At 50.4% G+C, this 109,081-nt stretch overlaps 2 protein-coding genes across 2 annotated transcripts; one reads left to right on the forward strand and one right to left on the reverse strand.

Annotated features, from left to right (window-relative positions):
- Positions 1-22,993: 22,993 nt before the first annotated feature.
- LOC132479699 (arginine/serine-rich protein PNISR-like) lies at positions 22,994-25,707 on the reverse strand. The gene is made up of 2 exons (XM_060083189.1): positions 25,613-25,707; positions 22,994-23,276 (listed from the first exon to the last, which is right to left on the reverse strand). Exons 1-2 carry the CDS (start codon positions 25,705-25,707, stop codon positions 22,994-22,996), a joined length of 378 nt encoding a protein of 125 aa, XP_059939172.1.
- An 11,118-nt stretch (positions 25,708-36,825) lies between these two features.
- CRISPLD2 (cysteine rich secretory protein LCCL domain containing 2) lies at positions 36,826-103,720 on the forward strand. Its single transcript, XM_060083470.1, has 15 exons — positions 36,826-36,961; positions 53,604-53,909; positions 57,178-57,296; positions 60,081-60,213; positions 60,666-60,781; positions 64,579-64,679; positions 69,963-70,103; positions 72,315-72,375; positions 76,043-76,109; positions 76,597-76,727; positions 78,848-78,891; positions 81,009-81,081; positions 83,746-83,821; positions 91,525-91,658; positions 101,339-103,720. The coding sequence occupies exons 2-15, from the start codon at positions 53,670-53,672 to the stop codon at positions 101,391-101,393; spliced, it is 1,491 nt and encodes a 496-aa protein (XP_059939453.1). The 5' UTR covers positions 36,826-36,961; positions 53,604-53,669; the 3' UTR covers positions 101,394-103,720.
- The last annotated feature ends 5,361 nt before the right edge of the window (positions 103,721-109,081 follow it).

Below are 109,081 nucleotides of genomic sequence, written 5' to 3' on the forward strand. Positions count from 1 at the left end.
AAAGCTGACCCACGCTCTCAGATGATTCTTGTTCGCTGTTTCCAAAGTAATTAACTCTAGTGATTTGGATAAATGAATTTTTTTAAATCTTCAAATAGCAGAAAAGAGGAGGTAAGCTCTCTCTCCATTGTTTTGTCCCCTGCATTGATCAGTTCAAGGGGGGGACGGGTGTGGGTCATGGCTGAGCATCCTTGTCATTGCCTGCTACTGAGCATCCTACCTGCGCCTCAGATGCCACCTCCAGATGTGGAAAGGAAGCCTTTCGAGATGGAAGACATGGAGAGAAGAGCCGTCGTACATGTCAGGCCGCTCCCGGCAGCTCTTGTGTCCATGGCATCCTGGTTCCAGAAGGCCCTGTGCAGGCTGCTCGCAGTAGTGTGCTGGGGTCCCCAGAGTAGCGGGTTTATGTGGTCCAAGCCTCTCCCCCAAGCTCTTCCTCTTACTGTCCGCTGTTCCTAATTGTAGCCATGTGCCACTGCAGGTTTGGAGCTTACTTTTAAAATTACAGTACTGTATAACATAGGGAACTATACTCAATATTGTGTAATAACCTAAAGGGAAAATTATCCGAAAAAGAATATATACACATATATAACTGAATCACTGTGCTGTACACCTGAAACACAACATTGTAAATCAACTATACTTCAATAAATATATATTTGTATAAAAATTTTAAAAAACATGCAGTTCTAACGTTGCCCCCTTGGCCCGCCTGCCCTGCTGTAACCCTACTCTGATGTGCTTAGCTACTTACAAGTCGTAATTAGTCTCTCATTAAAATCATGTACAATTCTTATGGAATATGTGGACTTCGAAAGCTAAATTAACTTTGGGGGATGCAACCCACAACCAGCAGTAACCCAGCCACACGTGGAATAAGGAGCCTGTTCTGAAGCCCGGCGTTGAGTTCTGCGTCGTGATCCGTGAGCCAGGTCAGGTCCAATCTGTACAAGTGGCTTATCTGTCCTGAGTATGTAGCCTCCGTAGCGATGTTGGCTGAAGTGTCCCCGTGAGTCAGTGAACGCCCTGTCCAGAACAAGGCCTCTCAGGGATCTGTAACAAGAGCCCGGATGTACAGTGTCGTCGTTGGTACACCAGCCTGCTTCCAAGTGTTAGGACACATCTTGTGGATTTAGATGAGGAAATTTCCCCTCAAATGTCATTCGAGGGTCTCTACATACTCATTAAATTGCTAAGTTACATATTCTGTCAAGCCCAAAATATGTTGGAAACTGAGATACTAAGGCCTTCCTTTGGAAGGTCTTGTCTCTCTCAAAAGTGGTTAGAGATGAATTAAGTGCAGTGGGGCATCCAGTGTCTCGGGTGACCCTGTAACGTGTGGAGGTACTGCATTCACGTTTTAAAATTTATTTTATTTTTGGCTGTGTTGGGTTTTCATTGCTGTATGTGGGCTTTCTCTAGTTGTGGTGAGCCGGGGTTACTCTTCGTTTCAGTGCACGGGCTTCTCATTGCGGTGATTTCTCTTGTTGCAGAGCACAGGCTCTAGGCGCGCGGGCTTCAGTAGTTGTGGCACAGGACTCAGTCATTGTGGTTCGCGGGCTCTCGAGCACCGGCTCAGTAGTTGTGGCGCACGGGCTTAGTTGCTCCGAGGCGTGTGGGATCTTCCCAGGCCAGGGATCGAACCCGTGTCCCCTGCATTGGCAGGTGGATTCTTAACCACTATGCTACCAGGCAAGTCCTGCATTCACTCTTCAGGCTGCTGTCCCCTCTGGCACATCAGACTTTTAGATTCAGCTGTCTGGTAGCCCTCAGATGGCTTCTCTGTTACCCTGTACATGAGTGTGTTGTCTGAAAGAGCATGCATAATCCCACAACCCCCTAACAGCTCGAATTGTATTTATGACAGATAACAGCTTCCCAATTTTCCTGTGCTTAAGTGGGATCAGCATGCCCAGCTGCAGACGAAGAGCAAAGCTCATAAAGGGGCCCAATATGTAGCAAGGAGATGCTAGCCTGGAGTTCACGATTATCTGCATTTGGTCCCTGCAGTGACAGATTGGCCCTTGTATAGAAAACCCGATCATTCTAGCAAATCCAGTGCTTTCTAGGGTCCCAGGTGAATTGTGGGCCTATCCATGTTGTTCTTGACATTTTGAGCTAAATGTTTAGTGTTTCCTGCTGCAATTTTTAGTATTTTTATAATTCCAAGACTATTTCGTTGGCTTTAGGGTCATTTAGACTAAGAACTTGGCCCCTTAACCTTGGTGCTGGGGATACAAATTTAGTGATTTTCCTTCATTAGCATTTGACATGTCTTTCTCAGTGGCTTTTAAACCACTGTGAATGCTAGGGTACCGTCAGAAGTACATCACAGGGAGATTTTTCTTTACTGTGTGAAATATTGCTAACAAGACTTGGAAGTTCTCTTACACGAAGAATGTAATCAGGTTTATCTGGTTGGTGTATTGTTTGCCCCAAGCCAAGAAAGTGCACGTGCCTCTTTCAGAACGAAAGAATGAAAATTGGGTTCCATTCAGAATGAAAAATGGCGGTCCTTCCATTGTCCTGTTTGTACAGCCATCCATGTTCAGCTGCCCGGTGGCTCAGAGAAACTGTTTCTTTAATTTTTCAGGTGGTCAGTCATGTAGTCATGGTCTAATGTGTGGGTCCTACGAGTAGTAACTTTGTAACCAGCAAATGCATCATTTTATGTCTTTTCCTTAGTGGAAATGTCTGGTGATTGCTCTCATAGGGTGCTTGTACTTGACCGGGCCAACTAGTTAGAAAGCTAAGATTGCAGTCAAAATCAGTTGCTTTGGATTAACCAAGTAAACCTATGAGTTCAGTGCTGCACAGCTCTCAGCTAACTTTGCAGGAGTCAGCGTCCTGCCAGTGTGGCCACTTGACTCATGGTTCGTGAAGCTTCTCTTTGGAAGTGCTTAGTCCATCAAGAGAGACCAAAGACTTTTCTATTACTTCTCTGGCTCAAGAAGGAAAGATACCTTGTCGACTGGCCCCGGTGAGGACAGTACCCATTACACCAATTTCCTGAGGGTCAGTGGGCTTCGAAAACATTAGGAAAAAAATCCTAGAGATTAAAAAAAGTCTAACAAGTCCGTGTGTTAACAGCCTGCTCTACGCATAATGCTATTTTTTCTTTTTAAAATGAATCACAGCAGATTGCCAGGCAGGTGTGCTTTTTCCTCATCAGACGTTAGCTCTTGCTTCCTATGATTTTTTTTTTTTAATTTGTTACTATTCATGTTTTGGACTGACTGTTCCCATCTTACTTATACCTTTTGGAGACGAATGTATTTGTTTGAAAAATGAGATTCACTTTGTAGCTTGGCTTCACCCTGTGGTGATGTTCGTTCTCTTCAGAAGTAAACGAACGAACCAGTGAACGAACGCTTGGTCCCTTTTCTGATCTTTCACTCTCTTTTCTTACCTCCCCCTACCCCCCACCCCTACAAGAAAGGGTATATCATCCTAGTTAGTGAGTGTGGGCTTCTTTTAGCAGATTTACACTGTAAATTTGTTTGCCAGTTGTGCTTCCGTTTTGTTTCTCAGACTTAGTCCGGTCATAATTAGGGATGACTTGCTAAGCTCTGATTTGCTGAGCACAGTAGCATTTTGTCAGGTGTCTTCTGTTGGAAACAGCTGTCAAGTAAGCTTTTAAATTTAGTGGGGTTTTCTAAATGTCCATCGACAGAGGAGTGGATAAAGAAGATGTTATATGTGTACACACACACACACACACACACACACACACACACACACACACACACACACACACACACACACACACACACACACACACACACACACACACACACACACACACACACACACACACACACGTATTACTCAGCCATAAAAAGCATAAAATAATGGCATTTGCAGCAACATGGACGGACCCAGAGATGATTGTACTAAGTGAAGTAAGCCAGACAGAGAAAGACAAAAACATATGATATCACTTATATGTGGACTCTAAAAAGATGATACAAATTAAGTTACAAAAGAGAAACAGACTCACGGACTTTGAAAACTTATGGTTAACAAAGGAGAAGGCAGGGGTGGGGGGATAAATTAGGACTTCGGGATTAACATACACTACTATATATAAAACAGATAATGGAGAAGGACCTACCGTAAAGCACAGGGAGCTCTACTCAATATTCTGTAATAACCTATATGGGAACAGAATCTGAAAAAGAATGGATATATATATATGTGTATATGTATACCTGAACCACTTTGCTGTACACCTGAAACAAACGCCATTGTAAATCAACTATATCCCAATATAAAATAAAAAGTAAATTTAAAAAAATTAGTGGTTTTTTTTTTCAATTAAGGGGAATGTACCTGATCCTAGCTGCCGTGCGATTTAGGAAGTGTTTTGACTCTAGGACTTCACATTGATTGAGTGATACCGTCCAAGATGTTTTCATCTTCATAAACTCCATTTCCTCCCAGATCCCATTTAAGTGCGCGCTCTTTGTCTTATCTGTCATGTGTTGGAAGCATTTATTGTTGGTTTTCTAACAAGTAAATATTAGGGTAGCTTTGTTCATTCTATGGTATCCATCCAGTCAGATGCATGTGTGCGTTTGAAGGGTTCCCGATCCCTTCCTGAGAAATCCCATGTCCCTGTCAGCACGTTCAGGAATCGGGTGAACCTCAACCCCGTGGGGTTTTTTTGTCCTTTTTTGAAATTGCAGTTGTTTTTTGTTTTTCAAGCATCTTCACCCATGCGGAGTGTTTTTGGTTTCAGCTGTTGGGCCCTCTGAGAGGCTTGCGCCGTGTTCGGGGTGGCCCTGGGATGCTGGGGTTGGGTCTGGTGAACCTGACCTTGAGCTCATCTGTCCTCCAAAGAAAACAGATCTCCTCACGCATTTTATGAGCATTGGGGGATTCTCTACGTGATTTAAGAAAAAAAATAATCCCTCTGCTTTAAAAAAAAAAAAAAAAGATGGAAGGACTATTACGTAAGCGTGGATTTCCTGCCGGATGTGAAAATGGACTCATCCTCGGTTATTCCCTGTTGTCAGCAGTGGGCTCAGCTCTGGACTCTGATACCTGTGGGGTCGGATTTGCTTTGTGCTCAGTGAGCCCTGGTCACCTCTGTCCCTTCTGGCGTCATCACAGGGCTTGGGGCCGGGCCTCATCTCTGATCATTCACCTTTTGAATTTTCCATCTTCTTCCTGCCTCGACCTTTGGCCCTGCTTGCCTGTCCCCTCATTTGAGTTCTGCTGTCCTGTCCGTTCTGGATGCTTCTGTTGAAGCCAGGCAGCTGGGCACTGTCTCCTGCCTGGTCAGGGCCCCTCCAGGATAGGGAGATGTTTGCTTCTGGCCGAGTTTCCACCAGAAATTAGTGTGAGTGTCTGGGTAGTGGGCGGCCTGTCACCAACTGCCCCCGGTGCCCCCTAAATCGCTCAGTAGAAAAGTTCATTCCTCCCTCCCTGTCTTCCTTTTATGCAGATGCCCACCCAGGGCGAGCTGCACACACACACCCTGGAGTTTTCTGTTACCGTTCTGTACACCTATCATGGGACTTTTTAAAGAAAGAAGTAAAATTCATCAGCACACAGAAAAAATGAACGAGACTGGTCCAACCTAAGATTTGCATCCAACCTAACGTTTGTTTTCAAAGAAATAAAGTTTAAAAGTTCAACTCATGGGCTTCCCTGGTGGCGCAGTGGTTAAGAGTCCGCCTGCCGATGCAGGGGACACGGGTTCGTGCCCCGGTCCGGGAGGATCCCACATGCCACGGAGCGGCTGGGCCCGTGAGCCATGGCCGCTGAGCCTGCGCATCCGGAGCCTGTGCTCCGCAGCGGGAGAGGCCGCAACAGTGAGAGGCCCGTGTATTGCAAAAAAAAAAAAAATTCAACTCACCCACGTTTACAACTAAGAAGAAAACGTACACTTCATTCAGTAAACACAGCAAACTTGAAATCTGGTTTTATTCTGTCTGGTGACCAGTTCAGGGCAGAGAAGGGATGATACTGCGGGAGAGGCAAAGGAGATGGAGGTTAAAAGGGGGAGGAAGCATGCCGGGAGGGGGGCGCGGACCCAGGGGAGCATGTGGGTCCAGCCTGGGCCTCCTGTGGAGACGGTGCTGACAGTGAACTCAGCACTAGCCCCCGGTCTCTACAGGGAAGGGCCGGTCATCATTTCTCTTCTGGAAACAGTTTACTCCGAGCTCTGAAGGTCTCAGTGTCTTCGTTTAGACCTCCCTTTTGGGTGTAGGGAGCTGTCCACCTCCTCGGCCTGTTCACTGCTCATGGCGGGTGTGTCTCCTTCTCAGGCACCCTGTTAGATCCCTGTGCCTGAGGCTGTCCTCTGAAGCCCACGTTTATTCTGACCTCTGAGTGCTTCCCTCTTGAAACCAAGTCCGTTTCAGGGGTTTTGTCCTGTTAGTCCTAATGGTGACAGTACGTAATACGATTCAAAGGGAAAATAAAAGGCACTGCAAAAAGAATAGAATAAATGGGCAGCGGCAGCCACAGAAAGACGTACTCACAGGGTCCGGCCAGTGCACCCTTCAGCCCGTCCTTGCCCTGGGCTGGATGGGTGACATCACAGCTCATGGTGTGAGCACAGCCAGTGGCTGAGCTCTCAGATCTGACCTCCTGGCCCACTGAGCAAGTGACCCCCGGGTCTTTACACGCCCCCAGCGCTGACACCCCAAGCAGGTTTGCAGCCAGTGGAGCAGGAAGGGGTGGGCCAGGCCCTCCCTGCCCCCTTTTCACAGAACTGCTGGCTGCGTCTGGGTGGTTTGGAAAATATTATGAAAAAGAACCGAGTGGCTACCACAAGTCTGCACGTTCACATGGTTTATGTTTGACTTGAAGCGCCCACAACCAAACCCTTTAATTTCACCTGAATAAAAAGTGGTGCATTGACGAAAACGCCTTGTCCTACTTAAGTGGGGGCTGTGGCGAGGGCGGTAATGTCACACTGGAGGGGACCCAGGCTGGGCCGGGCCTCGAGTTGTGACTTCCACGCGGCCAGGCACTCATGTTGAAATGGACAGCTCAGGAGCCTTTTGCATGTTTGTGCACCCGTGTAAATGTGTAGAGCATTTCCAGGGCCCCAGGGCCCCCGAGCTCCCTAAGGGTCACCAGTACCTGGCGTCCGTCATACATCAGTTCTCACCCTCGGCACCGTGGACACCTGCGTGTGGCCAGCTGTCCTGTGCATTGTGGGATGTGAGCATCCTGGCCTCACCTACTGGATACCAGTTGCACTCCCCCTCCAGTTGTGACAACCAAAAACATCACCAGACATGGCCGAGTGTCCTCTGGGGACCCAAATCACCCCTAGGTGAGAACCACTGCCATAGTGAATTTGACTGCTTAGGATTTCATAGAAACAGCATCATACAACACGTACTCCGTACCTTCCTTCACCCAAGATAATCTGCAGTTATAATTGTCCCCGTAGCAGCGTTAACACAATCCTTTTGTGTTGAAATCCCCAGGGGTCTGGGGCTGGGGCCGGGGCTGGGGCCGGGGCCGGGGCCGGGGCCGGGGTGGGAGGCAGATTTAAGCTCGCAGAAATAAATGCAGAGTGTGCCAGTTACTAAAGTATCAGTGTATCCACTGGTAAATGATTCTCAAAATGATAAACTCTCATAGTCCAGATAGAAAACCTTTTTATTCCTGGTTACTGGTGATTGAATGGTCACCTGATAAGCAAATGCCAGGGTAACCAGGTGACCTTGAGTTTTGCACAGCATCTTCCTAATCCTCACCAAAATCTTAGGAAGGGGGCCAGCTAGTCCCTTTGTTAAACGAGGAAGCAAGGTTAGCTGGTGGTGGTTTGCAGTCACTGCGTTCCATCCACCCTGGAGCGCCTCCTGTCACTCCGCCTTGGAGAGATGGTCAGAAAACTGTCCCTGTTCTCTGGAGGATGCATGAGTGACAGTTCCGGGATCCTGCTTTCTGGTCCCCGGGCCAGCTCACCCTGCTGCCCACAGGAGGGTGACCAGTGCATCTTGGTGGCTCCACGCTTTAGTGGAGGGGCCAACGGCTGGTTAATCACACAGCCCTGCTCCTTCATCTCACCCATGCATTTGCCACCTTGAAAGCCAGTTCCCAAAGCCCAGTGCAAAACAAAAACAGAACAACCCCCTTCCCCAGAAAACCTGAAAGCAAATACCCTCATCCAAACATCACCAGTGCTTGTCTCTGTAGGTACCTTCCCCCAGTCTATTTGTGTATTCCAGTTTTTCTACATTGGGCATTTACTTTCTAAGTTTAGAAATATTTTCTCCTCTGTGTCTCCAAGCCTCTGTTGCCAGACCAGGTAGCTGCTGTAGCCCCCCCTCCATCCCCCACTTCTCGAAGACCAAGGGTCCGGGGTTCTCTAAGGTCTGTAGTTTGGCCATGTTGCAATGCCAGAGGCTTATCTTGATTCCAGTAATTAGAGAAACACATCTGTCAAACCAGTACCCTCTTGGGATTCAAGCACTGGCTTGAGAATTAATACGACATTCAGTTGAGTGCACTCGAATGCAAGCATCTAAGTCCACGTTTGAATAAATACAGAGAGCACAAGTTGTCTGGGCACCGCGGGCCGTTCTGTTGGGATGAGTTCAGCACAAACACATCCTCAGTCTGAGGGTTAAATTCTTATGTAAATGCTTATGGGTTTACAACTTCCGGGGGAAATAATGCCTGGGAAAATGTCTTTGGGGTTTCATCGAACACTTGGAAAATAATCTGAAAACATTCTTCCAAACCCTAGGTAGTTCCAGCCCGGTCCTAATTGATAATAACTGTCTACGCGGCCTTTTCTCTATCCATTCTTAGTACCGTAAATGCCAAGGAGACCTCCGCGCTGAGAATTTATGCTGGTGCCAGTGGGGTCTGGGGATCAGGCTGCTCTGGCCAGTCTGTCTCCACCATCACAAAACAGTCTCCCCCTCCCCCAGAAATGCTCATAACTATTACGAGAATCAGATCTTGGGTTAATTTTAAGTGAATTTAATTCATTCATCAGACCATTATTTGGTACCGACTCAGTGCTAGGTTTTTCTTCTTGTTGCAGGCAGCTCATAAATGCAGTGAGGCGAGAAGTTTGACAGTTCCCATCTTGAAGGGTTCACAGTCAGTGGGAGAAAGCAGGACCTAGGCAGTGGGGTGGATAAAGCAGTGAGTGCTGGTCACAGAACAGGAGTTGGGGGCTGGGTGAGCTCAGAGGAGGGGCTGTCTGGGCAATGTGAGTTCAACCCTAGTCTTTATCCTAGGTCCTTTGCTTTTCCACATGGATTTTTTTTTTTTTTAAGATGTTGGGGGTAGGAGTTTATTAATTTATTTTCGCTGTGTTGGGTCTTTATTTCTGTGCGAGGGCTTTCTCCAGTTGTGGCAAGCAGGGGCCACTCTTCATCGCGGTGCACAGGCCTCTCACTATTGCGGCCTCTCTTGTTGCAGAGCACAGACTCCAGACGCGCAGGCTCAGTAGTTGTGCACAGGCTTAGTTGCTCTGCGGCATGTGAAATCCTCCCAGACCAGGGCTCAAACCCGTGTCCCCTGCATTAGCAGGCAGATTCTCAACCACTGCGCCACCAGGGAAGCCCTCCACATTGATTTTAGTATCAGTTTGCCTCTGTCTACAAAGACTCATGGTGGAATTTTGATTGGAAATGTCTTAAGCCCTAGAGATTGATTTGGGGAGAATTTACAACCCAATTGTGTCAAGTCTTCCAACCCCTAAACATGGTATATCTCTCCATTTATTTAGGTCTTCTTTGACTTCCTTTTTTAGGATTTCTTTGATTTTTTTTCATCAGCACTTCTGATAAAACATACAAATCGTGTACAAGTTTTGTTAGATTTATACCTAATTATTTCATTCTGGGGAGCAATTGTAAATGGTATTATTTAAAAATTTTCAGTTATCATTTGTTTACTGCTGGTGAATAGAAATAGGGTTGATTTTTGTACATTGACTTTGTATCCTGAGACCTTGATAAACTCATATTAGCTTTTATACATGCCTTAAGATTTTCTACATAGACAAAGATGTATGTAAACAGGGACAGTTCTGTTTCTTCCTTTCCAGTCTGTATGCCTGTGATTTCTTTTTCTTGCCATATTTCATTGGCTAAACCTTCCAGTAAGATTAGGCATAAGAATGTTAAGAATATATATTCTTGCCTTGGGACTTCCCTGGTGGTCCAGTGGTTAAGATTCCATGCTTCCACTGCAGGGAGCAAGGTTTCAATCCCTGGTAGGGGAAGTTTCACATGCCACACGATGCGGCCAAAAAAAATAAAAAGAGTATATATACTTGCCTTGTGTCTGGTCCTAAGGGAAGGCAGTTCTTTCACCATTAAATATGCTAGCTGTGGGATTTTTGTATATGTCTTTTACCAGATTAAGGAAGTTCCTTTCTACTCTGAGTTTTTTGAGCATTTTTAATCATGAATGGGTGTTGAATTTTGTCAAATGTTTTTTTCTGCACCAATTCATATGATTCTGTGTTTTTTCTTCTTTAGTCTATTAATATGATGGAGTGTGTTGATTGGTTTTTTAATACTCCACCAGCCTGCATTCCTGGGATAAACACCATTTGGTCATGGTGTAGTGTATTTTTTGTACATTGCTGGACTCTATTTGCTAATATTTGTTGAAGATTTTTGTGTCTGTGTTTGTGATGCACACTGGTCCATACACATTTCTTGTATTGCCTTTGTATGGTTTGGGTGTCAGAATAGTACTGGCCTCTTAAAATGAATTGGTAAGTATTCCCTCCTTGTGTAGGACTGGTGTTATTTCTACTTGAAATGTTTGGTAGTTTTCACTAGTAAAACCATCTGGGCCTAAAGATTTCTTTTTCGGAAAGTTTTAAACTACAAGTTCAATTACTTTAATAGATATAGGACTCCTGGATAATCTCTTTCATCTTGGGTGAGTTTTGGTCATCTGTGGCTTTTCAGGAATAGTTCTAATTCATCTAAGTTGTTGAGTTTAAGTGCAAAGAGATGCTCAAGGTGTTCTCTCATTATCCTGTTAGTGTCTCTGTGGTCTATCTATGGTGTTAACTCCTTTTTATTCCGCATATTGGCCATTTGTGTGTGTGTGTCTGTCTCTCTCTTTTGTCAGCCTTGTTAGAGATTTGTCAAATTTTACCGGCCTTTTAAAAGTTTTAGCCTTTGATTTCATTGATTTTCTCATTGGTTTTCTGTCACTGATTTCAGTGTCATTAATTTTTGCTTTTCGTCTTTATTATTTTGTTTCTTCTGCTTGCTTTGGGTTTATTTTGCTCTTGTTTCCCCAGTTTCTTAGGGTGGGAGCTTAAATTGTGGATTTGAGATCTTTATTATTTTTTTCCTAGTATTTTCTAATGCTATAAATTTCCCTGTAAAGATGGCTTTAGTTGCATCCCATCAATTTTGATACTTTGTATTTTCATTTTCAGTTCAAAACATTTTCTAATATGTCTTGAGAGTTCCATGCATGTGCAGCACAGAGATGAGCCTAGGAGTTCCACTGCCACCTCATGGGGTCACTTTCTTGAGTTCCCTCCTCCTCCCACCTCCCCTGACTCCGGTTCTCCTTCCCCCTCCCATGGCCACAGAACCTGGGCCTTAGTTCCTGGCTCTGCCATGCTCTTCCTGCCCCTGTCTGCCTCCAGGACCAAGTGGCAAGAGGTCAGAGTGAGGGAAAAGCTACAGGGGTGCCCCCGCATTCTCGGGACCACAGTTTTTCTGAGTAGAGAGAAGCTTTTCAGAGTTTGAAGTTCCACGTGCCTGCCCAACCACCTCCCTGCCGCAGACTCCCTGGGGGCCGGGACAGGAGACAACGGGAAAAACAGAACAAAGGGAGAACAACTCAGGGCACTCCCCACTCTCTCTAACTCTTCCCTTAGGTGTTGCCCAGTGCAGAAACAGAAGGGTTCTCTCGGAGCTCTCTCTGCCCCGCCTGGTGCACAGTTCCCTCCCAGCGCCTATGAGCTCAGGCCAGGAGATACCAGGAGAAGCGTGGAAACTCACCGCTGCCCCAGGATGCCTTGAGTTCTGGCTCCTCCCCCAGTCTGTCTGCCTCTGTTTACTTCTGAGTTGATTTCAGTGGGAGAGGCAGGAAGGACAGTGCTGGTCCTCTTGATAGCCCCAAACCTCCATGCTTGTATTTTTAATAATGGTAATCACTGTGGGGGCCCGTGGCAGCTGAGGGTGTCAAGGAACTCAGCACGTCCTGGCGTCGCAGGGACCCAGAAGTCAATCAGGTTTAAGCTTAGAAGGCTTTTTCCTCTACAGTAGTGTAAGGTTCACCCTGAATTCAACTCTCCTGGGCGCGTGCGCATCCATCTCCATCCTGATTGTATGTGTTGAGCTGATTTTCGTTCTGCTTTTCATTGGAAAAGTGGAGACGGTCAGAGTGGACCGGGTTCTTGAGGAGCTGGCCGAGGCCTGTCATGTTACAGATGGAGAAACTAAGCCACAGAGAGGACAGGTGTGGCCGAGTGAGGGTCCTACCTGGTCTCTGCGCCCCAGGGCCAGGCTGTGACAGCACTGGAGGGTGCTTGGGGTCTCGGCTAACAGAGCACCATGCACCCGGGCAGTGGAACACTTGGGTCAAATGCACGTGGCGCAGAGTCTGTATTTTAAGTACTAATCATAAGAGCTACCACTTAGTAAGCACTTAATGCGTCCTGACCATTATGCACTTCATAATCCTCTCATTTATCTCCACAGCGGCTCTTGGAGGTAGATCATGCTTACTATCCTCGTTTACAGAGGGGAGTGAGGGCCAGAGAAGGCAGGTGACTTTCTCAAGGGCACACAGCAAGGAAGCACCATGGCAGGGATTCAAACCCAGGCCCATTTTTACGGTGCCTCTTAGCCAGGATAAACTAAAAAATCAAATTCTGAAGACACGTCTTCCCGGTAAACACAGCGGGCTGGCTGGCTTATGTTTCAAGGGCGTACTTTCATAATTTCAGCGGTCACAGCCTTTCTGATGCATAACCGGCGGATCAGCCTCTGTGTCACAGAGACCTGATAAAGCAGCTAAGTCGTTAACCTCTCAGATGAGTTTTGTTTACTGGCAGGAAATGTGGTAAGAGAAGAGTTATCCTTGAAGAGTTTGTACGTTGATGACGTTTTTGTTTTGATTAAGAATTCTGGGAGGCCAGAGATGCCTTTCTGTGTAGAGAGCTGCCGTTTCCCCGCCAGAGTTGGCTCCTTCCGCGGCTGCAGCAAGATCCCGTCACTCACGGGAACTTTAAAACCTTCTCTTCCGCTGACCCATCCCTGACCCATCCCTGTCCTGCTCAGCAAGACTGACTCAGCGGCCCAAACCCCGACCCGTCCCCTAGGGCTTGTCAAGAGGTGGAAGTAGGAATTTCCCTGACTCCTCATCATTTTTTTTTTTTTTTAGATTTAAACCTTTTTTTTAAATTAATTAATTATTTTTTTAATTTTTGGCTGTGTTGGGTCCTCGTTTCTGTGCGAGGGCGTTCTCTAGTTGTGGCATGTGGTATCCTCCCAGACCAGGACTCGAACCCATGTCCCCCTGCATTGGCAAGCAGACTCCCAACCACTGCGCCACCAGGGAAGCCCACTCCTCATCATTTTGATCAATCTCAGAAACAGACCACAAGTAGGGCTACCCTGGGACGCCATCCACGCACCAGAAGCACTCGATCCCCATCATTTGTGCACGCGCCTGCACAGAGGCGGGAAGTGGATTTGGTTGCTGTTCTCACTTAATAGGAAAGTAGCACCATGCCTCCAGCTGCCTTCAGTCCATACGGAGGACAGACCAGGCGGCTCCAGGTGTGAACTGTTTGACAGGCATATGTCTCCTCCACGTTGACCGGATGCCCAGGTCTTGCAGGTACCTGGCAGGTCGTCGTACACTTGATGGTGCCTTAGAGGGCGGGGAAGCCCCCCTCCAGCTGCTGTCCAAGCTCCCTGGCAAAAGGTGTTGCTTTGCACCCTCCGTTCCTCGCTCTCTCCCTTCTCTCCTTGTTTTTTCTTTCTCTTCCCTCCCTCCTCATATTTCTTTCATTTTCCTGTTTTGCACATTTCCCCCTAAGGTAATACATGCTCACTGGAAACGTGTTTGTTGGTCATTGAACAGTAAGGAAAAAAAACCCAAACCTCTGTAATCTCAACATTCATATGTGTGAATATTTCTTTTTGGCCTTTTTATATTCTCTCTCTCTCACACACACACACACACATGTATGTATATATATGTTTTTAGGCTTGTACCCTTATATAATGCTCTTTTTCTCTGTTTTTTTTTTTTTTTTTTTTTTTTTTTTTTGTGGTACGCGGGCCTCTCACTGTTGTGGCCTCTCCCTTTGCGGAGCACAGGCTCCGGACGCGCAGGCTCAACGGCCATGGCTCACGGGCCCAGCCACTCCGCGGCATGTGGAATCCTCCAGGACCAGGGCACGAACCCATGTTCCCCGCATCGGCAGGCGAACTCTCAACCTCTGCGCCACCAGGGAAGCCCTTTTTTTTCTCTGTTTTTGTTTAGTATGTTTTAGAAGCATTTCCTCTTGTCATGGAAAACACCATTATTTTTAATGGCTGTTCTAGGGATTTCAGTGTGCATCTTTAACTGATCACAGCCTACGTAGTGTTCATATTGAATTACTCCAGGAGAATACAGGACCCTTGCGACAGTATATTTTCATGTACCCCTCCCCCATACTAAATGCTACCGTAGCCACATATATCATCTCTCTACACATTGTAAACCAACAACTCAGTGTCATCCCATTTATCAACTTGTTCTTTTATGGATTGTGCTTTTGATATTGTATCTAAGAAATCACCTCCTAGCCCAAGGTCTCAGAGAGTTTCTCCTATGTTTTCTTCTAGAAGTTTTATGATTTTAGGTTTTACATGTAGGTCCCTGATTTGATTGAGTTCATTTCTATATATGGTACAAGGTATAGATCAAAGTTAATTTTCTGCATTTAGATATTTAATTCTTCCAGCACCTTTTGTTGAAGGTACTCTCCTTTCCTCATCAAATTTGCTTTTGCACTTTTGCAGACAGAAAATTGACCATACATGTGTGGGTCTTGCTTTCTGTTTTATGTTAACAATCTTGAATAGGAATGTAAACCTTCTAACTTTTATTCTTTTTTCAAACTTGTTTTGACTATTTTATATTCTTTGTGTTTCCATGTGTATTTTAGGATCTGCTTGTTAATGTCTACCCAAAATAACTTGCTGGGATTATTATTTTTTGTTGTTATTTTATAAGTATTAGGTATACAGCATTATAGTTCAACATCTATATATACTACAGAGTCATCACCACCATGAGTCTAGTTACCACCCATCACCATACAGTGGACCCCCTTCACCCTTTCCACCCACCCTCCAGCCCCTTTCCTCTCTGGTAACCACTAAACTGTTCTCTGTATCTATGAGGTTTTTTTTTAATTGAAGTATAGTTGATTTATAATGTGTTAGTTTTAAGTGTATAGTCTTTGAGTTTTTGTTTGTTGGTTTTGTTTTGTTTTTTAGATTCCACATATGAGTGAAATCATATGGTATTCGTTTTTCTCTGACTTATTTCACTTAGCATAATACCCTCTAAATCCATCCATGTTGTTGCAAATGTCAGGATTTCATTCTTTTTTATGGCTAATATTCCATTGTATATATACACAGCATCTTCTTTATCCATTCATACATCAGTGGACACTTAGGTTGTTTCCATACCTTAAGCTATTGTAAATAATGCTGCAATGAACATAAGGGTGCAGGTGTCTTTTTTTTAATCTTTTCCTTAAAAAAAATTTTTTTTTAATTTATTTTTGGCTTTGTTGGGTCTTTGTTGCTGCATGTGGGCTTTCTCTAGTTGCGGTGAGCAGGGGCTACTCTTTGTTGTGGTGCGTGTCTCATTGCAGTGGCTTCTCTTGTGTGGAGCACGGGCTCTAGGTGCACAGGCTTCAGTAGATGCGGCGCATGGTCTCAGTAGTTGTGGCTCGTGGGCTCTAGAGTGCAGACTCAGTAGTTGTGGTGCACGGGCTTAGTTGCCCTGTGGCATATGGGATCTTCCTGGACCAGGGATCGAACCTGTGTTCCCTGCATTGGCAGGCGAATTCTTAACCACTGCGCCACCAGGAAAGTCCCCAGCACCTTGCTTTTTTATACAGTCTGACAACCTCTGCCTTTTAATTGGAGTGTTGAGATCATTTATGTTTAAAATAAATAGCATCGTTGGATTAAAACCTGCCATCTTGCACTTGGCTTTCCATTTGTCTTATCTCTTCTTTGTTACCGTTTTTTCTTCTCTTCTTTTAGATTAATTGCATAGCTTGTCTGATTCTAATTTATCTCTTTTATTTACTTGTAGATATTTAGAAAGTTGAAGTTTCATTAGGGATGTACAGAAAGTAGCCATTTTCCCTAAAATAATGAGACCAATCATGAGACAATTAATTGGTTAAGGAAAAGGTCAATAATAATAAAAATGCATATTTGGGTTTGCCTCTGGTTACCAGTAGGAAACAGAGTAAACCTACCCCAGAAGCCAAGTGCCTTTTATTCCCCAAGCTCACAGGTGTGGTGTCTATGGTTTGAATTGTCAGAGGAGCAAAATGGAGAGTTCTGGAAATTTGGGAGGAATGAGGTGATGGCTAAAAGCCCAGCCCTCAGCAATGACGAGCTCACCTCGGCTCCCCTTTTCCCTGTGGTTCTCCTCCCTTCCCTTGTGCTAAGCCTCTCTCTCCTAAGCGTCTCTCTCCGGAGCTGCGTGTTCCACGCTCCAAAACGTCCCCAGCCAAAGCATACTTCTGAGTAGTGTTTTCCAGTAATTGCGAAGTCCAGCTCTTGGGTTAGCTGGCGTGTCTCTCCAGTGCATCGGTTTGAGGGCATGTTTTGGTGATGGGCGTGAGTGCCAGCGCACCGGACAGCACACTCAGAGCTTTGTCTGCATCAGTCCATCTGCTCCTTCCAGCAGCACTGGGAGGTCCCCGCTGTAATTAGCCCCACTTTGTGGTTGATGAAACTGAGGCCCCAGCCCTTCCAGCAGCGGCTGGAATTCATGTCTGGGCTGTCCACCCATCAGAACCCATGCTCCGAACCCCGGAGCTGTCCCCGAGAGGGCCCGTCGTGCTTGGATCTCCTATTTTTGTCTGTTCTTCCCCACGGCTGAGATGAACAATAAAGTATTTAACAGGGCCTTCTGAAACATCTTCCTCTTCAGGAATCAGCCCCGTGCTGGTGCTGAGCAGACAGAGGGAACGAGACACGGTCTTTGTCGTAGAGATGCTGTTGCTGGCGTTACCTGGCTTCCACGTCTGCAGGTAGCTGGGGATGGGGGTGGGGATCACCTGATCTGTGCCAGGTTCCGCTGGGCTTGCCTCCAGGCTGAAGGTTGGATCCCATTCCAGCTCCCACATCTTTGTTCTGTACCCAGTCCCCCAAGTGTGGCCTGTTCTCCTTGTGGCCATCATAGAAGCCCTTTGAACAAAGAAAGTGATCAAACATGGCCAAGTTCAAAGTCAAGAGATGGGGAGTACTCTCTGCCCACCAGCCACGCAAGCCCCCAGGCCGTGGGGCCGCAGAACAGTCTTCCCGCCTAGTGACGAATCAGTAATTCAGTTGATTCCATTTACTTCATCCGTTTTGACAGGTGAGTAAAGTAAATTGCATAATAAATGCAAGAAAAGAGGAAGCACAAGGTGCCGCTGAGGAAGACAGTGACCTAAGCACCTGTGACCTGCCAACCATCTGTCTTCACAGAGGAGGTGGCATTTGTGCTGGGTCATACGAGGCGGGAGCTCCCCAGGCGGAGGGGATAGAGCATGTGCCAAGGCCCGGGGGCACGGAGGCCCCTGTGGGCTCAGCGGCCGGAGGCGGAAGCGTGGGCAGCTGCGTGTGTGAGGGGAGGCGCAGGGAAGTGGGTGCAGTAGTGGGGGAGGACCCCGGAAGGCAGCCAGGGACGAAGCTGGAGTGTCTGGGTCAGGCTTGAACTTTCAGATGACAGTTCTGGCCACAAAGTGGGGAAGAGAGGAGGCACAGCTATAATGACTGTCGCTTACAGGTTTTTAAAGAAGTGCTGGGCACTTTGCGTTTAAACCTCACAACAACCTTGTGACATCCGTGTTATTATTATTGGGGGGGGGTTAGTTTTTAATTTTTTATTTTTTGGCCATTCTGCTCGGCGCGTGGGATCTTACTTCCCCGACCAGGGATGGAACCCATGACCCCTGCGTTGGAAGTGCAGTCTTAACCACTGGACTGCCAGGGAAGTCCCCGGTATTATTTTTTTTTAGCATACAAATCAGTGAGTTTTAACTTATTGTAAAGTCTTTCCTCACTGGCCAGGCTTGACCAGCTGGAGGCTTGAATGTGCTCACCTGTAGGGGAAGGGAAGGGTCATCTCTTAATGCACTGTATGATCCCATTTACAGGACCTTCTGGAACAGGCAAAGCTGGGGAAGGTGGGAGGTGGGTGGGAGGTGAGGGAGGGCCCAGAGCTGACTGGGGAGGGGCATGGGGTGGTGGAAACATTCTACCTGTGATTGTGGTTGTGCGGTATAGACATTTGTTGGAACTGGTTGAGCTCTATTTGAAGTTGACCTCCTGTAGGTTTGATTTTAAAATGCCTCTGAGGCCCCCTGCTGGTGAGTTTGGGTCAGTGTGGGCGCCGCTAGTCAGTGGAAGGGGATCATGTGAGAACACGCAGATGCCCCTCCCTCTTTTGTGTTTCGGGGTACCTGGCCTTTCCCCTTCTCAGCTGAGGCTTCTGTCTGCCTCTGGGGGACCAGGGATGCTTCAGGAGCTCAGCATGAGAGAAGAGTCGGAGTCTAGCTTTTAGAGTTCTTACTGAGATCAGAGGCCTGAAAGTGGACACCGGTAAAGACAAAGGTTTTCTAAATCCCTTTAGCTCCCACTTATGTGTCAAGAGCCAGGCCTGTTATCACCAAAAGTTCTACAAATAACAAATGCTGGTGAGGGTGTGGAGAAAAAGGAACGCTCCTACACTGTTGGTGGGAATTTAAGTTGGTACAGCCACTGTGGAGAACAGTATGGAGGTTCCTTAAAAAACTGAAAATAGAGCGACCATATGACCCAGCAATGCCACTCCTGGGCATATATCCAGAAAAGGTGAAAACTCTAACTCAAAAAGATACATGTGGGCTTCCCTGGTGGCTCAGTGGTTAAGAATCCGCCTGCCAATGCAGGGGACGTGGGTTCGAGCCGTGGTCCGGGAAGATCCCACATGCCGCAGAGCAACCAAGCCAGTGCGCCACAACTGAGCCTGCATGCCACAACTACTGAAGCCCGTGTGCCTAGAGCCCATGCTGTGCAACAAGAGAAGCCACCACAATGAGAAGCCTGCGCACTGCAACGAAGAGTAGCCCCTGCTCACCACAACTAGAGAAGGCTCGCATGCAGCAGCAAAGACCCAATGCAGCCAAAAATAAATTAAAAAAAAAAAAAAGATACATGCACCCCAGTGTTCATAGCAGCACTATTTACAATAGCCAAGACATGGAAGGAACCTCAGTGTCCATCGACAGATGAATGGATAAAGGAGGTGTGGTATGTATATACAATGGAATACTACTCAGCCATAAAAAAGAATGAAATAATGCCGTTTGCTGCAACATGGATGGATCTAGAGATTATCATACAAAGTGAAGTAAGCCAGACAAAGACAAATAGCATATGATATCATTTATATGTGGCATCTAAAAAAAGTGATACAAATGAACTTATTTACAAAACAGAAACAGACTCACAGGCATAGAAAACAAACTTATGGTTACCAAAGGGGAAAGGGTAGGGGGGAGGGATAAATTAGGAGCTTAGGGTTGGCAAAGACACACTACTATATATAAAATAAACAAGAAGGACCTACTGTATAGCACAGGGAACTATACTCAATATTTTTTAATAACCTATAATGGAAAAGAATATAAAAAACAATATATATATAACTGAATCACTTTGCTGTACACCTGAAACTAACACAACATTGTAAATCAACTGTACTGCAATTAAAAAAAAAAAAAAAAAACGCACTGAACTTGGCCTCCAAGCTGATTATCAGCCATAGGGGAGTAAAGTTCAGGGCTTCGTGAAAGGGGCATCCTTGCAACACAAGAAGGTGGGAAGTCCATCCTTCCCAGCTCCAGCCGGGTGAGGGGGAATGAGAAAGAAATGGGGGTGGCGAAGTGCCCTGGGATGTCCCCCTGCATGCCCCCCCCACCAGCCAGAGCTGAGGGAGGGAGGGAGATTACGGGGGAGGCTGAAAGCAGAAGGACTCAGAGCCACCCCCAGTACGACATGGAAGGGAGACCACCGTGCACCGGGTGAGCTCCAACATGGGGCAGCGCCGTGGGCCCAGGCTGCTGCAGTGGCCTGGCTAGGAGGGAGTGGCCAGAGGTGAGCCCAAGCTTGCTGGAGTAGGTTGAAGAGGGGCTGCTAAAAAGCTGTGTCCACGCGCCAACCCCCAGCATGGCGAATGTGACCTCGTTTGGAGAAAGAGTCTGCAGATGTGATCAAGTGGTCATGTAGCAGATCTCAAGATGAGATCATCCTGGATCACCCAGGTGGGCCCTCATTGCAATGACCAGTGTCCCTCTGAGAAGGGGAGAGGCTGTGTGAGGACGGAGGCAGAGATTGGGCTGATGCAGCCACAGGGACAAACGCCTGAGCCCCCAGAAGCTGAAAAGGGCAGGAAGGATTTTCCCCAGACCCTTTGCCCACACTTTGATTTCAGACTTCTGGTCTCCAGAACTGCAAGAAGATGAACTCCTGTTGTCTTAAGCCCCCCTGTCTGTGGTCATTTGTTCTGGCAACCCCAGGACACTAATCTTGGCTCCTGTGTCTCGTAAAAGGATCTGGGGGTTGGGTGGGTTCTCCTTCCCTCCCCTCCCCCGGGAAAACCACAAAGACCCTAAACTTTCCTCCCACCCCAGGAGGCATCACAGGAAGGAGAGAGTCAAGGAAGAAGCAGCCGTGAGAGGCTCTGGGTGGCACATCTCAGATTAGCGACCTGAGACTTTTCAAATAAGCAGAGATGCTGTCAGGTGAGAGAAACTGGGATACTGCTTTTTGTCAAGTCCAAGTACCACTTCCCACATCACCTCCAACCGCCCCGTTATAGAAAATAGAGACACACCTCTGAGCACATGTGTGAGCATAGCTGTCTGTCCCATGGGGATGAGAAGTGCGAGGGGAGACGCCAAGGATGCCCGGAGTCTCTGCCCTCGGTCTCGGCCACGGTCACGTCCAGTCTGGTCCGAGCTTCTGCAGGCGTCCTGGGGCTCCCCCAATGGTGGAGGGTGGCTGCTGCCCATGATGATGAAGGCTGAACCGGGCCCCTGTCCGATTTTTGCGTCTGGAAAGTGTTACTTGATTGCTAGAAAAATAACCAGGTGAACCCGGGTCGTTTCCGGTGAAGAGGCTCTAAAGAGGCACCTCTGGAGCCGGATGACTCAGGGCTGAGCCGAGTGCTGTGTGGTGTGCGAGCCGCACTGCCTGGAAGCCGTTCCCTCCGTTGCAGCTGATTCACAGTTGTTTCCCCTTTGAGGGGCAGCACGGGAGCCTGTGGCCCAGCTTCATGACTGCCCCGATGCCCTTTTGCAGTCACAGCGAATCATGGATCAGTGTTAGTGTCCTATGGCTGCTGTAATAAGTGAACCAAACCTTAGAGACTTAAAGCAGCATAAATCAACATAAATCTATGGTCTTGCAGGCCTGGAGGTCAGAAGACCAAAATGGGTCTCACTGGGCTACAGTCAGGGTGTCGCAGGGCTGGTTCCCTCTGGAGGTTCCAGGAGAGAAGCTGTTTCCTGGCCTCTTCCTGCTTCTAGAGGCGCCTGCATCCCTTGGCTCGTGGCCCCCTCCTCCAGCCTCAGATGCATCCCTCCAGCCTCTGCTTCTGCATCACACCTCCTTCTTCTCCGACTCTGACCCCCACCACCCTTTTCTTTTTTTTTCCTGTTGAATTTTTCTATTTCTGTTCAGTAACAATACCATAAAAATAATACCTTGAGATTTTTATATAATTTCTTTCTTCCATGAACGCATTTATCCTCACAACGTCCCTGTGAGGTGGGAGAAATCAGGTACTCTTTTTGCCAATTTCAGGAAGGGAAACTGAGGCACACAGAGGTTAAATCACTTGCCTGGGACACAAAGAACACCAGCAGAGTAAGGTCGGGGGAGTGGGAATGCCAGGGTGAATCACTGCTGAGCTTAGGAACCAAAACATTTTGAAATGTGGGAAAATTTGGCACAGATTCCAGAAAACTAGAAATGAACTACTTCCCAGTATTAAAGATTAGAATATTTGTTATTCTTTTAAAAGTGATATCAAAGGATTACTTCCTGAGTTTTCCATTCTTACACTGAGAAACAATAGTAAGTACTAATAAGGAAAAGGAGCTATGACTTCACTATTAGCATAATCAAAATAAGATTCACCTATAAATAATTTGAAGTGACTGTTAAAAATAATAACACAAGTCATAGAAAACTGAACTAGCATCAAGGAACCTAATCATACTGTGAAGTAAAAAAAGCAAATCATTGAGGGCCTCCCTGGTGGCGCAGTGGTTGAGAGTCCGCCTGCCGATGGAGGGGACATGGGTTCGTGTCTCGATCCGGGAAGATCCCACATGCCGCGGAGCGGCTGGGCCCATGAGCCATGGCCGCTGAGCCTGTGCGTCCGGAGCCTGTGCTCCGCAACGGGAGAGGCCACAACAGTGAGAGGCCCGCGTACTGCAAAAAAAAAAAAAAAAAAAAAAGCAAACAAGCAAAAAAAAAAAAACAGATAAAAATTTACGGAAGATCTTCACTATCTGAAAGAAAAGGGAGGAGAAAGGTGGGTGGATGGTAGGAGCAGAGTGTCTCTGACAGACTAATGTGTCACATAGTGACACAATTTCTCTTTAACTGGAGACCAGACATGTTTTGCTCTGCCAGTGCTGCTGCTACAAAGGCCATAGGTTGCAACAGAGAGACCTCGAATGCTGTCTTCCCGAGATGCCAGGTGGGGTTTCCAGCGTTCCCAGCCCCTGTCAGCCTGGTTGCCACATTCTGTTAAAGTTTGAATCCCCTTGGAAATTCCCATGATGGTTTGGACCAGACTCCATGGTAGACATACCTCGTCCACTTGGCATCCTTCCTGGTGGTGGTTGTACCATGCTTTGCAGTCCTGGAGCTTCTCTTCGGGCGCTCCAAGCTTGAGCCAATGCAGCCCCGTCGATCTGGCTGGGATCCTGCTGGTGCTGGACTGACCGCAGCCATTGTTGTTGATGCAAAAGGGCCACTTGAAAGGGCTGCCCTCCTTGAATCCACGTCCTGACTTTTAAAGTATATCTGACTTTCTCAGAGGTTCACCTTCTGCGTAACATTTAGGTTGATTCAGAACTACAGCTTGGAAGCACAGCAGCAAGATGACTTGTGCCCCACTCTGGTCCCGGAACGCCGTGTCGCCACCGTTTCCTGTCATACCCCGCCTCCCTCTTCTAAGGACGCCTGTGATCACACGGGACCCACAGGATCGTTCAGGATGATGTCCTCATTTCCAGATCCTTAATCCCATTAACAGAGTCCCTTTTACAATGTGTAGTGGGTTGACTAGTGTTCCCCCAAATTCCATCTCCGCCCAGAAAGTGATCTTATTTGGAAATGGGGTCTTTGCACATGGAATCAAGTTGGGGTCCTACTGGAGTAGGGCGGGTCCTCACCCAGTCACTGGTGTCTTCGTACAAAGAGGGAAATTTGGACACAGGCGCACAGGGAAGATGGCCGTGGGACAATGGAGTCAGAGATCGGAGGGATGTAGAGCCTAGGAACCCCCACTTGCGACCAGTGGAAGCTGCCAGAGGCGTGGAACCCATCCTCTCCCAGAGCCTCAGAGGGACCAAGGCCCTGCTGACATCTGGATTTTGGACTTCTGGCCTCCAGAACCCTGAGAGCATAAGTTTCTGTTGTTTTAAGCCTTCCCACTTTCTGGTCCTTTGTAGTAGCCCTAGGAGGTTAACGCATCTTATAAATCAGCATTGATGGGCTTCAGGAATCAGCATGTGCACATCTTGGGGGGCCGTTACTCAGCCTGTCACAGAGCCTTGGAGGTGTGGAGAAACCTCCATGCTGGGGAGGAGATGGGTTGCTGGAAACTACAGTTAACCCAGGTATGAAGTCTAGGTTTGCTACCATGGGCTTTAGCGCAAGTGACGCCATTTCGAGCCCGTGGTTTTCTTTCTTTCTTTTTTTTTTTTTTTGCGGTACCCGGGCCTCTCCCGTTGTGGAGCACAGGCTCCGGACATGCAGGCTCAGTGGCCGTGGCTCACGGGCCCAGCCGCTCCGCGGCATGTGGGATCTTCCCGGACCGGGGCACGAACCCGTGTCCCCTGCATCGGCAGGCGGACTCTCAACCACTGCGCCACCAGGGAAGCCCTGTGGTTTTCTTTTTAACAGACTCAACATGCAGATTTGGGGGGCGGGGTACCCAGTTCAGCCTATAAGAGAAATACAAAATATTCCCTGGGATTCTTCCCTGGGAAAGTTGGCTGTTTGGAGGGGAAATGTATGGCTTTCAGAACACTCTATCCTTGACCAACAAAGCATCCCGAATCATAGGGGCTTCAAACAATGCAGTGTATTATTCTCAGGTTCTGTGGGGTGGTCCTTCTGTGGTGTCACTGCAGGGGACTGACAGCTTGGCTAGGGCTGAGGGTCCAAGGCCGCTCGCTCATGTGCCTGGCAGTTGGACCTGGCTGTCAGCTCAGGTACTGGGGTCCCCCGCCCCCCGTACTCCCCATCCTCTCATCCTCCAGTGGGCTAGACTGGGCTTCTTGATAGCACAGTTGTCTCTGGGTCTGAGGGAGTGACAGCAGAAGCTGCAGACCCTGTGGGTCCCAAGCTTGGAGCAGGTTCCCCATCACTTCCACCGTAATCTATTGTTCAAAGTAAACCACACAGCCAAGCCAGGTATAAGGGCGGAAGAATAGACTCCACCTGGTAAGGAGCTGAGGGGCAGAGTCACAGCGGGGCGAGGACACGGGGAGGTGGGGGGTCCCTGGGAGCCGTCATGCTAACGATTGACCACATGGTCCTGACTCTCCTGAGGAGACGATTCCAGCTTTGGCTTGGGTTGAAAGCAAGACCCAGTGAGCAACAGACCCAGGTCATTCAACTGACGATTGGGAACACATGCGCGCAGGGAGAGGCCATTCTCACAATTGTCCCCGGGTCAGAGACCCGCTAGGACTTGCACATCTGCACGAATCCACTGACTCACCCTGCCACAGCCTGCCAGGGACTCCAGAAGTCTGTCTTCCATTAGGGCCAGGATTTAATAGGAACACAGAGGGCACCCCATCATTTGGAAATAAGAATCTCAATTTATCTTGGTTTAGGCAGGAAGGAAGACAGATCCCTGTCACGTTCTATTCAATAGATCACAGGGTATTAATGACTTCGGTCGCTGCCATTGTCAAGTGCTTTCTTGGGAGTCAGAGATGATTCTGTTACAGTCAGCAAACATTTGGTGACCACCTTCTGTGTGCCCGGCCCCGTGCTGTAAAAGCAAGGAGCGGATTGACCCTTCCTGTTCCTGTTACCTATTGCTGCTGTACAAGAAACCACCACCAAACCTAGCACCTCAGAACAACACCAATCATTGATTTTGCTCGTGCATCAGCTGGTTCTGGACGACCCGCACTTGCAACTGCACATTGGTGCTGGCTGCCAGCTCTCCTCCCCGGGGCAGCTTGGGCTTCCTCATGGCATGGCGGTGGGCTTCCAAGTACAAGCGTCCCATGAGGAAGAAGTGGAAGCTACCAGGTTCTTAAGGCCTGGTGCAGCGTTACTTCTGCCATATTCTTGGTCACACAGTTCAGAGTCAAGGTAATAGTGTCCTTGCAAAACTCATGTCCACTGGAACCACAGAGTGGGGCCTCGTTCGGAAAAAGGGTCTTTGCAGATGGAATAGCATGAGGTCATACTGAACTAGTGTGGCCCTAATGCACTGTGACTAGTGTCCTTATATGGAGAGGAGGGGACACGGCAGATCAGAAGCTGGAAGAGGAGAGCAAGGATCCTCCCCTCCAGGTTCCAGAGGGAGCCTGGCCCTGCTGACCCCTCGATTTCAGACTCTGGCCTCAGATAGTGTGAGAGAACAAACTTCTGTTGTTTTGAGGCACCCGTTTGTTCTGGTACACCTGTGACGCGGATACGCTCATTTACCCTGCTTTTCAAACTCTGACCACAGGCTCCATTTATTTGATAGTTTTCTGGGGTGGGGGAGATTAGGGAGGGTGTGCCATAAGCGATAGTGCTTGGGAGGGACAGTATTTATAGAAACAGGAGTGGCAGGACTTCGTGGTTAAGAATCCAGTGCAGCGGACACGGGTTCAAGCCCTGGCCCGGGAAGATCCCACGTGCCGCAGAGCAACCAAGCTCATGTGCCACAACTACTGAACCTGTGCCTCTAGAGCCCGTGCTCCACAGCAAGAGAAGCCACCGCAATGAGAAGCCTGCGCACCGCAACGAAGAGTAGCCCCCGCTCGCCACAAGCAGAGGAAGCCTGCGCACAGCAACGAAGACCCAGTGCAGCCATAAATAAATAAATATATTTAAAAAAAGAAACAGGAGTGTTGACGACTCAGAGGACATGGATGAGAGGGATGATACTGAGAACTCTCGACAATTAACTCGTTACTACAGCAGCTCTGTAAAGTGGGTCTGTTACTATTCCCATCTCACAGATGGAGAGATCGAGGGATGGGGAAATCAAAGCACTTGCCCAGCGTCTCAAGCCAAGAGGGACAGAGCTTGGATTCAAGGTCCAGCAGGAGATCTAGAGGCTCACGGCCCCTCCCTAGCAGGAGGGAGCAATGCTGTGATTCCCTTGCTGGGGGCTGGAGGGGAGACCAGTTTTCATTCTGTTCATCCCTCTCTCCCCTGGCTGGTGTGCAGGGGTCCAGCTCACGTAAGGACCCAGCACACACACTGGGGGATGCCGTTCGTGAGAGAACAGGCAGCATCGGGATGCTTGGCTCCCCCCGAGGCTGACAGAAAGGTTTAGAATCTTCCAGAAATGCCACACCCTGGGTGTGAAACCCAGGGCCCACCGGGGAGAAAGCAATCACCGTTGTAGCGTTTGCCAAAAGAGCTGCATTTCCTGAGGCGTTCCCAGCCACAGTCATCGGTGTTCTCTGGCTCTTCTCCTTGGATATTGGAGAGAAGAGAGGGGGGCAGAAACCCTGGTAATGGCGGGAACCCAGGCGTGTTTCAGGTTAATGATTTCAAAGCAGTGTGAGCAAAGAGTCTCATGAAATTGTGAAATGTAGTCTTCCTGTTTTCGTAAAGATATAATCATACTTCCATTTTGTTGTTTGCCTCCAAGAATGAAGAGGTTCCAGACGGATGATTCAAAAGAGAGAAAACAAGGACTTCCCTGGACATCCAGTGGTTAAGATTCTGCACTTCCACCGCAGGGGGCACAGGTTCGATCCCTGGTCTGGGAACTAAGATCCCGTATGCGGCCCCAAAAAAAAACAAACAAAAAAACTCAACCAACCAACCAAACAAAAAAACAAAAGAGAAAACAAAGAAACAATAACAGCAAAAAATAGACTCCCTTGTTCTAACGTTAGATTTATTATCACTTTTAAACTAAAGTCGTTATCAGGATTGGCTACTAGGGAGGAACAAAAACCCCACCCCTCCTCCCCACCTAAATAAGGATAGAAGTTTATTTCTCTTTTATATAAAAGAAGTCTGATGTAGGTAGTAGAACTGATATAGAGACCTATATCAGTCATGGACCCAAGTGCCACCATTTATGGCTTCTGTTCCCAAGGTACCTCATGGTCCAAAGTGGCTGCTGCACTCCAGCCATCATACCCATATTCTAGGCAGGAAGGAAGAAGGAGAACCATGAAGGGCAAACCTCCCCCTCCCTTTAGGGAGACTTCCTTGAAGCCACACAAAACTATTCCACTCGCTCCTCTTTGACTTAGATGAAGTTCTACAGAAAGGAGAAGGTGCAAGGCTGGCTGAGAAGTATCATTTTTTAGCTGAATGACAGTGCACTCGATTAGGAATCAAGAATCTTCCTATTCTTCAGGAAGAAAAGAGATGAGCTATCTGGAGGCAACTTGAGCATTCTTTGTCGCTGCTGGTGAATTTTGTGTGAAAGGGATCTAGCACTGAGATGGAGCATTGGGAAGCTGGCATTATTGTCCCAGGATGGCCACAAACTGTGTCACCCTGGATGTTGATGATTTGGCAACCTTATCACTTTTCGTAAGCTTTTCCTTGGTTGAGGAGGAAGGATTCATGAGTGTTCCAGGATAATTGTTTATACTTCAAAACCATTAAAGTGTTTCCATCCCAAATCCTGTAAAGAAAAGCTCCCTGAATGTTCCAGTACTTTCTAACCAAAGAATTTAGTAGGTTACTCCCTTATGACCACCTCCTTGCTTCAACAGGTATCCCTTGCTAGCTGGAAGCTCACAATTGGAACTCGGGACCTGAATAGATTGAGGAAGAGAGGGAGGGTGGTAGGGAGTGCGGGAAGAAAGACAGAGAGGGAGCCCCCCATTGGACCTATGAGTGATCAATTACCACATCACAGATTTGTTAAAAGCCCAGGTTTTGGAGTCCACTGGGTTCACAGCCTCTGTATCTCTTTCTGTGAGATACTGGGCCACCTATTTATGCGTGTGAACCTCAGTTTTCTTTTCAGTTTAATGGGGATGCTACATATCCCACCTCACAGTACCGGCATGAGGATGGGAGACAGGATTCATGTAAAGCACTCAGTAGATGATGAGCTTGGGTTCCTAGTTCTCTCTTGTGGGCTCAGGGTTCACCCAGCACCCAGGTGCCCAGAGAGAAAGGGAGCTGTTTGGGGGGCTATGGCTGACCTCTTTGGTGCCAGGAGCTCCCCCTGAGGCATCCGTTCCAGCTCCCCTGGCCCCAGGCCGTCCTCCCCATGGCTGCCTCATGATCTGCCCCAAATGGAAGTCTGCCTTTTGGGGGCTCCTAATTCTCTCCCCCCAGGTTCACATCTACATTGCTTAGCAGCCTCGCTCAGGCTCCCACGCCCAGCCTCGCCTCTCCAATATGTCCCTGTGTCTCCTGTTCATCCTTCTAGACCCATCTCTCTGCCCAGCCCCCCTGCCTTGGATCCTCCCCCACTTGGATCAACAGCTCTGGCTGTCCCGGCCACTGGGTGCACACATGAGCCAGGTCCTTTCCCCCGGCCACAGGCTTGTGCCGATGGCTGAGTGTATTAGTTTGGGTTCCCCCAAAACAGACTCTGAGACAGGATATGAGTGCAAGTAGTTTATTGGGGAGATGATCCCAGGGAATACCAAGAGGAGGGGGAAAAGGGAAAGAGCAAACAAAGAGTGGGCATCACGTCAGCTATCACTGGGGCACCTGGAGTGTAGTCCCCTGGGTTCTCTGGGAGCAAGTGTCATCCCCTGAGCCGTGAGGGAGCTGGGGTACCTATACTCCAGGTCTTATTCAATTATTGGTTGAGGGCTTCCCTGGTGGCGCAGTGGTTGAGAGTCTCCCTGCTAATGCAGGGGACACGGGTTCGAGCCCTGGTCTGGGAGGATCCCACATGCCACAGAGCAACTAGGCCCGTGAGCCACAACTACTGAGCCTGCGCGTCTGGAGCCTGTGCTCCGCAACAAGAGAGGCCGCGATAGTGAGAGGCCTGCGCACCGCGATGAAGAGTGGCCCCCGCTTGCCACAACTAGAGAAAGCCCTCGCACAGAAACGAAGACCCAACACAGCAAAAATAAATAAATTAATTAATAAACTCCTACCCCAAACATAAAAAAAAAATTTTATTGGTTGATGCTGCTCCAACGGGTGTGATTCCATGCCAATTTTGACCTGCCATGGGCATCGTGCCCAGAGGCAAAGGAATGTCTGTGCCGGCAGCTGGAAGTCAGGCAGGCAGGCACTGCAGCCGTCAGGGTTCTAGGACCAGGATGGGGCATGACAGCATCTGCCAAAGTGGACATGTGGCCTGAGCTGGGCCAATCGTGTCTTTCCCTGGGATTTTACTTCTCAATTTGTAGCCAGGTGGAAGATGTGGCCTGTTGAATCATAGCTGTCAGTGGCCACCTTCTCTGCCTCGTGGGGTGACCAGAGGAGCCAGGCAGAGCCCAGAGAGAAGGGGGGAGGTCGGGGTTGGGGAGGGGGATGTGACCATCTTCTTTGAGGCCCTGGTCCCAGGTGTACCTGAAACTGTCTCTCCCCTGGGCCTCCCACTCATAGTAGCCGATACATCACCTCTTTTTCTTCCTCAGTCCATCCTAGTTACGTTTCCATAACCTGCATCTGGCCCTGCATCGCGTCTATCCGTGACGCCTCTGTTCACCCCTCGGTCCAGACACCCGCCCCCCCGGGCTCCTTGGAAGCCTGTAGATCCCTGTCACTGCCCTCAGCACAGAGGATGCATTGACTGTCCAACCGGGGTCCCCCCATCAAAAGGCTTGTCTCATGTCTGCCTTATTCATCTCTTTATTCCCAGAATGCCTGGTCCAAAGGAAGTCCTCAGTAAATATCATCAAATAGAATAAAAAGTGAACTCCAGCATTCATTTATTTAAAAAATATATTTATATTTTCTGCCTGCATTACTTCTTGTGGGGTAACTTGAGGTGGATAAATTTGCTTTTCACTGTTGGCTGAAGAATTCCTTTAATTTGCTCTAAACTACCTCTCTCGAACTTTAAGGGGGTGCTCATCATATTCTGGGATTTGGTGTTCACTTTTCCTATGTGAGTCATAGTTTTTATATAGTTAAATAATACCACAGCTCAGCCTTTGGCTTCCCAATTTCTTGTAAAAAGCCCTCCTCTTTATATGGCTAGACTTTTTCAGTTCTTTCCTATTTCTCTCCTATATTTGCCCACACTTTGTCTGACATATAGTAGGTGCTCAACTAATCAGTGCATAGAAGAATGAAGGCACAGATATCCTCAGAGAATAGAGAGACTCCTGGATTCCCTTCCCCAGACTTCAGGGTCCTTGTCTTAGTTTGGGTTCCCAGAAGCAGACCCTGAACTGAGGATTTGAGGGCAGGCAGCTTATTTGAGAGATGCAAGGAATACAGGAAAGAGATCCAGGGAAGGGAAGGAACGTGGTAAAGCGTACAGCATTAAGCCGACAACTATGTGATCAGCTAGAGAATCCTTCTGGGAAACATCCACCTCTGAATCATCTCAGCCGAGAGCACAGGATCTGGGGTATTTACACCCCCAGCCCTGTTAGCCTTTGTCAGCCGATGCCTCAGGGTCATTAAGTCCCAGGCATTTTGGGGCTTTGGTCTCATTTGATTGGCCTTGGATTGACATTTGCTCCCAACAGGGCCAGTTAGATTCTCTCTCTACGAAGTTAGAACTGGGAGAGGATTGGGCACAACCTGAGCTGGTCCCTGGAACAAGGGAGATGTAAACTCCCATGCTGGTGGGATGGTCATGTCCACAGGGAATGGGCGAGGCCTGGCTGCAGAGGGAGAAGGGAGGGACCGCTTTCAGAGTGTGAGAAATAGTACTGCCAGCGTGCTTGACACCCTTCCAGGACTCATGCTAGTTCTTTGAGGGTCTTGGCAGTCCTTGAATTCCACAGTAACCCACTATCCTACCAATAACCCCCCTTCTGTGCTTAAGCTTACTTGAGTGGGTTTCTGTTACTTGCAACTTCAATTGATCAGGATCTTACCCTAGATTTATACCCCCTCCCCCAAAGAGTTGCCTGCAACTCACACTGGTACCCTTCCTCTCCAACAAGTCAAGCAAATCCACCCCACTGAGATCCCGGAGGACCACATGATCGGCACCTGTCAACACAGAGGTGTCATCGTCTTTCCCGGCCTTTTCGTTCCTCTTTCTAAGCCATGCCCATCACAAAATGGTGCGCCTGTGTCTCCTTGATTCAAATTGTTAGTGGTCTTTATTGAGGCTCAGCGGCTTTCTGCGGCTGCTGAATGGGTGCGGCAGGAACAAACGAGAAGCTAGAACTCCACAGCCTTGCCTGTTGGTGTCCAAATCAGAGATGCCAATCAAAACAACCGGTGAGAAGATGTTGGTGTGAGTTCAAGACCCATTAGTTTTCTGGCAACCACCTCACGAGATAGGAAAGAAAGACCTTGATGCCGTCTGGTGCAACCCCACCGTTTTGCAGACGTGTGTGGTCCTCCCATCAGCCCACCTTGGTTCCAAGAGAGCGCGTGGAGAGACGGATGGAACCTCTCCAGGCCGGAGATTTTTTTTTTTTTTTTCAGATTGGGCTTCATTATGACCAGAAGGGCCTTTTCCTTGGTCTCAAACTCTCCATGACTTAACTCCTGCCTGGGTACAAACGGGATCCTTTGCTGGGATTTCCAAGGATACAAGTGGCCAGTCCCTTCTCAGGAGGACTCCTGGGTGCCTCTCGGTTCTTTCCCATCCAGGACCTCCCAGGAGCCCATGTTGCCCATGACACACCATTTTATTCAGATTCAAATGTTATTTTTTGGAAATTAGAGTCTACGATTGCACAATGATGGAAAAGTTGATGGGAAGCAAACCTCTCTCTTTGTACCTTGTTGGCCCCTTGTAACCATAATGTTAACTAATACTTGCCAAGTGCCAGGCCCTGTTCTGTTTTCCACATATTAACCATTTCATGGCAGCCCTGAAGAAGGAAGATGCTGTTCTCATCACCCCACTTCACAGATGGGCACCTGAACACAGGCCAAGCTTGGAAGTACAGGAGCCAGGATTTGAACTCAGCTCTACTGGTTCCAGAAGATGGTGCGACCCACAGGCAACAGACTCAGGCTCAACCTGCCCCTTGGGTGATCCAGCCTGGGAGGCACGTGCAGCTCAGAGAGGTCAGGTGACTTGAGCAAAGTCACAAAGCTGGAGGAGTCAGGGTTCACACATCCATCGAGACCCTCCTTCCCCTGGACTAACTAGTTAGCTCCCTGAGAAGGATTGATTGTCTTTCACTGAGTGTCTGCTTGGTGCTTGGCACTGTCTGTGTGTTTTCACATATTGTGTCTGTTTGAATTAATTAATTAATTAATTAATTAATTAATTAGGCTGCGTGGCACAGCTTGCAGGATGTTAGTTCTCTGACCAGGAACAGAACCCAGGCCCATGGCAGTTAAAAGTGCAGAGTCCTAACCACTGGACTGCCAGGGAATTCCCTATCGTGTCCGTTTTAAAACTTGGAGAGGATTTAAAACAAGCCTGCAGATTCTTTGATCTCTGCCTGTTAAAAAATGTGGTCCGTGCCCTCTCTCCTTGACCCCAAGCAGGCTCTGGGTCTTGACCAAGGGTATGGCAGCCGTGATGTTCTGTGACTTCCATTGCCAGGCCACTAAAGGTCCCGCATCTTCTGCCTGGTTCTCTTGGGAGGCTTGCTCTGGGGGAAGTAAAAAGTCTGACTACCCTGAGACTACCTTCCTGGAAAGGCCACGTGGCTCACCTACCACGTGGGTGACTCAGCTCGGATGACCAGCCCAGTGGAACCTTCAGACGTCTGCAGCCCAGCCAACATCTGACTGCAACCACACAATGAAGCAAGGGAGAACCGTCCAACGGGGCCCATCCCAGATTCCTGAGCTACAAAACTACGAGCAAAATAAGATGGTTGTTTTAAGCCACTACATTTTGGGATGTTTTGTTACACAGCACCAGTGGCCATAACATCCCATTTGAGAAATGTTAACCCCACTGAGATGTTAAAGAGAAATGAAGTCGCTCGGAATGCCCAACGGGTTCACACTGCAGGCAGTCCTGCTCCCTGTTCTCAGACCACCTGGTTCAGGGCCAAGGTCACAGGCGTGAGTGCTTGCTGGATGGAAGTGCTGGGCACAGTCAGATCCCATCTCTCAACACGGCAGACGAGAAGCAGGTGGACAGATGAAGAGGAGACCACAGAGGGAAAGGAAAGGAAAAAAGGGGAGGTGGGGGCCTGGAAGTTCCTTGGTGCAGGGTGCTGGGGCAGCGGCTGCCAGTCTGGACAGGAGTTGACAGCTCGGCTGGGGGACGACATTGTAGAGAGGTGCCCTCAAGTTGCAGCTCTGCCAACAGCCCCCCTGGAACATCTGAGCTGGGAAAGGTGTCCCCAGAGCCATCCGGGACCAGCGAGGAGCCTGCAAAGTTGCCACAAAAAGGAGGCGGAGGCCCAAGCAAGCTGAGCTGTGGATGTTTCGGTACTGACCACACCTCCCCACCCCCACCCAAATGCTGGGCCCATGCGAAATCTGATTCTGTGTGGCTTCCCTTCCCCTCTGCTGGGGCAGGGACCACTTTCTCCCACTCCCTCGGACCCCAGGTTTCATGGTACACAAGGTGGTGGCAGCTGAGTGGGGGTGAGCATGAGTTGAAATCCCAGTTCCTTGTGATGGGAGGCAGTGCGCGTGAGAGCAGGGAGCCAGCCTGGGAGGTGAGAGGTGAGTGAGGCCTTAAGAAAGCTGCTCAGTGTTCCTAAGATTCAGATACACGATCACTATTCTACCAAAGTTTAATTGAAATTGTAAATGTGAAATAAAATTTCTCCCCTGGTACAAAAACAAACAAAAAAACAAATCCCAGTTCCTCCACTAGGGAGCTGTGTAACCTTGGGAAAGCTACTTACCTCTCTGTGCCCAGTTTCCTGATGATGACTGCACCAGCCTCAGAGGGCCACTGGGAACGGGGAGTTTGCCAGGATGATGGGTATGAGGCTGGGTACCTGAGAGGCATCTGTCAAGAATACAAATCTGGGACTTCCCTGGTGGCGCAGTCGTTGGGAATCCACCCACAAATGCAGGGGACGTGGGTTCAAGCCCTGGTCTGGGAAGATCCCACATGCCGCGGAGCAACTAAGCCTGTGCGCCACAACTACTGAGCCTGCGTTCTAGAGCCAGCAAGCCACAACTACTGAAGCCCGTGCGCCTAGAGCCCGTGCTCTGCAACAAGAGAAGCCACCCCAATGAGAAGCCCACGCACCACAACAAAGAGTAGCCCCCACTCACCGCAACTAGATAAAGCCTGCGCGTAGCAACGAAGACCCAACAATGAAGACCCAATGCAGCCAAAGTAAATAAATAAGTAAATTAAAAAAAAAAAGAATACAAATCTCTTCTCCCCTTGGATTTGCTCTTTGTCAAACCGAGGACACTTGTTCTGCAGCAGTCTTTTGCTCACCACTAAATGCCCCAGTACTTGGGACAGAGCCTGGCATATAGTAGGTGCTTAATAAATATTGGATGAATGAATGTTGAGCTGAGAATGATGCTTCAGAAACTGAGAAAAGGAAGAAAAGTAAAAGAAATGAAAATAATATGAGTTTTATTTTATTTTATTTTATTTTATTTTTTTTGCTGTACGCGGGCCTCTCACTGCTGTGGCCTCTCCCGTTGCGGAGCACAGGCTCCGGACACACAGGCTCCGCGGCCATGGCTCGCGGGCCCAGCCGCTCCGCGGCATGTGGGATCTTCCGGGATCGGGGCATGAACCTGTGTCCCCTGCATCGGCAGGCGGACTCTCAACCACTGCGCCACCAGGGAAGCCCTAATATGAGTTTTAAAAAGATAACTATTTTTTATCTGCATTTGAGCTGCACCAAAATCTTCAAGAGCTTCCAGTTTTCTGAATTCGTGTCACACATGCCTGGCCAGTCACTGAGATTCTTCCCTTATCTTTGCCCCATCCCTGTCCACACGCCCTCCCCGCCCCGTGTGCTCTGACCTGTCCGGGTGCCCCAGACTCAGATCCCCGCATAGCACAGGGGCGGGTGCAGAGTGAGTGGATGGGAACTGTGTGGGGGGAGTCGATACTGAGTGGGCTGATTCGGTGTCTTCATGCAGGAATAAGCTACGTGGTGAGGACAGGCTCCATCTCGCCCTTGGGTACCACCAGCACACAGTAGGTCCACACTATGTGACTGAGTGGGGAGCTCGGGGGAGTCCTTTAGCTCCTGCAGCCTTGGTTTCTTCCCCTGCCAACAAGGGCATTGGCTTTACATCTCTCAAAGGCAGTTGCTTCTGGCTCTCAATTGATTAGAGTGTTAAACTGCCCTGTCCTCCGGGGACTTGGGGGCACTCGCTTTTCCAAGCCTCAGTTGCCCAATCTGTGAAATGGGATCATTTACATCTCACTGGATTCCTGTGAACCTGTAGTGGAATAATGACGGTAAAGTGCTTACTTAGCCTGGACCTCGGCTTTACTGCCTTCATCCAGTAAGCTCTTCTTGTCTTCATTCGCACCCTGGAAATTGTGTGTCTCTGTGTGTGTGTGTGTGTGTGTGTGTGTGTGTGTGTGTGTCAGGGTGGCAAGAGTGAAGTTTTCTATCCACGCGTAGAGGATGGAAATAAATTTAGCAAGTGTGTATTCTGCACCATAGTTGATGGAGCCCCCGCCCTTCCTGATTTCATTTGCTGCAATCCACGGGAGATAGCTTCCCTTTTTCCATTTTCCAGTTGAGCCGCAGAGAAGTGGAATTTGGTAAATTTGCACATCCCTTGTGGAAAGTGCCTGGCATCGCGCTGGTTGCATCGTTAAGCTGTCAATGGAAACGATACTTTTATGGTCATGACGAGAAACTGAGCGCGTCCTCCTCTTGTCAAGCCGAGTTCTTTGGACGCGGGTGGTCCCGCCCTCCCTGCGACGCCCCCGACCCGACCCCAGGCGCGCGGCCTCCGGGTGTCCTCAGGGCTCCTGGGGTGGGGCGAGGCCGGGAGGGGCGGGGCCGGTGGGGTCGGGGAGGACCTGGCGGGGCGAGGCCGGGAGGACAGGGGCGGGGCCGCGACGGCGCGGCCCCATCAGCGCCGCCGACCGCTGCGGGGCGTGGCCCCGGGGCTCCGGGCAGCCTACAAGAGGCGGTGCGCAGGGCCCTCGGACCCACTTCATCTCTCGGCGGCAGCGGTGTCCTGTGTCCCGCGACCTGCCCGCCGCGCCCGCTGTACCTGTGCTGCCGCTGCCGCCGCTCCACTCAGAAGACGCCGGCGAGGAGGTGACTGGAGCCCTGCGGAGGGAGGTAAGTGTGACTTAAATTGTGCTCCTCTCTGCGCTGTACGATCCGCTCCCGCAGTCTCCGAGGAGCTGAAATAGCCAGAGCAGACGCCGTCTCTTAGGGCTTACTGTGTGCAGGCACTTAGCTGAGCGCGCCACCTGCATCTCAGAACCATGCTCGGCAGCATGCCCGTCCACAGATGGAGAAACTGAGGCTCAGAGAGGGCAAGGTGCCTGAGACCTCACGTGCTGGAAGCTGGGGAGCCAGGACTCAAAGGCTGTCTGACCGCAGAATCGTGCTCCCTGAGGCTGTGTACTCCTCCCTCACCTGTGCAGTTCGCTAGCATCTGTTGCGTTCCCGTGTACACAGTGGGCGTCAATAAATAGAAAGCTGATGGTGTGTATGTGGCAGGACTTCGAATGTGTCCTGCCCACGTGTGGAGGGCCGGGGTGATCCTAACGGCGTGTGCGTTCTGCCCGGCAGGTTGACAGGGCCACGCCCCTTTATGATTTTGTTTGGAGCAGACCTTCCAGGTAGTCTTCCTGAGGGTCAGAGAGGTGAAGTGTCCAGGCAGAGCGGAGGCTGGGGCCCAGTTCTGTCTACCTCCAAAGCTCCATATGGCTGTGGGTGCGTCCAGGCGTGGGGCATATCAGAGTTCCTACAGGTTTGGGAAGAGTTCCTGGGTCTCTTCAACCAGAGTGGATATCTGCATAAACTTCTTGTGGGGGGACGGCTGGGAGCTGAGGGCTCAGCTCTGGGGTCTAGGAGATCTGCAGCCCCAGGTGGAAGAGCCAGGGCGAGCCCCTCGTGCAGTGCAGACCCAGCACCTCCCTTGAAAGGGCTGGGCTGGTGGACAAGCCACGAAGGGCTTAGCTGACGCCTGCTCATCGAAGTCCGATTTGAATGGGGTGTATTTTAGCCAGAGGTGAGTTACTCCTCTGGTCAAAGAGAAACAGCTGGGAGTCTGGCAGGTTCCCAGCTCAACTTCCAACCAAGAGTGGGCTTGTGAGTTTCTACCTTGAACCTTTGGTCTCCTTGCCCGGGCAGAATAGGGTGAGCCTGCCTTCCCCAGTGGGGTCAGGACACCAAGGGTCTAGAGCCTGACAGATGAGAGACCGTGTGAAGGACAAGGTGAAGGCCGTGCCCCCTTCTCCAGATAGACCCAGAGGGGAACTCTCAGGGCTCTTTGTCTTGTGCATCTGATTTTCTGTTTCTGCCCCTGATCTGGCTGTTTGCATGGGGGGCAAGGAGCAGAAGGTATGGGAGCTGTGTTGCTGGTGTGCTGGCTCTGAGGGCCCTTGCCGTCCTCTTTACCTGCAACACACCTTTACCTGCAGCACAAGGCCTCTGGGTTTTCATTACAGATGAGGCAACCGAGGCTCAAAGAGGTGAAGTGCTTGCCCGAGGTCCCCTAGCTTGTGTGTGATGTTGTCCCCCCAGGTCTCTCTGTCTACTTACCCTACACACTTAGCGGCTGGGTCCTGCCTCCTTTAAGGCACTTCTCTGCCCAACTGCTGACTCTACGTCTGAACCTGACCTTCAACAAGGAACCGTTTCATTTGAGAAATTTTCACACGTGAAACAGCAGCAGAGTTGAGCCCCAGCCTCGTCCCTGATGACGCAGCCGGGGAGGAGAAGGAAGAGAGTGATTTTGATTTTTACAGTCTCTTAAAAAACGGGAGTAGGAACAGTAATGATAGCATCTGTAATCCTACCAGCAGCTGACATTTATCTGGCACTTACTGTGGCCCAGATGTGCCTGGGGTTTTACATGGATGACCTATCCTGCTGACTCCTTTATGAGCTGGACTGTCCTCCTTTTTACAAGGAGGCAGTCGAGGCTCAGAGTGACTAAGGTATGTACCCCACGTGACACGGCCAGAGCAGGGAAGAGCTGCCATCCTGGCTGGACCCCACCCGAGATCCTGGAAGAAGATGCCAGTCCAGTGGGTGGCCACAGGACTGTCAACGCAGAGCATGCTGCTGCGCAAGGCTTCTGCCATGTGGGCTCTGAATCCCTGGCCCCGGTTAAGGGTGGGCGTGGAGAGGGGCTTGGGATCCACTCTGCTGACAGGTACCTGTATCAACGTGCAGAGGGCCCCGCTGGGGAGCCCAGAGCAATGCCAGCTGCTCCCACAGTCCTGCGTCTGGAAAGGAGAGCTGGCTTGATGGGGAGGGGCTGGAGCTCAGCAGAAGAGCATGAGCTTCTGAAAGCCCCCAAACTGCATCCCTCCCTCAGAGACCTCACGTTGGCTCTCTGGGGTTTGTGGTAGGTTGCATTTGAAAACTGGCTTTTAAAGGCAGGACCCCCAAATGCCGACCTCTTTGGCCTTGTGGGAGCTGGAACATTTCTTTTCTCTGTCACCAGAGTAATTTACTGCGTATGGGAGGTGCCTCTGTGTCTGCTTGCTCCCGACCTAGGAAGCTTTTCCCCCCCCCTTTTTTTGCAGACTCACTGGTTTTTGATCAGTCCCAGATGTGCAAACCCAGCATCACTCAAAGGGGCTCATGGCTTGTCAAGAAAGGAAAATATAACACAGACGTCATTTCATTTCATGTTCAGTTCACTGAGCTGAATAGCTTCTCAGACCTTCATGGGATAGGGCATCTGGAGCCCCTCATAAAATCCCAAAGGGAGCACACTCTGTTCTGGAACAGGGAGGGTCAGGCAGATCTGGGTGGTGGTTGGTAGGGCCAGCCATGCTCTTTTTTCTTTCTTTCTTTTTTTCCTTGAAAAAAAAAGGTTTTATTGTGGTAAAATACTCATCAACGTAAGATTTACATTTTAAAGTGCACAGTTTGGTGGCATCTAGTACATGAACGATGTTCTGCAACCATCACCGCTGTCTAATTCCAGAATGTTTTCGTCATCCCAAAAGGAGCCCCCATAACCATTATTAGCAATCACTCCCCACTCTGTGCTCCCCGGCCCCTGGCAACCGCTCATCTGCTTTCTGTCTCTCCGGGTTTGCTTATTCTGGGCATTTCATGTAAATGGAATCCCACAGTCCGTGGCTTTCTGTGTCTGGCTTCTCTCACTGAGCATAACGTTGCCAAGTTCATTCATGATGTAGCCTCTGTCCGTGCTGCATCCCTTTTTATGGCTGAGTACTAGTCCAGTGTATGGATAGACCATCTTTCATTTATCCCTTCTTCCACTGGTGGAAGTTTGGGCCATGTCCACCTTTTGGCTACTGTGCATAATGCTGCTACTCACATCTGTGTACACAGTTTTGTTTGTACACCTGTTTTCCGTTGTTTTGGGTCTACCCCTAGGAGTAGAATAGTTGGGTCACATGGTATTAAGGAACACATGTCCCATTTTCTTGACTTCCCTCTGGAAGAAACATCAACTGAGATCATCTCATTCAGAAATGAGAATCTGGCACCTGGGTGTTTGGGGGGCGGTGTTCACAGCTCCCCTGCCTCCGCACCAGGAGAGCAACTGACAGAGATTCCTGTCGGAGATGTTGCCCCGGGGGAGCTCAGCTTTCTACCCCAGGCTGTGCAGTTGTGGGTACTCACCGACAGACACCCCCTCTTCAAGGCTGTAGGGATAGACAGTTTCTCATGATCCAGCCCGAGGGAGATATATCTTCTCTGATTGTCTCAAATGCTGTGTCAGCTTAGACAGAAACCACAGATTTAGGGGAAAAAGAAAAGTCCTAATGAGGATTATGCAACTTTTGGGCCATCATTTTTAAAAAATATAAATTATGAAATCCCACATTTTCAGTACAAGTTTCTGGATCGCATCCCACAGTGAGTACAGAATGGTGAAATCCCAGAAGGGAAAAGAATCCAACTTCCATTTTGTTGGCAGTCAGGTGGTCCCAGAATGGACCCCGCCCTGAGGTTCTGTTGTATTGAAAACATCCTGGATCTCTCTAGAACTGGGAACTGGCATTCAGCTGGCAACTGCTGAGGCTGACTTGGTAAGATCCTAGAAGTCCTTTTAGAGCAAAGAGGCAGCGTTCTCTGGCAGGGAAAGGTGACTTGGGGCGGGGTGTTGGGGGGTACACCAAGGGGAAGGACCAGGTATGTGCAAAGGCCTGGAGGAGGGGAGGGGCCTGGCACCCTGAGAATGACCAGAAGCTCAGGGTGTCTGGGGTCTAAGGGTCACTCAGGGCGGAGGAGCCTGCCCTGTGGTGGGGTCAGCTGTACTGAGCTTGGATTTTCTGCTCTGGGCTGCGGGGCACAGGAGAGTCACGGGGTGGCCTTTGTACCTGAGAACAGATCACTGTGGGATGAGCAGTATCCCCCAAAGTGTGGGGAGCCCATCCTGCTGGTCCCCGAGGTGACTGAGCGTGTCTAGTGACCCAGCAGCAAAGACCTCCCACCGGGCGCTGTTCTCTCCTCTGTGTCACAGCAAGGCGACCATCTCAGGGGGTGCCTTCTGCCCTGAATGCCTCCCCACCCTGACCTCGCTACAACAGAGAGCGCCCTCTACAGTGAAGCCCCTGGCCCCAACTCTCTTCCGTTTTCCTCGTGTTCCGTTTTACTCCAGCCTCAGGTTCTCTGCACCTGCTGATGAGAGAAGTTTCCCTTTTTAAAGTAAGTTTCTTTGAACCCCCAAAGCAAGCCAACTTCAATAAAATACGAAGTATGAACTAGAACAGGGAGATGGTAGGAAGGTGGGCAAAGCTTGGGGAAGGGGGTGTGCCAAGGGCTGGAGTTCGGGAAACACTGGTCTAAGGTGCAGCGTGAGAAGATTTGAGAGGCTGTTACCACCTAGAGCAGCGGTTCTCAAAGTGGGGTCCCCGGACCAGCAGCGGCTCCCGGGAGCTCGTCCGAATGCCGATTCCCAGGCCCTGCCCCAGGCCTCCTAAAGCGATGGGGGTGGGGCCGGCTATCTGCGCTTTCACGTGGCTGCCAGCACTTTCTGGTGCGGGCTCCAGGGTGGGACCCATTGCCCTGGAAAGCCCAGAAGACTTGCCCTGGGCCCGGGCCCCAGAATGAGGTGGGCGGGGCTGGCTGATGGGGGCGGAAGGTTCTGTTTACAGGGCCTGGTGTGACCAGAAACAGGTCACATGGCAAGAATGGAGCCAGTGGCTTGGGAGCTAGAATGACCTCTTCTGTCCAGAGCCGAGGCCCCTGAGAACAGGCTCTTGATGTGTGCCTAGGACTTTCTTCTGGAAGAGCGCTCGGCTTGTTGGCACCCGTTGCTCTGGGGCCCTAGCAAGCGTCCTAAGGATTGCCGCCTTTTCCTTCAGCCTGTATTTAGAGCCCCGTGTGCCCAGGAGCTTGTGAAGTCTGTCTGTTGTAACCCCCGGGCGGCCCCTGTGAAAGAATGGGTTGTTTCCTTCCCAGCATTTAAAATACATCTGTGTGTATGCACGTGTCCACTGCACTTCTCCATCCCACCCCCAAACCGGCTTCCAACACAGCCAGTCTGTTCTCATGGGGGAAGCACAGGCTGCTGTAAAAACACTGTGTATTCCCGGGAACCTTCAAGGCCGGGCTTCCCGGGGACTGAGATATTTTCAGCGTTGGCATCGCTGGACAAAGTGCCCTTCAGACTGGGGATGAACTGGGTGGGCCCTGTCTGGGAGAGTCGGTGTCTGGCCCAAGTGGGAGGCTCTGGCAGCATGGAGCTTTATCTGGGCTCCAGCACCTTCAAGTTCACTTTGAAGGGCTGTAGGAGACCAGGCCCCGGACTTGTCTCACTGCTGAGCCTCCTGGGGAGAGCCCTGGAGGATTTTCCCTTGCATAATCTGTTCTCCAGCTCCTCTGGAGAAGCCGTTCTTCCAACAGAAGCCAGAACTTCTTTAAATGTCTCTTAAACTTTTTATTAAAGTTCAACATGCTAGAGAAGAATGCACATGCATTCGTGCGTTGGGGGATGAATTTTCTCCAAGTGCACAAGCCCGTGCTATGGCCCCAGAGCTACAGAGCCTGACCGTCCCCCAGGAACCCTCCCATAGCCCCACCTCCGAGAGTAACCATTTCCGGACTTCTGATGGCATAGGTTTGTTTTGCCTGGTTTTGAACTTTACATAAATGAACCATGCATGTTTCATCACTGGAGTCTGGCTTCTTTGGTTCAGTGTTATGTCTGTGAGCTTTGTCTGCAATGCTACATCTGCCAGGTTCTCAAAGCATAAATCAGACCCTGTCACCATCGGCTTCATCTGCCCTACACCCGACACCCGACACGCGCGCGCGCGCGCACACACACACACACACACCCCTCTTTGCAATTATGCTGTAAAATTTTTATTGTTTTTATTTTATGGCCATGCCGCATGGCATGCAGGATCATAGTTCCCCAGCCAGGGATCATACCTGCACCCCCTGCAGTGGAAGCACAGAGTCTTAACCACTGGACCGCCAGGGAAGTTCCCCCTCTTTGCATTTAGAATAAAATCCTTGTCATGGCCCTCAAGGCCCCCGGCTCCTTGGCTCTGCTTGCCTCTGTGACCCCATTTCTCCCCGGCCACACTGGCTTTGCACCCCTCCTTGGTCAGGCCAAGATGGTGACCATTCTCAGAGCCTTCCTCCTTGCGGTTCCTGCTGCCTGGAGTTCACCCCAGCCAGGGTGGTCCCTGCCTCTCCCTCTGCCCAGCCTCACCATCCCATGTCCCAGGGCTGTCTTCCTCCAGCCTTTGTATGTCTATTTGCTGCGATGTTCCCTCCCTCCCGCCCCCCCCCCCCTCATTCCTGGGGACAGAGTCTCGTTCACTGGCCTATCCCAAGGCCTCCATGGCCACCTGAGGGTTTGCCCTGGGGATATTCATCTGTGAAGCAGTGTGAAGATTCCAGAGCCTGCTGCTACAGAATTCTTGAGCTTGGTTCAAGGCTGTGACTCATCCTTGCAGGTACCACCCAATACCAATGAATCATGCATTTCAGGTGGGAGGCTGGTCCAGATGCTGTCAGCCTCATAGCCTGGAGCAGAGATGATCTGGGATGCCCGAATTCACCCAGGAGGAGGAGGGAAAGAAAACAGTCATTAAACACCGGTAAATCCTGGGGCTCTGCTGCTGAGCTCTTTAGAACCACTATCTCCATACTCTGCAAATCCTCCCCCAGTCCTGGGAGAAATTCAGGGCTTCATTTTGCCCATGAGGAGTTGGAGACTCCACGAGGTTGAGGGACCCTCTGGGCAGCACCCGGCTCAATGCTGTGGAGTCAGGATTCGAACCCGAACCGGGGTTGACCCAATGTCCACGCTTATCGCCGCTGCCTCCTGGGAGTCCTTGATTTCTTGTCCTTTGGAGGTGGAGGTTTCCTGCCATTTATGTGAAGCTTTGCTGGGAGCATTGTTTCCAAGGAAGCATCCACACATCTGCAAGAAGGGAGAAAGGGGCCCCAGGAGTTATGTACTGGGTATTTTAAGAACATAATAATTTATTATCCAGTCACTTTAAAGTGGCTTCTCTTATAATCTTGGCTTGCACTGAACAAACCTGGTTTTTAGTTCTTTTTTTTTTTTTTTTGCACAGAGTAGATTAAGTAAATGTTTGTTAAGCGAGTGTTCTCTTTTTGTTCAGAATTGTGTATATTCTCAGCATAGTATTTAAAAAACGGAATGGGTTTTGTATATTGTATTTGTTCAGTTAAGCATCCCGAGATACTGCCCTGTGTATCCCATAAGGACGTATCTCTGGCTGAGGGGACAGGAGGAAAGAAAGTGCCTGCAGCGGGGGGGGTGGGGGGGGCGACATTTTTGTTAAGCCTAGTGTCAATCTTTGTGGGGTTGAGGGCAGTGCAGTTGGCAAGGGAAGGGAAGGCCTGTTTCCTCCATTGTCCTGCCCTAATTCTGTTGAGAAGGGTTTAAGGAAAACTGGCTCCAATGGAGGAGGGAGATCCCCACCCCTGGGGTGTCTGATACTTACCCAGTCCTGGGATCTGCCTGAGACAGGCTGGGGTGTCCCGCCCCCCTCCTCCCAGCCACCACTTCATTCCTGGAATTTCTGGGTGGTTTGTGGGTCTGACTCTGCTCTGCCCTTGGCCTCGCTCACGTTTTGAGTTCTCCTTTGTGCTTCTGAAGAAGAGCGGAGGCTGGGGCACCCCGGGCTTGGGGGTTAGCCTCGGGGTCTCTCTCTGAGTCCGGCTGACGTTGGGGCACAGGTCAGAACTGTCCTGACGTTTTGGAGAGCAGGATGGGTAGGCGGTCAGAGTGTGGCAGGCTCCTCGGCATCGTCCGCAGGCACTCTGTGTGACCGTGAGCAAGCTGCTTGTCTGTGTTGAGCCTCAGTTTCCTCATCTGTAAAATAGGGATCATAATGCAGTGACCCCATCAGTCTGTGCAGAGGGTGAAATACGAGATGCTGGGAGTAGAGAACCCAGAACAATGTCTGCCGCTTCGCCCTCACTCATCACGTGTTGGCTGGGTTACTGGGGATAAGTGTTTGCTGGGCAGTTAATACGCGCTGAGGATTCAAGTTGAATAAGACCCAGTCGGCCAGTGCTGTGCTGGAACTGGCCAACTGGGTCATGCTGGCTTGTACCGGCTTGTCCCGGCTTGTGAGAGCCCATGGTTAAGTATTCAGAAAAGTTGTGGTTAAGTTTCCGAAAAGTTCAACCCAACCATCATTTTTTTTTTAATTGTATCGTTGATGTACAATGTACAATCATTGTATCGTTGATGTACAATGTGGTGTAAGTTTCAGGTGTACAGCACAGTGATTCAGTTATATACACATATATATGTATATACACCCGTATTTTTAGATACCTTTTTTTTCCCTTATAGGTTATTACAAAACATTGAGTATAACTCCCCGTGAACACCACCAACATTAAATGTTATATAAACTTACAGTGAAAAAGTCTTATTTAAAACAAAGATAATAAATACTCAAAACTTAGCGCATCCTTTTTTTTTTTTTGCGGTACGCGGGCCTCTCACTGTTGTGGCCTCTCCCGTTGCGGAGCACAGGCTCCGGACGCGCAGGCTCAGCGGCCGTGGCTCACGGGCCCAGCCGCTCCGCGGCATGTGGGGTCTTCCCGGACCGGGGCACGAACCCGTGTCCCCTGCATCGGCAGGCGGACTCCCAACCACTTCGCCACCAGGGAAGCCCAGAGGTGGAGCTTTGAAATAATGTGATGAAGAAAGAATAGCCTTTTCACTGTGTTCCCTGTTATTTTGTTTTGTTTTGTTTTGTTTTGCGGTACGCGGGCCTCTCACTGTTGTGGCCTCTCCCGTGGCGGAGCACACGCTCCGGACGTGCAGGCTCAACAGCCATGGCTCACGGGCCCAGCCGCTCAGCGGCATGTGGGATCTTCCCGGACCGGGGCACGAACCCGCGTCCCCCGCATCGGCAGGCGGACTCCCAACCACTGCGCCCCCAGGGAGGCCCTGTGTTCCCTGTTATTAATTCCAGCCTTCCCCCAATCCCTCCAGACAACGCGTCTGTGGAGCATTTAGCATCACCATCACTACTGTCATAACCAGTGTACTATTAGCCACAGACCACGTAGCGAACCCTGTAATATTGTAACACTCGTGTTCCTCATCTCCAGCATTCCTCGTACCACGGCTCGTCCCTTGACCCCAGCCTGCCCCCTCCCCTGCAGGCTGATCCATCCCTGCTCAGCAGTGAAGACTCAGCCGCAGGGTCGTTGCTTTCTGGAAGCCTCCTGGAGGTGAATCACACCTGCAGACCTGTCAGCCTTGTTCACCCACAGAGGCGCCAGCGGTGGTCAATAAATATTTACGTCGTGAATGTACAGACCTCCTCGTCCCAACGAGGTCAGAGACTGGCGGTTCAACGGTGAGCAAGGCGGACAGATCTGGGGCCATGATTACGCAACGACCCTGCAGTTGAGTCTTAACCCACGAGCCGGATTTCATTCATCAGCGGGCCCCGGGCGGGGGAGGGGCAGGCTGGGGTCATGGGATGAGCCGCGAGAACAGCATGTGCAAAAGCAGAGAGCTTGGCACGGTCTTGGGGCTGACGGCTGGCAGGCTCCGTCCTAAGAGTCATCTTTCTGGCAGGCTTTCTTCAACATAGGCGAAGGCAGCCCAGGCGGGATGACATGGAACTCCAACCACGTTCTCCTTCTTTCTCTCATTCCTGAGAGTTGAATCTGGTGGCAGCATGCCCCAGGAGTTAGCCCTCGAGGAGACACCTGGCTAGACGGGGGACATGCGGGGCTGTGGATGCCCTAAATGTCCCCAGAGCCTTGGCCACGGTAGAAGGGTGATGGCAGAGCTGACGTCGCAGCAGCCACTGCTCAGAGTTCCCCACGCTTCCAGAAAGCTGGATTTCAAGCCTTGGTTCCACCTCAAACCAGACCCACACCCTCACAGCTACCACGTAACGTCTCCTGGGCTCAATCTTGTTTTCCAGAAAATGGGGTAGAAAACAGCCAGAGTCCAACTGCATCTGAAAGCTGAGGCCGTGCTGCAGGAATCTGACCCCAGGTTGGGTCTGGCCGTTGACCGTGGGGCTTGAAAGCTTTCTTGGTCCCCTCCCCGCCCCCTGGTATGTGCTTATGGGACCCTGGCGCCGTTATCTTGTTTGTGGTCTCCCAGGCTGGGTTTTGCAACTGGGGCCAAGGAGACGATGTCTCCCAGACAGCGTTTCTGTGAATTGTACGGCCGTCCACGTGGGTGTTTCGGGCTTTTGGCAGGAGGCCAGGGACAGAGCGTGGAGAAGAGCTTCTCGAGAAATGAAGCTTGCGTTTGGCCACCCTAGGAGAAAGCGGGGACAAAAGTGCAGAGCTGGAGAGTGTGGGCCTCCGTCTCCAGGAACCGAATGGAGCTTGGGTCGACCCCCTGAAGTGTGAGCACCTCGGGAACGTGAGGAGGGCTGGAGGGTGCCCGGCAGAGAGGGTCCGTCAGTGCGGGCGTCATATTTTAGTCAAGGGTGCGTCAGCAGATAGAGACTGGGTGGGTGCCAAGCCCCATGACGGGGAGTATCTTGGTGAAATGTCACTGTGATGTAAAGGTTTCATTCCCCTGGGGGCAACAGATGGATGCCTTCTCTACAGCATCACTGTCTGACCTGGGGTGGGGCACGGTGCCTGTCTCCACTGAGCCCCACTATCCACGCAGGAAGCAGAGAAAGGCAGGGAGGGTCGCAGTGAGTGCTGGGTTGTTTGTGGGCGGCCCTCCCCTGTGTGGGTAGTGACGGGAAATCTCCAAGGAAGCCCACCCCTCGGGAAGGCACGGTGGCATTGAGGAAGGGGCTTGGAGGTCAGACAGAGCTGCGTTCCAGCCCCAGGTTTTCTGCTTGCAGGTGTGTGACCCTGGGTAGGTTCCTGACACTCCAGGGGCCTCAGTCTCCTCACCTGTAAAATGGGAGCAATAGACCCCAAACCTCTGAATCATCGGGAGGGTGAAGTGAGAAATGCAGCAACGGGCTTGTGGTGGGTCTCCCTCCGTGTAAGCCCCACTGGCCTCCCTGGTGGGGGCCTGTACGTGTCATTGGAAAGCCCCAGGTGGTGGTGGGCAGTGTGTGTGTCTCATTGGGAAAACTTTTTTTAAAATTTATTTTATTGAAGTATAGTTGGTTTATAATGTTGTGTTAATTTCTGCTGTACAGCAAAGTGCCTCAGTTATACAAATATATATTCTTTTTCTTATTCTTTTCCATTATGGTTTATCCCAGGATATTGAATGTAGTTCCCTGTGCTCTACAGTAGGACCTTGTTGTTTATCCATTCTCTGTATAATAGTTTGCATCTGCTAACCCCAGACTCCCACTCCACCCACCCCCCCATCCCCTGTACCCCTTGGCAACCACTAGTCTATTCTCTACGTCTGTGAGTCTGTTTCCTTTAAATTGTAGATGGAAAGGGGGCTGAAGTGCTTTTTCCCTGAGCTCTTACCGAGCCGTTTCGGCAGTGGAAGCTGAATGCCAAGGGGCTGAAGGCCAAGGCGGGCTGGCGTGGCCCCAGCGAAGTCGCCTCGGCTGGTGGGCTTGTGCTGTGACACAGCGCCGATGGCCACTGCCCAGGTTCCAGCCATGATCCCACCCTTGGCCTCCCCATTTGCCTCTCTGTTCCTCCCTTACCCGCTTCCATACAGCTGCCAGTGGGATACTTAGAACATAGTTCTCCTCACTTATTATCTGATGCTTGTATTAGTTTACTAGGGCTGCCAGGATAAAGTACCACAGACTGAGTGGTTTAAACAACACAAATTCATTTTCTCACACTTCTGGAGTCTGGAAGTCCAAGATCAAGGTGTCGGTGGGGCTGGTTTCTTTTAGGCCTTGCTCCTTGGCGTGTAGACGGCGGTCTCCTTGCTGTATCTCACACTCTCGTCCCTCCGTGTGTGTCTGTGTCCTAATCCCTTCTTCTTATAAGGACACCATTCATACTGGAGCAGGGCTCTCCCATATGACCTCGTTTTAACTTAACCACCTCTTGAAAGACCCTCTCTCCAATACAGTCACAGTCTGAAGTGCTGGGGGTTAGGACTTCGACATAGGAATTTGCAGGCCACACAACTCAGTCCAGGATTCTGTTTTTTTCCCCCTGTGTGCCAGCCCAGTGCTGTGCTCTGGAATGTAGATGTGAGATGCCAACCCTGTTGCTGTTACAATTCTGCTTAAATCTTCAGTGTTCTCCTGTGGCCCAAACTTAGCAGAAGCCATCAAGGTACAGGTGTTGCCCCCTCCCCAGCGTGGACCCCACCAACCCTCCCTGAGCTGCAGCCAGGCCAGACCATTTTCAGACCCAAAAGTGCCGCCCAGCACCATGTCCCGAATGGCCCAACCCAAGACAAGTTGGTGTGGTCCAGGCTAGCGACTGTCTCAAGTTGGAGAAACCACTTGGAGAAACGCCTCTTTTCACTTGCGTTTCTTCCCATGGGAAGGTTTGACTAAACCCCATGGTTGGGAATTCCCTGGTGGTCCAGTGGTTAGGACTCCGTGCTTTGAGTGCTGAAGGCCCAGGTTCAATCACTGGTTGGGGAACTCAGATCCCGCAAACCACACGGTGTGGCCATAAACAAACAAACAAACAAACAAACAAACCCCATGGTTCTCCCAACTCTGAAGCTCCAGCCGAGGCTTTGTCTGTTGTCTCCGGAACCTTGGAGGGAAGGACCCGTCTGCGGCCCATGGACCAAGCAAGGCCCTTGAATGTTCAGAGTGAAGGCGGCTGACCAAGTCTTCTGGAGTAAGGTCACCCTTGTTCAGGAGAACATGCCGGGAGAATGCACTTGGAACCAGCAGTGGTTTCACTGTCCTTTCATGCTTTGGCATTTTGCTTTGTTTTATTCATTAATATTTAAAAAAATTTAAAGTAGACAAGTCCAAAGGCTAGTATGCACTCACCTCCGAGGTCCGGCCCCAGAGGACACCCTCGTCTGGTGACTACATCACATTCCTGCCAACTCAGCCTGCCCACTCAGTGTGAACGGAGCTTACACTTTGCCATATTTGCTTGAGAATTTTTTTTTTTTTGATAAATTTATTTATTTATTTATTTATTTTTGGCCGCCTTGGGTCTTTTGCTGTGCGCAGGCTTTCTCTAGTTGCAGGGAGCGGGGCTACTCTTCGTTGCGGTGCGTGGGCTTCTCATTGTGGTGGCTTGTCTTGTTGCAGAGCACGGGCTCTAGGCGCATGGGCTTCAGTCGTTGTGGCACGCGGGCTCAGTCGTTGTGGCTTGCGGGCTCTAGAGCACAGGCTCAGTAGTTGTGGCTCACGGGCTTAGTTGCTCCACGGCATGTGGGATCTTCCTGGACCAGGGTTCAAACCCCTGCATTGACAGGTGGATTCTTAACCACTGCGCCACCGGGGAAGTCCCGAGATTTTTAATAGAAACAATATGTTAGACATAAAGGTGAGTTCCCTCATATTCTCCTTCCCGGTTCAGTTTCCCTCACCCTGGCATCATCTACCACCATGAACTTGGTCTGTTCAGTCCTGCTTTTACCGTACAAACACATGCAGGCGCACGTACACACACACACCATATACATATATGTACATACATGTATAATACATGTGTGTATAATACACACATATACACAGATGTATGTACATATACACATATCTATAAACTATACAGGGTATGGTTTATATGCCTTAAAACGCACACAAATAGTACCATTAGCGTAGTATTCTACAACTTGCTTTTTTAGCCCAACGTCAGATTTGAGCTTTGTTTATGCCAGCACTCACAGAGCTCCAGGTCATCGTTTTTACCTGCTGTATAATATTCCTCCCACACTGACTCACAATTCATTTACCCATCCCCCTACTGAGAGTCGTTTGAGCTGTGCCCGTTGGTGATTTAAACCAAGCCCAGTTTAGTTGAGTCATGTAAGCAATTCCTATTTCATGCCTTTTGGGGTGCCCTGCCCCTCGGGATGCTGAAGAGTAAAGCAAATCGGGTGTTGCCGTGACGCCCGAGTGGACACTCCGTGATGTCGATCCCGCTCCTTCTTTGTCCTAAATCTTAACCCAGCGTCAGTGCGTTTTGGCATCCTTTTCAGCCTGGCCTCTGCAGCTGGGAAATGCTCGTATATGGTGGTGTGACTAAGCAGGGAGACGTCAGGGACCCTGAGAGCATCTGCGTTTCTGGCTTGATCCCCGCAGGGCGAATGAGCACTCAGAAGTCTCCCACCGTCACCCAGGTCCCTGAGGCTCTGCCCCAGAGGGAACTCCTCGGGAGGGAGGCCACATCTCACCCACTCCAAGGAGTCAGGCCTCCCCCTAGATGGCGGTTATATTTATCTGAAGCGTAAGCTCGGTCAGGACCCTGGAGAGTTTCCAGGGCTGGAGATGGGAACTGCCGCGTTCCCATAGCTCCTCCACTGCAGCTGTGCCTCCTGGGATGCCCCGGACGCGCCCTTGAGGATGTCCTCCTCCAGCTGCCAGCTTGCAGCCCCAGACCACGCGCCCGGTGAAAACCCAGCTGTTGCCGGTATAGGAGAAGACCAGAGGGGCCACCCGGGGTTCCAGGTGGGTCAGCGTCCAGGCTTGGCTGCCTTTCCCCCCCTGGAACCCCTCCCTCCAGCTCCCAAAGCTGTCTTGTCAGGCCTGTCCCGCTGGGTAGGGGCTGTGGGTTTCCTCGCCTGTCGCCCAACTGGGAGCTCCCTGAGGCCAGGACAGTGCCCTTTTCATCTTCGTGTCCCAGCGCCCAGCACAAAATAGGTGTCTAATAAAGGTCATTGGGTGACTGACTGCCTTTCCTTGGGAGTAAAGCAGAGGCAAGAGGGTGAACGAACACACTCATTCAAGCCCTGCCTTGTCTTCTTGGACCAGACAATAAGCCAGGAGGGAGACCATGCTTTGTGACTTTTAGTGTGACCCCATGGAACCAGGGTAGCACGATGGAAAATCCTGGACCCTCAGAGACACCACACCTGGGTTCGAGTCTTACCAGTAGAGCGGCCTTGGGATCAGCACTCAAGCCTCAGCCTCCTCACCTGTAAAATGGGAGTGATAACAGGCCGACCTCCTGGGTTGTCGAGAGGACTGGAAATGACATAATGAGGTGACTGGCCCACACAGATGCTCAGGAAGGGTTCTGGGAAGGAACACAAGGCACAGCGGAAATTCACCTAATAAATTAACTTCGGACCGTGGAATTTTAAAATTCCTAAGTGTGTTCCAAGGCTAAGGCAGCTTTTCCTAAGACGCTAACTAAGAAAGGTTAGTGAGCGGCGTTATTTGGGAAAAGGGCCTGTAGCCCAAAGGCAAGGAGGGATCATCAAGGTCCTTGCTGGGTCATAAAGTGAGGGGTTCACCGCAGTCGGCACCGGGGGTCTCTGAGAGGGGTGAATCCCAACCAATGTGACCGCGAGGCCGTGCGCCACAGCCCCCAGCCCAGCACGTGTCAGGGTTAGGGTTCCAGAACTGCTCCTTGGGAAGTGCAGCTGCAAGATGGGCCCTGCAGGACCGGGAGTCCCAGCCACCATCTTCTGTCCCCTTGGCCCTGCTGATGCAGTTGTTGGGTACTAATAACCCATATGAACCACTAACTTAGCAGCCAACAGGGTGACACCCGGCAGTGCCTGTAATGGGCTCATTGTCAGACAGAAGCTGCCTGCGGGAGGCTGCACGCCAGGCTGTTTAGGGGGTTTGCCAGGCAGGGATGAGATGAGAGTGGGTACACAGATACCCCTTGGAGGTCCTCTCTCTTTCCACTGTCACTTTCTCCAAGGAGCAAATCGGCAGAGTGCACGGCTGGGTCCATGGCTGGGTCCTGGGAGATTGTGTCGTAGTGTGTGACGGTTACACGGGTGGTGCCCGGTGGAAGGGCCGTGATAGGTGGGGCCTCATGCGGTGATGGGTCTGGGGATGCCTCACCGTCGCTTTGGGAACTGAGTCTTACTTCACAGGGACCAGGAAGTTTGCCGTTCAACGTTGGTTCACGGCACGTCCTTTCGTGATGTGAAATGACTTCAGCAATCTCTTTTGGGGGCAGGAGGTTGACCTTAATTCAGGCCGTAGACCCACCGCAGTCCTCAATGAGTCTAAATGCTGACTCAGAGTGAGAATAGAAGGCGCCATGAGAAGTTGAGTCCAGGAGAGACCGAGCCAGGATGTCCCATGTGTCATCAGGCAGCTTGCCTTGCTGGAGACCCTTGGCTTGAATCCCAGCTCCACCACTTCCTGCCTGCGGGACCTTGGTGGTTTAGCTTCTGTGGCCTCAGTCTCCACATCTGCAAAGTGGGGAGAATGACATCCGATCCGGTCAGTGCCGTCGTGGGTTTGACACTGACTGACTTCTCCTGCCGCCCTCTGCTTCTTTTCAGAGCACACGAGCACCTCAGGAGCCCAGGCCACCCTGTCATCCCAGCCCTTGCTGCCAGCGTGGAGCCATGAGCTGTGTCCTGAACGGCATTGTGCCCTTGGGGCTGGTGCTGCTGGTCTGTGGAACCCAAGGCTTTTTCCTGCCCAATGTCACACACCTAGAGAAGCTGCTCAGCAAATACCAGCAGGACAGACCCCACTCCCGGGTCCGGAGGGCCATCCCCAGGGCGGACAAGGAGGAGATCCTCATGCTTCACAACAAGCTGCGGGGCCAGGTGTCACCACCGGCCTCCAACATGGAGTACCTGGTGAGCGCTGGGGCACCACAGGGGCTAGCCCCATCAGTGGGGGGAGGGGTGGGGGATGGCAGCCTTGGGGACTCCTGGTGAGAGAGGGCCCCCTGCCTCTGTTCTGGATGCCCTACCCGATCAGCACAGGCTGCGCCTCTCTGTAGCTCAGCCCGAGCTCTCGGCCCTCCTGGAGGGGGAGGGGGAGGGGGAGGGGGAGGGTCAAGGGCCGGACTTTGGTGAGTCCGACCGCAGCTCTGCTACGTCTTCACTGTGTGACCTTGACGTCTCCTTAGCCAATCTGAGCCTCAGCGTCTCCTTTGGAAATCCCACCTCATGTGGCCCCCTGTGACCATCTAACAGCATATGTGTTGACTGCCTGGCACAGATGCTCAGCCCTGGGGCTGTGCTGTTACCGCTGTCCTTGTGTCACCCTTAGCTTCACCCCACTGTTTAGCTGCGCCTTCCGTCTGAGTAGCGAGGGGTGGCCGAGTCCATGAGTGATGGGGTGTCTGCTGGGGAGGAGGAGTAGAGAAGGGACAGTGGCGGGTCCCCCGCGCGTCTGGACAAGCCCCGCATTTCAGAGCAGAGGGGGCAGCTGGCTCCCCGGTGCACGTCCCCAGCTCTGCCCTCACTCATGTGTCTCCGTGTCCCATCCCCCCAGCCCTGTGAAACGGGCGCCGTGGTATCCCCCCACTTTATAGACTGGGAAACCGAGGCCCGAGGTCACACAGCTGTAGAGGCGGAGGCGAATGCTGACCTGGGTCCGGCTGAGTCCAGGACCCGTGCTCGTGTCCCCTCTCCACGCTCAGTTTAACCTTCCCCCCTACCCCGACCCCACCAGCCTTTTCCATCCTCTCTTGATTATCGGGGCAGCCTCAGCCCTGGAGTGGGGGCGGGGGCCGTTTCACCTCCCATCTTGCCCTCTTCCGGCCCATTCTGCTTCATGGTATCTCAGGATTGGAGCTGGGATCTGGCTCCTTCGGTCTCAACAGCCCCTCTGTGGGGGAAGTAGAGCCTTTAGGGGTGTTGTTGAGGCCGCCTCTGAGCAGGGGGCCTCGGGGCGGGGCTGGCAGTCCGAGGCTTAGCACCATCCCCTCCCTCCCGGCATCCTCCGCCCAGTGCTGCCCGGCCAGTCTCCACCCAGACAAGTGGCACTGGTTTGAGAAAGCGTCTCAGAGTCATGGCTTCCTGCTCGGCCCTGCTTGCTGGGGCTTCGAGCCACAGTCCTTTGAAACAGGCTCAGCACCGAGAGGTGGATTTTAACACTCCAGAAGTTAAGATACCCCATTTTGAGGTTTTATGAGTGGACAGGCTCTGGAGCCAGCCTGCCTGGGGTTAGGTAGCTGCCACGTGCTAGCTGTGTGACTTTGGCAGATTACTTAGCCTCTCTGTGTTTATAATTTCTCACCAAGCACAATGGGGGACGACAAAAATACCTTTCTCACAGAGTTGTTTGGAGGAGTCAATAAGATAATGCATGATACTAAATAAATGTGAATTATACTGTTGCTATTATTTTAGTAACCATTATTTTAGTGGAATGGGACCAGCGCTTGGCGGCAGCATGCAGAGCAGGAAGATCCCCCTTGGAAGCTGGGTGACCTTAGGCAAGTTACTTAACCTCTCTTAACCTCAGAGGTGTTTGTTTGTTTGTTTATTTTATCTGCAACGATGGAGAGAGAAAACATACCTCCAGGGCTTGTTCAGGGAATTAAATAAAAAAATGGTGCTAATGTTCCCTGCAGCGGGCAGGTGTTCAGATGATGACTGCCCTGGCGGGTGCTTGAGAAAGTTAACTTCCTTAATATCCAGGTACCGTTGACGGAGAGCTACTTTGCTGCTCATCTGGGGGCTCCATGCCTCCTCTCGTTCAACCTTCCCCCAAATCCTATTCCAGGTACCATTCGCCCATTTAGATAGGGAAACAGAGGCACAGAGAGGTGAAACCATTTGCTTGAAGTCACACAGCCAGCAAGAGGCAGAGCCTGGCACCACCCCCAGGTTCACCTGACAAGAACGAGACCTAACAAGAGCCCCTCACTGCCCCCCCCTCTGAAGGTGGGAGGTGCGAGCTCTTCTCAACAGGCCTGTCTCCCACTGACTGAGTGTGGCCCCCGGGGGTTGTTGACCCCCTGTTTCAGGCCGTGCTTGGGCACTGGAGAAAGATCCGAGGCAGAAGTGGTACAGGGTTTGGTGGGCGCTGAAGGTGGGGCATGTCGGCAAGAAACCCAGAATGTCCCCTGCAGCTGAAATGGGCTGTGACCCTGGGCCCCCCGAGGCGACTGCCCTGGGGCAGGACTTGCCCCTGGGTGTTGAGGAGTCGCAGTTATCTTGGCCAGAAGGAGACAGCGAGACAGGAGGAGGAGAGGGCAGTGGGCAGCTTCCATTCAGGGGTCCTACAGTTGGTTCAACCAGTCTCCTGTTCCTGTTCCTGGATGGTCCCGGGGCTCTGCCTGGATAGGCTTTCAGTGAGCAACTACTGTGCGCCAGGGCTGGGGCTTCCCAGAGCGAGGGACAGCCCCTGGCTGCCCATGAGCTGGAGCATCTTACCCGAGACTCTGGGAGGGGGGCGGGACAGCCGCTGGCTCGCAGCTGGGAGGGCCGCTTGGCATCTGTTCCTCTGCAGAAGAGAAGTGACCCTACTTGCCTTGTTCACTGTGTTCTTTCTTGAGGAGTTATGTGTGCTCCCTGGGCCGGCTGGGAGGTAAGAGGGCTGCAGATTCTTTGGCCCAGACCCCTGACTCAGGGAGGGCTGTGCCGGAGGGGAGCAGGACTGGGCGAGTTGAAGGCATTTCTTGCTACCTAAAAAAAATATATATATATATATACATATATATAATGGTAAAATATACGTAATATAAAACTTAGCATTTCAGCCATTTTTAAATGCACTATTCAGTGGCATTAACTACATTCACACCACTGTGCAACCATCACCGCCATCACCGTCATTCATCTCCAGGATATTTATTCATCCTCCCATTTCACAGATGAGGAGACTGAGGCTGAGAGAAGGGACTTGCCAGTATCCCCAACAAGTTAGGGGCCGAGCAGGTGCTCTGAGGATCGGGGCTCCTCTAGGTTCTTTGCTGACCGGCCGCTTCCCACCTCCCGATCAAGGAACCCATCGGAGACATGCACGAAGTCCCTGTGTCTAGTGTCGCGGAAGCCGAAGCCCAGCCCTCGGGGTCTCCCAGGGCCTGAGCTGGGGGCGTCTCTGCAGTTTGGGTTCTTACACCCACCCCTGACCCTGACCTCCTGTTGCCCATTTCTCGTCCCCCTGCAGACCTGGGATGAAGAGCTGGAGAAGTCGGCGGTGGCCTGGGCCCAGGAGTGCATCTGGGAGCATGGGCCCCACAGCCTGCTGGTGTCCATCGGGCAGAACTTGGCCGTGCACTGGGGCAGGTAAGAGCCGCTGTGACCCCCTACTTGTGAACAGGGGTCTCACTCACGCCGCCAAGCCTTCAAGGCCTTGACAGTGTCTATTAAATGTCGCCCACGGACCTTCCCCCAGGTCAACCGGGCCACATTCCCGAGCATCAAAGCCAGCTGGCAGCCCCTCCTGGGCTGGGGGCTGTGGTTGCCTTAGAGGAAATGGACAAAATGTCTTCTGACCGGTTAAGACTCACTGACCATGTGCTGTGCACACGAGTCCTCCGAATGGGGGCCCGGGGGCCCAGGGTCTGCTTTCGTTGTGCCGCACTTATTGAAAAGTTGGCCTGGACTGGAAACAGCCCCTCAAAGTACAGGTCAGGGTTTGCTTGCCTACAGCCGCCCATTTACTCTATTTCCAGCTCTTTAAGCGTGGAGTGTACTGGGGCCACGAGCAGCTGCATTTTCCTTTAGCCAGTGCCCTTCCGGGAAGGACCCGGGCAGGTGTCACCATGGGTCCAGGGGTGTGACTTCGTGGAACCACAGCAACCCAGCATTCTCCTCTGCTTTTTATGAAAAAGTCAGTCTTGCGACAGCATTAAGAGAAAATGTCTAAAGGGAACCAAACCCATCGAGTCACTGCCCCAGTTCAGCAATTTGCATGTTCCTGGGCTTCTGGGCTGCATCTGGCTCTGGGCCGGCATGTTTTCACGTAGTTGTAATCGTGGCCAGGACAGCGGTTAATTCTTTTTTTTTTTTTTTTTCCTTCTCATACGACATCAAACAATTTTCTGTTACATAGTTGTCAAGGTTATCGCCTCGTCAAGGCTGCCTGTGGGCCACGAAGTTGACAGACTGGAATTTAGCCATTCTATTTTTTTTTTTAATTAATTTATTTATTTGTTTTTTGGGTTTTTTTGGCTGTGTTGGGTCCTCATTGCTGCACGTGGACTTTCTCTAGTTGAGGCAAGTGGGGGCTACTCTTCGTTGCCGTGCGCGGGCTTCTCATTGCAGTGGCTTCTCTTGCTGTGGAGTGCGGGCCCTAGAGCGCAGGCTCAGTAGTTGTGGCGCACGGGCTTAGTTGCTCCGCGGCAAGTGAGATCTTCCCGGGCCAGGGATCGAACCCGTGTCCCCTGCATTGGCAGGAGGGTTCTTAACCACTGCGCCACCAGGGAAGCCCAAGCCATTGCATTCTTGTAGCTAGGTTTTTTTTTTTCTTTTCCCCCTTGGCTCATTTGAATGATTTCAGTAGGAAACCTCTGAGGGGTAGGACTGATGAGTCCCAGGACACAGAGACTGTCCCTCTTCTGGATGAATATTGCCAACTCACTTTACAAAAGAGACCCTCTTCTGAAGACCCCTCTGCAGCCAACTGTTCTCTTTCCAAAACCACCCCAGCCTGGCTGTGAGGTTCCAGGGAAATAGACACACTGGTGACGGGTTCCCTGTGGCCCCAGAGCTCTGTTGCTGCGTGTGTCTCTTGCCCCGAGCTGGCCCCAGGAAGGGAGGCTGCTTCTCCAGCCGCGGCACTGACCGCCACCATTCCCTGGGTCCTGACAGTAATTGTTACAAGACTTCTAACCACCCGGGTCCCCACGGTGCCCTCAGAAGTCACCAGTGCCCACCACATCTGTTCTCTTTATTGAAACCGCTTTGTTTACGCTTGCTGGTGACAGCGACCGGGGGTTCCAGTCTGGTTTATTTTCTTTCCCGGTGCCAACCTGGCAGACACGGCTGAAGCGAGGGGGTGGTGGCCACCAGCAGTGGCTGGGGGCGTACTCCTCAGGGTTGGGGATGAGGGAGGGCTCAGGTGATAAAATCCCAAAGGGGAGCTTGGTACAAGGGTTTGCCCAGCTGACTGCAGGGCTCTGCACACCTGTGGGTTCCTGTGCCTTGAATGAGTTTTCTTCCTTGAGTCTGAGTCCTCGGGTCCCCAGGCAGCCAAGGAACGAAGCTGGTCATCACGTTACAGAAACGTGAGGCTTTAGGGTGCTCTTTGTGTGTGTGTGTGTGTGTGTGTCTGTGTGTGTGTGTCTGTGTGTGTGTGTGTCTGTGTGTGTGTGAGAGAGACAGGGACCTGTCTACCCTGTCCGCCATAGCCAGCTGTCTCCCAGCATCCTGATCCTCCCCTGCCACAGTTCAGTTATCTGGGCAGGATCTGTTCAGTTATCTACTGACTGTTTTTCTCTACATTGACTTTAAATGGACTTGCACCTTCAGTTTTTTTTGTTTTTTTTTTTTTTGCGGTACGCGGGCCTCTCACTGTTGTGGCCTCTCCCATTGCGGAGCACAGGCTCCGGACGCGCAGGCTCAGCGGCCATGGCTCACAGGCCCAGCCGCTCCGTGGCATGTGGGATCTTCCCGGACCGGGGCACGAACCCATGTCCCCTGCATCGGCAGGCGGACTCTCAACCACTGCGCCACCAGGGAAGCCCGCACCTTCAGTTTTGTCTTAAGCAGTAATATCTGTGAAATATGGGATTTGTCTTAAGCGGTAATAGCTGTGAAATATGGGATTCCCCAAACGTACGTGAAAGTTAATACATAATTATTAACATAAAAAAGAACTCACCGGGAGCCAGGTTAAAGTTTCCCACACACACTGGTGGCTTGTAGGTCACCCAGGGACACTCCTGGAGCCCAGAGGAGGCCAATTTGGGTTTTAAGCACTTTCAACAGATGCTGGGTGGGATATGGGGCTGTTGGCCCAAAGAAGCGCCCCCTCCAGCTGCCCCATGGATGGCAGTGCTGCCAGTGGGGGTCTCTGTCGTTGGATGCTTGGTGGCTGGCACGTAACAAGCTGATCTGCCCCTGCAGGTATCGCTCTCCTGGCTTCCACGTGCAGTCCTGGTATGACGAGGTGAAGGACTACACCTACCCCTACCCTCACGAGTGCAACCCCTGGTGTCCGGAGAGGTGCTCTGGGGCCATGTGCACCCACTACACACAGGTAAGGCTGAAGATCAGGTGTGACCTCAGCCTGGCACCCCCAAACACTGTCACTCACCTGGCCCTGTGGGACTGTTGCCCAGTCAGAAAACCTCTGCTCTATCATTGCCTTAATTTTTTCCTTTAATTCAGCACCACTCAAAGTATAGCTGGTGGGCCAGGCTGTTTGTGGCCAGTTCACAAATATGGAAACTGAGAGTAAGCACTAGAAACTTCTATGGCAGCTTTACATTGCTGGGGAATTTTCCTTGTGTGTTTTTTTATTCTTTTTTTTGTTTCTTTGCTTTTGTTTTAAAGAAATGTGTGGATCTTTAATGGGTTAGGGGAAGAATCTGGTCCTTCACCTCTTCACCACACACCCCTTTAGTGCCAGCACCTTATGGATCCAGACCAGATTATGTCACCCTGGTCATTTGTCCCTTGAGCTCAGATGTATGGATGTCATCTTTTCAGATAGTTTGGGCCACAACCACCAAGATTGGCTGTGCTGTGAACACCTGCCAGAGGATGAATGTCTGGGGAGATGTTTGGGAGAATGCGGTCTACCTCGTCTGCAATTACTCTCCAAAGTAAGAACAAGTGACATGGTTTTATGGGTTGGGGTGTGTTTGCCTGCTATGGAAGACCCAACTAAAACTGGCTTCAGTGGTAAAATCTCTTTATTATTTCACCTAACAAGGCATCTAGAGGTTGGTGCATCTAGGTTAGCTTAATAGCTCAGCATGTCAATGAGAACTTTCTGTCTTCTTGCTGTATTGTCCTCTCCTCGTGGTCCCAAGATGGCTGTAGAGCCCCAGGCATCACATCTTCCCAACAGAAGGGAAGAGGAGGGTAGAAAAGGCCTGTCTCCTTAGGCTTTTCTCACCCCTGGCCCACTTTCTCCTTATGTCATTGGCCAGAACTAGACCACTCATGGACAAGGGGGAACAAGACTGCCCCAGTTGGCTTTGACCAATGAAATTGCCCCAGTTGGCTTTGCCAGTCATCCCCTGGGGCTACTTGAATAAGTCAGAAGCAGGAGTAGTTGGCTGGGCAGCCAGTGGGGTCTGTCATAGAGATTCTTTTTCTCTGAAAATACGCAGCAGATAGCACTCTAAAAAATTGGTATTCATGCTAGTCCTAGTTTTTGCATCTTTATATTTCCCCTTCCAGAAGGGACCTCATCACACCTTTAGGTCATAGTCGCTCTTCCTCTTGACAGCATCCCGATGTCATCAACGTATCACTTATCCCTTTACTCATTCACCTCCGTTGCTCATCAGACAAGTATGTGCTGATTCTCAGAGACCGGCTCACCCAGTTTACAGCCTATGGTTTGCACACTGGCCACTGGGCTGGCCGCCATCCTAGCACTGGGCCCTGCACGCAGTGTGCCCTTGAGGCATGTTTTCTCCATCACTGCATGAAACAGGAATGACCTCATTTACTGGGTTGGATCAGGAGTGGCCGTGAGGAGGTAGCATGAAGAGGGAATCGCTGAGGTTGGGAGGAAAATAGAAACTCTCTGTAAACCATCTGGCATGCCTGTGGTAATGGTGTCTCAAGCAGCCCACAGGGATGAGGGCAGGGGGGTTACGTCATCCATGGGAGGGTCCTGAGCCCCATGGAAGAGCAGTAAGGTGGTCCCCATGGTGGAACTCCTTGCAGAGGGGCAGGTGGGGAGCGAGGAATCATTTGATTTAAGTCTTTATATTAAAAAATACACTAGAAGATCCAACCAGAAATACCATTCTTCCCTTATTTAGTCTTTACCGCTTTCTTGAAAAAATAATGACTTGTGTACAGTAAAGTACACTAATCCTAAGAGCACAGCTGGATAAATTTTCACACATATAGACGTGTATTAGTCAGCTCAGGCTGCTGTAACACAATACCGCAGATCGGGTGTCTTGAGCAATGCACATTTATTTCTCACAGCTCTGGAGGCTGGAAGTCCAGGTCAGGGTCCAGCAGGGTCAGTTTCTAGTGAGGAGTCTCTTTCTGGCTCACGGATGGCCATGTTCTCCCTGTGTCTCCACATGGTGTTTCCTCAGTGTGTGCTGGGGGTTGGGGGGGAGGGAGAGGGAGGGGGAATTGAGCTCTCTGTCTCCTCTTATAAGGACACTAATCCTATCAGAGTCCCACCCTTGTGACCCTTTAACCTTAATCACCTCCTCTGAGGCCCCATCTCCAAATGCAGCCACGTTAGGGGGTTAAGGTTTCATCATACGAATTGGGGGGGTGGGCACACACGTTCAGTCCATGCGTATGTATATGCTTTATGTATACCTGTGTAACGAGCACCCAGGTCAAGGGAGGGAGTATTTCCAGGGCCCCAGGCTGGAAGGGGGGGGCTCCCTCATGCCCCCCAGAGTGGCTGACATTCTGACACCCCTCCCCATCGGTCAGTCTGTCTGGTTCGGACCCTCCTGTGAATGGACAGATATGCCCTCTTGTGCCTGCCGTCTGCCTCTCAACACCGTGTCTGGGAGATTCGTCCGTGGTGTTGTGTGTTCGGTGGGCAGTTTTTTTCAGATGTCTTTGTGGTTTTCTGTGATGTCCACAGCCTCTTTCTTCAAGAATCCGAGCCCCCGGCCGTGCAGGGGGCAGTGGCTGAGAGGGTGGGCCCTGGGGTGGTGTCTGGGCTCAGGTCTCTTTGGGAGGGGGTGGGGTGGGGTGGTCTTGCACCTTGACGGCCTCATGGATGGCGGGAGGGTGCTCACTTCCTGGGGCTGTTGGGAGCGGGGAGGTTGCCCGTCTACAGGACGCCTAGCACCCAGCCCGCATCCACGACCGGTAACCCGGAGAGTTACTGCTCCAGCTGTGTGGGAGACTTGGTTTGTCTCTGAGGAAATGTGGAGCCTACCTGTGCTGGTGAACTTGGCTGGGGGAGGGGAGGAGCCTGTCTGGGAAGCCCGGAGGGTCTGCAGAAACCTACTGAGCCCCACCCGGTGACAGGGCAGGTGCTGGGGTACCCTGGGTCTGCCTGGTGATGGTCCATTTGGGAGGGTCATCCCGAAGCCCCCCGTGAGCCCCTAGCCAGCCTGCACATGGGGCAGAGGTGCTCAGCGGAGCAGGGTCTGCAGCCTGGTGGGGGATGTTATTTAGCCATCCGTGGGTGCAGATTATAACAGTACCCCCAGCCCCCCTCCCACCATCCCCAGGCCCGATGCCCACGTGGCCCTGGGTGATGCCGTTCTGCTATTTTGAGCTGTCCGGGGCCAAACAGAGCGTGTGTTTTCTGCAGTTGTCTCCCGGCCATCACTCTCAGGACCCCTCCTTGGCCACCCTGGACAGCCGTCAGAAACGTCACCCAATGAGGATGTTGATTTAGCAGATGCTCAGAGAGCATGTTGCCGTCACCAGGGGCTGGCCCCAGTCGGAGGCATCCACACAGTCGCCCCCTTCATCTCATGACCACCCCACTACAGAGAAGGGGTCAGAGGCTCAGGGTCGAGGGGCATTGGCTGGGGTCACCCGGCTGGCAGGGCCAGGTCCAGCCCCGGGAGTCTGCTCATCACCACTCGGCCATGCTTGGCCCAGGCTCGGGGCCGCGAATCTCTTTCCTGAGTGGACAGACAGGTGACGGGGCACCCATGAAGGAAGTTTCTAGAACAAATCACGGAGACTGGCTCCCAATCACTCACCTCTCCAGCTTGTGCTGCTAAAGGCCCAGGTGCTGGGAGAAGGGCTTGGGAATTCCACTCACCACCTGCAACCCGGCCCCTGGAGAAATCCCACTGACCGGCCTCTGGTTTTCCTGCCCTGGGAACTTCAAAGGCAGGCGGATGGCACCTGTAATGCCCAGAGGGACCTTGGTCCCAGCCCTGAGAGCAGAGTGTGGTCAAAGGCTCTGAGCCCCACAGCCTGGGTTCAAATCCCAGCCCTCCCACTCCCTCGTTGTGTGACCTTGGGCAAGTCCCTTAACCTCTCTGAGCCTCAGTTTCCTCTTCTGAAAAAGGATTGAACTCCAGCACGTCCCTCCTGGGGTGTTGGAAGGATGGAGTGAGCAGGTAGGTATGTGGTAAACACGAGGCACTCCCTGGAACAGGCTGACCTTTACTCATTTGAGAAATGGCTTCAGAGGATCCCAGCAGCTTCCAGTGCAGAGGCATCGGGGCTGGGACTGGGGGTGGCTGACAGCATTCAGAGTTGTGTGAGGCCACAGGACAAAGGTGCAGGGAGAAGGATGCTTCTCTCAACTGGGATTCTTCTGGAATTCTCTAGACTCTGTACACAGGAGGGGCTCAGGGCAGGTGCCTTTCCCTCTTCACACCTTCCTTCCTCCCTGACCGTGTCTGGGGTCCCGAGAGGCTCCAGAAGGGAGAGAGAAGCCCCCGGGCCCTGGCGTGGCGGCCCCCTGACGGTGTTTCTGGTCTGTCCTCAGGGGGAACTGGATCGGAGAAGCCCCCTACAGAACTGGCCGGCCCTGCTCCGAGTGCCCGCCCAGTTACGGAGGCCACTGCAGGAACAACTTGTGTTACCGAGGTAGGAAACGACTTCAAAACCCTTTGGAACGGGTGTCCCCTCCAGTCCCTGAGTCACAGAGTGGCTGACGTGAAACGGGGAAGTTGGACAATTTGGGGGGGAAATTGGTCCCTCCTGCCCTCACCCTCGGCCCTCCCCTCCTCCCCTCCCTATCTCTGGGCTCAGGGTTCAGCCCCAGCTCCCCGGGGATACGGCTGCCCCTGGGACATCCCCCCAGTGGGCGTCTCCCGTGGGAGGCATCCCTGCCCTCTTGGTGCTCAGAGTTTGGTATAAAACAGACAGCAAACAAGGAATTTAAAACAGCCACGTGATTGATGGTCCAGGCGAGCTGCAGGCCGGGCAGGGGCCGCCCCCGTGGGTTGTCAGAGCCCCTCCTGCCCGTCCTTGTCCCCCGCCGGCCACCCAGCCGCGTGTGCAGCTCGTCCAGCCCTTACTCGTCAGAAACCTCTGTTTCCCCTACCCCACAGCGCAGGCCAAGCCGGAGCTCTCAAAGGCCGTGTTTTCCGGCGATGCCAGCATTTGCTTATTGCCTGCTGCTCAGAATGTTCCCACGTTCCCCGCTCCTGTGAATAATGCACATTTTTCGTGCCTCAAGTGCTCCTGGCATTTGGGACTGTTTCCTCCGGCTCCGTCCCAGAAGGAGGAGAGCCCGCCAAGGAGCTGACCGTGTCTTTGAGGTTGAGATGTGTTTTTTTTCCCGTGGCTCCATCAACAGGTCTCGTGATGGCTGAGAGGGGTCTTTCAGGAGAGGTGGGATTGGCGGGGGGGGGCGACGCAGGATCAGTCCGGTGGGCTCCGGGGTGAAGAGTGGGGCTCCCAGACCCTCCCAGGCCTGCTGTTCGCTACCGACTCTGCCCACTGCAGGACGGGCGTGGGGATCTTGCAGGTGGGGAGAAGCAAGGATCTGACAGGCCAGTCCGTGCTGGTCCCCTGGGTCGTGAGTTTATATGCGGGTGGCTGAGCCTCCGGGGGAGACTCAGGGGGCTCAACCCAAAGTCTGGACGTGAGGCCTCTGGTTCTGGCTCTCCATGATTGGAGGCTGTTTGCTCAAACCAGCTGATCACTCTGCCCATCAGCAAAATGGGTATGATAACTCCAGCCTTCCATGACGTATCTCAGGCTCAGATGAGAGAGTCGGTGCATTCAGTGTGAATGTACTGAGCGCCTGCTGTGTGCCAGGACGTTGCTAGGTGACGGGGATGGGGATGACCGTGGGGACCCGACAGTCACGGTCCTGCCCTCGGGAACATGAGGTCCAGCGGGGCCACTGCCCCGAGGAGTGACACGCATCTTTCAGGGGAAGTAACAGATGCCTCAGGGCTTAATAGCAGGAGTATCCACCATCAGCCAGGTCAGGGAAGGCTTCCCAGGCAGGCGGCTATTGAGGAAGAGGACATGGCCTAGTAATGAGAGAAGGGAAGGGTGTTTCTGGCAGGCAGAACAGCATGTGCAAAGGCCTGGAAGATGAGGCATCGTGGTCACGAGACTGTGGGGCAGAGGGGCCCACAGGGATGTGCAGGTCCCGGCAGTGCCTGCCACGCAGCAGGGGCTCTGTAAGCATTTGTTAGATGGAGTTTCTCCTGCCCTCCCACCCCCTCTCAGGCAACACCTCTTCACTGTCTTCGAGAGGGAGGTGCCCACACCTGTCCTTAGTGAAATATTCCCAGATAGCCCAGCTCCGATTCCTGGATTCGTGGGACAAGCGTGGGTTTTAGAGTGCGACACAGCTGCCTGAGGAATATCAACCCTACATGTTCCAGCGGTGAGGACCTGAGCAGGGCATTTCATCTCTCTGAGCCTCAGTCTTCCTGTGTGAAAATGGGGTGATGTGTCAGCCCCTGGGGGTCGTAGGAGGGCTGAGAAGAATGCAGGCTGACACTCCAGGCATATCAGGTCGCAAATCCCCATTCAGGCAGGTCCTGTGGCTGCTGTCCAGTCACCCAGAGGGGCAAATCCCCCCATCAGATCCTGAGTGCTCATTTGGGGACCGTGAGGGAGGGATGCCCACTGGGGCTCCCCCTTGGCTCTCGCGTTAGGAGGGGGCTCCGTGTGCGCACAAGGCAGGCTGTCAGGGTGCAGGGCAGGCAGAGCGGGGCGTCTCTGCGTTCCTGGACGTGTGTGCTCAGGCACACTGCTTGCCTTCTTTGAGCCTCGGTTTCCCCATCTGTAAGCGTGATGACATCGCTCTCCCGCAGACGATTTGCTGGGAGGATGCAACAAGGAGGATGTGAGTTGCTAGGACAGCAGCCTGCACATAGTCAGTGCTTTATGAACACAGCTCATTACTTCCTTGGAGAGGTGGGAGTGGGGAGGTATGACTGCGCTTATCACCTGGCATGGGGTTCTTCCTCACCTGGGAGGTACCTGGAGCCCTCTCCCAGCCTGGGGGCCCCATCCATCTCAGGATCCTGGCAGACCCCTTCTCTTCTCGGGAAACACAGCTCTGGTGTCACACCTCCTCCAGGGAGACTTCACTGAGTCCACAGACAGGCAGCCCACCTGCCTCCGTGCTCTTACTGCACCCAGACTCTCCTTGAACTTGATTCACCTGTAGTTGCAACTGCTGGTTCACTCCCGGTCCTCCAGGGCCACGTAGCAGGTGTGTTCTGTATGTTGTCTGAGTAAACAGACCCCCGATATCCACAGAGGGTCATTTTCAAAGAACAAATGCACACAAAGATAGCCTAGATGCTGGTTAACCCACCCAGTGAAGCCTCCTGGACTTGTTTCTTTATTTTTGGTGGAAAATGCCCAACTTTGCTTGGCAGGCATCCCGATTTTCTTAGCTAACCATGCAGAAAGTCTCTTCTAAAGCAGCTTATCTGCATAAGCTACTTAATAAGCGTTTATTGAGGTGTGCCTGGCAAGGCCTTGACCTATAATGGAGATGGAACAGGGATAAGGATAGACCGTAAGAGAAGATTCCATCCCTGCAGCCTTTCCCTGTGTGGCGATGAAGGGTGTGGACTTTGGGGAAAGGTGATTCAACTCTCAGCTGTGTGAGCTTGGGCAGGTCACATAGCCTCTCTGAGCCTCGGTTTTCCCGTCTGTAAAATGGGGCTGCTCATGCCTCCCAGGGCAACGAGAGGATGAGGTGAGAGCTTGACATTAGTTATGAGCTTCGTCCCCACTTATGGAACCAGGTGGGAGTCTGCAGAATGATGGAGCAATGCTGTGTGCCTTGGGAGCCCTGGTCCGGAGCTGGACGGTGCACAGGGTAACCTTGCAGCCAACTTGGGCACGGAATTTCCCCAGGCCTATGCTGGTCCACACAGGGTATCTTAATTAGGATGTGATCAAATACAGCCCGTCCTCTGGGTAAGCATTCCACTTTTCATGTGTGTGTCTGAGGGCGAGGACCGTCTACCCATTTTCTTAAATAGTGAGCCCTCAAATGCTTTAGACTGCTTTACCCAACTATATTTGGCTAAATAAAGCCACGATTATGAGGTATAAAAATCCTAACGGCCAGTGGAAGAAAACCCAGCTTATTCCAAAGACAGCTCTGGCTTTCAGTGAAGGACAGACCTGAAAAGCCACATTGACGGGAAGACAGACAAGAGACAGCCGCTGGGTCCCAAGTGGTGTTTGCAAACCCAGCGTCTTCATAAAGATTTCACCTATAGCGTTTGGCTGTGCATGATGTTTTCAGAATTCCCTTCCTGAATGTCTTTAAGCTTTGCTGGGACTTTTTTTTTTTTTTTTTTTTTTTTTTTCCCAAAAGAGTTCAAAGACAGAATTTGCTGGGCGTTTTGATCATCCTTCACTCAGCAAATTTTGTTGAGCAGCTACTATGTTTTGGGAGCTGGGTGTCGTGTGGTGTGAAGCAGGCTGGCTGCTGGCCTCAGGGAGTTTACAGCTGGTGGGGGAGGTGGGTGGTGGTGAGCACGCCATCCAGGGGCAGTACACGGAGGTCCATGAGCTCTGATAATGAACTTGGGACTCAGGATTGCTGTTCTCCTCCGGCTTAAATCCTGTCCATCCTCCTCATGGGTCAGGGTAGTGGTTGTGCCGTGAGGAATCGGCCAGTGAAACAGCTGCAGAGTATCCCAGCCTTGAAAAACATCAGAGAAGATGTCACTTGCCCTTCATATTCTTGAATGTCTTGTATCAACACAAACCCTTGGTCTGCTTTTTGGAGAAAAGTTGTTGCTCTTCAGAAGAAGGATGAGGCTGGGGATTGGTGAACACGTGATGGGACTTGAGTTTTAATCCGTTGACACAGAGAGGCCGCGAGGGCGCTTCATTCCTGCTCCTTGGAATCGTTCTTACCCAGACACATCTGTTGTCTTTTCTCACCGGAGGAGCTTGGAAGGCAGGGGTTTCCAACTCGGGTCCACAGACATCCTTGGAGGGGCGGGGGTCCCCCAGCAGAGTTGCGCACCGATTCTTCTTTGGTAAGGGTGCTCAAGCAAACTCAAACAGCAATACTTTGCTTTACTTTGGCTGGAATTCATGCTTTGGTATCCAGCTGGCCTGATTGCAGATCCCAGTGAGTGGTTAATAGTTGACTTTCATGATGAAAACTGGAAGATAAACTGATGCTTAATAAATGCAATGTATGCGGTGAATTAGAATGTTCTGAAACAGGAAGCTCATGGTCATGGTTGGAGAAATAATAATATTTGGGTGGGGAAGATATTGGGACCCGAAGAACTAAGTTTTTTAACCAAGAGTTGGGTCTTTGGCTCGTTCTAGATGATGGTTCCAATGTTACTGGGCTTCGAAACTTCAGTGCAGAGAAAGGTTAAGTGATCTTGGCCTGCAGGGGTGGGGAAGGAAGCATAATGTGCTGGCGGTGAGGGGCAGTGGGGTCCAAGAGCATTGATGAGGGTCTTCGTGTGCCATGACGGCGTGTAAATGAGGCGGACCCCTCCTCCAGTGAGAACCTAGGGCCAGAGGCACCTCAGCGGAGACAGCTACAGTTTGGGGTCAGAGGATGAGGCGGCTTCCTGAAGCTGCTTCCTTGGGCAGAGACGGGACAAGAAACCATTCTGATGATCCAGGGGTGGGCGCCAGGGCCTTCTAACCTCTGTTCAGCCCAGCCACTCTTGCGTCCAAAGCAAACACAGTGAGCAGAGAGCCATCCATCGCCCCTTGGCGGGGAGAATTCCACCTGGCCAGCGCTGTCCTGAAATGTAACTTTCTCTTTGCCACTGAAATGACCCTTTGTGAAGCCAAACCTCAAACAACTTGAGTTTCCAAATTGCTTCTTTATTTTTTCCTAAATGCGTTTTGGTTGAATCCCAGCATGTTGCTTTTCTCTCCCTCTTCACTATTAAGAGACGTACGACCAAAAACCTGAAACGGACGAGATGAACGAGGTGGAAATGGCCCCCATTCCTGAAGAGAAGCACATCTGGGTCCAGCCGAGGGTGATCAGACCCACGAAGCCCAAGAAAGCCCCCGCCGTGAACTACATGAGTGAGTGGGGCTCTGCCCTCTGCCAGCCACCTCTGGAGGGGGCACCTTTCTTTGGGGTGGGCAGAGGAGGGAAACTGGTGGGTTGAGAGGTCTCCAAGTCGACAAACAGCAGGGAACAGGGTGGGGTGTAGCTTGCAAAAAGCACAACCTGAAGATGTTTCTAAAAAATGTTCAAAAGAAGCATTATAGGAGCTGTGCTTGGGTGGCCTTTTCCCCCCTGGCAGGTATTTTAAGGTTAGACCTTCTCTTGTCCTTTCAAAGAGGACTTGGGCTGAAATTGGGTTCCTACTGGAAGTGCCTGGCTCCCAAAGGGAGAATGAACGTGCAGCGTGGAGCCCGGCTCCCGTGGTCATCATGCACCAGCCCTGTGACTCAGACAGTCACCCGACTCTTTGAGACTTGATGTGCTCATCCGTAAAGTGGGAGCAGTGATGCCTCTGTCAGCATTTCTTTAAATCAGTGAGATATGGACCTTTGCATTTCATATGTCCATATTTTACAAGAGGCATTGGGTTCCTTCTTTTAAATTTATTTTATTTACTTATTTTTGGCTGTGTTGGGTCTTCATTACCACACGCGGGCTTTCTCTAGTTGTGGTGAGCAGGGGCTACTCTTCGTTGCGGTGCGCGGGCTTCTCACTGCGGTGGCTTCTCTTGTTGCAGAGCATGGGCTCTAGGTGCGCGGGCTTCAGTACTTGTGGTGGGCAGCCTCAGTCGTTGTGGCTCGCGGGCTCTAGAGTGCAGGCTTGGTAGTTGTGGCGCACGGGTTCAGCTGCTCCGCGGCATGTGGGATCTTCCCGGAGCAGGGCTCAAACCCGTGTCCCCTGCACTGGCAGGTGGATTTCAACACTGCGCCACCAGGAAAGCCCGGCATTGTGTTCTTGACAAAGGATAACTGCAGCAATTACTAAGGAACAAGGCCGTGGATTCTAGACCTGGGACAAACCTCCTGGGCTGTATGTCAACGTCCTCATCTGTTAGTCCTCACGCATCTCCTTACCAGAGCTGTTGCAGCTCCGTCAGCTTGCTGTGGGGATTATTCGCAGTAAATGGGGGCCACCCAGCGTCAGCTGTGCTTTGAGCTCACCATCAAGTTGCCTCCGACACCCCCCCTTAAGGCCGGAAGTTGCATGTTCTCCCAGAGACTTCCGGAAGTCCCCAGATGTCTAGTGTTCTCACGCACACCTCTGTCCCTCTTTCTTCTCCCTGGTCTCCCAAGACGCTTCGCCTGCTAGGGCTCGCTCCTTTCTTTCTGCCCTCCCCTGCCCGGCTCCGATTACCCCCTCCCCTGCTCACCTGTGTATGCGGCACCTTTACTGGAGGGTTGAGGCTCTGGAGGGCATTTTCTTACAGACACGGCACCAAGTGTGGGTCCTCTGCCCACCGGTGTCTCTCTTTTCCCTCCAAACCTCACACAGCGTAAAACTGGACTCACCCCCAAGTAGGAGGCCAGCTCATGGCCATGTTTCTCAAAAATCCTCTGCTGTTTTGTCAACTGCCCTGCCCTCAGCCCCCACCAGTCTCTAGCCTCTGGGCCTTCAAATGTCTTCCTCCTGGGCTTCCTGCCTGTTTAGTCAGCTGTGGCTTTCTTTGACCAGGAAATACGCTGATGTTCTTGTCTGTCCAGAAATTCCAAACACTTCAGTTGTTTTTTTCTTTAATAATGTAACATCGCAAAGTCATATGTCTTTTTGTCAAACTGTGACACGACTGCAAGATTCTGATATGTCCCTATAAAATAAACCAAAAAGGAAAGCTTGGCAAAGTCATCTTGGCTGGGGGCGGGGAGCCGACACTGGTGAGAATGGCTGGGTCCCCGCCAACCGGGCTGGACAAGGCTCGCCCTCCAGAGCCCTGGGAGGCTATGGGGCACCTAGTGTGCCAGGCTCCCTTCCAAGCCTACATTTACTTTCTCATTTAAGGCTCACAGCAACCGTTGGAGGTGGATACTGTACTCACCCCGATTAGTAAGCAGAATTTGAACCTCAGAGAGGGGGAGTAAGGTGTCCAAGGTGACAGTGCTACTAGAAAGAGGATCTGGGATTTGAACCTCACCCTAAGCCTGCAGCCACTGGGCCATGCTCCTGCTCTCGTTATGACATGGATTCCAGAACGTTCCAGAGAGTTCCTCCGAGGGGGGGATGGGGTCTTCTAACTCAGACTCGTCCTCCCACTTCTCGCCTTGACAAGTATTTCTGCATTTCTCTCCTAGCCCAAGTCGTCAGGTGCGACACCAAGATGAAGGACAAGTGTAAAGGGTCCACGTGCAACAGGTAAGGCCTGGCCCATCCCTGTCCCGCCGCCTACAGCCCTCTGAAGCACCTGCTCTCCGTCATGGGTCACATCATGATCTGTCACCTGATCTACATCTGTAGAAATGCCAGATGTGCTAGCAGCAGATGTGCTATCGACAGGGAGATCTTGACCGAGGTTTTTGTGCGGCTGGGGGCTCCCTCCCATCTCTCTGCATGAAGGGGTTACCCCAGAGCTAGCACGGGCTAGCCCAGAGCTCTGTGCCGGCTACGACTGGGGCTGCGGCATCGTTAGGGCAGGTGTGGCCGTGGACGGGTCCAGCACGGCTGCTGTGGAATCCAAGTCGGCCTGCTTCCCGAGGGGCCCCACCAGACAAAGAGCGGCCTGCGTGTCCCCAGTGTTGAACAAATTTATGTAGCTGATGGAGTCACTTAGTCTCGTCCATTTCAGATGTTGAAAAACATCTGCCAAGAAGAACAAGCTTGGTTTTGGCAATGTAGCTGCTGGGCTGTTCCTTCTGGCAGTGAGTGGCCAACAGGTGTAGCGGCCCTACGTAGATCCTCAGGTTCACGGCAGGAAACTGTGTTATCGGTGGAGGGGCCCTTAATCTTCTTCCTATGGATTCTGGCATCCATTTATCTAAAGGTGAATTGCATTTTTTTTCATTTATTTATTTTATTTATATTTATTTTTGGCTGCATTGGGTCTTCGTTGCTGCACACGGGCTTTGTCTAGCTGTGGCAAGCGGGGGCTACTCTTTGTTGCGGTGCGTGGGCTTCTCATCATGGTGCCTTCTCTTGTTGCGGAGCAGGGGCAGTAGTGTAGTTGTGGCACGCGGGTTCAGTAGTTGTGACTTGTGGGCTCTAGAGCGCAGGCTCACTAGTCGTGGTGCATGGGCTTAGTTGCTCCGCGGCGTGTGGGATCTTCCCGGACCAGGGCTCGAACCCGTGTCCCCTGCATTAGCAGGTGGATTCTTAACCACTGTGCCACCAGGGAAACCCTGAATCGTGTTCTTTAAAGCACACGCTAAAAGAGAAGGTATATTGTATTACCTAAAAGAGAGGGTCCTATTTTATACCACGGGGACTTTGGGATCTGGTTTGCCAGGAGTGTCCTGGGACAGACAGAGCAGCCCAGGCTCAGATGTTCAAGGGGCTCATACGTCATCCCACGAGCAGCTGGCGATGGGCCAGCAGGTACTACAAAAGTAGAACCAGGCAGTTTGTTGGTGAGATGGGCAAGACGTGGCAGTGAGGGTGGTGGAACAACCGTCTGTCCCCTCGCACCGGGAGGGGTCTCCACTCTGCAAACTCACAGGTCTGGGATTCCCGGAACGCCCCCGAGTTGCCCCTTGGTGGTGATGTGCCTTTCTGAACCGCAAGCTTGTTACAAGAGCATCACGCCTGAATATTCAGTGGGGAAAAAATGACAAGGTCTGGAGAGCATTTGTTGTTAGCATCAAGAGAGCTGCAGGGTTGGGGGTAGAGGGGACCCTCCCCAAGCACGGAAAAGGCAGGGGTCTGTCCACAGGAAGACTGTGAGATGCCTCCAGTCAAGATATAGAACTCAGCCCACCTGCAACCACAAGAACGCTCACGGTGCAGCTCCTGGAAGCTGTCCCACCATCTGGCACGTCAGTTTTCTGTACGTGGTGCTTTTACAAAAATAATATTTACTGGACTTTTTTTTCTGACTTTGAAAGGTATTCTTGTTCATTGTAATTCAGGAAAACAACAACCAAAGCAAAGCATAAAGGAAAGAATAAGTGTCCCAGAATCTCGTGAATATCAGTAACCATTCTATGTAGTTTCTGTGCACTGATTAGGCTAATACTGCTTAGGCTATACTGTTACGCGATCTTGTGTGTTACTGGTTTCACTTAAGGTTTTCCAAAGTCAATAACTATTCCTCAAAAACTTCACTTCTAGTGGCTGCATAATACTCTGACATTTGGCCACACAAAAATATATTTGGCTATTCCTTTGACACCTGCTGACTTATTTCCAGTTTTTTCCTATTACAAATGGTTGGAATAACATGGAGATCTGACTTTCTGTCTTTTTGCTTGGGAGATTCAAGAATCAAGGGATATGAATTTTTTTTAAATTGAAGTATAGTTAATTTACAGTGCTGTGTTAGTTTCAAGTGTACAGCAAAGTGATTCAGTTATACATATATATATTGTTTTTCAGATTCTTTTCCATTATAGGTTATTACAAGATTTTGAGTATAGATAGTTCCCTGTGCTATATAGTAGGTCCTTGTTGGTTATCTGTTTTATATATAGTAGTGGGTATATGTTAATCCCAAACTCCTAATTTATCCCTCCCCCTGCTTTCCCCTTTGGTAGCCATAAGTTTTCTATGTCTGTGAGTCTGCTTCTGTTTTGTAAATAAGTTCATTAGTATCATTTTTTTAGATTCCACATATAAGTGATATCATATACTTGTCTTTGTCTGACTTACTTCACTTAGTATGATAATCTTTAGGTCCATCCATGTTGCTGCAAATGATATTATTTTATATTTTCATGGCTGAGTAATATTCCATTATATATATATATATATATATATATATATATATATATATATATATATATGTATATGCCACATCTTCTTTATCCATTCATCTGTCGATGGACACTTAGGTTGCTTCCTTGTCTTGGCTATTGTGAATAGTGCTGCTGTGAAAATTGGGATGCATGTATCTTTGTAAATTAGAGTTTTTCATCTTTTCTGGATATATGCCCAGGAGTGGGATTGCTGGATCATACAATAACTCTATTTTTAGTTTTCTGAGGAACCTCCATACTGTTCTCCATAGTGGCTGCACTAATTTACATTCCCACCAGCAGTGCAGGAAGGTTCCCTTTTCTCCACACCCTCTCCAGCATTTTTTATTTGTAGACTTTTTAATGATGGCCATTCTGGCTGGTGTGAGGTGATGCCTTATTGTAGTTTTGATTTGCATTTCTCTAATAATTAGCAATATTGAGCATCTTTTCATGTGCCTCTTGGCCATCTGTATGTCTTCTTTGGAGAAATGTCTATTTAGGTCTTCTGCCCATTTTTTGATTGGTTTGTGGTTTTTTAAAAAATATTAAGCTGTATGAGCTGTTTGTATATTTTGGAAATTAATCCCTTGTCGGTAGCATCATTTGCAAATATTTTTTCCCAGTGCAGAGGTTGTCTTTCCGTTTTGCTTATGGTTTAAGGGATATGAATTTTGAAGGCTTTCTGGAAAGATTAACTGTTGTTTGTGCACATGACCACCATCATTTAGTTTTATTCTATTAAAAAACCCTTGACGCCTGGAAAATGCCACCTCCTTTCAGTCTGCACATCTTTGGTGACTGATGTCTGAGGATTTTTTTTGGTTCCTTTGAAGCCACTTGTCTTTATTCTGTGAATTGTCTATCTATTCATAGAATTGTCCATCTATTCAATTTGAACCTGAAGCACATGAAAATAGTCTTTAAGGAGGTCAAGTTGAATCTAGTTGTGTCTGTGTGACTAGAAACTTCAGCCTGGGTGAATTGCCACTTGCTCCAAAACAATGCATGCTGTATCACTGACGCTTTTCTATATGTAATAATAGAGCTGTTGAAGGGAAAAACCCCAATAGATTCATGATGAGGTTTCATGAACGTGTTTACCTCTGAAAATCATCTTCTTTCTTCTGCATCAGGTACCAGTGCCCAGCAGGCTGCCTGCACAACAGGGCAAAACTCTTTGGGACTCTCTTTTATGAAAGTGTAAGTATGGCCAGCATTTCTTTAAATGGCTTGTGTGGACTCCTGTCTATGTTTTAAAAGCAGGTGGCTGGTTTTCAGGTGAACAGATTTTCTTTCCACTCCTTAGTCAAACCCCCCTTTTTGTAGAGCTGATCCGTGTGTGTTTCTAGTGTCACAAACTTGTGAAGCCACTTTTGGGAACTGGGGATGACCCTCGAGCAGACCAGTCTCCATTTTAGCCCGAGCATTAAATGCTCCACTGGATGGGGAGAAAGGGCTGTTTGTCCCTGTTCTTAGTTTGTAAAGCAACTCGGATGAGTTCTTAAAGATAAGCACCCCCTGGAACAAAGACATGTTATAGAGTGCAGTCAGAGTGAGAAGTGGTGTGAGCCTTGGCCCGACTTTTTGGCTTTTTGTGGGTTGAGGACAAACATCTTGGATGTTTCTGGAAATGATCGCAGACAAAGATGAATTCAGATGTACTTACAATCTGGCCTGTCCCCCGCAGGCGTCCAGCATCTGCCGGGCCGCCATTCACTACGGGGTCCTGGACGACAAGGGAGGCCTGGTGGACGTCACCAGGAATGGGAAGGTCCCCTTTTTCGTCAAGTCTGAGAGAAACGGCGTGCAGTCTTTGAGGTAACTATTTGGTGATCAGGGTTCCTGAAAACTTCTTTTCTGATTATGAGAGTACTGTCAAAACTTTGAAAAGTACTGAACAATATAAAGAAGCAGGAAAACAGTAAAGATGACCTTAATCCCATAACTCAGAAACCATCCCCATTGGCCCTTTAGCCTATTTCATCCCAGTGGGTTTCGGTGTGTGTGTTTAATGTGGTTGAGTTTTGTTTCTTGTTTGTTTTTGTACGTTTTAGGAAAGTTTATTGTGTATTTAAAATTAACACTGTTCTTAATTATGAAATGTACACATAGCCATTAAGATACAGAAAAATGGAAATAAAGAAATACTAATCTCTTCATTCCCACTTCCCGGAGATAATCTAGGTACATGACCTTCAAAAGCATACAGTCTTGCAATCTGAGTTCTGAATCCTGCTTTTTCTCCCTTCCTTGTCCCTGAGAACTCTTCAGACACTTCAGTAATGATTGATGTTATCTTTTGAGTTTGTAGGCTAATTCTTTTTTTTCAATACATCTTTATTGGAGTATAATTGCTTCACAATGGTGTGTTAGTTTCTGCCGTATAACAGAGTGAATCAGCCTCCCCTCCATATCCCCTCCCTCTTGAGCCTCCCTCCCACCCTCCCTATCCCACCCCATAGGCTAATTCTTGATTGGCACTTTTTTTTCCCCCTGAGAACGAGGCTTTTCATTTTTTAAATATTCTTACTTGTTTTCGCAAGGTGTTTTTCATGTAAGGTATGTGGATGGCTGACGGGGCAGACCATCTTCGCCATTCTGACTTTTGGGGGTTGATGGGATGGGGGGACCGTGAAGAACCACGGCAGGTCGTGTCTTGATCTGTCCAGGGCATCTGAGGCATAAGGTGACCAGGAGCTGGTGGGACCCACTGGGGGCTCTAGGGTCAAACAGACCTGGCTCTGACTTCTCCCTTTGCGTGACCTGGGCTGGCTTCTTCATCCCGTTAGGGTGGCAGTACTTTCATTTATAAATGAGGGCCACGGCAGGACCCGGGGCGGACACCCAGCTAAACCACCACGAGGCAGCATGTCAGGGACCCCCGTGTCAGTGCCCATCCCAGGGTCTGCAGCAGGAAGGCACCCAGCAGATGCTCCTGTGACAGTTACAAGGTGGCATGTCCATGTCCCTTCCAAATAGTGAGGCCACTCAGAACATTTCAAAAACTACGTGAGTCATTCTGTTTGGAAAGGCCTGGTTCTTCGGGCAGTGTTGCAATATTCCTTCTTCTGTCTTAGCTGGGGATTTTATGTAAACAAAAAGAGAGCAAGGAAGTTTAAACGAAAGCAAAGAAAATATTCATGGAGAGATCGGTTGGGTGACCTCAACCCCAGCCTTGATGAAGCTCAGCCCCACCACCGATGGAGCTGTGGGCTTGACCAAGGGTTCAGGTCCTGCATTGCCTGGGACCCTTGTCCTGAATCCATTTCTGGTCCCTTCCAGTGGCCAACTTTACATCTAGAGTGGGGTTCTCCACGTCTTAGAATTAGAGTCGGGGAGTCTGTGAACGCAAAGCAAATGAAAGCTTTAGTTTTACTAACCTCTAATTGGAATGTGGTATTTTCTTCTGTGATGGATGTTAGCCCTCAATCTGAGTAGCACTCGTAGGGCCATCAACTTTCCCACGGGTAGGAATCCACGTGATGGAGACGCCTTGAAACAGTCTCTGCTGTCATGATCCCCAAATGACAGTAGTTAGAAGACCTGCCGCTAGATTCTGTTTTCAAGACGTTAATAAAGATGCACAGCTATTACGCTAACACAAATTTGTTTTAATACTTTAATAATGATATTAATAATACCTGATTTCCTTCTAATCTTTTAAACTTATCATTGCATTTTAAAATCATTGTTCTGAGAAGGTGTCCGTAGGCTTTACCAGGCTGCTAGAGGGCTCCTTGGCACAAAGAAAATTAACGAGCCCTGCTCTAGAATGTTCTCATTCTAGATCCTGCTCTAGAATGTCCCAAGGGCTTTCAGGCTGATGGGAAACAAGTAGGAAAATGTAAAGTTGAGGCCATAAATAAAATAAGTGCAGGAACAAGCGTGTACTTTTAGACGCATTTCTGTTTGCATTTACCTAATGATTCCTTTTACAGCAAATACAAGCCCTCCAGCTCATTCACGGTGTCAAAAGTAAAAGGTAAGCTGGCCAGTCTTTCCTTATATGACTGCAATACACAGGTTATCTTGGGTTTCCCTGGAATTTCATTCCTCTTAGTTATTGATTTAATGTTTACCATGTCTGCTGATGTTGCTGTTCTCAGCATTGTAAAGAGGTTCCTGAGGAGGTCTATTCTTTAACTAGTTTTTTAAAATATCATAACTTAGGGGGAGTTCCCTGGCAGTCCAGTGGTTAGCACTTGGAGCTTTCACTGCTGTGGCCCAGGTTCAATCTCTGGTTTAGGAATTAAGATCCCGCAAACCGTGGGGCACGGTAAAAAAAAAAATCTGAACTTGGCAATGGACCTAGATAGCTAACCTGAAACACAGGCATGGGTTCCCAGCTGACTGTCACAGAAATACTAATGCCTGGGTCTAGAGTAGCTAATAGGTTGCATAGGGAGTGTCAATTTCTAGTGAGTGATAGTGGCTACCTGGAGCCTTGTTTTGAGAAGGATTCTGAGGCCTCATTCTGGGTTCAGCAGAGCACGGAGCTTGATAGATTAGTAATGTCTGCCATGGACAAGAGGGAAACGTGGGGAAGTCCGTGGCCCATACTTGCTGTCTCTGGCCCAGCTTTTTGTATGGCCTCCGGGATGTTCATTTGGCAGGGTGGCATGCATCCATGGGACAGCATGCTGTAACCAGAATTGGGGTCTGGGTTATAGTTGCCCAGACTGGACACTTGACTGGAATAGCCTCAGGCAGGCAGGCATGCCAGGGTGCCCCACCCAGCACCCTCCCCTGGACCCTCTCCTTGATCCTTGCCCACTGACCCTTTCTTCTTTTGGGAAACCAATTCTTGTCATTTACCCCGGATACAAGAATATCTGGTTAGATATCTTTATAAAAACATATAGCAGCTTTTCCCCCTATTACAAAAATAATGCCTGTTTATTCCAGATAATTTAAAAATCCAGAGAATTGTTGAAAAAAAGACCTAAATTCCACCATTCAGAGATGACTGCTCTGAATATTTTTGTGGACATCTGTAGTGTTTCTTTTCCCTCTGCATTAAGAGTATGTACATTGGTAATGTATACATTGATATGTTTTTAAAAATTGAAATGGAATTGGTAACCTGATTTTTTGATTTTTTTTTCAAATAATAATATATCAAGAATAGTCTTCTATACCTTTAAGTGGACTTCTAAACCTCATTTTAATGATTTCCCCAGCATCCCATTGTATAGCAGACCCTTGGTGTAGTAAACCAGTCCCCTTGTTGGATTGCTGCATAGATCCCTGGCCCATCCAAGTGATAGGCTGGACCAAGAGTGGGCCAACTACAACCCTCAAGGCCAAATCCTGTCTGCTGACTGTTTTGTAAATAAAGTTTTAGTGGCACCTGGCCGCACCCATTCCTTTCCACATTGTCTGTGGCTGGTTCCTGCTACGATGGCAGAGCTGAGTGGTTATAACACAGACCGTAGGGCCCACAGAGCTGGAAATGTTTACTCTCTCGCTCTTTAAGGAAGAGTTTGCCGAGCCCTGGACTGGACAAGGACAGGCTGTCAGAGACTACAGGTGGCCAGTGTTAGAACCGCTTTCTTACATCTGTTGTTAAAACACAACATGTGACCTTGAAGGAAAGGGTCACCTGCCCCTTGGGAAGGGTGTGAGCAAAGAGCTCTAGGCTGGGAATCAGAAACATGGACCCTCAACCATGTCCTGTGCAGCCTCAGGAGGTCTCTTAGCTTTTCTGGACCTCAGTTTCCCCATCTGTATCATTAGTATAATACACGCCATGAGGCTCCAGCAGGATAAAGTAGAGGCAGAGGCTTCAAGGTGGAAAAGCACGATGCAACTGAAACGTTTGCTCGCCCCACAGAGAAGCTGTTCAGGGTGATGATACCTTTGACCTGTGAAAACACTTGGGCCTCGTGTTTTATCTCATCCCTAGAGTGCTCCTGGCGGGGGGTGCCAGGAGCACTGGGGCCTGCCACCTGCCGGGGCCTCATCCCAGCTCTCATCCCAGTTCGGGGGCCCAAGGAACCCCTAGGACCCGTTGTCCAGCAGCCTGTTTCACAGGCCAGTAGCCTGAGGCTCAGGCTTGCCCGTGACCTGACCCTTCCCCCTACGTGTTCCTATTCACAGTGCAGGACCTGGACTGCTACACCACCGTGGCCCAGCTCTGCCCATATGAGAAGCCGGGGACCCACTGCCCAAGGTAAGGCTCCCTGGCATCTGGATTGGCAAACATGGGGGCCGAGAGAAGAAGGACCAGGTTGGGTTGCGGTCCCTGCCCGGAGCCACGCACAGCTGAGTTCTAGACGTGGCCCTGGTGTGTGTCCGCCCAGGAAGTCAGTCGCTTTGTGCTCCGAGTCAAGGACCCACTTGGCCTCTCCCTGAGACCACTCGTTCTCAACCCTGGCTGCACATTGGAATTGCCTGAGAGGCATTAAAAGAACAAATCCCAGTCTCCGGGCGTGGCCCAGCAGGACATGCACATCTTTAGAAGCTTCTGGGTGAGCCCCGTGTGTAGCCAGGCCCCAGGGCCCTGCTCTGGGAACTTAACTGAAGAGATGACTTTGCCCTTTTAGATGTCACCTCCACTCGAAGGAGAGAGTATTTGACTTCATTTGCCACCAAGCTCTTCCCAAGCCCCCCAGACAGACCTTGGGACCTGTCATTCTTGGCCTCTTAGGTCAGTAGAGAACTGTGGAAGCTGGGTGCCACTGGTCCCCTTGGAATCAGCTCTTTGATTCTTGTACTTGATCTGTTATGCTTTCTATGGGTCCCTTTAGAACTAGCTCGTTAAAACTCAGCTTTTTGGAGGTATAATTTACACACAACAAAATCCACCTGTTAAAAGTATACAGTTCGATGTGTTTGACAAATGTACACCACGATCCAGGCAGAGAACATTTTCAGCACCCCAGCAGGTTCTCTTGTAGTCCCGCCCCCCTCCCTCCAACTCCCACCCACATCCCTGCCAACCACTGACCTCCTTTCTGTCCGTATAATCGTGCCTTTTCTGGAATCTCATATACATGGAGCTGTCACAGCACGGAGACTTGTGTATCTGGCTTCTTCCACTCTGCACAGTGCTTTGCGATTCCTCTGCGTTGTTGAGTGAATCGGTGATTTGTTTATCCTTTCATATGGCCAACTGGCGGGCGTTCCATTCTGTGGATGTACCGCAATCTGTTTGTCTAAGGAGTGGGTTTTCCATGCATCTGCCCAAACCTGAATTGGCTGAGCTTTGGGAGGATGGTGCATCAGAACAAAAGAAGGGGTATCTCCAGCGTACCTGTTAGATCCTGTCAGAAGCCGGGTTGTGTAGCTCTGAGATTCCACAAGCTGTGCGGCATGGCCAAAACAAAAACAAAACAGAAACCTAACAGGTGGAGAACCCCGAGGTGTGAGCAGGGAAGAGCCCCGGGAGGGGGCCAGTGAGGGGACCAGATGGGGTTCCTGAATCCTCCCCTTTGCTACTCACAAGCCAGAGGGCTTCCGGCTGCCATTTTGGCTCCTTGGTCCCTGGGCTCCAGCCCATGGTGTACCTGTTCCGGATAAAGACAAAAGACCTTTGTTTAAGTAAAGCTCATACTCTTTCCTGGTGTGAGAGATTCCAGTTTGAGGCCCTCTCCTCATCCCCTATGGCAGGGATGTGCTGACTGACACAGCAGTGAGCTGACCCTTCCTGCCCCGGGTTATCAGTGCCCCCTGCCTGGAATATTCTGTGGCTCATGGAGGTGAAGGCCTCCACCCTTTCCTCCCCTACACAGGGAAGTGGCCTTCCAAAAAATCTATTGATCGTAATCTCCATAATGTAGCCACAGTATGAACCAGCCAACATCCAAGAATGGGAGGAACAACCCCTTACAATCCCATACTCCCCTCTCTTAGATTTGTATTTCCTTTCACCTTGCTGTTTGTACATGTCTTGTCGTATGGCTTTTTTTTTCCATAAAGATATTCCATTTTATTAATAAGTGACTGGTCAGAAAAAAGAAACAGAAAGCATGCATTACTAAGGTACACTGAGTAAACCAGCAATTTTAATCAAGTAATCAACCAGCAAATGACCCAAAAACCTTTAATTCCTTTCATTTTAGTTACAGTTTTTAAAATTTTTATTTATTTATTAAAAAAATTTTATTGGAGTATAGTTGATTTACAGTGTTGTGTTAGTTTCAGGTGTACAGCTAAGTGAATCAGTTATACATATATATATATATATATATATCTATATCTATATATATATATATCTATATATATCTATATATATATATATCTCCACTCTTTTTTAGATTCTATTCCATACAGGCCATCACAGAGTATTGAGTAAAGTTCCCTGTGCTATACAGTAGATCCTTATTAGTTATCTATTTTATATATAGTAGTGTATATATGTTGATCCCAATCTCCCAATTTATGCCTCCCTGTATGGGGTTTTAAAATTCTATATGCACTTTTAAGGAAGAATATCTTTTTATCACTGCTAGGGTAGGAGAGGCGTATTTTTTTCTTAAAGAGTAAACCGTGTGGTAGTTGCCTTTCACCTAAGTACTTAAATCTTGACGTTCAAATAAAGAGGGCCAAACGTAGGGTAGATAGATAGTGGGAAGCAGCCGCAGAGCACAGGGAGATCAGCTCGGTGCTTTGTGACTGCCTGGAGGGGAGGGATGGGGAGGGTGGGAGGGAGGGAGATGCATGAGGGAGGGGATGTGGGAACAGATGTATATGTATGACTGATTCACTTTGTTATAAAGCAGAAACTAATAAAAAAAAAAGGAAAAAAAAAAAAAAAAGAGGGCCAGCTGCTTTTCTCAAGAAATTTTGTTTTCTGCTGATTATAACCATCCCCTAAATGCTTCTTGTTTTCCAGAGTTCATTGTCCGGCGCACTGCAAAGATGAGCCATCCTACTGGGCTCCCGTGCTCGGAACCAACATCTATGCAGACGTGAGTATTCTGGCCTTTTCAGCTGCCACCCCACAAAAACCACATTCCAAGGTCTGGACACCAGAAACTTGAGATCCCATTCCTGTGTCTCTAGCTAAATTTAGATCACTCATTTTTGCTACCATTGCCCTAGTTTCTCCATTTACAGAAATCTTTGAACTTCCACCAATGTGTGCTAATGAATACAGACACAGGTATACCTCCTCGTACACAGGTGGCTTCAGAGTTTGGTAAATTGAATTCTGCTTCTTTACTGACATGCTTTTTTCATGTGAAGGCTTCCGTGCATCACACACTTCATTCCCCCAGATATTTAATAACCTTTCTGGCTCTCCTGATGCATTTATAGCTATTCATCCACTCTACTCACTGCGTTTCTTTGTGGCTGTGTACACACTGAGCTAAGAGCACATAGAAGAAAATACAAACTACCTCCAATTTACTACTTGTCAATAACCACTCTTATTATATTGGAGTCTTTTCTTCCATTTTTCCCTCCTAACCTTAGCAAGGAAGCTTTAGCCTGATTTTTCTTTTTCTTTTCCTTTTTTAAAATTTTTATTGAAGTATAGTTGATTTACAGTGTTATGTTAATTTCTACTGTACAGCAGAATGACTCAGTTACACATATATATTTTCATATTCTTTTCCATTATGGTTTTTCACAGGATATTGAATATAGTTCCCTGTGCTATACCGTGGGACCTTGTTGTTTATCCATCCTATATATAATAATTTAGTTATAGCATAGGCTGACGTTCCTGAAGTGAATCCTACAGAAAGCAGTCTGCTCCCTCTGGTGGTCCAGGCTTTAGGGACATGGTGACCCAGAGATGTGACTGTGGTCACAGTTCTGACCAACAGACTATTTGATCTTTTTTTGGTTTTTTTTTTGCGGTACGCGGGCCTCTCACTGTTGTGGTCTCTCCCGTTGCGGAGCACAGGCTTCGGACGCACAGGCTCAGTGGCCGTGGCTCACGGGCCCAGCCGCTCCGCGGCATGTGGGATCTTCCCAGACCGGGGCACGAACCTGTGTCCCCTGCGTTGGCAGGTGGACTCCCACCCACTGCACCACCAGGGAAGCCCTATTTGATCTTCTTGACAAGTTGTTTATCTCTCTGTAGAATGAGCCAGAGCTGGGATTTTCTAGTCCAGGAAATCTAGATTTAAAAGTCCATGATGAGATCAGCATCGCTCATCCCCAGCTGACTTTTTTTTTTTTTTTTTTTTTTTTGGTACACGGGCCTCTCACTGTTGTGGCCTCTCCCGTTGCGGAGCACAGGCTCCGGATGCACAGGCTCAGCGGCCATGGCTCACGGGCCCAGCCGCTCCATGGCATGTGGGATCTTCCCGGACCGGGGCATGAACCCGTGTCCCCTGCGTTGGCAGGCGGACTCTCAACCACTGCGCCACCAGGGAAGCCCCATTTGATCTTCTCGCCAAGTTGTTTATCTCTCTGTAGAATGAGCCAGAGCTGGGATTTTCTAGTCCAGGAAACCTAGATTTAAAAGTCCATGATGAGGGGCTTCCCTGGTGGCGCAGTGGTTGAGAGTCCGCCTGCCGATGCAGGGGACACGGGTTCGTGCCCCGATCCCGGAAGATCCCACATGCCGTGGAGCGGCTGGGCCCGCGAGCCATGGCCGCGGAGCCTGTGTGTCCGGAGCCTGTGCTCCGCAACGGGAGAGGCCACAGCAGTGAGAGGCCCGCGTACAGCAAAAAAAAAAAAAAAAAAAAAAAAGTCCATGATGAGATCAGCATCGCTCATCCCCAGCTGACATTTTTGCTCAGCCTTCAGTTTTACTGTTCTCCCTCACCCACGACCATCACCTTCACCCCCATCTGCCTTCATTTATTCTGGATTCCTGTAAACGTGAGCTCACTGAGTTCTGCAAAGTCAAAGCAACCTTTGTGGCTACCTGCCCCCCACTCCCATCTTTTTTTCTTTCCCGATTAAATAAGTTTTTTTTTTCTCCTTGAAAGCTGCTAATTCAAAATTGAGTTCTAAAAGTTTAGTGAAGGAGTAAAATAATGTATATCAATTGTTATAGTAAATGTTTGAGCCCAAATCTGCTACTAAAAGACAGCATCTTCGATTTTCAAGTGCTTGAAGTATAAAGGGATGAGCAAAATGATTCCAGCAAAATACAAAAAAACAGACAGATAAAGCAGGAGTGGCAATATTGCTATCGGAGGAAGTGGAATTTAAAGTTAAACTTACTGAACGGGACAAGACAATTCGTTATGCAGTGGCACAAAAGGTACAATTTATGAAGATATGAAAATCAAATGTGTCTGCTCCAAACAGTGTAGCAGCTAAACGTATAAAGAAAAAAAGAAGAAAAAGAAAAGAGAAAAAGAAAAAAAATTTTAGAAATACAAGGAGAACTTGATGAAAATTTAGTAATGTTATAAGGCTACTTTTTACTATATCTTAGGCTCTTAAAAAACACCATCTCGGGCTTCCCTGGTGGCGCAGTGGTTGAGAGTCCGCCTGCCGATGCAGGGGACATGGGTTCGTGCCCCGGTCCGGGAAGATCCCACATGCCATGGAGCGGCTGGGCCCGTGAGCCATGGCCGCTGAGCCTGCGCCTCCGGAGCCTGTGCTCTGCAACGGGAGAGGCCACAACAGTGAGAGGCCCGCGTACCCAAAAAAAACAAAACAAAACAAAACACCATCTCTAGGTATTGTTATCCCCATCTTACAGAGAAGGAAAGTGAGGCTCAGAATAACCTGCCCCAAATTACACAGCTAGTACATGGCAAAGGCGAGATGCAAATGAGGGTGTAGTTTGCCTTAGGGTCTGTTCTTTCCCTACCCTGTTCTGCCTTGTTTGAATGCACCCACACTCATAAATACACAGGTGTGAACAGGCCTGTTTGTGAAAACCTGTAAACAGTCTCTTACTTCTTCACTAGGGTTTTGAGCTTTTGGAAGCACTGTGCTCATGACAGGGCTTGGCACACAATAATTGTTCTATTCATGTTTGTTGAAAGAATAAATCAGCAAAAATACTACAGTAGTCAGTGCTTAAACAGCTCTTCAGAGAATAAAAGAAGGAAGGAAGAAAGGGAGAAAGAGAAAGTTACCTCCATTTCAGAGGTTCTTTTCTGGCCTTGGTTTCTAGGTCACTCTGTATTCTGGGAAATGATGATGCCTTTTGGAAAATGTCTGTTTAGCTGAGAGATTTATTTTGGGAGAGTTGTCTCCAGACCTTCGAAGGGCCTAATAGCGCCTGCAGTTCCCGCCTGCTCCCCCGGAGTGCATTAGCTGGCAGGGCCCGTACTTTGTGGTGAGCTGCAGGCAGGAGAAGCAGCAGGGTGTAGCCTACGAACGAAGTCTGGGTCAGAAGATGCAAACTGAAGCCCCAGCTGTGACATTTACCAGTCGTGGGATGGTGGACAGGCCTTTCCCTGCTCTGAACCTGAGTTTTCTTATCTGTCCTATCTCCCTCCGTGGCTGGATAAATTCTCACACTCGTGCATACATCAGAATCCCCCAGAGGGCTGTTCAAACAGTTCCGGGTCCCACCCCACGCGTTTCCGACTCACGGGGTCTGGGGTAGAGCCAGAGAATCAGCATTTCCAATGAGTTCCCAGGTGACGCTGATGTTGCCGGTCTGGGACTACACGTTGAGGACCATGGGTTAGAGATGACAGTCCCTTGAGAATTTTCGATAATGGTGATGGTGATGTTGATGATTATGGTGATATTTGTCTTATTAACTAACATCTATTGAGCACTTACTGTGTGCAAGCCTGCATTTAGCCCTTGATCTTACTTAATCCTCTCGATAGGCCCTCTTAGGTTCTTACTGACCCCTGTAGAGTAGCATGCAGCTTGCTGGCTCTGGGTGGTAGTCGCAGCTCTGCTGTTTGCCAGCCCAGTGATTTGGGGCAAAAGTCAATTAACCCCTGTTAAGAGGGAATAATAATAATAATAATAAATACCTACCTTGTAGGTTATTGGGAGATTGCCATATCAATCATGTGAAACACCTAGAACTGGGCCCACCGTGGTTAATGCTCAAAAGGGTTACCGATGATGATCCTCACCTTATTAATTAATTAATTTTCTTTTTGGCTGCGTTGGGTCTTTGTTGCTGCGCGCGGGCTTTTTCTCTAGTTGCGGTGAGCAGGGGCTACTCTTCGTTGCGGTGCACGGGCTTCTCACTGCGGTGGCTTCCCTTGTGGCAGAGCACGGGTTCTAGGCGCGCGGGCTTCAGTAGTTGTGGCACGTGGGCTCAGTAATTGTGGCTCACGGGCTCTAGAGCGCAGGCTCAGTAGTTGTGGCACACGGGCTTAGTTGCTCCACGGCATGTGGGATCTTCCCGGACCAGGGCTTGAACCCGTGTCCCCTGCACTGGCAGGCAGATTCTTAACCACTGCGTCACCAGGGAAGCCCCTGATCCTCACTTTATACTGAGAAAATAGAGGCTCCGGGGGTGAAAATAGGTCATCCAAGACCACACAGCCAACACGTGGTGGGGACAGGGTTGCTGAGACCAGATCTTTGTTGATAGTGGTTGTTGATAAATATTCAGATATCGGTGTTGCCTTGGGTCCTGAGGAGAGCAAGCAGATAACTTGTACCTCTGGGGAAGAAGCAGGAGAGGAGGGGGGTGGGAAGAGGTAGGGGGAAAGGGGAGGAAAGGGTTTGTCCAGCATCAGCGGTGGAAGACGCGTGCAGTGATCGCTGGGCCCGTGCAGGGCAGAGGACCAGGCTGTGCGTGTGTGGTTTCCGTTCCCATGGCTTGATGTTATCATGGGAAACTTCTGTGCCTCTCGTGCCCAGAAATCCTCCGGGGACAGGGCAAAGGACTCTCACAGAGGCCACAACACCAAAGCGCCCACCTCCTGGCAGCCACCATCAGAGGATTTGCCTCCCCAGGCAGGCCCTGGGGCTGGTAACTCAGAGGGTGAGCAATACTGAGGGAGACAGAAAAAAATCCCAGCTCTGCCTGCCGGTGAGAAGCCCCACCCACGCTCGCTTCCACAGCTCAGCCCCGCTCGCAGCGAACTTCGAAGGATTCCACAATGATCATTTCATTTCCGAAGTCTCCCTGCCTCTCTTTTAGATGGTGGCAGATTTATTGCTGCTTAATCTTTTGGGGGCACAAACCCTTCTGAGAACTGAAAAGCTGTGGATCCTTCCTCCAGGGGGATAAAAAGGCTTCCTTGTGCTGAGAGGGTTGACCAACCATCCCAGTTTGCCTGAGATGCGGGGTTTCCTGGGCTCGATGCTAAAACCTTGAAAGTTCTTGCTGACCCTGGAGGTCCACAGAGTTATGCCTGTAGCCTCAGGGCCTCACAGACACCCCCCCCCCACCACCAAGAGTCCACTTCAGGCTAAGGAACCCTGCCCTCATCCATTTAATTTATTTACTGAAGACAAGACATGTTTGTGCGGGGTTAGAAAAACTGGCCTTCAGTTACTCAAGTCAATTAGTGGTGGAAACCAAGAAATCCAATTCTCCCGTCTTTAGCATGAGGGGGCCTTTCAACTCTGAGACTCTCCGCCTTTTAACAGCAGTATTAACTTCCCAGGGAGCAGGCAGGGCGGGGCCTTCTGCTGTGAGCGTTTTTTCCTTCTTCTGCAAAACCAGTAGCTTGTCTGGAATGACCTGGATTTTGAAGGGACGTGGCAGGAGCTGACAGTCTGGAAGGCTGTTGGGTCTGTCCCATGCTGCTTCTGTCTGCCTCTGACCCTCCCACCTCCCACCTCCCTCTTGTAAGGACCCCCTTAGATTCCACTGGGCCCACTTGGGTAATCCAGGATCCTCTCCCATTTCAAGGTCCTTAACTTAGTCACATCTGCAAAGTCCTTGTGCCATGTCAGGTCACACATCCACAGGTTCCAGGGATGAGGATGGGCATTTTGGGGGCCTTTATTCTGCCAACCGTAGAAGCACAGACTTTGCCGTCCGCCACATCTCATTTGGAATCACTGCCAAACCATGAACTGTCCGCAGGGCGTTGGCAGCGTCATCTAATCTCGCTGAGCCTGTGCTTTCTGGCCTGTAAAGTGGGAATAACAGTAGTCACCCATGTCATTGGAAGATTAAATGAGATGACAAACAAAAGGCAGCCCAGGCTGGTATTTAATAAGCTCAGAGTCGACGATAGCTCCACTTACCATGAAGGAGGCTGTGCACCCCACAGATGGATTAGCTCCACTCATGTCTGCAGCCCTGGCAACACCTGACCATCACCCAGCAAGTGTTTACAACACTCAGTCTCGGGCTTCACCCCAGAGCACTTGACTCTGGGGGTGGGAGGGATGGGAAGGGCGGGGACCTGGGCATCATCTTCACGTAAAGGTGCTGCAGGTGGCCCTGAGCTGCAGTGAGGGTGGGGACTCACTGCCAAGGCCAGTGTCAGGTTCCAGCGCAGGCCAGACGCAACGACCGTGGAAGAGGCAAGAGGGTGCTACCCACCTGGTTCTTAACCTGGAGTGTGTGTCAGGGTCACCTGGCCCTCACCTGGGGAGGTTCTGAGTCAGTAGCTCAGGGTGAGGCCCAGGAGCCTGCATCTTTAGCAGGTACCAGCCATCCCACCCCTGAATGAATTTCCCCAACTTTGGGAAATGTTGATTAGTTACTCTCAGACAGTCCAATCTGAGGACCATTTTTCTATTGGATAAGTGAAGACCCTAATGAAAGTTTAACTTGACAATTTTGTTACCCAGGAATTAGATGATTTGATGACTATTTATTTATTTATTTATTTATTTTGCGGTATGCGGGCCTCTCACTGCTGTGGCCTCTCCCGTTGCGGAGCACAGGCTCCGGACGCGCAGGCTCAGTGGCCATGGCTCACGGGCCTAGCCTCTCCGCGGCATGTGGGATCTTCCCGGATCGGGGCACGAACCCGTGTCCCCTGCATCGGCAGGCGGACTCTCAACCACTGCGCCACCAGGGAAGCCCGATTTGATGACTTTAGAAAACAACACATCCTACCCTTGCTTGAAAACCCAGTGGCTCCTCTGGCACCTGGAATGAACCCAGACCCCACCCTGTGGCCCTCACAGACCCACATGACTGGCCCCTTCTCACCTCTCCCCCTCTCCTGCCACATTCTGCTGGACTCACTGTATTCCAGCCACCCTGTCCCTCCTTCTGTACTTTGGACATGACAAGTTCATTCCCACTCCAGGGCCTTTGCACGAGCTGCTCCGTCTGCCTGGGACACTCTGCCCAGAGATATTCCCATGGCTGTGGCTGGTTCCCATGTTGTCACTCTGATCTGAGCTCAGCTATCAACATCAAGAGCAGTCTTCCCTTGTTAACCGTTCTAAAAAGGGTTCCCTCCACCAGCCATTTTATCTCATGATCTGGTTTTGTTTTCTTTATAGCCTGAGTCCCTTGTTTGTGTTTGTCCATCTCCCTTGACTCCATGAAGGCAGAGTCTTTATTTTGTTCCCCGCTGAATCCTCCTATATCCAGTACAGTGCCCGGCACATAGTAGGTGCTCAGAAAATATTTGTTGATAAAATGAACAAATGAATGAATGGATGGATGAGGCCAGGTCTCCCTGGAGAGACCACTGAGGAATCCAGGTAGCCATGGTTACTTCCTAGGCCGTGGTTACTTCCTAGGGGTTCCTTGGCCACCAGCCAGGAGGCCAAGTAACGGTTGACCCCAGCAGGGCTCCTTCACCCGAGCACCTGACCTTGACACTGATCACACCTCTTCCTGGGCTTTCAGACTTCAAGCATCTGTAAGACCGCCGTGCATGCAGGAGTCATCAGGAACAAGAGCGGGGGTTACGTGGACGTGATGCCCGTTGATAAAAAGAAGACCTACGTGGGCTCTCTCAGGAACGGAGTTCAGTCTGAAAGGTAGGGCTGCGTCCTCAGACCCTCGACACCCAAGGCCAGTGAGGGGCGTTGGAGGAGGGCCTAAGACAGTGCCCTTTAAAATATCAGAACACCCAGGACAAGCCTGTCCTTCTCTTTTCTCTTCCTTTCTTTTTTCACAGTAAGAACTTTTCTCTATGACCAGCACATGTTTTGTAGACAATTTAGAGGCATCAGATAAGCCCAAAGGAAAACAACCATCTGTTACCTCTCACCTGGGAGAGTTGCTGAGATTTTTGTTGCGTGTCCCAAAAAAGTGTCTTTTTTCTATATGTGTGTGTGCGTCCCCCTGCCCACGTCCCCAACAAAACAGTGGGATCAAATTATAGTCACACAGTGGTTATGTATAGCTACATCAGAATGTAGTTGCATTTCGTTACATAAATAAGAGCCGAGTCTGGAGTGCAACAGACCTAGGCTCTGCTTCTTACCAGCTTTGTGACCTTGAGCAGGGCACCGGAGCCTCCCTTTCCTCGCCTGTGACATGGGGATAACCACAGTCTCCACTTTAGGGGGCTATTGGGAGGCTTGATGGAAATGTTGTCTAGCTCTTATTTATTTATTTATTTATTTATTTATTTATGGCTGCGTTGGGTCTTTGCTGCTGCACGGGCTTTCTCTAGTTGCGGTGAGCGAGGGTTACTCTTCCTTGCGGCGCACGGGCTTCTCATTGCGGTGGCTTCTCTTGTTGTGGAACACGGGCTCTAGGCACGTGGGCTTCAGTAGTTGTGGCACGCGGGCTCAGTAGTTGTGGCTCACGGGCTCTGGAGCACAGGCTCAGTAGTTGTGGCACACGGGCTAAGGTGCTCCGTGGCATGTGGGATCTTCCTGGACCAGGGCCCGAACCCGTGTTCCCTGCATTGGCAGGCGGATTCTTAACCACTGTGCCACCAGGGAAGTACCCCGCCTAGCTCTTCTTGCCAGGACACCAGTCACGTTGGATTGGGGCCCACGCTAATGACCGCATTTTAATTTAATCACCTCTTTGAAGTCCCTGTCTCCCAAGTACAGTCATATTCAGAGGGTACCGGGGACTAGGACTTCAACAGATAAACTTGGGGGGGGCCACAGTTCACCCATACCAGAGGGGAATGCTGAAGATTTTATATTTGAGGGACCGCTTTAGAAAAGGAATGTAAAATCAAGAATAGAATACAAAATTTGTTGGGTCCCTTGAAGCCTGGGCTTTCACGGCTCAAGGGAACTTCTCGGCTGTCCCCACCCTCCCAGCCTCCTGGGGCGCTTTGAGCCTCAGCATGGTGCTTCCCAGGTATGGGAAGACCCTGCAAAATCAAGTGACACAGAATCCCAGGGTTCTGAGCTAGAGTTAAGAGCTTCTGCATTTTCTCCTTCAAAGTTTGCAACCTCTGTTTGGGAAAAGTGTAATGAAGGGAAATTCCATTGATTTAATGGGAGGGAAATGAAGCAGCTGATTAGGTGGAATTTCCTGGCCAGGCTGGAAAGAAATCCCAGGATACCAATCTCTTGAGCTCTTTGTGCCCCTTTAAGAGAAACTGTCTTGGTGAGAAGCTGGTAGGCTGGGCTTTGTTTTCTATTCCCACCTTAGAGGGAGAAGACCCCAGCAGCTGCCACCCCCATCCCAGGGCTGGGACACAGGTGGGTGTCTGGGGAGGGTTAGGGACTGAGAGGGGCTCCCCGAAAGTGTCTTCTTCCCCACTGTTAACTCCCCCGCCACCTGTAGCTCTCTCTGCCCAAAGGACCCGCCCAAATTGCGCTGGCATTATAAGTAGAGTGGCCCCTTGGTATCTGTGGGGCCTTGGTTCCAGGATCCCCCAAAGATACCCCAATCTGCGGATGCTCAGGTCCTTATATACAGTGTCAGAGTACAGGAGGCTGTCTACATCCACGGACTCCACAGCCGCGGATGACTGAATCGTGGGTGCGCGGATGCCGAGCCCGCGGATACGGAAGGCCGACTGTATCTTCTTCCAGGCGGCCTTTCCCAGGCCCCAAGGTGGCTGATGCCCACCGCACTATTCAGAAAAGTTTTAGCGAGTGGAGATTCTGCTCCCTTCCTTCTCGAACCCTTTCCCCCTGAGTAGGTCCTGCGTGCTGAAATCTGTGGTGATGTCTGGGTGAGTTTCCCAGGCTTTGGAGGGGAAAATGATAGCACCTACCCCTGGGGTGGTGGTAAAACAGTGGGTCTCCAAGTGGCTCCCAGGCCAGCAGCATCCAGATCAATGGGGGCTTGCTAGAAAAGCACATTCTGCGGCCCACCTCAGACAGACCCTCGGGAAACAGGCTGGGCAGTCTGCGTGGATCTGCCCTCTGGGAGTCCTGATGCCCACTGGAGGGTGAGAGCGGCTGCTGTGAGGGTGATGCAAGGGTGACCACGTCCCTGGCACACAGTCGGCACTGTCCATGATTCTGAGAGTGTGTGATGAAGAGTCATTGATTTACTACGTATTCAGGGTGGCCTGGACCGGTGCTAGGATCCGTGGGCACCAGGATGATAGAGTCCGCCCTGCACGTACAGAGGGAAGAGGCCAGGCCAGGAGGGCACACAGCGTCCGATGGCGTTTGCGAGCCCGCTGCGCTGCTCACCAGCTGGGTGTCCTTGGGCAGGCAGTCTCTCCACGCTTCGGTCCCTCCTCTGTCAGTGGCTACTGTGAGGATTAAATGAGACAGTATGTGCAAAGCACTCCCCCAGTGGCTCTGAGTAAGTGTCCGATAGATCCGCTGGCCTCGTTGCTATGACATAACCTCTAAGGCCTGTTGCAAACCTCAAGACGCTATGGTTCTTTTCACATAGGGGCAACTAACTCGATTGTAGGAAAGAACCTACATGGATTATCTTCTGGACAAGGGCAAAAGCATCCTACAGGAATTATTTTTTTGCCCTGGCATCCATCCTTTCCACCTGCACTCACCCATCAGGTGGCATATGCGTGGTGAGCCCTTACGATGTCCCAGGCACTGGGACCTAGCAGGGAACACACAGGCTGATCTCTGCCCTGGTGGGGCTTATCATCTAGTTGGGGGACAGACCATGCAGAAATGACAACATCAGTAGCAGGGCACAAGCATCATGGCTATGGAGGGAGGTACCAGGGAGCTGAGTACACCAAGCGGTGCCCCATCTTACTCTCTGGAGGTGCCTCCCTGGCGACGTGGCTCCTGCAGAGACATCTGGATGCCCCAGGCAGGGCCATGCCCCATCCTCCCCTTGTTTAGATGGGACCTCAGTGGCCCTCTGCGTAGAGACGAGGGCTGAGAAATTTCCCCAGAGCCTGTTCCCATTACGAACTCTGGGAACCCAGCCTGGGGCTGGAGGGTGGCTCTGTCCCCAGTGTCTGCTGAGACCCTGGAGTGGTCACAGCAGTCCCAAGGGAGATGTGGACACTGGACATATAGCAACCCGTTCACAGCAAGCTGCGTTCTAAATTTAGGGAATCCTTCAATCCATCAAACAAACAAACAAAACCTCCTATACAGAATTCTCAGGACACGGGCCAAAAGTTGTTTCTGCTTCAGAGTGACTTTGGTTTAGCAATTGTCTGTTTTTAGAAGAGGATTTCCTGAAAGTTTTGAAAGATGACCATGCAGAATTGGGCTAATGTAAGAGGACAGGCACTTTCTCTCTCACGCATGTGCCCATGAAGGAAGGGAAGGAAAAGGGGTGTGGAAGAGCTTCAGATGTTGGGACCAGGGTTTGTCCAGATGTTCTCGGAAAGAAGCTGGACATTGGGATGAATATCAGTTGAGGATTTTTTCTGAGACCAGGACCTTTTTTTTTTTTTTTTTTTTGCGGTACGCGGGCCTCTCACTGCTGTGGCCTCTCCCGTCGCGGAGCACAGGCTCCGGACGCGCAGGCTCAGCGGCCATAGCTCACGGGCCCAGCCGCTCCGCGGCACGTGGGATCCTCCCGGACCGGGGCACGAACCCCTTGTCCCCTGCATCAGCAGGCAGACTCTCAACCACTGTGCCACCAGGGAAGCCCCCAGGACCATTTGTTAAGGCAGATTTTACAATGAGATTGGGAAATATACCACACAATGACAGATAACATCCTTGGTCACTTGGTTTTAACAGATTTACAGAGGTTGATGGTATATATGTGGATGGACCTTTATCCAAATAGTAGACTCACTGAACTAGCATTTCTGGGGCAGCTCCTGTGTACTGGGCACTGTCCTCGGGGCTGGAGCCATGGCAGGGACGGAAGAGACAAAAATCTTCATCCTCAGGGGCCTCCGTTTACTGCGGCATGTCCCAGACGCGTGCCGCGAGCCACATATGGGATTTTAAAGTTTCTAGTAATCACAGTAAAAAGAAACAGAAGGGAGAATTTAGAGTATATTTCATTTAATCCAGTGTATCAAAATATTATCTTCAATACGTATGAATAGAAGAAGTATTGATGAGAAACTTGCGCTCTCCTTTATTCATAAAGGAGACCTACCGGGTATTTGCACACAGAGCACGTCTCAGTTTGGGCGAGCTGCATTTCAAGCACTGGATAGCCACTGTGAGCTCCTGGAGTCTCGAGGGTTGGGCGTCTGAAAATCTCTTGACATGTCCAGAAACTCTGGGAAGCAGAAACCATTGAGCTGTTAGTTCCAGACCGAATGAGCTTAGCACTCTCCCCCAGGCCGGCTGGACCCAGGCTGCACTGGTTTCCTCTGCCATCTCCGTCCCTCCCTGTACCCGCTTCCCAGCGCTCTTAAGATCTGTACACACATTAGCTCATCTCGTCCTCCCAACAGCCCCATGCGGCAGGGACCACAGTTTATCAGTAAGGAAAGGGAGGCACAGAGAGGTAAAGCAACTTGCCCAAGGTCACTCAGCCAACAAGCAGCAGGGCCAGGACTTGAACCCAGGACGCCTGCTCCAGCACCCATGCTTGTCACCAGCACACAGGACTCCTCACAGTAGCCAAGTCGTTGACCTTGGGACACAGGCCCTTCCTAGAAGGGGTTGGGGTGAGCCTTACAGTCCTAAGGTATACTTGTTTGTCACCCTAAAAATATTTATTAGAAAAGAAATACATACTTATTATTTAAATAATATGTCTAGGGATTAGAAAAAAAAAGAGTTCCTGCAGGCACCCCATTAACCTCTGTGAACTGCTTATTTAGAGCTCTTCCAGGCCTTTTTTTCCCCCTGGGCAACACACATAAAAATGAAAATGGAGATTATGTATACACCCTGCTCTGAAATTTTTTTCTCTAAAAAATATTTCAGATTTCATGAAATAAGATGAAGAGGTTTGATGATTCCTTGGGGATTGGGCTTTTGTGTGGATAACTTGTTCATTGCCGTGCATGTACCCACCGTTCTCCTGATGGGTGACGGTATCCGTGGGGCTTTGAGCGCCTGCTAAATGCGAGGCACTGACTCAGATGCTTTCCCTGGATAAGCTCATTCACTTCCTACCGGGTCCCTGAGGAGGGGGTACTTTTATGGACCCTGTTTACATACGTGGGAAGTGAGACTCAGAGAAATAGATTAACCACCCCAAGGTCCAACAGATAAGATCTGAAACTGTGTCCGACTCTTGAATTTTCCTGGAAGATCAGTGGAGGGTGAGACTGGGGGAGAACAGGGTTAGAATCTTAAAAAGAAAAATTGTATATGTATGTATAACACACACACATATATAAATACAAATATGTACGTGCATACATATAAGTGATATTAATAATAAACAAGATATTGCACATTTAAAAGCCAGAAGAGCGATACTCTGCCATCCTTTTTTTTTTTTTGCGGTACGTGGGCCTCTCACTGTTGTGGCCTCTCCCGTAGCGGAGCACAGGCTCCGGACGCGCAGGCTCAGCGGCCATGGCTCACGGGCCCAGCCGCTCCGCGGCATGTGGGATCTTCCCGGACCGGGGCACGAACCCGTGTCCCCTGCATCGGCAGGCGGACTCTCAACCACTGAGCCACCAGGGAAGCCCACTCTGCCATCCTTTTATCGCTGGGTTCCATGACTCCATGGGGTCAGCGGCCAACCAGTGGATGACCCCTCCGTCCCTCCCAGGACAGATGGCTGGCTGTCCTCTCTCTTTAATCCAGTCTGTGTTGTGTGCTGCCGCACGCCGATCAATTCCTGCCTGAGTAATTTTCACCGGCAGGAGTGAGCCTCCAGGACGCAGCCTTATGCCTTGCAGCTCCTGGAGGACCTGCAACTTCCCGCCTCCGAGGGGCTCCCAGCCTCTGAGTCCCCCGACTGCGATGCGGGGTTGGCCAGCGTGGTCCTCAGGGATGGCATGGCCACAGCCCACCCATTTAGGATAAGGGTTAGGAAAGGGTCCCAGAGCATCGACAGACCTGCGTCCACCTCCCAGCTGTACCTGGAACAGGCGTTGGATTTGGGGCAAATCACATCCCCTCTCAGAGCCTTGGTTCCCTCTCTGTAAGTGGAAGGAGCCCTAGATATCTCGTGCAGGGCTGTGAGGCATGGACGGGGTAAGATTACTTAAAGGATGGAGGCGGCGTCTGGGGTATGGTGGTGTGTGTGCCGGGTACAGCTGCTGGCACGAAGAGTTGAGCCCTGGAGCCGAGGGCAGGGTGAGTGGCCATCAGAAGCCTGCAATCACTCACCGGGACTGGGCTGGTGACACCGCCCGAGGCTGCAGACACTCGACCTTTCCCAGAGCACCCATCCCAGCTCATCCAGTAGGTCAGCGACCCTTGGGCACTAAGTCAGCCTAAGGGGATGCCCCAGAAGCTTCTCAGTCCAGCTGAGGTTCTCTCCCAGTTCTGCGAGGGGATTTTTGTGCTGGTTTTCCCTCCCTTCCATCCATCCCGCCCTTCCTCCCTCCCTCTCTCCCTCCCTCTCTCTTCCTCCCTCTCTCTTTCTTTCTTTCCCTTTCTCTCCTTCTCCCTTCCTTTTTTCCCCCCTACTTTTCGTAATAAGATTAGAGAAACTTCAAGAAATAGCGAAAATAATATTAAGAAATTACTATCATGGGACTTCCCTGGCGGTCCAGTGGTTAAGACTCCGTGCTTCCACTGCAGGGGGCAAGGGTTCGATCCCCGGTTGGGGAACTAAGATCCCGTGTGCCACACGGTGTGGCCAAAACATTTTTTTAAATTAAAAAAAAAGAGAGAAAAGAAATTACTATCATGGAAAACCCCATAGCCAGAAACACCCACTATAAACATTCTGGTATGTTCCCTTCCAGATTTTTTCTGTTTACACACTAACAGCTTATTTCTTATGTGTTTGTTTTGTTTTTTGTTTTTGTTTCTACAAAAAAAAGGGATCAGACTCTCTGCATCGTTCGGTTCATTATTTTTTTTTCAATCGGCAACAGGTTGTGAGTGTCTTTCCGACATTTCCAATGCCTGACATAGCCATGCTGTCATTTCTGTGGCTCCACGCTATTCCATTGTGTGGCCAGACCATCGTTTCTTTACCCAGATGACTGACATCTGGGTTGTTTCCTTTTTTTCTTTTGCTCTTGCAAACAGCACAGCAAAGAACATCTTTGCACAAGCCCGTGTGCTTTCCCCACACTTTTCTTAGGTAACTTCCTTTTATCAGAGTAGCCACAGCTACCAAATCGACTTCTTTCTGGGATGCACAGTGTGTCTCTCTCCTGTTGATACCCTGCCCCCTAGGGCTGAGAATAAAATCCTCGCCCCTTACCGGGCAGTCCACACCTACCACCACCCCACCCACTTCTCCAACCTCCTGGTGCATCACCCTCCTTGTCACAGCAGTGCCTGTCACTAGCCTTCTCTCTGTTCCTGGATACCAAGATCTCGCCTCAGGGCCTTTGCACCTGCCGGTATCCAACCCCAGACCCTCCCAGCTCCTATACCTCCCATGGCTGGGCCCGCACGTCGTTCAGACCTACATACAAATGCCACCTGCCCGAGGAAGCGTCCTCCTGCTGTTGGGTCTCCAGTAGCCCTCCTCCCCGATCTAATCTGATCCCGTCACCCTGTGCTGTTTTCCTCCCAGGACCCACCACTGTCTGAAGTTATTGTATTTCTCACACATATTTAGCTGTTGATCTTCCACCCCCCAGACTGTATAAGCTCCATGAAGGCAAGCATCCCATCGGTCTGGTTAACCCTGTGTCCCTGACACCCAACTTGATGCCTGTACATAGTAGGTCTTCAGTCAACACTGGTTGAATGACAGACAAAATGCTGAGTTCAGCTATTTGTTCAGAACTGCTTGTAGGAGTTTTAATGCCCATTACGAAAATTGTTCAATATCTTTTAGAAAATTCATCCAGTACCTTTTGTGAAAATTGTCCAGAAATGCTGTGCCAATTTACATTCCTTTTCGACACCTGTGGGAGCTACAAACTAGGCTAAAAAGAGTCAGAGGGCAAGATTTAAAAAAGGAGATTATTTTATAATTTATGTGATCACACTTGTTTTTCATCAGACACACACAACTGGCAACTTTTCTAGCAGAACTAGAGCTCAGTAAATGTTTGAAGCTTGAACAATAGGGACCCCCCCCCCCCGGCCTTGCCTGAAGCAGTGGAAGGGACCACAGCTGGTGTCACATGACACCTAGTCCGCCAGCTGTGTGATGTGTTGAGAAATCCACACCCGGTTCAGCGGGGCCTGCTCGTGCCTTCCGGGTGGGCCAGTTGTTCAATGGGGATGCTTGGTAGGACTGGGCAGGACCTCCAGGAACCTTAGGGGACCAACCTGGACGACAGCCTGAGTGGCCCCTTGTCCCTGGGTTGTCGGGGGGCCCTGTGCGTGGAGGCACCCACTGCCCCGTCTGTAGAATTGCTGGTAGTGAGTCAGCATCAGAAAGCCTGTCAATGGTCCCCAGTGTGGCTTTACCCACCACGTGGGACAGCTGAGTGCCTCGTAGCTCCGGGTGATTCTCCCAGACTAGTCATTTGGGCAGAGGACCCAGGGAAATCCTGTAGCCCAGAGGCCTGAGGAGGGCCCTGGAATCTGAGCTTTCGAGAAACGAGCGGGGCAGCCCGGGGTCACTCCACAACTGGATTGTGGAGATGATTGCACTAGCCCCGCCCCCCCCAATCACTAAAAATCATTGAATTGTACACTTCAGAAGTGTGAATTTCATGGCATGTTATATCTTAATGAAGTTTTGGTTGGTTTGTTTGTTTGTTGTTTTTTAAAGGCGTTCAGTTAGCTAAAGGGTTTAGCTCCTATCTTGAGTGGGTGGTTTTTACTGGCTGTGTTGACCTTGCAGAAATTTAATTTCTCCTTTGCCTGCAAAATAGGAATACTAATTGCTCTTCATCGGAAGGAGGTAAAGGCGTATAGAAAATCCTTTGCACAATATCTGAGCCCAGTCGGATCGGTGTGCCCATTTTAGTAACAGGAGCACGTGCATTATTGTTATAATGCCATCCTATTCATCGGTCAAGCAGGTGGCCACTCTCTGGGTTGACAGGTGGTACCAAAAACCAGGCAGAAGTCTTGGAGGCTGGGTTCAGTTCAGGCAGACGGGGGCCAGCAAATTCCAAGTTAACGACCCTGACCTCAGTTGAGACCCAGGTGCATCTGCAGAGGCAAAGGGCTTTGCCGGCTGCTCCCGGCTGGGGCATTCTCTGCTCCCAACAGCTTGGCCAACTGTCCCTCGGCCATGCTTCTTCCACCGCAGGGACTTGGGGACACCCAGTTCCCCCCACCTCCCTGCTCCATCCCTGCAGATCTTTCGGTAACATGTGCTCTCCCTTCTTTTTCAGCTTGAGGACCCCTCGAGATGGAAAGGCCTTCCGGATCTTTGCCGTCAGGCAGTGAGCTTGCAGGGTCGGGGAGAAGGGGGCGTCTTCGAGAGGGCTTCGGGGGTTCGCTTTTTATTTTTATTTTGTCATTTGGGGGGTGGGCCGGGGATATGGAGAGTCAGGAAACTTCCTTTGATTGGCGTTGCGTCCCATCCACCGTGCCTTGGTCTCAGCTCCACACAGGGGAGCATCCTTAGGGTCCTGAGCAGACAGCCGGTGACCATGCTGCTGAGGCCCGGGGGTCTCCCCCTGAGAGGTGTTCTTCTGTGGATGGAGAGAGGATTCCAGAGGATTTGGAGCTGATGCTGCGAGGCATTCAGGGGTGTGGGAAGGGGCGAACTGAGAACGCTCAGGGGAGTTTCAGGGATGGAGTAGAAGGTAGCTATTTAAAACATTAAAAAACCCAGGCCGTCCCCACCAATGGAGAAAAATGGGTTTCATGTTTGCTGGTCAGACAAACGGGCCGGAACAAGGGGACTCTGCCCTGGCATCTGTCCTGTTCCCGTCCTGCTCTGTGCAGGCTGGTTCTATACACAGCAGTGCTGGTTTACTTCGAGTTCAGCCGTAACTCCAGAGATGTATCTTGTCTTGGTCCTTCCCTTCGTCCACGTGGCCCATCTCTTTGCTGCCGTGACCTTTGGTCTCACTGAGGACTAATGAACCAGGACCCTTTCTTGATCCCCTCCCTGCTGTGGTTCACGCCCTGCCCAGACTGGTTTCTGTGTCTCCCACCAGGGTCTTTGCTTGGCAAACAGTTCTGTTTGCAGCCCACTTTTTTCTTTCCAACTCCTTGTCTCTGTGGGTTCCACTGAGATGTCTAAGAACAGCCAAAGAAGGGCTGTTTTGTCGCTGCCTTTAAAAAATGGCCTTGAATTGTGCAGATTTCCCATCCGTCGGATGACCTATTTTTTTAGCAATGAGAGGAATGGTTTCATTCCTCAGTACATTCCTCGCCGAGGTTAGCAGCTCTGGGAAGAGGGACAGCCTGCCGTTATGAAACCATCCTGCGGCATAACAGCAAGAGATGGTAACACACTTGAAGGATTTCTCTTCCTATTTTTGTGAAACAGTTCTTGCCAAATGTTCCTGAGGCTCCGAGGAGTGCGGTGCTCTCTGGCTGCCATCACTGTACAAAACTTCATCATCAGCCTAGACCCAAAACCCACAGTGAAATAAAATACCCTTTTGTAAATAGCATTTCTTTGCAGAAGGTAAAATTCCACCCTCCTCCACCAGGCTGGCCGGTAGATCACTTTTGTGGATGCTGATTTCAAAGTTGATTTCACTCTCCGTCAGAATATTTCAAAGGCAAAAGAACTAGCAGAAAGTTTAAAACGAACAAAAAAACAAACAAAACCTAAGATAGTCTGGACAAGGAACTCCACCTGGGGAACCAAGTTGGTGTGTTGTTTCAGGGCAACCCTAATTAGTGAAGAAACAGAAGGTAAATAGCTTTCCCCCCTCCCACCGAAGGAGTTTGTAAAAGTAATGAAACTCTTAGCTTGACCGAGCTGAAATGAGCAGGACTGTGTTTTTGCTTCGTGCATTGTGGCTTCTTATAATTCATAAGTACTGACTGTTCGACTCCAAATGTCAGCGCGGAAGAATTTGGTCAGACTGTCAGATACCGCGTCTAGTTCCTGCCAAAGAACCCTCTGGATGCTAGGTATTATGCTGTCGGACTTTCGCTTGTCACCAGGCTTTTATGTCTGTGGCCACGTCCAGACTGCAAACTTGGGTTTTTAGAATTAGTGACGGTCCCGGGGAATTTCAGTAGGTTTGCTTTTGAAGCATCCTGCCGGAGGAAGAATCTGAAACGTCCAATATGAGTGGACACTCTCATTTTGAAATAAAATTCCCGAGTTCGTCATTAACCGGCCCGTCTAATGGGCTAGAAACTCCTCGCCCAGAACCAGACCTTGCTGTCTTTTTCACCTTCACAAACATTTTGAAACTGGAACCATTTATCTTCCGGAAATGGACACAGTGCTACAAAGTATAAGACCTTGTAATCAGGGACCCCCTTCTAATTTAGCGTGTTTAAAGGACCATCGTGCCTTCAGCACTTCACCCATAAACACATGATAACTCTGGCCAACAGTGCTACTGGGCCCCCCAAAATGAAAATTTTTGGTGTCCTGATTTGTTCCCCGTCGTGTTCTGATTTTTCATACTGTCTGTAGGCTCACTCAGCCCGCAGCTTACGTGTGTGCTTTTTTCTATGAAAAATGATGTATTTTACTACTTCCTATGTACAAAAGTTTATTGTAAATGTTGTGTGTGCTTCGCATGAACAGGGACCACGTTGCTGTCGTTTCAATAAAACTGGTTTGATTTCTAAAACGTTTCTGGGACGTATCCTTTACGGACACATCTCAACGGTTTGTGGAATAACACAATGAAAACCTCCTTGCAGGCTTGTTACTTTTTTCTACGCCACTCCTCCCAGGAACGTGGCGCTCGGGGCGTCCAGATGCTAATTGTTGCAGTATTTTCACCTGAGATGTGCGTGAATCACGTGGGGCGGGGGCGGGGCTTGTCGAAACGCAAGTTCCGGTTCCGGGTCCGTCAGGTCTGGGCTGGGGCCTGAGGGGTTGCAGTTTCCACGGGCTCCTGGTGGCGCTGAGACTGCTGACCTGCAAATCACACTCTGCGTGGTGAGTATGACAGGCTTAGCCTCATTCCAGCACCGTCCTAGTCAGCTTGGGCCGCCGCGACAAAGCGCCGCAGGCGGGGGAGCTCACACCACAGAGGTTTATTTCCCCACACTTCCAGAGGCTGGCAGTCCAAGGTCAAGGGGCCGCCGGGCTGCTTTCTCCTGAGGCCTCTCTCCTTGGCTTGCAGATGGCCACTTTCTCACTGTGTCCTCTTCTTTGTTCGAGCATCCCTGCTGTCTCTTCCTCGTCTTATAAGGACACGGGTCCTATAGGATCAGGGCCTTAACCTGTAGACTCTATTTAACTTTATCTCCTTAAAAGGCTCCATCTCCAAATACAGTCACATCAGGCGTTAAGGCTTCAACCTATGCATTTGGGGAGGGGGGACCCCAATTCAGTCCTTAACAGTCACCTTCTTCCCAGGCATCAGCCCCTTTTTGTCCAGTTGAGTCGTGTGTCCCCCTGTGTTCCAAACGCTGTCACCTACAAGCGATTTTGGGAGCTCCTTGCTGACTTCGCACCATCCACCCTCTGCCTTTTCTTTCATGCGCCTTCTATTTATAACAAGTGCGTCTCATTTTCATTGATGGCGGGGTTAGCTTTCCTTTTTTTTTTTTTTTTTGCGGTACGCAGGCCTCTCACTGTTGTGGTCTCTCCCGTTGCGGGGCACAGGCTCCGGACGCGCAGGCTCAGCGGCCATGGCTCACGGGCCCAGCCGCTCCGCGGCATGCGGGATCCTCCCGGACCGGGGCACGAACCCGTGTCCCCTGCATCGGCAGGCGGACTCTCAACCACTGTGCCACCAGGGAAGCCCTCCCAGCTTTCCTTTTTAATAAGTATATCTAAGGCTTTTTAAATGTTGATTCTAAAATATCACATAAACAGGTGTGCAGGTGGGCCGCAGAACCCACGAACATGGGGTAATAGTGACTGATGTTTGGGAAATGCTGGTTTCTGACGAATGCGTTGTCAAGGCTGTAGAAATGCCCGCCCCATCCCCACTGACAGCAACCCCAGGGCATTGGGAGCCTTCCTTCCGGCTTTCCTCCTGCAGAATCTGCAGCCTTCCTTGGTGTACCTCTTCCTCCTGTTTCTGGAAGTTCTTCTGAGCTCCCAGGATGCCACAATCCTGGGCCCCAAACTTCTGGGCCCCAAACCTCCAACCTACAAACGATGTACTGGCAGCTGAGGAGGGAGCTGGCCCTTCCTTCTTGCAGAATCCGTCTGAGACGCAGCAAAGGTCTGCAGGAGTGCTGTAAGCAGGCTGAATGCCAGCACCACACTGCTTGGGAACCCCCGACAGAGGGGGCTCCGGCACAAGGTGACACAGGGACAGAGCACGGACTTGAGTCCCTGGGTTGCTCCACCTTTTACCCATCGAGGGACCTCAGACAAGTCACCCTTGCCTCTTTGGACCTCAGGCTGCTTATCTAGGAAATGGGAATTTCTCACAGCATCCTCACCGCAGCGCAGAGATTACAGGGGAGCTGTAGGCTGAAAGGTGCTTGACTAATAATGGCAACTCTGTGTACTGGTTGGCATGCTTTGGGGCTGCAGATAACACAAAGGCCATCTAACAGCCCCGGGACTTGTCAGAAAGACAGATTCTCAGGCCCCAGCCTAAACCCAGTGAGTCAGACCTCTGGGAGTTAACAAGCCCTCAGGGTGATTCTGCTACTGGTTCACTTGCAGAATCATTGCTCGGAAAAACGTTCAGATATCTTACGTGAGAAGTCAGGAGGGAGATGATTCGGGGACAGCAGCTCACAGATGTCGGGACACCTGGTCAGCATCCCTGCAAACCTTGCCCCGTCCTCTGTGGTCAGGACGGCCACTGCCCGCAAACCGTCCCCACACTGAGTCTGAGACGGATGAAGGGAAGAGAGGGCGGGTCCTCCTTCTCACAGTATTCTCTCTTTTCTCAGGGAAGAAAATCTTTCCCGGGATCACCCAGCAGACTTGTTTCTAAATCCCTTTCATCACTGATGGGTCACGTGCCCATTCCTAGGTTTATCACGAGGAATTGTGATAAAACAGGAAGGTTTAGAGTAAAGAGAGGCTGACCGGGGGCCATGAAGGGGTCATGTGGTGTAAGAGATAAGAGCTAGGATGCAGACATGCCGGGGTTTGACTCCCACATCAGCTCTCACCACCTGTGTGACGCCGGGCAAGTCCCTCAACCTCTCTGTGCATCAGTGGCCTCCTCCGTTAGAGGGAAATAATAACAGTGTCTGCTCCAAGGGGTGGTTATGCGGATTACATGAGGTCGAACTTGAGACGTGCTCAGCCCTTGGTGGGCACACACAGCTGCCCCGTTTGATCACTATATTGCTTTGCAGCATGGAACTGGTGCCAGTGGTTACATGCCACAGGGAGACAGATTTCTACCAAACACAATAAAGAAGATTCAAATGGGTGGAACTTCCAAACATGAAATGGCCCTTGTGAAGAGGGAGTGAGCTCCTCATCCTTGGAAGAATACAAGCAGAAGCTGGAAGATCCTCAGCCTAGATCTACTTTAAATCCTCTTTCCTGATTCCGGCTCCCAGCAGAGACCTGCCTTTCCCTCCTCCGCCCTGCCCAGAGGGCCCTGGGGACCCACGGAAGGGGTGACCTGAGCTATGGAATCTTGGCTCCTCAAACCATGGCCACTTCATTCTATAAAGGAAAAACAAAAACCCTACAGCTTTGTAGGTGGTCCTGAAACCGTTATGTCTTACTGGGTTCAATTTTGTTTGTTTGTTTTATCCATTTTCCTTCCAGTTTTTCACACCAAACCAAAACCTGTCCTAGACGACCACTGGGCCTTAAAAGGTCTTTTAGCCCCTTAAAAAAATAAATGTGTTGCCAAAGGCCCAGGTGTTGAAAACCTCATGGCATTCCTTTGACTCTTTCATCTTGGCCAACTAAACTGGTAGCAGCCTTCACCTAGGGGCCAGGGAGACAGACCATTAAACCAATTCTTCTGTCAGTGCCTGGCCAGCCTCCGAGGTGGGCAGAAGGCCTCCCTGTGGGACCTGGCTGCCACCACGCTGGACGGGGATGGGCTGGCTCGTCGGGCAGCAGGCTCCCCGCTCACCTGCTCTCACCTTACACCAGACATGGCTGTGGTCCCAAGGATATTTCCTCTCCATCCTGCTGTCACTAGCCCAGGCCCACTGCCCCGGCCCCTATCTGACCCAGGAAGATGGCAAAGGAACTCACCTGTGCCAAGTGCCACTATGTGCCAGGACTGAATGGGCACCAGACACATGCTCTCTCATCTACTAAGCACACGTCTCCATCAACAACTTGCTAATTCAATATACTTGTCAAATATAATAATTCAAATCCTAATTAGATTTTCTTTGTCAAAATGTCAGCTAGGAGTGTGTTGGGCTGCAGGTAACAGAGACCCAGCCACAGTGGAAGGTAGGAGGGTGAGGATGCTGTGAGAAGTTCCCATGTCCTAGATGAGCAGGGTGCAGTGCTTGGGAAGTTCTCAAGGACCAGGTTCCTTCCCACTTACTGCTCTGCCATCCTCAGCACATGGCACGTGTCCTTGTGGTTGAAAGATGACTGCTTTGGACTTCTCTGGTGGTGCAGTGGTTAAGAATCTGCCTGCCAATGCAGGGGACACAGGTTCGAGCCCTGGCCCAGGAAGATCCCACATGCCACAGAGCAACTAAGCCCATGAGCCACAACTACGGAGCCTGCGTGCCACAACTACTGAAGCCAGTGCGCCTAGAGCCTGTGTTCTGCAACGAGAAGCCACCGCAATGAGAAGCCCACACATGCTCAAAGAGAAGCCCCTGCTCGCCACATCTAGAGAAAGCCCACGCGCATCAACAAAGACCCAATGCAGCCAAAAATAAATAAATAAATTAATGAATCAGTTAATTTTTTAAAAAAGAAAGATGACTGGTTCCCTCCAGCAAGTCATAGACATTCCAGAAAGGAAGAGACATTTCAAAAGGCAGAAGCCATATGGCAGTTGATTTTGCCCCCTTTTATTACAGATATTGTATTTTTCAATTCTAGAATGTCCAGTTGGTTCTTGTCCTAAATTTCTAATTCTTGGTGAAATTTCTAATTTTTTCATTTATTTTGAATGTATTTTTCTTTATGACTTCAGCATAGATATAGATCAGCTAATCCCTGTATCTGGACCATTCACCATTTACTGTCTTTTCTCTTGAACAGGGGTTGGCATACTTTTTCTTAAAGGATCCAATTGATAAATATTTTAGGGTTGTGAGCAATAGCATCTCTGTCACGATTTAACTTTGTGGTTGTAGTCTGAGAGCAGCCATAGACAATATGTAAGTGGATGAGCATGACTGTGTTCCAGTAAAACTTCATTTTTAAAAGTAAACCAAAAAAAAAAAAAAAGAAAAAGCAGACGGCCATCCCCTGGGCCATAGTGTGCTGACCTCTTCTCTTGAGGATGGACACATTTTTTGGTTTATTTCTTTGTATGTCTAGTAATTTTAGAGGATATCTTGGACATTGTCAGGAAGGCCTCCTGGAGATTCTAGATTGTTACATTGCGTTTGAGCAGGGAATTAACTTGTCTGGACTCAAACTCTACTCGGCTGCAGTGACCGGTAACTGAAATCACTCTCGGTTCTGTTGGCCTTCGCCAAGCTGCTGGGAGTCTGCTGTGTGCCTGCATGGTTCAGGGGTCAGCCAGAGACTTGGGCAGAGCTTGTACCCAGAATCTGGCATTCCCCTTCTGCAACCCTCTCCTTTGTGGAGGTTCCCTTCTCACTTTCCAGCTGCTGCATCCTCTGGTTCTTCAAGATCTGAGGCTTCTTTTAGACGTTTAGCCACCCCTATAGGATGCTGACTAGGGCTGTGTTCAGGCAAAAAGTTGAAAAACACTGGAGACTCACACAGTGCAGTCGCCTTCCTCCAAGTGTTGACTCCCATGCAGTTTCTGCCTGCCTTTGCTTCTCCCAATAACCATCAGAGAGTTGTATTTTATATTTTGTCTGGAGTTTGTGGTTGCCACATATAGAATGGTTGGTCTGATTTTAGCTACTCTGCCATCGCTGGGTGAGTAGAA

Source organism: Mesoplodon densirostris, chromosome 19, assembly GCF_025265405.1.
Source record: "Mesoplodon densirostris isolate mMesDen1 chromosome 19, mMesDen1 primary haplotype, whole genome shotgun sequence".
Classification (NCBI taxonomy): domain Eukaryota; kingdom Metazoa; phylum Chordata; class Mammalia; order Artiodactyla; family Ziphiidae; genus Mesoplodon; species Mesoplodon densirostris.

Excerpts from the sequence above, each read along its gene's own strand:
- CRISPLD2 (XM_060083470.1), top strand. The coding sequence starts at position 53,670 with ATGAGCTGTGTCCTGAACGGCATTGTGCCCTTGGGGCTGGTGCTGCTG. Across the intron at positions 76,110-76,596 it reads GGACTCTCTTTTATGAAAGT|GCGTCCAGCATCTGCCGGGC; the intron begins GTAAGTATGGCC and ends TGTCCCCCGCAG. Across the intron at positions 91,659-101,338 it reads AACGGAGTTCAGTCTGAAAG|CTTGAGGACCCCTCGAGATG; the intron begins GTAGGGCTGCGT and ends CTTCTTTTTCAG.
- LOC132479699 (XM_060083189.1), bottom strand. The coding sequence starts at position 25,707 with ATGAGGAAGCCCAAGCTGCCCCGGGGAGGAGAGCTGGCAGCCAGCACC. Across the intron at positions 23,277-25,612 it reads CAGAACCAGCTGATGCACGA|GACGTGGATTCAAGGAGGGC; the intron begins GCAAAATCAATG and ends TTTAAAAGTCAG.